We start from the raw sequence: 143,474 nt of genomic DNA, 5'->3' as shown, positions 1-143,474 counted from the left end.
TCTTTGTTCCCAAACAAAACAATCTTCTGCGCAATTTTTTCCCCCCTCCGATCTCGGTCAGGTCAACTTGATCTCCTCTTTGCCTCTCACCCAGGTCTCTTGTTCTTGTGCTTGTCAAGGCTTATCTATCCCAAATCCCTTCCCTCTCCTTCCCTTTCTTTAACCCATTCCTCATTTCTTCTCCTTCCTTGTAAAATTCACATTGCATATCCTGGCTCCAACATGAAAGCTATCTTTGAAAACAATGCAGTTTTCTATGTTGTTGAAGGATTTCATGGCTGGAATCATTAGATTGCTGTGAGTTTTTCGAGCTGTATGGCCATGTTCCAGCAGCATTCTCTCTGAATGTTTCACTTGAATCTGTGGCTGGCATCCTCAGAGGTTTGTTAGAAGTGAGGCACGGTAGGCTGTTAGGAATGGTGGGAGTTGAAGTCCAAAACGCCTGGAGGGCCCAAGTTGGCCCATGCCGGCTCTAGAGACTAGTACACCATGGAGCAATGGATTCAAATGGAAAGAAAAGAAATTCCATCTAAACATCAGGAAGAACTTCTTGATAGTAGACAGTAAAAGTTGCTAAATAGTGGAATATGTTGCCGCCTGGGAGCTCCTTGGAGCCTTCTTCCCTGGAGGTTTCGAAACAGAGACTGGATGGTCATTTTATTTATTTTTATTTACAGTATTTAAATTCCGCACTTCTTTCTCACCCCGAAGGGAACTCAGGGCAGATCACATTATATTCATATAGGGCAAACATTCAATGCCCATAAACACATCAAACAGAGACTGGGACAGACAGACGCAGAGGCAATTTAACCTTCCTCTGAGGGGATGTTCGATTCTGGCCACAGGGGGGAGCAGCTGCTTCATCATCCACTCTGACGGCACTTCCTCATTCCAGGTCATAAATTAGTTAAACTTGCCTCCCCACTTTTTTTATAAGTGGTACCTTATTTCCTATTTGATAGATGCAACTATCTTTCGAGTTGCCAGGTCAGCAATGAGCAGGGGCTATTTTTTATTTTTAATTGACGGGTGCTCACCCCACCACGGGCTGGCCTCGAACTCATGACCTCATGGTCAGAGTGATTTATTGCAGCTGCTCAACAGCCTGTGCCACAGCCCGGCCATCTGTTAAGAGGGCTTGGATTGTGTCTTCCTGAAGGACAGAGGGACTAGATAGGATAACCTTTGAGGATCCATCTCTAGTGGAATGAAGACTGCTTGGGAGTCTGGTGGGCTCTTCTCCTCTGTAAGTTTCTTAGCAGAGACTGGATGGTCATCTGTTAAGAGGGCTTGGATTGTGTCTTCCTGAAGGACAGAAGGACTGAAGAGGACAACCTTTGGGAATCCATCTCTAGTGGAATGAAGACTGCTTGGGAGTCTGGTGGACTCTCCTTCTCTGTAGGTTTCTAAGCAGAGACTGGATGGTCATCTGTCAAGAGGGCTTGGATTGTGTCTTCCTGAAGGACAGAGGGACTAGATAGGATAACCTTTGAGGATCCATCTCTAGTGGAATGAAGACTGCTTTGGAGGCTGGTGGATTCTCCTTCTCTGTATGTTTCTAAGCAGAGACTGGATGGTCATCTGTTAAGAGGGCTTGGATTGTGTCTTCCTGAAGGACAGAAGGACTGGAGAGGACAACCTTTGGGAATCCACCTCTAGTGGAATGAAGACTGCTTGGGAGTCTGGTGGATTCTCCTTCTCTGTAAGTTTCTAAGCAGAGACTGGATGGTCATCTGTCAAGAGGGCTTGGATTGTGTCTTCCTGAAGGACAGAGGAACCGGAGAGGACAACCTTTGGGAATCCATCTCTAGTGGAATGAAGACTCCTTGGGAGTCTGGTGGACTCTCCTTCTCTGTAGGTTTCTAAACAGAGGTTGATGGTCATCTATTGTGTATTCTTTTGTGGCCCAATTTATTTGGATTGGATGACTTTGCAGTCTATTCCAACTCTTTGATTCCATAATCAAGTAGGAAGGAAAAGATAGACAGACCACACTTGGGCTTCTCCTGAATGCCCTTCAACGTGGACATTGCCAGCTCCACCCATCACCAAGCCCTTATCGAAGACAGTGGCTGCCATAATCCTATGTTGACTTAAGACCTGCGGGTCAATATTGAATTTCTTCCTCATTGCAGTCCCAAGAGTCTGTTTGACTTTCTCATCAAGAGGGGTCACGAAAGGGCAGCCTACAACACCGAGCAAACAACTTTCCTACAACTTTCCTTTAAAGGAACTGAAACAGATCTGACACCAACACAGTTCTGCAAAAAAAAAAGGTTTCTCTGCCAGATTCCTTGCAAGCAAAACCAAGCGGGCGAAAAGGTTGGGCCATTGGAAGAGGAGTCCATCCACCTCATGATCCAAACCCATGACTGAAGGCACAGCTGTTCTCCTCACCTGTCAGGCGGCTCAGACTTCAAGTTTGATTGCAACTCCCATCATCCCTAGCCTGTCTCATGAAGGGATAATGATAATGGGAGATGTCGTCTGGCAAGAAGGGTGGTGAGAAGGAAAACCGCACCTTTGGTCATGGATGGGAATCAAGTGTTTATCCATGCCTCACAACCTTTGAGGATGCCTGCCATAGATGTGGGCGAAATGTCAGGAGAGAATACTTCTGGAACATGGCCACACAGCCTGAAAGACATACAACAACCCTGTGATCCCGGCCATGAAAGCCTTCGGCAACACAACAAATCAAGTGGTTCTGTGGATGTGGCTGGACTTCAACTCCCATCGTCCTCCATCGGTCCCCAAGATCAGGTGAAGCTGCAACTCCCATCAGCTCCAAAAATGTCTGGGTTACAACTCCCATGTGCCCCTACCAGCCAGTGAGAGAGGATGCTGTGAGTTGAAGTCCAACCACACATGGAGAGCCACATTATTCCAACCTATGACTGAAGACATTATTGGTGGGATGGCTTATTCTTCTTGTTGGACTGCCACCCCCATCATCCCCAGACTGCCTAACTGAAACACCAACAGTATTATAAGTTGTGCCGTAAAGGGTACCAGGTATCGTCCAGATCCACCAAACCATCAAGGTGCCTTTGTGGAACAAACATACAACCACACGTACAGGCATGCATACTTTTTATGTACATGTAGCAGGACATTGGCTTTAACTGAGTCACTTGCACCATGAAGCTTAGCAACTTACCAACCAAGGTGCCCAGTTTGGCATTGAGTCCCAAAACCACGTTTGAAACACTCAGACACATCTGCATGGACACAAAACAGAGGAGTTAATGAAAAGACAGCGGGCAGCACGAAGCACAAAGCATTTTACTCTCAAAGCATCTTTATTTCGACTTTTCTTTGGGACACCAGGGTTTCCTCAATTTGATCTGTGCAGAACCATGAGTGGGCAATTCATGCTTGGGACAAGGAATCAAACACTGAGTATTATGGAGAATATTTTTGCAATCTCCTCTCTGGGCTGGGCTGTGGCGCAGCTGGTTAGTAGCCAGCTGCAATAAATCATCACTGACCGAGAGATTATGTGTTTGAGCCAGCCCAGGTCAGATTGAGTGGCCTAGCTCGTGGTTGACCTAAACAACCCAAAAGATAGTTGCATCTATCAAGTAGGAAATTTAGGTACCGCTTTATGCGGGGAGGCTAATTTAACTAATTTTAAAAGGTAAAGGTTTCCCCTGATGTTAAGTCGAGTCATGTCTGACTCTGGGGGTTAACTAATTTAGGACACTATAAAAATGTCCAGCAGCATGTGTGAGGAAGATTGAGGAAGTACTCCATCAAGGACTCGGTGTCACAGTGGATGATGTGGTCGTGCTGTAGTGCAGCTAGGTAGTAGCCAGCTGCAATAAATCACCACTGACCGAGAGATCATGAGTTCAAGCCAGCCTGGGTTAGATTGAGCACCTGACTATTAAATAGCCTAGCTCATTGTTGATTGAAACAACCCGAAAGATAGTTGCATCTATCAAGTAGGAAATTTAGGTACTGCTTTAGGCGGGGAGGCTAATTTAACTAATTTACAACATCATAAAAATGTCCAACAACATGTGTGCAGAAGATGAGGAAGTACTCCATCAAGGACTCGGTGTCACAGTGGATGATGTGGTCGTGCTGTAGTGCAGCTAGGTAGTAGCCAGCTGCAATAAATCACCACTGACCGAGAGATCATGAGTTCAAGCCAGCCTGGGTTAGATTGAGCACCTGACTATTAAATAGCCCAGCTCATTGTTGATTGAAACAACCCGAAAGATAGTTGCATCTATCAAGTAGGAAATTTAGGTACCGCTTTAGGCGGGGAGGCTAATTTAACTAATTTACAACACCATAAAAATGTCCAACAACATGTGTGCAGAAGATGAGGAAGTAGTCCATCAAGGACTCAGTGTCACAGTGGATGATGAAGCAACAGCTCCCCCTGTGGCTGGAATCGAGCATACCCTTATGAAGGCTGGAAAATATTACATTGCCTCTGTGTTTCTGTCTCTGTCTGTGGCATTGAATGTTTGCCATGTATATGTACATTGTGATCTGCCCTGAGTCCACTTCGGGGTGAGAAAGAAGGGTGGAATATAAATACTGTAAATAAATAAATAAATGCATAAATTAATGTCCAAGGTGGGCTTTAATTTACACCACAATCTTCTCTGGACATTTAAAGTTTGGACTTGGACATGGATTTGATTTCAAAAAGTCCTCCCTAGAAATCTTCCAGGAGATTTTGGGAACAAAGATTTTTTTTGGGGGGGGGGGGCTTTAGAGAGACACTTGTCAAAAACTTTCCCAAGTAAAGAGGACAGAAATATCATTTATATGAATAATATTTTTTTTTCTGGGCTCTGTACCTGGTCCACCAAAGCAGCACGAATGTGGTCTTGAATAGGTTTCAGAAAGCCAAGCAAGCTAAGAAAAGGCACAACACAAAGAGGAAACATCAGTGAGAGCAAAAGAAATAAAATCTCCCTTTCCCCAGTTAATTTTGATGCACGAAGCTGCTACCCCTTTAACCCCAATAACAACAACCTTATGCTAAGATCAGCTGTATATGGAACTTGTAGACTTTTGAGAGCTTTTGTTTTCTGGACTAGAGTTTGTCAAAGACATGATAGATGCGAGATGTATAGTTTTCTCCTTCCTTGTCACGCCCTCCCTAAACATGCTGTGCACTGGACTGGTTGTCTCAAGGACAAGCTAAAAAAATAAACCCATACATAGCAGAGTCTTTATCAGTTGTCAGCAGAGTTTAACTGCACTGTCTGACTTTGTGTGCTCACTGTTTAAGAAAACTCTTTGACTGAGTTTTCATCCAAACTAACAGTAGAAGCTTTTAATCTTGACATGTTGCATTATGTCCAGCTATATACACACACCAGGATTCCTTGATCTCCGAAGAGATATATGAAAAGTTAACTGGTGTAATACGGAAACAGAGGTTTTTACAAAAATAATTTATATATAAGTATTCACACTACCTTATGTCTTCTACGTATTTATGATTCTATTAATGTGAAAAGAAAACATAGGTATCCTGTTTGTACAATGTCTTGACAGGTTACTCACTTTTATAACGACATCAATTATAACAAATACACACTGGTATAAGTCACACAAGAACATATATAAACACCTGTTTTGTCAATAACAGATGATTTAAAGTCTGTATATATTCACTATACTGATACAAGTAGTATTCAAGAGTTCAACAAGGATAATAATGGTGGTATCTTGTAGTTCAACACAGGATAATAACGGTGGTATCTTGTAGTTCAAAAGTATTATCCTGCGTTTACTCTTGAACTGCAAGATACCACCGTTGTTATCCTGCGTTTACTCTTGAACTACAAGATACCAACGTTATTATCCTGCGCCGTTTACTCTTGAACTACAAGATACCAACGTTATTATCCTGCATTTACTCTTGAACTACAAGATAGCAACACTATTATCCTGCGTTTACTCTTGAACTACAAGATACCACCATTATTATCCTTGTTGAACTCTTGAATACCACCTGTATCAGTATAGTGAATATATACGGACTTTAAATTATCTATTATTGACACAACAGGTGTTTATATATGTTCTTGTGTGACTTATACCAGTGTGTATTTGTTATAATTGATGTCATTATAAAATTGAGAATACTTATATGTACATTATTTTCTTAAAACCCTCTGTTTCCATATTGCACCAGTTGACTTCATAGATATGTAGACATCTGTACATATCTAGATATGCAGAGATATACTCACAATGCAGATAACAGGTATAACAGATGTGCAGAGAGAAGTGAGAGAGACATGGCAAGAGAGAGATAACACTCTTGCTACCCTCTTTTATACCCATTGCTCGCTCGTCATCAACCAGGGACAACAATGAATGTTGCATCATCATGACTGTTGCATGGCCATGATTCAGCTTCTTCAGTATGTCCCTCAAGTTCCACACTACCACCCACTTAACCCTTCAGTAGGTGTGTGACCACATGTCCATTAGAACTGTATTTTCCACCAATTTAACACAATAAGGTTACAGTCAATACTGTCATGGTTCAGTCTGATGATGAAGGGGGATTTGGGTCTATGCAGGCTGACCATGGCAATGTTGATGAGGGAAATGTTGAAGGCTCTGAATTGTTAGAGAGGCCTCAGACTAGCAGTGAAACAGAAGCCTGTGATAAACAGACTAGAAATGCAGCAGAAGCCAATGATAAGGGTGACCTTTCACAGGATTCAGAACATCAACAGAGTTCAGAACATCAACAAGTCCAAGGTGTCTCTGGCAGCGAGTCAGAGGAGTCTTCCTCAGATAGGGATACAAGGTTAAGGTTAAAAATTCATCATCCCCGATGTTCTCTTAGGATAGCTGGTAAGTGTGTGGGAACCCAAGGACAAAGGAATGCTTTCTTGGCCATGTAAGCATGGTTAAATAAGGGAGAAACAGGGAAAGATTTCAGACGAAGCAACATTGGTTTTGGAAACAGAGTTCCTGTCTTGCCAATGCTCTTGGAAAAGTACTCTTGCTTTTGTTCATGCCTGGATGTTGCATTTTGGATGGTGTTTTGAAGCTCATGCTGCCTTGTTTTCAGGATTGATTTGTTATATTAGAGACTTTGAACTATATTCTACTGACTGCCTTTACATTTGGATTATTACTTTCTCTACTGCTTTTTATTCAGACTTTGCTATCTATTATCAATAAACTATTTAAACCAAGCTTGCTGTGGTAGTATGTGTGTAAGAACAAGGTGAACTGGCGCTGAGGTCCAACAAATGCATTCTTGTCTAACTGTGCATTATCTCTCTAGCAGAGTTTGCCCGTCCATGAACCAATGAACCAGAAAGGTCCGTTGTACTTTTCTATTAGGCAAACTCCATTTGGAAAAGTTCCTTTTTCGTAAGGAGCAGTGGAAACATCTATTGAATAGAAACTTTCTCAAAACTCTGGGAGAGCCTTTGTGGTCTGACGGCATCTACTGTATGTAAGTCCAACATGTTTTATGAAATCACATTTGGGGAGATATGGCAAGTCCAAAACCAATCAATCATATAAGTTAGGTCTCACACATAAAGCAGAAGCACGCACACAAAGAACGGACACTGACTTGTTACCACCAAGAACAATTTGCACATCTCCGAGAAGAGACTTGCAAGCTGTAATGCTCAGGACGGGGAAGCCACCGGGAGTGCGCCCGACCCGGATGTCCAGCGAGATGGAGGAGCCCAACTTCAGTTCCAAGGGAGCGATCAAGCTGCGCAAAGGAAGGCAACAACGTCAGAATTTTGCTAAAAATAATAGGGGTGCATCTACACCAGGCATGGGCAAACTTTGGCCATCCCTCCAGGTGTTTTGGACTCCAACTCCCACAATTCCTAATAGCCTACCGGCTGTTAGAAATTGTGGGAGTTGAAGTCCAAAACACCTGGAGGGAGGGCTGAAGTTTGCCCATGCCTGAATTACACTGTGGAATGAATGCACTTTGGGCTGGGCTGTAGCACAGTTGCTAAATCACCAGCAGTAATAAGATCTACCAGTTTAAAGCCTGGTCGGGGTGAGCACCCGACCGTTAAGCCCAGCTCACTGTTTACCTAAGCAATTCAGAAACAGCTTAGAGCTGTAAGTAGAGAAATCAGGTATTGCAAATTGTGGGGGAGTTATTTTACAACATCATAAAGAACAAGGCCAGAAATGCGATGACCCAAAATATGTCAGAGCGCGGTTTGGATAAGCACACATGCAGCAGAAGACCCACGTAGAAGCACTGGTACCAGTAACGAGGCTTGAGACTTCAGCTATCTATAAACAGGTTTACTGGTGAACGGAAAACTCTCACAAGACGATACACATACAGACAGAGTGCAGAGAGCAGATAACCAGAGAGAGACTACAGGAAGCAGAAGGCTATATACAAATACTTCTGCTGTATGATGCAACACTCAGTTAACTCTTTACACACTTGCATAGTGGACAGCAGACAGTGCATGATGCAATCACAGTATATGATGTAATCCCCAGCACACATTGCATACATGACTCAATTACATTTAAACAACTCTATATACAATCATTCCCACTTCAACAAAATAAGGTGGAAGGAGGAAGTCCTGATAACTCTTGGTCATAGAGAATGAAGCAAGAATCAGACATTCTGTCTCCTTCTTCAATGTTCCATTGGTGAGCCATAGCCAGGCCTTCTCCTTATCAGCTTTTCCTTCAATTTTGTCAAGGAACTTTCCATGCAATGCTTTGTTGTGCCAGCTGCCAGCTCTAGTTTGTAGTGCGGTTTTCTTGTATTGGTTTTTTGTCTGCTATGCTTTGAGTATTATTATTATTATTATTATTATTATTATTATTATTATTATTATTATGATGTTATTATTATGCAGTTTGAGACCCATTCCACTGACATGAATTCATTGTCTGAAATCTTGGGTTCTTCCCAGTGCACTTCAGCTCCCAATCGGCCCAAAACACGACATAAATCAGTTCAGCTCTGGCCAGAGTGGACACTGGGGGCAGCCCCAAACCCATCATGTCTCTCGAGCCCAAACAGGGGTATTTCATAGGAAAATTACACCCATTTGGAAACATGAAGAAGGGGGTGATTGGAAAATGGCCTCTGTGTCTGTCTATATGTCGTATGTCTAATAATGGCATTGAATGTTTGCCATGTATATATGCATTGTAATCCACCCTGAGTCCCCTTTGGGGTGAGAAGGGAAGAATATGAATACTGTAAATAAATAGATAATAAACATTCTGTAATGCTATGGAATCTTGGGATCTATAGTTTGGTCAGGTACCATATGCTTTGGCAAAGAAGGCCAAAGACTTTGTAAAACTACAGCTCCCAGGATTCCATAGCATTATGGCATGTTCTCTATTTATCTATTTATTTACAGTATTCATATTCCACCCTTCGCACCCCAAAGGGGACTCAGGGCGGATTACAATGCACATTTATGGCAAATATTCAATGCTATTATTAGACATATGACATATAGACAGACACAGAGGCAATTTAACATTTTCCAGCTTCCGGCTTCATGAGGTTATGCTCAATTCTGGCCACAAGGGGAGCTGCTGCTTCATCATTCACGTGTGACACCAAGTTCTTGATGGAGTACTTCCTCATTCCTTTCCACACACTGCTGCCAGTTTTTATTGTTAAGTTAAATCAGCTTCCCCACAGAAAGCGGTACCTAGAATTCTCTACTCAACTGTTTGTTGAGCTGCTTAGGGGGTCAGCGAGCTAGGCAATTAACAGCTAGGAGCTCAATCCGAGCCAGGCTTCGATCCCATGACCTTTCCGTCATTAGTGATTTATTGCAGCTGGCTACTAACCAGCTGCACCACAGCCCGGCCCATTTAGTCAAGTGTTATCAAACTGCATTTGTTCTACAGTGCAGATGCACCAGAAAAAGGATGGGAAGAGAAAGCTAAAGGCTTTCAAAAAGTACAACTCCAAAGTGAAATCTATAATTCGCTCACAGGTTTGCTCTGACTTGTAATTGGCAGCTAAGAGAAAGCTGGACGCCCGTCTTCGGAATCAGTTTTACAGTAAGATGCGGCAGCTGGACATTCTTAATGTTGATCCTGCAGAAAACGAAAAAAGGCAGACAGGGAAATAATATCATGGTTCTCCTAAAAGAAAAGTCATGCATAGCTTAGACACAGCAGTATTTTAAAACAAACAGTATTATTTCAGAATAAGTTTTCCATGGATCGCAATCCATTTTTTTTCCGGGTGCATTGGAATCTAAATCCAGTGCTTAGGTGCCTCAGCCATGTTTGCGGGGTTTTACATTTAATATTGTATTAAAATATCTGTATTTTATAGCAATGGGTTTTGATATATATATATATTATTCAATGTTTTTAAATGAATTTTTATTCAAAGAAAAAACCTACAACCTATGTATTGTCGAAGGCTTTCGTGGCCAGAATCACTGGGTTGCTGTGAGTCTTTCAGGCTGCATGGCCATGTTCCAGAAGGATTCTCTCCTGACGTTTCACCCACATCTGTGACAAGCATTCTCAGAGGTTGTGAGGTATGTTGGAAACTAGGCAAGGGAGGTGTATATAGTTTCCAACAGACCTCACAACCTCTGAGGATGCCTGCCACAAATGTGGGCGAAACGTCAGGAGAGAATGCTTCCAGAACATGGACATACAGCCTGAAAGACTCACAGCAACCCAAACATACAACCCTTCCAAATGTCCTCTACAACAAAGCAAAATACCCTCTTGCAGGTATTCTTCCAATATTCTTTTCCAGTTGTTTACATGTATTTTAAATTTTAACTATTATCATATAAAACTAACAAAATCCAATTCCCTTTGTTGGTAAATGAATATTATACAAATGAGAATTCACTATGTTATGTTGTGATATTTTCTTCTTCTTTTAACACTACATACACATAAAGTATTGGTACAGTAGAGTCTCACTTATCCAAGCTAAACGGGCCGGCAGAAGCTTGGATAAGCGAATATCTTGGATAATAAGGAGGGATTAAGGAAAAGCCTATTAACATCAAATTAGGTTATGATTTTACAAATTAAGCACCAAAACATCATGTTTTACAACAAATTTGACAGAAAAAGCAGTTCAATACGCAGGAATGTTATGTTGTAATTACTGTATTTACGAATTTAGCACCAAAATATCACGATATATTGAAAACATTGACTACAAGCCGTATAGCCTGGAAAACACACAGCAACCTAGTGATGAATGAAAGATTTCAACACAAAAGTCCTGCATCGTTCAACAGGCTCCTTGGGAGTCGGTCATTGAATTGTGTGGAAATGGGTAGAAACGGAAGAGAACTTCCATATGATGAGGTCCCAAATGTCAACTGTTTAAGCTGCTCACATTGGTTAGGAACCTAATGAAAGCAAAGGCAACTGCATTCCTTCAAGTCCGGAGCGCTCTGTGACTCACCCCACCACATTCAAAAGAGATCCGAGAAGCTGCCCACGGCCCACAAAGTTTTGGATCTTGATGACCTCCAGTCCCCGCAGAAGGGAGGGTTTTCCTTGCTGGCACACTGCAGAGAGAAGGAGAGGGTGACTTTTGGAGAATGGATATCTCCATAACCTTTTGGAGTTCTAATGATCTTTGGAAAGGCATGACCTTGGTAGAAGTCATAACCTTTTGGGAAAATGGCATTCATGCAAGGCAATCAGGTTTCTCAGTTGTCAAAGTGATGTACCTAGATATCTCTTTGAACTGTTAGGGACAAAGATATGCCAATGCAGAAAACACACACATGTATGTATATAGCAGAGTTTCAGAAGTGTTATTTTAGTTGCCCCAAAACATCTACTTTTCCTTAAAATATACCGTATATACTCGGGTATAAGCCAACCCAAAATATAAGCTGAGGCACCTAATTTTAACACAAAAAAACTTGGATAAATTATTATTTATGTATTTATTTATTTACAGTATTTATATTCCGCCCTTCTCACCCTGAAGGGGACTCAGGGCGGATTACAATGAACACATATATGGCAAACATTCAATGCCAACAGACAAACAACATACATTAGACAAACTCAGAGGCATTTTTAACATTTTTCCAGCTTCACGATTCCGGCCACAGGGGGAGCTGTTGCTTCACCGTCCAGTAGTGGCTGTACTTCCTCATTCCTTTCCTCGTGTTTTGCTGGCAGTTTTATGATGTTGTAAATTAGCCTCCCGCATAAAGCGTCCCTAAATTTCCCTAATTGACAGATGCAACTGTCTTTCGGGGCTGCATAGGTCAACAGCAAGCCGGGGCTATTAATGGTTGGAGGCTTAACCCGACCCGGGCTTCGAACTCATGACCTCTCGGTCAGTAGTGATTTATAGCAGCTGGTTACTAGCCAGCTGCGCCACAGCCCGGCCCCCAAATTATTAACCCGAGTATAAGCCGAGGGTGATAAATGTAGCAGCTACTGGTAAATGTCAAAATAAAAATAGATACAGTAGAGTCTCACTTATCCAACACTTGCTTATCCAACGTTCTGGATTATCCAATGCATTTTTGGAGTCAATGTTTTCAATACATTGTGATATTTTGGTGCTAAATTCGTAAATACAGTAATTACAACATAACATTACTGCGTATTGAACTACTTTTTCTGTCAAATTTGTTGTATAACATGATGTTTTGGTTCTTAATTTGTAAAATCATAACCTAATTTGATGTTTAATAAGCTTTTCCTTCATCCCTCCTTATTATCCAACATATTTGCTTATCCAACGTTCTGCTGGCCCGTTTATGTTGGATAAGTGAGACTCTACTGTACCAATAAAATTACATTAATTGAGGCATCAATAGGTTAAATAATGTTTAAAACCCTAAAGCCAAAAAAATATTATTTGCTGGCGAGTGTAATGCGCAGCAGCAAAAGGTGACGTCTTTGCAATATGCCCATTACTGTTGCTGCCTGCTTGGAACTATTTCTTTCAAAACAATTGTGTTTGAATACCAAAGCTTTCAGCAATGGATAAGAAAACCTTGGGGTGCACCTAGGCTGCAAAATGAATCCAATTTAATTGCCTTGAGGTGCACATTAGATTGTCTGGTGCATTAGACTTGAGTAAATACAAGTAGTTTTTTTTAACAATTTCGCCATTAAAATAAAAGTGCATACGAATAGGATGAGAGACACCTGGCTTGAAAACAGTCCATGAGAAAGGGATCTAGGAGGCTTAGTAGATGGCAAGCTGAACATGAGTTCACAATGTGATGCAGCAGCTGAAAAAGCCCATGTGATTCTAGTCTGCATCAAGAAGAATATCATGTCGAGGGTAGTCATGGTCTTAGTCTTTTCTGATTTGGTCAGACCTTACCTAAAATGTGATTGTTTCCATTTCTGGGCAAAACAGTTCAAGAAGGAGATGTAGAAGATGGGAAGTGTGGCGAAGAGACGTTGGAATGTTTATTTAATTTATATTATTATATTATAACCACTGCCACCAATTGTAAAGATGTTTATAATGCGGCCACCAGATGTAAAGGGGATTATCCATGCTTGCCATCACTATGGGAAGATATAGCCACTAGCTACTTAGAGAGGAGACCTTTTAATTTTTGTTTTTCTTCTTTCTTCTTGTTTGTTTTGATGGTAATATATATATGACAGAAGCTGAGATGTTTAAAAGAACAATAACATGTTTATTCTGGCACAAAGCTTAATGGTTACAGTAACTTTCTCTTTAGAGGCACTTTGATTAACAGTTGCAAAGCTAGAATGAGGTGTTTCAAACTTCTAAAAATGTCACTTCTTTCTTTACTGCTCTAAACTACAGTCACCCGATGAATTACAATCACAGATTACCTGTTCCTCATCAGGAGACAGACTACTTTAAAATAAGTCACCAAACTTATTTTAAATTGCCTAAAAAATAAGCATTTGAGACTCCCTGACCCCTTCAACTGATGGTCAGTCTTCACTGTACCTCCTCAGGGCACAGACTAACTGCTTCTTTTTCAAACCTGCACTTCTCCACCAGAACGGTAGTTGGCTCTGCCCACTTCTCCAAGGCAACCAACTCATGAGTGCAGAGTAACTGAAATATTGACCCTTTTAAAACGCAATTAAACATGACATCTGTAAACTAAAAAATTCACACTTTGTTACAGGAAGTGTCCAGAGAAGAGTGACCAAAATGGTCAAAGGTCTGGAAGTAATGAATCCCTACGTGGAATACTTTAGGGAGCTGGGTTGCCTGGAAGTCTGGTGGGGACTAGGGACTAGGATGCGGAGCAATGGATTGGGGCCTTCTCTGAAAAAGAGAGCAGATGCCTCACCAAACTACAAATCCCAGGATTGCATAGCATTGAGTTATGACAATTAAATTACTGATGACATCAAATAGACTCTCCAGGTGCTCCTGAAGCAGCTTCTCCTATTGCTTGATTCAGCACTAATGTATTACACGAATCTATTACACGAATAATACTGTAAATAAATCTAATGAACACCCTGATTTTGGAAAGATAATTTTGCCAAAAATGGTGAGCGTTAGATTCGAATAAATACAGCATATTTGGTGGAGGCTCCTTCTTTGGAGGCTTTGAAGCAGAGGCTGGATGGCCATCTGTCGGGGGTGCTTTGAATGCGATTTCCTGCTTCTTAGCGGGGGGTTGGACTGGATGGCCCATGAGGTCTCTTCCAACTCTCCTATTCTATGATTCTATGATATGTTCGTGTGGGTTAGGGTTAGTGTTAAACCATTAGAACAGGTTTTCAATGATCCTACTCATTGTTATGATTTTTGGAAATGAATCCTGGCCTTACCATACTCAAGGGCTTCTTGGTTCACTCTCACCACGGTTCCTGGCACCGTTCCCTGTGAAGGGATGAGGAGACTGAGGAGAAGGCCCAGGGTGCAAAGCTTGAACATCTTTGTTTCTGTGATGAGGACTTTGAGCAGCCTGGAAAGAGAAGAGAGAGAAGAGGTTTCCGTTAAGGCCTTTCTCATGGGCCATTCCTTGAAGGCAACACAGAAGATCCAAACCCTGTTAAGGAAGAGCGTTGCATGCAAAATAAATTCATTGGACCACATTGCTCAGATTCTGAGTAAAGTTTAAGTAGTTGTTTCACTGCAAGAAACATGGTGCCCCAAAGTCTATGCCATCTCCAGAAATGATGGGCAACCTTAAGTAGTCCCTCCTAAGAGGTCAATATCAGCAAAGTCAAGAGGTCGAGTGGGCTGGATGGTGTCCAGAGAAGTGTTACATGTCCTCAAGCACATGGACAATTTCAATAGAAAGGAGGAAACCATGAAAATGAACAAAATCTGGTTACCAGTATTAAAAAAACACCAGAATCAAGACAGTAAATAAGGAACACCACTTAGAAACAGGGGAACTCCAGACAGCAAACAACCAAGTGCCCGTTAATTTTTGTGGCTGATTTCCTATGGGCTCCCACTTCCAGAGACAATGGCAACCCAACAGATCTGGACTAAACTTGACACACTGAATCTCTATATGAGAAACAGAACATAATGAAGGAGTTTGTGATGTCCCATGGACCCCCGGGCCGCGAACCTGACTCCATTGTGGACAATAGCAATGAGGAAACAGGTTTAGTGCCAATTCAGCAAGACTCTGCCCCGTTCCAGATGTTCCCTATTGACAATTCCAGTTCAGTGCTCATTAAAAAGGACCTTGGAACGGAGTCTTCTCTTCCCAGCTCTCCTCCCTTTGATCGAAGAATGTTTGTGCAAACGGACAGGCAGGGGAGAGCGGGACAAAGACGAAGTGCGAGATTAACCGCAAGGGAATCTCTTGATTAACCATTTTCCCCTGAGAACTCTCGGGGAGGATCGCATCTGGTGGAGATGTTTGTTTTAGCTCTTTTCCCTTGGGAAAAGAGTAGTTGGACACCTGCTCTGTGCAGAGATTTGAAGTTCCTTAAAAGTTCTGTGCGCTGGCTAGTCAGCGCGGAGTCAACGAGTCAGTTCGAAGGATTAGCTTCGTTTCCAGCCAAGTGTGGACTGCGTTTAAGTCCGCTACCTTCCAGTCTTGTCGTGCCTTGCCTTGCCGTGTTCCTTGTATTGTTCGCCGTGATTCCAACCTTGTATCATCATGTCGAGTATCCAGTCTTGTCTTCAATTCCTTGCCTTGGACTTACTTTGAACTTTAGTAAAATCTTGGACGTTTCCCCCACTCAAACTGATTGGAAGTTTGAGTTTGTTTCGGTTTGGGATTATAACTTTGAACTCTAATATTATATACTGGACAATATATTACTGGACTATATTTGACCTTCCCTGAAAGGTCTATTGGTGAACTATATTATCTGCTTATTTTTGTTCTAATTTACTAATTCCTTAATAAAGATATTAGACTGTTATTGGCCTCAGTGTATTGGTTTCCAGTGCCCTTGCTGCCAGGGGCGTGACAGAGTTTGGGGGGAATTGCCCTTGACTTAAGGGAGTTGTAGTTCACCTACATCCAGAGAGCACTGTCAACCAAATAACAATGGATCTGGACCAAATTTGGAACACATACCTTATATGTCAAAATTTGAATACTGGTGGGGTTTGGGGAAATTGACTTTGATTTATAGGGGTTGTGAGGATTGGGATTTATAGTTCACCTGCAATCAAAGAGAACTTTGAACCCCACAATGATGGACCTTGATCTAACCTGGCACACAGAACCCCCATGACCAACAAAATCAAGTATTGAAGGTCTCTGAGGAAAATTTACCTTGATTTCTGGGAGTTGTAGTTCACCTACATCCAGAGAGCACTGTGAACCCAAACAACGATGGATCTGGACCATACTTGGCACACATACCCGAAATTCCGAAATTTGAATATTGGTGGGGTTTGGGGGAATTGACCTTGATTTATAGCAATTGTGGGTAGTGGGATTTATAGTTCACCTGCAATCAAAGAGAACGCTGAACCCCACCAATAATGGACCTTGATCTAACCTGGCCCACAGAACCCCCATGACCAACAAAATCAAGTATTGAAGGTCTCTGAGGAAAATTTACCTTGATTTCTGGGAATTGTAGTTCACCTACATCGAGAGAGCACTATGAACCCAAATGACAATGATTCTGGACCAAACGTGGCACACATACTGGAGAGGTTTAGGATGATTTGACCGTGACATTTGGGAATTGTAGGTACTGGGATGTATAGTTTGCCTGCAATCAAAGAGCACTCTGAACCTCAACAATGATGGACCTGGACCAAACCTGGCACACAGAATCCCTGCGACCAACTGAACCTACTGGAGACGGTTGGGGGGACTGACCCACCATGGTGGGAGTTGTAGTTCACCCTGCAGCCAGAAAGCACACTAAACCCCACCGATGACACATCTGCAGCAAACTTTCCACACATGCCCAACATGACCAACTTTAAGGACTAATGCAGTTAAGAGGAGGTTAACCAGGCATGATGTGAATAGTAGTTCACCCATAACTTGATGCATTTTCTCAATGGGACCATTCATAAATTTTTGGAAAACTGGAGTCTATGCCAGGCATGGTCAAACTTGGGCCCTCCAGGTGTTTTGGACTTCAACTCCCACAATTCCTAACAGCCTACCGGCTGTTAGGAATTGTGGGAGTTGAAGTCCAAAACACCTGGAGGGCCCAAGTTTGACCATGCTTGGTCTATGCTATGGTCCAGAAAACACAAGGACATTCCTTGATCCTACCTTCTTCAGTCAATGCTCGCTTGTCTCTCCTGGAGATGTCCACAGTTCCACGTCCACTTGTGGGCCGATCTCCGTGGCAGAAAGAGCTGTGGTTTTATAGGGCTGTCTGGTTGGGCCAAAGAATGGGAGATTAGGAGAGGTGACGACTTCAAGTTTAACCAAGGTGTAGCACGTTTGCTCGCGCTGAACACACCGCAAAAAACGGTTCATTCTTCCATAGTCAATACACACTGGGTAATGTTTGTAAGGAAAATAAGCAATCCATCACAAACACTTGATCAAATATGTAAAGGCTTAGTCATTCTGAGATAATGAGATGACATCTGGAGGATCCCTCCAAACCAGGCGTGAAGATCCAACAGTGGCTCTACAAAAGGGATTTCTGATTTGCAAACGACTCTCATGAAATAGTTCCGGGCATTTTGGAGAGCTCACGTGGCTCCATCTCTGTCAAATCCAGCAATCTTGATAATGGTCTTTCTATACTACTAGCTTTGCCCGGCCACGCGTTGCTGTGGCTTATGGAAATCATTTGTTGGCCAGGTGGAATAGCAGTGACTAGCCTTGCAACCTCAAAGCCTGACCATTTTCTGGAGTAGCTGGAGTAAGGGGGGGCTAAAGGCAGCAGAGCCTACCTTTCTAACTGGCAGTTAGGGGGAGAAAGGCTCTTCCTCATCATCTGTAATTTGGACTATTTTTCTAGGGTTTTTTAATTGAAAGACATAGACTGGATGACTATGTCTTTTGTGGCCAAATTTGGTGTGATTGGGTTCAGTGGTTTTGTTGTTTACTCTATAGTAAAACATCACATTACATTTATATATACAGAGATTCTTGCAAGGTAAAGGTAAAGGTTTCCCCTGACGTTAAGTCCAGTCATGTCTGACTCTGGGGGTTGGTGCTCATCTCCATTTCTAAGACAAAGAGCCGGCGTTGTCCGTAGACACCTCCAAGGTCATGTGGGATGACTCCATGGAGCGCCGTTACCTACCTGCCAGAGCGGTACCTATTGATCTACTCACATTGGCATGTTTTCGAACTGCTAGGTTGGCAGGAGATGGAGCTAACAGCAGGTGCTCACTCCGCTCCTGGGATTTGAACCTGGGACCTTTCGGTCTGCAAGTTCAGCAGCTCAGCGCTTTAACACACTTTGCCACCGGGGCGAAGCTAGTAAATTATGAATTGTAAACTGCTGTGAGTTTTTTGGGCTGTCTGGCTATGTTCCAGTAGCATTCTCTCCTGATGTTTCACCTGCATCTGTGGCTAATGGCATCTTCAGAGGTCTCTTGGCAGTGAAGCATTATCCCTGTGGAATAATGTCCAGGGTGGGAGAAAGGACCCTTGTCTGCTTAAATCAAGTGTGAATGTTACAATTAGAAAGCTTGAATAGCATTGAGTAGCCATGAAGCTGCAAAGTCAATCAGTGAGGGTATCTGCATAGAGATAGCCTGGGTGTTGTTGGAGCCACCTATTTGGGCAATGTCAGCTGGAACTTTATTGTTTGCTGTCTAGAGATCCTCTGTTTCTGAGTGGAGTACATTATTTACTTTCTTGATTCTGGTGTTTTTTTAATTTTATTCATTTTCGTGGTTTCCTCTTTTCTGTTGAAATTGTACACATACTTCTTATGGGTTTCAGTGGCTTCTCTGTGTAGTCTCACATGGTGTTGGTCAGAGTGGTCCAGCATTTCTATGTTCTCAAATCATATTATGTGTCCAGGTTGGTTCATCAGGTGCTCTGCTATGGATGACTTCTCTGGTTGAGTTAGCCTGCATTGTCTTTCATGCACTTTTATTCAGTTTGGGCAAAGCTGCTGCATTTGTCTCTGACAGATCTCCCCTCCCATGTGGGGTATCCCAAGGTGCAACTCTCTCCCCTCTTCTCTTCAACATCTACGTTAGACCCCTTGCTAGTTTGGCTCGGAGTTTCGGCCTAGACTGCTATCAATATGTGGACGACACCCAACTCCTTCTGCGCCTGGAGCCTGGAGCAACGGCAATACCAGACAATTTCACCTGATGTCTGGAGGCTCTGTCAAACTGGCTACGTGCTAGTAGACTGAAGGTGAACCCGGCGAAGACTGAGATTCTCTGGCATGGCCGCTCGACTGGTCTGACCCACTTGCTACCCACCTTCGATGGTGCTGCCCTATCTCCTTCGCCCACCGTTAAGAGCCTGGGTGTCGTTTTGGATTCACAGCTGACAATGGAAGCTCAGGTCGCTGCTGCTAGCAAACAGGCCTTTTTCCATCTACGACAAGTGAGGCAACTGGCACCCTATCTATCTGATGAGGCTCTGGCAACAGTCATCCATGCCACGGTCACGTCTAGGCTGGACTATTGCAACGCCCTGTATGTTGGCCTTCCGATGTCCACGACCCGAAAGCTCCGTATTGTTCAGAATGCGACAGCCAGGCTACTCACAAGAACACCCATGAAATGCCACATAACACCAGGGCTGCAGCATCTGCATTGGCTTCCAACTGATTACCGTGGTCTATATAAAATGCTAGTTCTGACCTTTAAAACTCTTTACGGCCAGGGCCCATCATACCTTAGGGACCGTCTCTCCTTCTCCCATCATCGGAGGCCGCAACGACCATCCCAACGAGACTTACTTTATGTACCGGGTCCTAGAGAAGTGCACTTGGAAAGGACCAGGCGCAGAGCTTTTTCTATCTCTGCCCCTGCCTTATGGAATGCCTTGCCGCCCCATATGAGAGCCATGTGTGAGTTGGGGCCTTTTACCCTCGCACTCAAGACCTGGCTCTTTACTAGAGCTTTTAATCTAGGTTAATTCTATCAATATTTGTATGTATGTATTTTTATCCTTTACAATTTTATCTTGTAAATCGCCTGGAGCATCGTGGATGGAGGGCGATTAATAAGTAATTAAATGATGATGATGATGATGATGATGATGATGATGTTGATGATGATTTGGGGGTCCCTATCGTTGTAGATCAGCCTCCATGTGAGTTGTCAGGTGAGCCTGAAGTTGGGCCTGTTCAGCCTATGATTGTCTCTGCACCTGCCTTGCCAGAGGACTCTGGGTTTGGGCCTGAGATGCAGCCAGAGTTTGTCCCAGTGGATTCTGGTACCAGAGACAGGATGGTTGCAAACAGGCATTTTTATTTATTTATTTTTCAAACTTATATGCCGCCACTCCCCTAGGGCTCGGAGCGGCTTACAAGAACCGGCTAAAATCAACAATTTAAAAAACATTTTAAAAACATATTTTAAAAAAAACATCTTAAAAACATCCTAAAAGCACCTTTTAAAACATTTTGAACCACATTCCTCAAAGCAGTCAAGGTCGGATCTCCAGGTGCCAGATGGACATTCTAGTCCGGATTCTGGGAGTGATAGGGCTAATGAGCTCTTTCTTGGGACTTACTTTGATAGCCGGTTTGGACAATGTTATTTGAGTGACTTTTATAGACTCTTGCTTCATGATTTTCAAGTACTTTATTCTTGTAGATTCAAACCTATTTTATTGACTTTGATTTGCTATTGCTTGCATATAATCTTCAATAAACACATTGTATACAGTAGAGTCTCACTTATCCAACACTTGCTTATCCAACGTTCCGGATTATCCAATGCATTTTTGTAGTCAATATTTTCAATACATCGTGATATTTTGGTGCTAAATTCGTAAATACAGTAATTACTACATAGCATTACTGCATACTGAACTACTTTTTCTGTCAAATTTGTTGTATAACATGATGTCTGGGTGCTTAATTTGTAAAATCATAACCTAATTTGATGTTTAATAGGCTTTTCCTTAATCTCTCCTTATTATCCAACATATTCACTTATCTAACGTTCTGCCGGCCCATTTACGTTGGATAAGCGAGACTCTACTGTAATTGTATAATGTGGCATTGAATTTTGCCATAGTCTGTAAGCCACTCTGAGTCCCCCTCGGGGTGAGAAGAGCAGAGTATAAATATAGCAAACAGCAAATAATTTCTGCGTTTGATTTATTAAAATATTCCCATTCAAACCCAAATAACGAAGGTGGAGGCATTACTTTTCATTCAACCCTCATATGTATGAATGGACTATCAGGGATATACTATCATTGTCACAGCATGTATATATATATTCTCCTCTATCATCCTAATCACAAATCGAAGCCTGTCACACATTTTGAGGCTCATCCTCCATTGTTCCCCTAATCATTTTCATCTATGTCAATGTTAAGCTCACTGTTTGCCAAAAGAGATCAGACGTGACAAAAGAAGTATGAAGTGTACGGAGTTAATTTCCTTCTTTCTTCAGGTGAGAGGTATAAGCCTCTGTACATCTCTTGGTAAACAGTCCTTCTGCTAAGTCTACAAACTGTTCAGCCATCCATTGAGGATAAGCAAACACTTTATTTGCTTTCCGAGCTCATTTCTTTTTTTTTTCTGCATCCTGATCCTATTGTCACGAAAGCTACGTAAAGTTGCCAACACAACCTTTCACATGCCAACTCACAGAGAATTTTCTGCCCTGATACAATGGAGGTGATATTATCATTATTACTATTATCATTATCATTATTATTACCCAACTTTTTCCTCTTGGTCAAGACCCAAAGGGATTTAGGGTGATCATGCTCCTGTTTTATGTCTTCTTGTTCTTCAACACATAATATGTTGAAACTGAGATCAGTTATCTCGAATTCTGAAAACCGAAATACTCCGAAATCCAAAACGTTTCCTCTACAGATGCAAGTCTCTATGAAAAGATGAGAAGTGAGGAGTTTGCACCAAGCACAACACTTGGATTTTGTCTTTTTCGTAGATAGATCCATAGCCTATTTCCAACCTCATGTGTTATTCCAAAATCTACGAGGGTTGAATGAAAAGTAATCCCTCCACCTTCGTTACTTGGGTTTGGGTGGGAATATTTTAACAAATCAAAGGCAGAAATAATCCTTAGAATGTGCTCTTTAACTACCACTATTCACTTTTCCACATAATCACCAGACACTTGGATACATTTCTGTCAGCTCACCACAGCCGCTCCTGAATGAACACACAAGACTCTCTGTGATATCACCAGAAACTTTTACTGTAGGAAACATGAACATCAGAAAAGCCAAGAATGGGAGGCTCCGGCCAACCCTCCTTTATATACCCCCCCCCTCATTTGAACAGTCTCTTCCCGCTCAGTAAAACCCCGCGCAAATTCCCCGCCAAGTCCATCAGCCGTTTCTCCTCCGAGTCCTGGGACGCAGGTGTCTTATCAATGTCAGTGACCCTGAAACTCAGAGCCACATCCAGGCTCTAGTAGCAGGGTTCTGACATGGCGTCCTCCTCCCCTTCGTCCTGGAAGGAAAAGATTAAACACAACTATTGTTCTCCGCCGTCCAGAGTTCCTTTATACTTTTTTAACAGGCTGCAATGGAATACCGGGTGTATCTTTCCTAGGTCCTTGGGTAGCCTCAGCTCATAGGTCACTTCGTTTATTCTTTTTGCTCCCCTGAATGGTCCTATATAGCGTGGAGCCAATTTCTTGGATGGGAATCCCAATTTTAGGTTTTTTGTGCTCAGCCAAACCAGATCTCCTTCGCCCAATTTGTCCCCCTCTCGGCGCCTACGATCCGCAAAGAGCTTGTACTTCTTTTGTGTTTCCCGCAATGCCTCTACCACGGTTTGCCACCCTTGCTTGATTTTGGCCGGCCATTCCTCGTCGGTCTGGCCCTCCCCTTCCTTCCACTCGGGTAGCCTGGGGAAAGGTGCCACCTCCTGTCCGTATACTATTTCGAATGGGGCACGACCTGTGGCCGAATGTACGGCCCCGTTAAAAGCCATCTCAGCAAACGGAAGAAGGTCCGCCCAATCATCCTGTCTATAATTGGTGTACATCCTTAAGAATTGGCACAGTGTCTGTTGGGTACGTTCGACCCCCCCGTTGGTCGCGGGATGAAAGGCCGAGCTCAGGTTCCTTTCTGCTCCTAACAGCTGTAAGAATTTTCCCCAAAATTTTGCAGTAAATTGGACTCCCCGGTCACTAATTATCTTGTCGGGACACCCATGTAGGCGATATACGTGCTTCACATACAAATCAGCAAGTTTTTCAGCTGAAGGAAGTTTTGGCAGAGCCACAAAGTGTGCCTGTTTTGAGAATAAGTCCAATATTGTCCAAATGTATCTGTGGCCTCTGCTGGGGGGTAGTTCGCCTACAAAATCCATGGCTACGCATTCCCATGGCCTCATGGGCTCTACCACCTTCTGCAATAGCCCCTGGGGCTTCCCCGGTGGTGTTTTTCCCTCTGCGCATAATTCACACTGCGTGACGTACCCCCTGGCGTCTTTCCTCATTCCGGGCCACCAGCATTGTTTGGCCAACAGTTTAATAGTCCTGGTGGGGCCTAGATGACCCGCACCCTTGTTATCATGGTACTTCCTTAACATTTCTCGTCTTAAACATTCAGGAATATACAATTTCTTATTTACAAACACCAAATCCCCACACAATTCTCCCTTTTCTTTGTTTGTTTGTAACCATTTGTCCATTCCATACGCTCGCTTCAACTCTTCCTCCCATATTTCTCCTCCCCCCGTGGAAATGGCAGTACGTTTGTTTTCTTTGGCCGCTTGTGCTCGAGTTAGTACTGCCAGGCCCCATTGCTTATCAAGAAAAATACTCCCTTCAGATTCCTGAATTCCTCCCCCGTGCTGAGGCATCCGAGAGAGAGCGTCAGCGAGTATATTATGTTTCCCCTGGAAGAATCTGAGTCTGAAATCAAAACGGCTGAAATATTGGGCCCATCTAATTTGCTTCGCTGATAGTTTACGAGGGGATCTTAGATACTGTAAATTTCTATGGTCAGTCCACACCTCAAACGGTGTTCCACTTCCTTCCAGGAAGTGTCTCCAGCACTCTAGTGCTTTTAGAATCGCTAAGGCTTCTCTCTCCCAAATCGGCCAGTTTTTTTCGGTATCACTAAACTTTTTTGACAGATAGCCACATGGCTTCAGGTTCCCCCCCTCGTCTTTCTGTAGCAGAACTGCCCCATATGCCCGGTCTGACGCATCGCAATGTAATACAAAGGCTTTAGACATATCAGGGTGCTGTAGGACAGGCTCCTCCGTAAAATGCTTTTTAAGGGCTTCGAAAGCTTCCTGGCATTCTATTGTCCAGGTCAGTTTGGCCCCTGGGGCCTTCACTTTGGCTGTTTCTCCCCTCCCTTTAGTCTTTAACAAATCCGTTAGTGGCAAAGTGAGGCGCGCAAAGTCCTTGATAAATGTTCTATAGAAGTTTGCGAACCCTAGGAAGGATTGCAGCTGCTTCCGTGTTTTGGGGGCTTCCCACCCCCTCACGTCTTCTACCTTCGCAGGGTCCATCGCCACTCCCTGGGAGGAAATCCTATACCCCAGAAAGTCTATCTGGTCTTTATTGAACTCGCACTTGGCAAGCTTCGCATACAGTTTTGCTTCTCTCAACTTTTGCAGGACTTCCCTGACTAGTTCTACGTGTTGCTCCTTAGTCCGAGATACTAACAATATGTCATCTAAAAAAACAAAGACTCCCTTGTACAACAATGGATGCAACACTTCGTTGATTAATTGCATGAACGCGGCGCCTCCGCCGCACAAACCGAAAGGGAGCACACGATAATTGAATAATCCGAATGCACAGGAGAAGGCCGTCTTCCACCTGTCCTCTGGTTTAATCTGCAATTTATGGTATGCTTCAATTAAGTCCAATTTAGTGAATATCTGTCCCTCCGATAATTGGGCGATCAAGTCCTTCACTAGAGGTAGGGGGTATTTATTTCCAGAACTGATTGCATTCAGGCCCCTGTAGTCAATGCAGAGCCTCAGCGTTTGGTCCTTTTTGCGCCTGAACAACACAGGCGCCCCTAGAGGGGAATTTGAAGGCTCTATGAAACCCCTCGCTAGGTTTTTATCAATGTATTTTCTCAGTTCCTCCTTTTCCCTAGCCGACATTGGGTATATTTTTGCCTTAGGAAGCTCTGCTCCTGGGACTAGCTCTATCTTCACTTCAACTCTCCGCTTCGGTGGGAAACTGTCTGCTTCCTTCTCATCAAATACGTCCACAAAATCCCGATACTCTGGGGGTAATTTATCTGCCAGTTCTGCTATCCTGATAGAGTCTTCCTCCCCCCTTTTCCCCGGCTCTCTCTCCACTTCCTGGCTCCCTTCTTCCAACTTCATCCTGAAGATCATGCTCTTATCCTCCCAGTTGATTTGCGGGTTGGCCTGCCCCAGCCATGGCATGCCTAGTATAACATTATAGCTGGCTATTTGTGATATCACAAATGACACCTTTCCTTCCCAACTCCCTATCTTACACTTTACATCTTCGGCACTGTACTTAGCTAATGATCCCGATGCTGTGGATCCGTCCAACTGCGAAAAAGCTATTGGGGATTCTAGGTTCGTTCTTTCGCATCCCAATCCCTCGGCTAATTCAGGGGAGATGATGTTCCTGGAACATCCACAATCCACAAATGCTTTGCAGGTTGCTTGTTTGCTGCCACTTTCCAGCTGAATGGGGACCACTATCATGGCTTTGTCCTGACTTACCAACCCCCCCGAGTGGTGCCTCATCGGTGGTTCTTCCTCGGCGCGTTTCCCTGCCACGGCTCTTGGTTTGGGCGGGCCTCCGCCTTCCCCTTTTCTCTGCCAGCACTCGGCAGCCCTGTGGCCCAAACGGCCGCACACGAAGCAGCCCCTCCTGCTGGTGCTCACGTTCCCTGGCGGCTCCGTTCTCCTCCCGGCTGGGGTTGATCCCTCCTTCCGGCTCCCCTCTTTCATCTGCGGCCGCTGCTGTAGCCCTCCTCGGTGCCTCCTCGCCTGGGCCAGCGATGTCTCGACGCGCCCCGCCAGCTGAATCCATCCGCGCAGTGTGTCAGGCTCATCACGATGCACCGCCCAGGAGAGGATCTCCCGCCTGAGCCCCTCTTTGAAGAGTTCTATCTTTGTCACTGCAGACCATTCCGGCACCTTTTCAGCGAGGCATTGGAACTCCTCCGCATACTCAGACACCGACCTCTGCCCCTGGGAGACGGTCTTCAACTCCTCCCTCGCCCGGATCTGCTCCAGTGGATCTCGGAAACGGGTCTCCAGGGCCCCCATAAAGCGTCGGAGTGACCCCAGACATGGGTCGCGCCGCGCGTGTAGTTGAACGTACCAGCTGGCCGCTCCCCTCTTCAACACTGCACCAATGGTCCGTACCCGGCTGGATTCCGTTCTGAAAGTGTGGGCATTGTCCTCCATATAGCCCCTCACCGTGGTCAGGAAAAAATCCAGTTCAGAGGACTCTCCCCCAAACTCGATCCTTAGTTCCTCTCGTCTCGGTAGGGGTCCCTGTGGTGGCAATCCCCAATCCTCCGCCCGTCGCAAGCCCCCTTGCGGGCCAGTGGGCCCCGCTGCTGCTTCCCTTTGTCCTGTGCCACGCCCGGCATTCGCCAGGGGCACCAGGGTCTCAGTTGGGAGCGTAGCCGGGATTCTCGGAGGCTTTTCCCCTTCGTCGTCACTCTCCTCCACCCGCGTCAGGCTCGTTTGGATCTTGGGCCGGGCACCGGGCTCCTTTCGCATTTCCCTTCCCTTCGGTGCTGGGAGGTCTGCAAAGCCCTGGCTGCTTCCCATGCTCACGTCCCACATTGAGCTAGCCCGGAGTTCCCTTCCTCGCTCCGGCTCCGCCAAAACCGCCAGGCGCTCCATCGCCCTCGACATCACTGCCAGGGTGGTCTCCATCGCCGACATCCTCTCCTCCAGAAACACCATCTTTTGCGGGCCTGGGGAAGGTGAACCTTCCTCTCCTCCGGTGCTATCTCCCCGCACCACTCCGCGCCTCTGGGTTACCCCATTTGGCTGGGCATAAGCGGTGGATGACGCCAGGGCCGCCAGCTGGTGGAACTCAGCGTCCGTCTCGGGAGTGGCCCTTTCCGACCTTCCTCCTCCGGCGCCCAAGAGTTCTTCATCCTCCACTTGCATGTTACACCTCACCGCTACAGCGGGATGGTGTCCGATATTCTTGGCTTAGTGTCAGCTCACCACAGCCGCTCCTGAATGAACACACAAGACTCTCTGTGATATCACCAGAAACTTTTACTGTAGGAAACATGAACATCAGAAAAGCCAAGAATGGGAGGCTCCGGCCAACCCTCCTTTATATACCCCCCCCCTCATTTGAACAGTCTCTTCCCGCTCAGTAAAACCCCGCGCAAATTCCCCGCCAAGTCCATCAGCCGTTTCTCCTCCGAGTCCTGGGACGCAGGTGTCTTATCAATGTCAGTGACCCTGAAACTCAGAGCCACATCCAGGCTCTAGTAGCAGGGTTCTGACACATTTCTGCCAACAATGAACACGTTTTCTGAAGCCATCACGGAAGAAGTCGACACTCGGTTTCCGCGACCAGCGTCTCGCAGAACCCATCATGCACAGATCTTCCGATAGCCAAGCAAAGCAATAATGTGACCGACACGTTCTTGTGAAATGCTGATGATGCTTGAAATTTCTCTCTGAGTGATACGACGATTGTCCTGAATCAATCTGTCAATGTTTTACAGGTGATACTCGGTGGTTGCTGTCACAGGATATCCATCTCTTTGTTTGTCGCGCAAGTCAGATGTTTCCACCTCAACATCTTTGAACTTACTTGCCCAATGACACACAGGACTCACATCAACACAATCACCATAAACAGCTTGCATTCTTGGATGAATCTCCTTTGGGGTGACACCTTCTGCTGTCAAGAATTCAATGACTGCACGTTGCTTAAGTCTGCGCAGGGTTCCCTTTAATGTTGCCCTTTAACAACACAACCATTCAATGCTAAGGCTTCCCGCCAAATGGAACTGTAGAGGAGAGTCTACTGAACAAGTCAGGACCTGCCGCATATCAGTACTGCCATCTGTTGATGAGTTACAAAGGTGGAGGCATTACTTTTCATTCAACCCTCGTACAAAAATCCAAAATGCTTTTGGTCCCGAGTATTTTGCAATTTTGCAATTTTGACTGTTCAGTCTGACCCTCATAAACGTTGCCTTTTGTTTGTCATCTACTATTTGAGACCAAGTTTCGACTCCTGGGTGGAGCGGGGCAGGAACGCCAATCCTTTTCATGCTTTATCATGCGTAAAGCTCCTGGAAACCACGAGACTTTCTCAGAGGGTGTGTACACTGCAGCCGGTCAACAAGACATTTTCCTTGCTCTTCTAGTGATTGACAAGCTTTGCTTGATCTATTCTTACCATGACTGGTTAAGAAAGAGATAAGACCTAATACACCCATTTGCCACCCATCATTTCCTGAACCATAATCGTAGAATTATGGAGTCAATGTGTTGTCGAAGGCTTTCATGGCCGGGATCACAGGGTTGTTGTATGTTTTCCAGGCTGTACGGCCATGTTCCAGAAGTATTCTCTCCTGACGTTTTGCCCACATCCATGGCAGGCATCCTCAGAGGTTGTGAGGTTCTGAGGATGCCTGCCATAGATGTGGGCGAAACATCAGGAGAGAATACTTCTGGAACATGGCCATGCAGCCCGGAAAACAAACAACCCAATTATAGAGTCGGAGGAGACTCCAAGAACCATCCAGTCCAATCTTCTGCCAGGCAGGAAGATGCAATCCAATCCCTCTCAACAAATGGCCACCCAGCATCTGCTTAAGATCCTCCGGAGAAAGAGATTCTGCCAGACTGCCCTACTGAGCAGCTCTTACTGTCAGAAAATTCTTCCTGGTGTTCCTAATTTTTCCCTGAAATTTGAATGCATTGCTTCATGTCCTCTCCAGAGCAGCAGGGATCAAACTTTCTCCCTTCTCAATATGACATGCTTCCAAATATATCTCCTTTTCTCTCAGTCTCCTTTTCTCCAAGCTAAACATCCCTAAGTCACTCCTTAAAGGGATTCATAGTTTCCAGAACTTTGACGTTTTGGTTGACCTTCTCTGGAGACCTTCCAGTTTGTCCATATCCTTCTTGCATTGCTTTGCCCAGAACAGGGCAGAACTGACCAGGGTTATTCCAGGTGAGGTCTGACCAATGTAGGATATAGTGGGATTATGACTTCCTTGGGTATAGACCAGTGGTCCATGGACCACCAGTGGTCCACAAGAACTAAAATATGGTCTTACCGTTACTACTACCGTGTTTCCCCGAAAATAAGACAGTGTCTTATATTAATTTTTGCTCCCAAAGATGCTCTAGGTCTTATTTTCAGGGGATGTTTTATTCTTCCATGAAGAAGAATTCACATTTATTGCTGAACAAAAAAATGAACATTTATTATATACTGTACAGTGGTTGTCATCACAAACCAGCATAACCAGACAAACTGTGAATCCTATACATTTACCAATCCTGCATGCTCTGGTGTTCTGTTCAATGGGCATGCTTCCAAACAAAAACGTTGCTAGGTCTTACTTTCGGGGGAGGCCTTATATTTAGCAATTCAGCAAAACCTCTACTAGGTCTTATTTTCTGGGGATGTCATATTTTAGGGGAAACAGGGTACTGATAATAGCACAGCCCAACCAATTTTTTTTCTTGGTGTCTTCTTTTTTAGCCCTGTTCCTGGAGGTATTTGGGGTTAGATTATTAAATATGGATTTCTGTGGGCGAGTAGATGGTGACTACTGGCTGGCATATGTTCTGTATTGGAAACTAGAGCTTGGCAACTCCTTCCCCACAAAACTCTGCCGCTTGCGTCCTCAACCACTTGTTTCCAACAATGGGGGCATGGCTGGCAATGCAGCATTTTGGCGATGCTGCGCAGCTGTGGGAAGGGCTGACTAGCTGGTTGAGGATGCAAGCAGCAGAGTTTTGTGGGGAGGAGTTTCCAAGCTCATTCCTCGCTATGATAAGTGCCTAGATTTGAATGGCAACTATGTTGAGAAGTGGTATTTGGGTGTGGCTTTCAACTGCATATGGTAAATGCTTTCTCCTATACTTTGTTCATTTTTAATTCCAAAACGTAATCTACTTTCTGGATAGCCCTCGTATGTACCCCACTTGCGTAGTTTCCAACAGACTTCAAAACCTCTGTGGATGCCTGCCATAGATGTGGGTGAAACGTCAGGAGAGAATGCTTCTGGGACATGGCCATACATCTTGAAAAACTCAAAGCAACCTAATGTTTCCAGCCATGAAAGCCTTCGACAACACTTTAAAGCTTAGTTTGAAAATAATAATTGGAAGTGAAAAACAAGGCCCATATAAGTTCCTGAATTTCAGGAGCCTTATACATGCTAAGACTCGGCTTGTGAAAAATTAGGAAAGAGATTCTATGATAAATTGCTACCAGAAGCCAAAGCATTTATTGGAAGAATTACATAACAATTGCATGAGAAAGGATCAACTGGAATCAAGTGAGATCAACGAAGCATTTGTGGAGGCGCTTTGTGTCTTTTGCTGGCTGCCAGAGACGTTTGCATCTGCTTTTAGATGCAAATCACAAGGGCGTTCTAAGAAAGGAGAGAGAGAAAATACGTGGTTTTAAACATTTCATTTCTGTGTTTCCCATCTTCTGTAAAGAAGTTGCCATTTATAGCTGTTCTGATAGGTTGCACTTGAGTGCATTTACACTATAGTGGTATCAAACTGCATTAATTCTACAGTGTAAAATAAAGAAATTTATTTGAAAACAATGCACACATAATTGTAACATTGATTAACGACAAAAGCAGATTTGCATACTCATGCAAGTCATGCTTATTTTGACACCAAGATTTAAATCTAGAGGGAAATTTTATTCTGCAGGATACAGAATATCTTCAGCATTGAGTTCAGAATGCTGCTTTGGATAAACATGTCATACCAACATTTTAGGCACAGTTTAAAACTTTAATTTCCTAAAATGCTGGTATGACATTTTAGGAAATGGTAGTGCCTAAAACAGCCACTAGGTGGCAGGATAGACATATTGCTGGATGTCTTGTCTTCCATTGTAAGATGCTAGAAAGTGTTAGATGCACCTTTACTTCAGTGCCACCAACAGCAACACTAATACGTAAGATACACCTGTGATTCTAAGACCGAAACCATTTTTAGAAATGTTTATACAGGAAAAACAGAATGGAAGAAATACAGGAATTTGGGTTGTTTCGTATACAGAAACATTTCCTTCTGCCAAGTGATCTCCACATTCAGTTGAGCTAGACCCATTGCAGACTGTCTTATTGTTTGTCTGAGAAGGAAGGAAGGAAGGAAGGAAGGAAGGAAGGAAGGAAGGAAGGAAGGAAGGAAGGAAGGAAGGAAGGGAGGGAGGGAGGGAGGGGAAGGGAAGAAGAAAAGGGAGGGAGGGAGGGAGGGAGGGAGGGAGGAGAAGGGAAGTGTCAGGACCCAGGTTGCAAAGGCACCAATAACCAAACACAGAGGCCAGAATCTAACTAATATCTTTATTGAAGGAATATATAAAGTTAATAAAAGCAAGTATATGAAATAGTCCAAAAGCAGACCTTTCAGGAAAGGTCTAAATTAGTCCAAAAAAGCGATGTCCAATATGAAATATTAAGGTCCAAAGTTGTAATCCAGTAACCGAAACACTCACTTTGCCAGGCAAAGTGAGGGGAGATGACAAGGTCCTTTAGTCCATAAACTTGAGCAAGGCTAGGAAATAACTCGATACTTGAAGCAAGGCTTAAACGTGGAACAAGGTAACAAGGAACAAGAACAAGATCCGTGGAATAACTTGGTAAAATCCGTGATACAAGGCAAGGATTGGTCCTGGGCAACAAGGCAAAGTCCGTAGGTAAACAAGGCTGGGAAGCAGGGCGAAGGCTGGAAAGCAGGGCAAGGCTTGAGCAGGAGCGAGGCTTGAATCGGAGCGCGCTGTCCAGACACAACTCGCTCCGTAGGCTGACGAATTGACTCCGCGAAGTTACTACGCGGGTAAAACACCTATATAGAGTCTAACTTTCCCACCGAAGCAGTTCTCTGGGAATCAGAAACGAAAGCTAAACTCTGAGACCAGATGTTAGACTCCTTAAAGATTCTCACGAGAAACAGTCTTAATTGGCTACATTCTTAGCTGCAATTCTCGCACTCCTGCGCGAAGCTGATTCCAAACTTCTCTGTTGTTTACAAAACTCCCGGCGCAAGAACACGGGAGAAGTAGGCTCTGGGCTTGTTTGACATACTTCTGGGAGACAACTTTCTTGCAGGTGCAAGGTTCCCAGATCTGCCTGGGAAAGATCTGGCTGAGAGGAATCCAGTTCTGACTGGGAAGGTAAAAAACCCAAGTTTTCTTCTTCATCAGGAATTACAATGTCCTGAGCAGGACTACAAGGCCCATGGGTCATCACACTATCCCCCTCCTCAAGGCCCCTCCCAAACTGGGGCCCTCTCCCCGAGGCGCGAGGTCGTGGTTTGGTGGGATAGGTCTGATGAAAGCGACGGGTTAGATCAGGAGCATGGACTGTGGAGGCGTCTTCCCAAGAGCGTTCCTCAGGGCCAAAACCCACCCAGTCAATGAGATATTGTAGGCGGCGGCGATGAAAGCGAGAATCCAAAATGTCCTCAACCTCGAACTCCTCCTCCCCATTCATCAAAACAGGAGGGGGGGCCGGTTGGTCTGTATCAGGACGCACACCATCCGCCGGAAGGAGCAGGGAACGGTGAAACACTGGGTGAATGCGCATTGAACGCGGAAGTTGGAGTTTGAAAGTCACGGGGTTTAATTGCGCCACCACTGGATAGGGGCCAATGAAACGGGCATCTAACTTCCGGCAAGGGCGGTGGGAGGGCAGAAAGCGAGTGGACAGAAAAACCCGATCTCCTACCTTGATTTCGGGGCCCGGCTGGCGGTGTTTGTCAGCGTGGCGTTTATAGTCCTCCTTGGCTTGGTCCAGTTGCTGGAGCAAAAGTTGTTGCACCGCTGTGAGTTCCTGCAGCCAATCCTCTGCTGCGGGAACTTCTGAAGTTTCAATGACAGGGGGAAAGAAACGTGGATGGAAGCCGTAGTTTGCAAAGAACGGCGTTTCTTTTGTAGAAGCTTGAACTCCATTGTTGTAGGCAAACTCTGACAGTGGTAACAGAGAAGCCCAATTGTCCTGTTGGTAGTTTACATAACAGCGAAGATATTGCTCTAAAGTGGCATTGGTGCGCTCCGTTTGCCCATCTGTTTGGGGATGATGAGCTGAAGATAAGCGTGAGTCTATGCCCAATAGTTTTTGTAGTGCCTTCCAAAAACGAGAGGTGAATTGAGATCCACGGTCTGTGACTAAACTCTTGGGCAATCCATGCAGTCTGAAAACATGTTGAAGGAATAGATCCGCAGTCTCTTTGGCCGTGGGGAGGCCTTCGCAGGGAATGAAATGGGCTAACTTGGTGAAAAGGTCCACCACCACTAAGATCGTGGTGAATCCACAGGAAGGTGGTAGGTCAGTGATGAAATCCGCAGAAATTATTTCCCATGGGCGAGATGGGGTAGGAAGGGGGTGTAAAAGCCCTGTGGGCTTCTCCCTTCTTATCTTGGAGCGCTGACATACTGGGCAGGTGTTGACATATTTTTCCACATCCTTGCGGATCTTGGGCCACCAAAAATCCCTTAGGATCAGATGCATGGTTTTAAATAGTCCGAAGTGTCCTGCTGGTTTGCAGTCATGACACAGACGAAGCACTTTTTCCCTGCCCGGTCCGGGTGGGATATAAACATGATTTCTATAGCAAAGCAGCCCATCTTTAAGCGAAAAGGGAAAATGCAGACCTTGGCGAAGTTGGTCCTGCGCCCAGGCATCTGCTTGCTGACTAGCCCTGATTTCTTGAGCACAGATGGGTCCTGGAGTAGAGGAAGTTGAACCAATGGAAATGGATTTGGTGTTCCCCACTGTGAGCGTGGCAAAGTTCTCGGGTTGTAATAGTTGGGATTCAAAGGTCTCCTTACGTCCTGCAGCGTATTCCGGTTTACGTGACAGGGCGTCTGCTTGCTTGGTCTGGGCTGGGGTCACGTAATGAATCTGGAAGTTGAAACGTTCGAAGAATAAAGCCCAACGTTGCTGCCTCTGATTCAGTTTGCGGGCAGTTCTTAGATGTTCTAGATTACGATGATCAGTGTGGACTTCAATGGGAAATTTGGCCCCTTCTAGCCAATGTCTCCAAGTTTCAAAGGCTGCCTTTATGGCCAGTAGTTCTTTTTCCCAAATGGTGTAATTCCTCTCTGGTGTGGTTAGTTGACGAGAGTAAAAGGCACAGGGATGGAGGTGATCTCCCACCGGTTGTAAGAGTACAGCCCCAATTGCCACATCAGAGGCGTCCGCTTGCACAACAAAAGGGGTTCCAGGATTTGGGTGCTGTAGAATTGGCTGGGACGTGAATAGTTTCTTTAGTTGCTGGAACCCTTTCTCTGCTTGATCAGTCCAGCGGAAAGGCTGTTTTCCACGGATGCAGCTAGTGATGGGGTCAGACCAGCGGGCAAAATCTGGAATGAACTTGCGGTAATAGTTCGCGAACCCCAAGAAACGCTGCACCTCTTTCTTGTTGGTTGGCGCCCGCCATTCCAATACTGCTGAAACCTTGGCTGGATCCATGGAAAGCCCTAGAGGCGAGATGCGGTAACCAAGGAAATCTACCTCTTGTAGATCAAAAGCGCATTTTTCCAGCTTGGCATAAAGTCCATGATCCCGCAATCGTTGTAACACCATTTTGACGTGGTTCTCATGTTCTGATTGTGATCTAGAAAACACCAAAAAATCGTCCAGGTAGATTATCAAGAACCTGTCTAGATAGTCCTGAAAAATGTCATTGACAAAATGCTGGAACGTTGCGGGAGCTCCGCATAATCCGAAATTCATAACTCGGGACTCGAATAATCCGAATTTGGTCTGGAAGGCGGTCTTCCACTCGTCCCCTTCTCTGATGCGAACTAAGTTGTAAGCCCCCCGAAGATCCAGTTTGGTGTAAACCTTGGCTCCTCGAAGCCGATCCAGTAGATCCGAGATTAAGGGCAGGGGATAGCTGTTCCGCTTGGTGATATTGTTCAATGCTCTGTAGTCCACCACCAAGCGTAGTTCCCCTGACTTCTTTTTCACAAACATCACTGGGGAGGCGGCTGGGGATTGAGAGGGTCTAATGAATCCCTTACGAAGGTTTGTCTCTATAAATTCTCTGAGAGCTTCTTGCTCTGGTTCAGTCAGAGAGTATAGATGCCCTCGCGGGATCTGGGCCCCCTCCACCAGGTCAATGGCACAGTCATAAGGTCTATGTGGGGGTAATTTCTCGGCTTCTTTTTCATTGAATACATCCCAATACTCGGAGTACTTCTTGGGCAGGGTGATGATGGGCTCGGTGTCTGTGGCATGGCAGACCTTGGCTACAAGGCAATGGTTTTGGCAGTACTGTGAAGCAAACTGCAGTACTCTGTTGGACCAGGAGATGTTAGGGTCGTGGAGAGTCAGCCATGGAATTCCCAAAATCACAGGGAAATGGGGAACCTCGGTAACAAAGAAGGAAATCTCTTCCATATGTTCCCTTATCCACATCCTGGTGGGTTCCGACCACTGACTTACGGGGCCCGTCTTGAGGGGGCGGCCGTCTATGGCTTGCACCACACGGGCATTCTTGAAATCATGGTATTGTAATCCCAGAGAGTCGGCATACTCTCTATCAATGAAATTGTTGGTGGCTCCAGAGTCTATCATGGCGTGGATCATGACGGGTCCCCTTTTTGCTGACCATAAGGTGACCACGAGAAGGAACAGGACCCCAGTAGGCGGCTCTTGAATGGATTTTTTGACCGGGTTGGCGAGCCTCTCTACGCCCGGTCGTTGGCTTCCCCCGCCGGCTGTGTGCCAGTCGGCTCAGACGCCTTCGTCTCCGTGGAGGACGCCGCCGCAAGACGGGCGGCAGGCTTCCCTTTGGCTGGGCACTCTCTGGCGAAGTGGCCCCCGTTCCCGCAGTACCAACAGAGGTTTAAGCGTTGACGACGGGCCTTCTCGGCGGCATCTAGTCTGGGACGCACGTTGCCCAACTGCATCGGCACCTCCTCGCTTCCTCTGGGGTATGGGGTTGGTGGTGGGGGTCTCCACACTGGACGTGGCTGAACGCTGGCGGGAGCGGGGGGTTTTGCCCCGGCTCTACCGCTCTGGCCTCGAACCCACTGTTTCCTGTTGGCAATCATGACTTCAGCCCGTAAACATTGATCAATGAGTGCCTCGAGGGTCTGGGGAGGATCCACCTTGGAGATTTCTTCCAGCATTTCAATGTTGAGACCCTCCCGGAATTGACCTCTGAGGGCTACATCGTTCCAGCCGGTGTTGTGGGCCAGCACTCAGAACTCGGCTATATACTGAGACATAGGTCTGTCTCCTTGGAAAAGGCGACGGAGTTTGTGACCGGCTGCCTCCAAATTGTCCTCGATTCCCCAAGTCTCCTTGAGGTGGTCCAAGAAGTGTTGCGCTGATCTTAGGTGTGGAGAGGCTTGGTCGAACAGTGCCGTCGCCCAATTGGCCGCTGGCCCGTCTAGAAGACTGTAAACCCACGCCACTTTGATGTCTTCTTGGGGGAACTCGGCATCACGGGCCTCTAGATAAGCTTGACATTGGCGACGGAAAACATGAACCTTAGAAGCTTCTCCAGTAAACTTGGTTGGCAACGCCATGGCCGGGAGGCGGATCCCGCGCTCCCGCAAGCCCTTTATTTCTCCATCCTGGGCGTTGAGTCTGTCGCGGATGCGATCCACTTCGTCCTTGCTGATGGTGTAGCTCAGTGGCTGCCCACCGGGCACGGTTCCGGTAGACATTCTGGCCGAGGTTAATTGGTGCTTAGGGTGGCGGAGTCAAACTGTCAGGACCCAGGTTGCAAAGGCACCAATAACCAAACACAGAGGCCAGAATCTAACTAATATCTTTATTGAAGGAATATATAAAGTTAATAAAAGCAAGTATATGAAATAGTCCAAAAGCAGACCTTTCAGGAAAGGTCTAAATTAGTCCAAAAAAGCGATGTCCAATATGAAATATTAAGGTCCAAAGTTGTAATCCAGTAACCGAAACACTCACTTTGCCAGGCAAAGTGAGGGGAGATGACAAGGTCCTTTAGTCCATAAACTTGAGCAAGGCTAGGAAATAACTCGATACTTGAAGCAAGGCTTAAACGTGGAACAAGGTAACAAGGAACAAGAACAAGATCCGTGGAATAACTTGGTAAAATCTGTGATACAAGGCAAGGATTGGTCCTGGGCAACAAGGCAAAGTCCGTAGGTAAACAAGGCTGGGAAGCAGGGCGAAGGCTGGAAAGCAGGGCAAGGCTTGAGCAGGAGCGAGGCTTGAATCGGAGCGCGCTGTCCAGACACAACTCGCTCCGTAGGCTGACGAATTGACTCCGCGAAGTTACTACGCGGGTAAAACACCTATATAGAGTCTAACTTTCCCACCGAAGCAGTTCTCTGGGAATCAGAAACGAAAGCTAAACTCTGAGACCAGATGTTAGACTCCTTAAAGATTCTCACGAGAAACAGTCTTAATTGGCTACATTCTTAGCTGCAATTCTCGCACTCCTGCGCGAAGCTGATTCCAAACTTCTCTGTTGTTTACAAAACTCCCGGCGCAAGAACACGGGAGAAGTAGGCTCTGGGCTTGTTTGACATACTTCTGGGAGACAACTTTCTTGCAGGTGCAAGGTTCCCAGATCTGCCTGGGAAAGATCTGGCTGAGAGGAATCCAGTTCTGACTGGGAAGGTAAAAAACCCAAGTTTTCTTCTTCATCAGGAATTACAATGTCCTGAGCAGGACTACAAGGCCCATGGGTCATCACAGGAAGAAGGAAAGGGAACAAGGAAAGGGAAGATGGAAGGAAGGGGAAGAAGGGAAGGAAGGAAGGAAGGAAGGAAGGAAGGAAGGAAGGAAGGAAGGAAGGAAGGAAGGAAGGAAGGAGAAGGAAAGAAGGGAAGGGAAGAAGGAAGGAAGAGCGGGAGGGAGGGAGGAGAAGGGAAGAAGGGAAGGGAAGAAGAAGGAAGGAAGGGAGGAAGGAAAGAGGGAGAAGGGAAGAAGGGAAGGAAGGAAGGAAGGAAGGAAGGAAGGAAGGAAGGAAGGAAGGAAGGAAGGAAGGAAGGAAGGCGAAGAAGGGAAGGAAGAAGGAAGGAAGGAGAAGGGAAGAAGGAAGGAAGGAAGGGGAAGAAGAAAAGGGAAAAGGGAAGGAAGGAAGGAAAGAAGGAAGGAAGGAAGGAAAAGGAAAGAAGGAAAGGGAAAAAGGAAGGAAGGAAGGAAGGAAGGAAGGAAGGAAGGAAGGAAGGAAGGAGAAGGGAAGAAGGGAAGGGAAGTAGGAAAGGGAAGAAGGAAAGAAGGAAAGAAAGAAGGAAGGAAGGAAGGAAGGAAGGAAGGAAGGAAGGAAGGAAGGAAGGAGAAGGAAAGAAGGGAAGGGAAGAAGGAAGGAAGAGCGGGAGGGAGGGAGGAGAAGGGAAGAAGGGAAGGGAAGAAGAAGGAAGGAAGGGAGGAAGGAAAGAGGGAGAAGGGAAGAAGGGAAGGAAGGAAGGAAAGAAGGAAGGAAGGAAGGAAGGAAGGAAGGCGAAGAAGGGAAGGAAGAAGGAAGGAAGGAGAAGGGAAGAAGGAAGGAAGGAAGGGGAAGAAGAAAAGGGAAAAGGGAAGGAAGGAAGGAAAGAAGGAAGGAAGGAAGGAAGAAGAGAAGGAAGGAAAGGAAAAGGAAAGAAGGAGAAGGAAGGAAAGAAGGAAGGAAGGAGAAGGAATAAGAAGGGAAGGAAGAAGAAGGAAGAGAGGGAAGGGAAAAGGGAAAGGAAGGAGGGGAGGGAGAGGGAAGGGAAGAAGGGATGGGAAAAAAGGAAGGGAAGGGAGAAGGAAAGAGGTGAGAGAAGGGAAAGGGAAGGAAGGAGAGGGAGGAGAAGGGAAGAAGGGAAGGGAAGAAGAAGGAAGGAAGGGAGGAAGGAAAGAGGGAGAAGGGAAGAAGGGAAGGAAGGAAGGAAGGAAGGAAGGAAGGAAGGAAGGAAGGAAGGAAGGAAGGAAGGAAGGCGAAGAAGGGAAGGAAGAAGGAAGGAAGGAGAAGGGAAGAAGGAAGGAAGGAAGGGGAAGAAGAAAAGGGAAAAAGGAAGGAAGGAAGGAAAGAAGGAAGGAAGGAAGGAAAAGGAAAGAAGGAAAGGGAAAAAGGAAGGAAGGAAGGAAGGAAGGAAGGAAGGAAGGAAGGAAGGAGAAGGGAAGAAGGGAAGGGAAGTAGGAAAGGGAAGAAGGAAAGAAGGAAAGAAAGAAGGAAGGAAGGAAGGAAGGAAGGAGAAAAGGAAGGAAGGAAGGAAGGAAGGAAGGAAGGAAGGAAGGAAGGAAGGAAGGACTGAAGGAGAAAAGGAAGGACGGAAGGAGAAAAGGAAGGAAGGAAGAAAGGAAAAGTGAAGAAGGAAAAGGAAAAAGGAAAGAGAAAAGGGAAGGAAGGAAGGAAGGAAGGAAGGAAGGAAGGAAGGAAGGAAGGAAGGAAGGAAAAGTGAAGAAGGAAAAGGAAAAAGGAAAGGGAAAAGGGAAGGAAGGAAGGAAGGAAGGAAGGAAGGAAGGAAGGAAGGAAGGAAGGGGAAGGGAAGAAGAAAAGGGAGGGAGGGAGGGAGGGAGGAGAAGGGAAGAAGGAAAGGGAACAAGGAAAGGGAAGATGGAAGGAAGGGGAAGAAGGGAAGGAAGGAAGGAAGGAAGGAAGGAAGGAAGGAAGGAAGGAAGGAAGGAAGGAAGGAAGGAAGGAAGGGAAGAAAGGAAGGAAGGAAGGAAGGAAGGAAGGAAGGAAGGAAGGAAGGAAGGAAGGAAGGAAGGGAAGGGAAGGGAAGGGAAGGGAAGGAAGGAAGGAAGGAAGGAAGGAAGGAAGGAAGGAAGGAAGGAAGGAAGGAAGAAGGGAAGAAGGGAAGGGAAGAAGGAAGGAAGAGCGGGAGGGAGGGAGGGAGAAGGGAAGAAGGGAAGGGAAGAAGAAGGAAGGAAGGGAGGAAGGAAAGAGGGAGAAGGGAAGAAGGGAAGGAAGGAAGGAAGGAAGGAAGGAAGGAAGGAAGGAAGGAAGGAAGGAAGGAAGGAAAGAAGGCGAAGAAGGGAAGGAAGAAGGAAGGAAGGAAGGAAAGAAGGAAGGAAGGAAGGAAGGAAGGAAGGAAGGAAGGAAGGAAGGAAAAGGAAAGAAGGAAAGGGAAAAAGGAAGGAAGGAAGGAAGGAAGGAAGGAAGGAAGGAAGGAAGGAAGGAAGGAGAAGGGAAGAAGGGAAGGGAAGTAGGAAAGGGAAGAAGGAAAGAAGGAAGGAAGGAAGGAAGGAAGGAAGGAGAAAAGGAAGGAAGGAAGGAAGGAAGGAAGGACTGAAGGAGAAAAGGAAGGACGGAAGGAGAAAAGGAAGGAAGGAAGGAAGGAAGGAAAAGTGAAGAAGGAAAAGGAAAAAGGAAAGAGAAAAGGGAAGGAAGGAAGGAAGGAAGGAAGGAAGGAAGGAAGGAAGGAAGGAAGGAAGGAAGGAAGGAAGGAAAAGGGAAGAAGGAAAGGGAAAAAGAAAGGAAGGAAGAAAAGCAGGGGAAGGGGAAGGGAAGAAGAAAGGGAAGAAGGAAGGAAGGAACGGGTTGCTACCAAGTTAGCAACCAGGCAAGGGAAATGCTCACTCTCCACCATATTTATAGAATCATCGTTGTAAGTACCCCAAATGCCATCCAGTCTAACTTTATTCTGCCAGGCAGAAAGATCCTTCCTGGTAGATAGCCATCCAGCCTCTGCTAAAAAATCTTCCAGAAAAGGAGACTACTTTGATAGGGTTTGAAAGAGCAGCCACCAGCCACAGGGGCTTGGAAGGAAATGGGATGGCATCCTTTCCCGCTCAATTTACAGCTTGGGCCACTCCACCGTCAACACAATGAAAACAATTGGCACATCTACACTGGCCCATTGTCCCAAAGGACCACTCAGTCAACTCCATCTGAAGTAAATGGCATACAGAGATGATTTGAGTAAAGGCAGGCCAAAACCTTGAATCCCCAAGAATCTGGAGTGAACCACAACTTTGGAACCATCTAAACAATGGGTCTGGTTTCAACCCAAACTTTTTAGGTTAAACCCAATGTTGATCTCTCTTACAGAGTTCTTGTAATAATTGAAACAAGAGAGTATTGTTATTGGTATTACTGTTGTTGTTATTATTAATAATAATAATAATAATAATAATAATAATAATAATAATAATAATAACAATAATAATAACAGAAGACCTGGCTCTGGCTCACAAATGGGACCCTGAAGAAGGAGACAGAAGGCCTGATCCTTGCAGCCCAGGAGCAGGCCATCAGAACAAAGGCAATTAAGGCCAAGATCGAAAAATCAGCTGATGACCCAAAATGCAGACTGTGCAAGGAAACCGACAAAACCATTGACCATATCCTCAGCTGCTGTAAGAAAATCGCACAGACAGACTACAAACAGAGGCACAACTATGTGGCCCAAAGCATTCATTGGAACTTATGCCTCAAGTACCACCTCCCAGCAGCAAAGAACTGGTGGGATCACAAACCTGCAAAAGTATTGGAGAATGAGCACGCAAAGATACTGTGGGACTTCCAAATCCAGACTGACAAAGTTCTGGAACACAACACACCAGACATCACAGTTGTGGAAAGGAAAAAGGTTTGGATCATTGCTGTTGCCATCCCAGGTGACAGTCGCATTGACGAAAAACAGCAGGAAAAACTCAGCCGCTATCAGGACCTCAAGATTGAACTGCAAAGACTCTGGCAGAAACCAGTGCAGGTGGTCCCGGTGGTGATGGGCACACTGGGTGCCGTGCCAAAAGATCTCAGCCGACATTTGGAAACAATAGACATTGACAAAATTACGATCTGCCAACTGCAAAAGGCCACCCTGCTGGGATCTGCGAGCATCATCCAAAAATACATCACACAGTCCTAGACACTTGGGAAGTGTTCGACTTGTGATTTTGTGATATGAAATCCAGCATGTCTATCTTGTTTGCTGTGTCATACAATAAAATAATAATAATAATAAGATGTGATTCAAGTCTTACCACAATTGTTTGGATTTTCACATTCACCAGGGGAATTTTTAGGAGTTGAGGCAGAGGGATTCCAAGACCAAGAGGTACTAGAAGAAAGAAATGGTATTATTTTAGTCCTTCCAAGAGAAGTGATGCTGCAGGCAGATGTCCAGAACCTGCTTATAGAACCTGCAATAGAGGAGCGCGGCCTTGTCTATGCTTACTGGGAAATAACAAATTTAGATTGTTCTCAAGCTTCTGCTATGCAACTCCAGGAGGCCTTTGGCCGATTCCATGGATGGACGGTTCAATGGTGCATTTCCATCAGCAAGCAGGTCTCTCTCAAAGACTTGCTTGCAATGTCGCATTTCTGCTCACCATCAAAAATGCAACACTGCCAGCAAGTTTGTAGAGGGAGAAGAGTTTGCTGGTGGCAACACAGTAACGGATGCATTGGAGGTATGGACAGTGGATATAGTTGGATCCAATTGTCCACTTCCCCAAAACTGCAGGATCACTCTGGATCTTCTGAGAAGCTATGGAGTAAATCCCATGGTTTTTTTTTTATTGTGGAGTAATGGCTGAACTCAATGTTTGTGTTGCGAATCCACTACATGGTCTCTGTGTTGACTCAACATTATTTTGGATGTGTGGACTATAGAATCCTAGAGTTGGAAGAGATCTCATGGATCATCCATGCCCAGCTCTTTAAGCCACTCCTTATAGGGCTTGTTCTCCAGACCCTTGATCCTTTGAGTGGCCCTCCTCTGGACACCTTCCAGCTTGTCAACAACTCCCTTCAATTGTGGTGCCCAGAATTGGACACAGTGTGATTCCAGGTGTTTTCTGACCAAGGCAGAATAGAGGGGTAGCATGACTTCCCTGGATCTAGGCATTTGACTCCTCTTGATGCAGGCCAAAATCCCGTTGGCTTTTTTAGCTGCCGCATGACATTGTTGGCTCATGTTCAACTGGTTCCCCACGAGGACTCCAAGATCTTTTTCACACGTTCTGCTCTTGAGTCAGGCATCATCCCCCATTCCGTATCTGTGCATTTCCTTTTTTTCTGCCTAAGTGGAGTAACTTGCATTTGTTCCTGTTGAACTTCACTTGGTTCATTTTGGCCAATCATCTCTCTAATCTGTGAAGGTCGTTTTGGATTCTGCTCCTGTCTTCTGGAAGTATTGGCTATCTCTCACAATTTGGTGTCATCTACAAACTTGATGATTGTGCTTTCTAGCCTTTCAACTAAGTCATTAATAAAGATCCTGAACAGAACCGGGCCCAGGATGGAACCCTGCTTGTGGAACTCCACTTGTTACTTCTTTCCAGGATGAAGAAGGTGCATTGGGAAGAATCACCCTCTGGGTTCGTTCACTTGATCAGTTACAGATCCACCTAGCACACATTTCACTAGTTTGCTTGCCAGAAGGCTATGGTCCATGTCTCCCATTCCTAGTTTGACTTTTCATATATTTATGTACCAACCTACACTATAGTTCTAAAGTTCTTAGGACAGGTATTCCCCAACTGAGGCATTAGGTGCATCTATACTGCAGTTCAGAGCCCCCGGTGGCACAGCGGATTAAACTGTTGAGCTGCTGAACTTGCTGACCGAAAGGTCAGTGGTTCGAATCCGGGGAACAGGGTGAGCTCCCGCTGTTAGCCCCAGCTTCTGCCAACCTAGCAGTTCGAAAACATGCAAATTTGAGTAGATCAACAGGTACCACTTCGGTGGGAAGGTAATGGCGCTCCATGCAGTCATGCCTATGGCCACATGACCTTGGAGGTGTCTACGGACTCTTCAGCTTAGAAATTGAGAAGAGCACCAACCCCCAGAGTCAGACACGACTAGACTTAGTGTTAGGAGAAACCCTTTACCTTTACTTACTCTGCAGTTCGACATTACTTGAACCACCAAGGCTCAATGCTATGAAATCCTGGGAATTGTAGTCTAACAAGGACTTCAGCCTTCTCTCCACAAGAGTGTTGGTGCCTCACCAAACCATAACTCCCAGGATTAAGCCATGGCAATCAAACCGGTGTCAAGCTGCATTCAATTCTGCAGTGTAGATGCACCCTATTACATCTGCTCTTCCTTTGGTGTAAAGAACACAGAAGGCAAGATATTGGCCAATGAGGGCAGGAAAGCAAGAGGTCTCTCCAGCCATTGGCATTCTGGAGTATGGTCATCCCTCTGTATTCATGGATTCTGCATCTGCAGATTGAACCACTCACAGCTTGAAAATATCCCCCCCCCCCAAAAAAAAATACCCAAGATGTTTTTGGCATCTATGGAACAGTCCTGGGACCACTGTATATAATAGGACTTGAGCATCCATGGATTTTGGCATCTACAGGAGGGTCCTGGGACCCTTGTATATAATGGGACTTGAGCATCCATGGATGTTGGCATCTAAGGGAGGGTCCTGGGACCATTGTATGTAATGGGACTTGATCATCCATGGATGTTGGCATCTAAGGGAGCGTCCTGGGACCATTGCATGTAACGAGTCTTGAGCATCCATGTATTTTGGTATCTATAGGAGGGTCCTGTAATGGAACTTGAGCATCCATGGATTTTGGCATCTATGGGAGAGTCCTGGGACCATTGTATGTAATGGGACTTTATCATCCATGGATGTTGGCATCTAAGGGAGGGTCCTGGGACCCTGGTATGTAATGGGACTTGAGCATCCATGGATGCTGGCACCTAAGGGAGGGTCCTGGGACCATTGCATGTAACGAGTCTTGAGCATCCATGTATTTTGGCATCTATAGGAGGGTCCTGTAATGGAACTTGAGCATCCATGGATTTTGGCATCTACAGGAGACTCCTGGGACCATTGTATGTAATGGGACTTTATCATCCATGGATGTTGGCATCTAAGGGAGGGTCCTGGGACCCTTGTATGTAATGGGACTTTATCATCCATGGATGTTGGCATCTAAGGGAGGGTCCTGGGACCATTGTATGTAATGGGACTTGATCATCCATGGATGTTGGCATCTAAGGGAGGGTCCTGGGACCCTTGTATGTAATGGGACTTGAGCATCCATGTATTTTGGTATCTATAGGAGGGTCCTGTAATGGAACTTGAGCATCCATGGATTTTGGCATCTACGGGAGAGTCCTGGGACCATTGTATGTAATGGGACTTTATCATCCATGGATGTTGGCATCTAAGGGAGGGTCCTGGGACCCTTGTATGTAATGGGACTTTATCATCCATGGATGTTGGCATCTAAGGGAGGGTCCTGGGACCCTTGTATGTAATGGGACTTGAGCATCCATGTATTTTGGTATCTATAGGAGGGTCCTGTAATGGAACTTGAGCATCCATGGATTTTGGCATCTACGGGAGAGTCCTGGGACCATTGTATGTAATGGGACTTTATCATCCATGGATGTTGGCATCTAAGGGAGGGTCCTGGGACCCTTGTATGTAATGGGACTTTATCATCCATGGATGTTGGCATCTAAGGGAGGGTCCTGGGACCCTTGTATGTAATGGGACTTGAGCATCCATGTATTTTGGTATCTATAGGAGGGTCCTGTAATGGAACTTGAGCATCCATGGATTTTGGCATCTACGGGAGACTCCTGGGACCATTGTATGTAATGGGACTTTATCATCCATGGATGTTGGCATCTAAGGGAGGGTCCTGGGACCCTTGTATGTAATGGGACTTTATCATCCATGGATGTTGGCATCTAAGGGAGGGTCCTGGGACCATTGTATGTAATGGGACTTTATCATCCATGGATGTTGGCATCTAAGGGAGGGTCCTGGGACCCTTGTATGTAATGGGACTTGAGCATCCATAGATTTTGGCATGTACGTGAGGGTCCTGAAACCATTGTCTATTATGGGACTTGGGCATCCATGGATTCTGGCATCTACGGGAGGGTCCTGGGATCATTGTTTGTAATGTGCCTTGAGTATCCATGGATTTTGACATCCTGGAACCAAATCCCATCAGATATCAAGATCCCACTGTATGCTTCTTGTCATCGAAGCCCCATAACCCTTATGAGACCCAATAATCAGGATTTTGTCTAACCCTTTCCTCCATGGATTTGTCTAGCCATCTCCCCCACCTGCCATGCAAATACATGTAGCTAGCTACCCTCCACATATCAAATCTCTGGAAACATCTCCCTGTTTATTCTTTTGCTGCTCAGTCACTGAGGGTCTTACCATTCAGGACAGGCATAATGGCTTCATTCACTAAGGAAGAGAGGGGGTCTAAGAAGCTGCTAACCTGTGAGGGAAGGAAGAAAGAAATGGTCAAGTCATGGAACAAACAGCCTATTAAAACAAACTTCATCTAGCCAGGTACTGTCAAAATAGACAAAATACACAGACATATTTGAATCGGAAGAAGCAGAACTAGGTCACTTCTACACTGCCATATAAAATCCAGTTTATCTGATTTGAACTGGATTATATGGCAGTATAGGCTCATATAATCCAATTCAAAGCAGATAATATGGATTATTTGCTTTGATCATCTTGATTATATGGCAGTGTAGCAGAGGCCTGGTTCTATACTAACATATAATCTGGTTCAAAGTAGATAATTTGGATTTTATATGGAAGTGTAAATGGGACCTTAGACTCAAATAATACAGTTACTGTATATCCTCGAGTATAAGCCTAGTTTTTCTGCCCTTTTTATAGGACTAAAAAAGCCCCCCTCGGCTTATACTCGGGTGAGGATCCTGGTTGGCTTATATTTCGGTCAGCTTATACTCAAAAATATATGGTACATTTATTATTTTTCTCTATTATTATTATTGTTATTATTACTTTTATTATTTTACTCTATTATTACTACATTTATTATTGTATCCTATTATTGTTGCTACTATTACATTTATTTTACGTTGTTTTTATTATTATTAATACAGTAGAGTCTCACTTATCCAAGCTAAACGGGCCGGCAGAACCTTGGATAAACGAATATCTTGGATAATAAGGAGGGATTAAGAAAAAGCCCATTAAACATCAAATTAGGTTATGATTTTACAAATTAAGCACCAAAACATCATGTTATACAACAAATTTGACAGAAAAAGTAGTTCAATATGCAGTAATGTTATGTTGTAATTACTGTATTTATGAATTTAGTGCCAAAATATCACGATATATTGAGAACATTGACTACAAAAATGGCTTGGATTATCCAGAGGCTTGGATAAGCGAGGCTTGGATTAGTGAGACTCTACTGTACATTTTTATTTCAATCTGATCTTATTATTATTGCATTTATTATTCTACTCTATTTATTATTAAATGTATTATTTTCCAGTACAGTATTTATTATTATTATTACATGTATTATTTTACTCTATTATTATTAAAAGGATACTTAAGCACATTTACATTAAAGAAGATGAGAATAATGATTTAATCAGAGTTAGACAGTCTTATCTTAAATTAGAGCTTGATGTAAATATTCAAAAACATTTAACTACTGATGCCTCAATTAATGTAATTTTTGGTATCTATTTTTATTTCTGAAATTTCCTACCCTCGGCTTATACTTGAGTCAATGATTTCCCAGTTTTTTTGTGGTAAAATTAGATGCCTCTGCTTATATTCGGGTTGGCTTATATTCGAGTATATACGGTACACTGTATTATGAAACTGAATTATATGGCAGCGTAAATGGGGCCATGGTTCCATGTTGAAAGCCAGCTTGAATAGCAGAAGGAAGGACTCCTCTTGTTGGTTCTTCAGAGTTTCAAATACAGAACTGTCAGAACCCTGCTACTAGAGCCTGGATGTGGCTCTGAGTTTCAGGGTCACTGACATCGATAAGACACCTGCGTCCCAGGACTCGGAGGAGAAACGGCTGATGGACTTGGCGGGGAATTTGCGCGGGGTTTTACTGAGCGGGAAGAGACTGTTCAAATGAGGGGGAGGGTATATAAAGGAGGGTTGGCCGGAGCCTCCCATTCTTGGCTTTTCTGATGTTCATGTTTCCTACAGTAAAAGTTTCTGGTGATATCACAGAGAGTCTTGTGTGTTCATTCAGGAGCGGCTGTGGTGAGCTGACACTAAGCCAAGAATACGGACACCATCCCGCTGTAGCGGTGAGGTGTAACATGCAAGTGGAGGATGAAGAGCTCTTGGGCGCCGGAGGAGGAAGGTCGGAAAGGGCCACTCCCGAGACGGACGCTGAGTTCCACCAGCTGGCGGCCCTGGCGTCCTCCACCGCTTATGCCCAGCCAAATGGGGTAACCCAGAGGCGTGGAGTGGTGCGGGGAGACAGCACCGGAGGAGAGGAAGGTTCACCTTCCCCAGGCCCGCAAAAGATGGTGTTTCTGGAGGAGAGGATGTCGGCGATGGAGACCACCCTGGCAGTGATGTCGAGGGCGATGGAGCGCCTGGCGGTTTTGGCGGAGCCGGAGCGAGGAAGGGAACTCCGGGCTAGCTCAATGTGGGACGTGAGCATGGGAAGCAGCCAGGGCTTTGCAGACCTCCCAGCACCGAAGGGAAGGGAAATGCGAAAGGAGCCCGGTGCCCGGCCCAAGATCCAAACGAGCCTGACGCGGGTGGAGGAGAGTGACGACGAAGGGGAAAAGCCTCCGAGAATCCCGGCTACGCTCCCAACTGAGACCCTGGTGCCCCTGGCGAATGCCGGGCGTGGCACAGGACAAAGGGAAGCAGCAGCGGGGCCCACTGGCCCGCAAGGGGGCTTGCGACGGGCGGAGGATTGGGGATTGCCACCACAGGGACCCCTACCGAGACGAGAGGAACTAAGGATCGAGTTTGGGGGAGAGTCCTCTGAACTGGATTTTTTCCTGACCACGGTGAGGGGCTATATGGAGGACAATGCCCACACTTTCAGAACGGAATCCAGCCGGGTACGGGCCATTGGTGCAGTGTTGAAGAGGGGAGCGGCCAGCTGGTACGTTCAACTACACGCGCGGCGCGACCCATGTCTGGGGTCACTCCGACGCTTTATGGGGGCCCTGGAGACCCGTTTCCGAGATCCACTGGAGCAGATCCGGGCGAGGGAGGAGTTGAAGACCGTCTCCCAGGGGCAGAGGTCGGTATCTGAGTATGCGGAGGAGTTCCAATGCCTCGCTGAAAAGGTGCCGGAATGGTCTGCAGTGACAAAGATAGAACTCTTCAAAGAGGGGCTCAGGCGGGAGATCCTCTCCTGGGCGGTGCATCGTGATGAGCCTGACACACTGCGCGGATGGATTCAGCTGGCGGGGCGCGTCGAGACATCGCTGGCCCAGGCGAGGAGGCACCGAGGAGGGCTACAGCAGCGGCCGCAGATGAAAGAGGGGAGCCGGAAGGAGGGATCAACCCCAGCCGGGAGGAGAACGGAGCCGCCAGGGAACGTGAGCACCAGCAGGAGGGGCTGCTTCGTGTGCGGCCGTTTGGGCCACAGGGCTGCCGAGTGCTGGCAGAGAAAAGGGGAAGGCGGAGGCCCGCCCAAACCAAGAGCCGTGGCAGGGAAACGCGCCGAGGAAGAACCACCGATGAGGCACCACTCGGGGGGGTTGGTAAGTCAGGACAAAGCCATGATAGTGGTCCCCATTCAGCTGGAAAGTGGCAGCAAACAAGCAACCTGCAAAGCATTTGTGGATTGTGGATGTTCCAGGAACATCATCTCCCCTGAATTAGCCGAGGGATTGGGATGCGAAAGAACGAACCTAGAATCCCCAATAGCTTTTTCGCAGTTGGACGGATCCACAGCATCGGGATCATTAGCTAAGTACAGTGCCGAAGATGTAAAGTGTAAGATAGGGAGTTGGGAAGGAAAGGTGTCATTTGTGATATCACAAATAGCCAGCTATAATGTTATACTAGGCATGCCATGGCTGGGGCAGGCCAACCCGCAAATCAACTGGGAGGATAAGAGCATGATCTTTAGGATGAAGTTGGAAGAAGGGAGCCAGGAAGTGGAGAGAGAGCCGGGGAAAAGGGGGGAGGAAGACTCTATCAGGATAGCAGAACTGGCAGATAAATTACCCCCAGAGTATCGGGATTTTGTGGACGTATTTGATGAGAAGGAAGCAGACAGTTTCCCACCGAAGCGGAGAGTTGAAGTGAAGATAGAGCTAGTCCCAGGAGCAGAGCTTCCTAAGGCAAAAATATACCCAATGTCGGCTAGGGAAAAGGAGGAACTGAGAAAATACATTGATAAAAACCTAGCGAGGGGTTTCATAGAGCCTTCAAATTCCCCTCTAGGGGCGCCTGTGTTGTTCAGGCGCAAAAAGGACCAAACGCTGAGGCTCTGCATTGACTACAGGGGCCTGAATGCAATCAGTTCTGGAAATAAATACCCCCTACCTTTAGTGAAGGACTTGATCGCCCAGTTATCGGAGGGACAGATATTCACTAAATTGGACTTAATTGAAGCATACCATAAATTGCAGATTAAACCAGAGGACAGGTGGAAGACGGCCTTCTCCTGTGCATTCGGATTATTCAATTATCGTGTGCTCCCTTTCGGTTTGTGCGGCGGAGGCGCCGCGTTCATGCAATTAATCAACGAAGTGTTGCATCCATTGTTGTACAAGGGAGTCTTTGTTTTTTTAGATGACATATTGTTAGTATCTCGGACTAAGGAGCAACACGTAGAACTAGTCAGGGAAGTCCTGCAAAAGTTGAGAGAAGCAAAACTGTATGCGAAGCTTGCCAAGTGCGAGTTCAATAAAGACCAGATAGACTTTCTGGGGTATAGGATTTCCTCCCAGGGAGTGGCGATGGACCCTGCGAAGGTAGAAGACGTGAGGGGGTGGGAAGCCCCCAAAACACGGAAGCAGCTGCAATCCTTCCTAGGGTTCGCAAACTTCTATAGAACATTTATCAAGGACTTTGCGCGCCTCACTTTGCCATTAACGGATTTGTTAAAGACTAAAGGTAGGGGAGAAACAGCCAAAGTGAAGGCCCCAGGGGCCAAACTGACCTGGACAATAGAATGCCAGGAAGCTTTCGAAGCCCTTAAAAAGCGTTTTACGGAGGAGCCTGTCCTACAGCACCCTGATATGTCTAAAGCCTTTGTATTACATTGCGATGCGTCAGACCGGGCATATGGGGCGGTTCTGCTACAGAAAGACGAGGGGGGGAACCTGAAGCCATGTGGCTATCTGTCAAAAAAGTTTAGTGATACAGAAAAAAACTGGCCGATTTGGGAGAGAGAAGCCTTAGCGATTCTAAAAGCACTAGAGTGCTGGAGACACTTCCTGGAAGGAAGTGGAACACCGTTTGAGGTGTGGACTGACCATAGAAATTTACAGTATCTAAGATCCCCTCGTAAACTATCAGCGAAGCAAATTAGATGGGCCCAATATTTCAGCCGTTTTGATTTCAGACTCAGATTCTTCCAGGGGAAACATAATATACTCGCTGACGCTCTCTCTCGGATGCCTCAGCACGGGGGAGGAATTCAGGAATCTGAAGGGAGTATTTTTCTTGATAAGCAATGGGGCCTGGCAGTACTAACTCGAGCACAAGCGGCCAAAGAAAACAAACGTACTGCCATTTCCACGGGGGGAGGAGAAATATGGGAGGAAGAGTTGAAGCGAGCGTATGGAATGGACAAATGGTTACAAACAAACAAAGAAAAGGGAGAATTGTGTGGGGATTTGGTGTTTGTAAATAAGAAATTGTATATTCCTGAATGTTTAAGACGAGAAATGTTAAGGAAGTACCATGATAACAAGGGTGCGGGTCATCTAGGCCCCACCAGGACTATTAAACTGTTGGCCAAACAATGCTGGTGGCCCGGAATGAGGAAAGACGCCAGGGGGTACGTCACGCAGTGTGAATTATGCGCAGAGGGAAAAACACCACCGGGGAAGCCCCAGGGGCTATTGCAGAAGGTGGTAGAGCCCATGAGGCCATGGGAATGCGTAGCCATGGATTTTGTAGGCGAACTACCCCCCAGCAGAGGCCACAGATACATTTGGACAATATTGGACTTATTCTCAAAACAGGCACACTTTGTGGCTCTGCCAAAACTTCCTTCAGCTGAAAAACTTGCTGATTTGTATGTGAAGCACGTATATCGCCTACATGGGTGTCCCGACAAGATAATTAGTGACCGGGGAGTCCAATTTACTGCAAAATTTTGGGGAAAATTCTTACAGCTGTTAGGAGCAGAAAGGAACCTGAGCTCGGCCTTTCATCCCGCGACCAACGGGGGGGTCGAACGTACCCAACAGACACTGTGCCAATTCTTAAGGATGTACACCAATTATAGACAGGATGATTGGGCGGACCTTCTTCCGTTTGCTGAGATGGCTTTTAACGGGGCCGTACATTCGGCCACAGGTCGTGCCCCATTCGAAATAGTATACGGACAGGAGGTGGCACCTTTCCCCAGGCTACCCGAGTGGAAGGAAGGGGAGGGCCAGACCGACGAGGAATGGCCGGCCAAAATCAAGCAAGGGTGGCGAACCGTGGTAGAGGCATTGCGGGAAACACAAAAGAAGTACAAGCTCTTTGCGGATCGTAGGCGCCGAGAGGGGGACAAATTGGGCGAAGGAGATCTGGTTTGGCTGAGCACAAAAAACCTGAAATTGGGGTTCCCATCCAAGAAATTGGCTCCACGCTATATAGGGCCATTCAGGGTAGCAAAAAGAATAAACGAAGTGACCTATGAGCTGAGGCTACCAAAGGACCTAGGAAAGGTACACCCGGTATTCCATTGCAGCCTGTTAAAAAAGTATAAAGGAACTCTGGACAGCGGAGAACAATAGTTGTGTTTAATCTTTTCCTTCCAGGACGAAGGGGAGGAGGACGCCATGTCAGAACCCTGCTACTAGAGCCTGGATGTGGCTCTGAGTTTCAGGGTCACTGACATCGATAAGACACCTGCGTCCCAGGACTCGGAGGAGAAACGGCTGATGGACTTGGCGGGGAATTTGCGCGGGGTTTTACTGAGCGGGAAGAGACTGTTCAAATGAGGGGGAGGGTATATAAAGGAGGGTTGGCCGGAGCCTCCCATTCTTGGCTTTTCTGATGTTCATGTTTCCTACAGTAAAAGTTTCTGGTGATATCACAGAGAGTCTTGTGTGTTCATTCAGGAGCGGCTGTGGTGAGCTGACACAGAACAATTTTCCTAAATATGCCAGGAACTGACTGAAGGACCTTCCATGTCTCATCTACCCATGATCTCCAAAGTTTTCCTATTTAAACCCAACATTTTCAAAAGGAAAGCTTGAAAGCAATGTGACAATGCTCTAGAAAACATCAACTTACATCAATGATGCCAACGCTTGAAGATTCCAGCTCGAGAGCAATACTGAGGGACAAGAATATAGGATATTGTAAGAATCCAAGTGTCAAAAAAGAACCTCTTTCCAGAGAATAAAATAGTAGAGTAGCTGGATCGATGTATCCAAGTATGTCTGCGACTTCAAGTTGCCCATTGAAGTACAGTACGATGGGTTTTCTTAGTCAAGGAAAGCTTAGGATGGATCTACACAGCCATATCCAAGCCAGATTGTCTGCTTTGAACTGGATTATATGGCAGTGCAGACTCATATAATCCAGTCCAAAGCAGATAACGTGGACTATCTTTTGATAATCTAGATTGTATGGCAGTGTAGAAGGGGGCTTAGAGGTGGTTTTATCAGGTTCCTCCTTTGAAATGGAGCAACTGAGATTCTTTGGAAGCTCTTCTGGGCTTCTGGAAGGTTCTTCTTCTTGACTGCTACTCCCAGAATCCCTAGAATTCTGGGAGTAACAGTCCAAAAAGACCCCTTTCCCCATGCCCTGGGAGTTCTAGCCTGAAGCATTTGGGTAAAGAGACCAAGGTCAGATCTTGTGTCTCTATGTGCCTTCAAGATATTTATCAACTCTAGCAAACAATGGACTTCCTAGGGTTTTCTGAGGCAAGGAAGACTCAAGGGTGTTTTTTCCCTTCAGGAAAATAGCCTACAATGCCTAGGATTTGTGGTTTCCTATCCCAGCACTATCCAGGGCTGAAAGAAGACTTTGGGATGAGTTCCCCAACTATGTTTAGATATTTATTTATTTATTTTATTTACAGCATTTATATTCCGCCCTTCTCACCCCGAAGGGGACTCAGGGCGGATCACATTACACATATAGGCAAACATTCAATGCCTTTTAACATAGAACAAAGACAAGACAAACACAGGCTCCGAGCGGGCCTCGAACTCATGACCTCCTGGTCAGAGTGATTCATTGCAGCTGGCTTGCTCTCCAGCCTGCACCACAGCCCGGACACATTATATTGCTACAACAGAGTTCGATACCTGTCCAGTGAGGGTGCAGTAGTTCTATAGAATTAATGCAGTGTTACCCCACTTTAACTTTCATGATTCAGTACAATGGAATCCACTGCTTTTGGCAGAAAAGGCTCAAGATCTTTTAAAACTACAGCTCCCAGGATTGCATTGAGTCATGGTGGTTAAAGTGGGGTCAACCAATTTCAATTCTACACTGAAGACGCACCCTAAATTTCACCATGGCTTTTATTCTTGATGCCAAGTGAAGCTTTCGTAGACCAGTGAGTTTAAAAAAGGTATCTCGAGAATGAGAGCAGATGCATGTAAAGAAGATATCAATGCTTTGGCCATTTCTTCTCCTTGTTCTTCTCACTAAGCTTTTCAATAAATCAAAATAGTTTATTGTACGGGCCCAAGGCCACGACAAAAAGCAACACATGCCCACAATAGTATTCTCGGAGCAATAGATACTGAGCAGAAGCCATAATCATGCTCCCGCAAGGAGCTAAAACAATGCCAGTTAACAGTAATTTTAAAAAAATATATATTGCAAACGAGTTCACATACAGATGCATATTGTAATAGAGTCCACTTAATCCTTAGAGTCTCCTCAGCAGTTGATGTCAATTTTATCTAATTCTATCTTTCTGATCTTTTTGCAGATAGAGCAAACAGGGCTACTTTATAAGTTACACAGTCATTTGTGTCACTCAGCAGAAAATGCAGAGTTTCTGCTAAGCAATTCCCTTTAGTCAGCAAGGGTTCCAGGTGTCTTTCTCTTGGGGCACTATATAATGGACAGACTAACAGGTGGCTTCAGGGCTCACCCTGAGGCTTTTTCAAAAGACAATCCAACTTGTAATGCAACCCAAAGGCTATGTCATCAGCGTAGCACTTTCTAAAAATAATAATAATCTGCTACTCGAATCACAGCAATATATAATGGCAACCCTACAATCACCCCAAATGATATGAAAAGCACTGTATGAGCACCAAAACACTTACCTGAAGAGTAAAAGGCCTAGATTCAGTTTGCTATTGGCCACAGAGATAGCGACTTTCGCAGAAATACTCTGCAAATACACATTTGAGAAAGCATAAAACCGTTACTAGGGAGAACAAGGTGGTAAGATTCCCACTTCCCATTATCATGGGAGAATCAAACCAGGGTTCAAGGGTTTGTGACCCATGAAAAAGAAGAGACTTTATTTATGAAGGTACTACTACTCACACATCTCACGACGACTACAGAAATTTTAGATCCGTCTGCTTTCTTGGCAAAGATCTCGATTTTAGCACTGAGAGTCACAGTAGCACCAGTACTGTCGAAAGCAAAGAGAGGATTTGTTCCAATGGTAATTTTAAAGGAGAGATCGCCCTGCAGAAAGAGAGAGAAATAAAGATGATCAGCAGTAAAGTTCCACTGCCACAGATACTGCAATACTCAAACCCAGTTTTGCACTCTTCCCCAGGAATGTTGTTCCAGGAGGGTTATTACACGTACCGCGGCAAGGTTCGGAAGAACCTAGAGAGAGATAGAGAGAAAGGAAATTTAGCATGGAATCTCAAAGAAGCTGTTAGTATGCTATCAGTAGCACCTGCCATATCTTTTTGCTAAATATAACCACATATGACTACTGCGTACATGCATTGTGCCTCTTGTATTACCTGTACTACAATATGTATTAGTTATCCAATTATATGCTTTTAATACTTAATAATATGACCATATATTAAATATCCGATGATTTAATGAGCATCTATGTAACCAAGGTGATAGGTAACGTTTGAAGATTGCTTGATAGAGAAATAATTGGTTAGTAACAACCAGGTAGACCCAAAACCACATTAACTAGGGTTAAATTAAATAGGGTTAAATTAAATAGGGGCATATGTCAAGTGTCAGATTTATGAATGAGAATAAGTGGTACCGAAGGCAGAAGTGTGCGTGTATAGGATTGTCTACATGGAGTAGAATAATACGGTATAAAAAACAATGAATAGAGAGTGTGAAGTTTATAGAAATAGATCCATTCTTGTCTATTTTTTGTTTGTTGGTGTAGTTTGTGTCTATGTAGGTACAGTAGAGTCTCACTTATCCAAGCTAAACGGGCCGGCAGAAGCGTGGATAAGCGAATATCTTGGATAATAGGCCCGGGCTGTGGCGCAGGCGGGAGAGCAAGCCAGTGCAATTAACTGCAATGAATCACTCTGACCAGAAGGTCATGAGTTCGAGCCCTGCTCGGAGCCTATGTTTGTCTTGTCTTTGTTCTATGTTAAAAGGCATTCAATGTTTGCCTATATGTGTAATGTGATCCGCCCTGAGTCCCCTTCGGGGTGAGAAGGGTGGAATAGAAATGCTGCAAATAAATAAATAAATAAATAAGAATGCAAATCTATCTTGTTTAAGCTGAGTTAAGAATTAACCCAAGATTCCCCACTGCAGAAATAAGGCCCAGTACAACCTGAAATTTCACCTCCACTCTCCATTCAGTCCAAACAACCATCCCAGGCCACGCTTCTAATCTGACACGCACTTCCCAATCCCAACTGGATCTTTCAGTGGGCACCCCCTTGGTGTCACAGGTGAGTTTGGTAACTTTGGTGCATACAGTAGGGATGTGCCATCCATTAAAAAAAGGTTCAAAAATCATTCCAAAACTGGGGGGCACCAGCATTTCATTGCTAAAGTGTTTCTAAAGCATAATTAGTAAACAAAGTTACTATAACGAGAGTAACAAAATTTTGTTACTATTTTGTTACAGTAATTGCGCATAATAAATTACTATAACTGGGGAAAATTCAAGGGCTCCTTTCTCCCTCATTCTAAAGCTATTGGAGTGAAATTTGCTACAATAGTAGAATACACTTACCACTATTAGCCAACCAAATTCCAGAACATTTCGCTTATCCATAGATTTTTGGGGAATTTTCAAAAATTTTATAAACTTTTTTTTTAAACTACAAGAGTTATCCACTTGAATTTTGCATACAATGCACAAGATAACCAGGGCATCAATCCTCAGAAGTTTCATAAAGATTCACACATCTACAGATTTTGGGGATGTTTAAAAATTTAGACAAAAACAATTTATCCACAGTGAAAAACGGAAAAGTATGGTATATAACAGGGGTCCCCAAACTAAGGCCCGGGGGCCGGATGCGGCCCTCCAAGGTCATTTACCTGGCCCCCGCCCTCAGTTTTATAATATATTTTTATATCTGTTTTAATAATATAATATATTGTATATACATATAATATTGATACTAATATTATGTTACACAATATAATACTAATAATAATACCATATAATAATATTAATTATATATTATATATTACATATAATATTACAGTATAGCGGTATAGTTCAATATAGTAATATATAATGCTAATATTGTGCTATGCTAATAATATAATATATTGTATGTACATACAGCTGCTCTGAGTCCCCTTCGGAGTGAGAAGGGTGGGATATAAATATAGTAAATAAATGCAGTAAATAAATAATTAATTTTAGACTTAGGCCTGGCCAAAGTCTGAAATGACTTGAAGGCACACAACAACAACAACAATCCTAATTAACTTGACTATCTCATTGGCCAGAAGCAGGCCCACATTTTCCATTGAAATCCTGATAGGTTTATGTTGGTTAAAATTGTTTTAATTTTAAAATATTGTATTGTTCTTTCATTGTTGTTGTTGCTGTTTTGCACTACAAAAAATAAGACATGTGCAGTGTGCATAGGAATTTGTTCGTTTTTTGTTTTTGTTTTTTTCAAATGATAATTCGGCCCCTCAACAGTCTGAAGGATTGTGGACCGGCCCTCTGATTCAAAAGTTTGAAGACCCCTGGTATATAATATAATTTAAAGTGACTAATTTATAAGTTCTATATTTCTATAGTAATATAATCTTTTATATATCCAATCTGTAACAAGAAATCATATCCGGTATGAAATACCGAATGAAATTTCAGTATGAAATACCGAAAAAAGAAGATTGGTTACACAAAGTGCTAGAGATTATGAATATGGACCGACTTACATATTGGTTAACGCCCAACCACGGCCTACCCAAAAAAGAAACTAACTGGGACCTTGTAAAAGATTATTTGAAACAGATGAAGATAGACCTCATTTGTTGAAAGTATGCAATCTCAAGGAATAGAAGAAGACAGAGGGGAAGCAGAACTGAAACAAGAATATATGGACTGGATTAAATTATAGGACTATCAAAGTAAGAAGGAAGTCAACAAACTTTTTTATACTTTTTTTTCTTCTAGAATTCATTATTGTTAGATATAATTTCCCTTTTAAATATATATTTCTATACATTTTTTTTCTCCCTTTTTTCCCATTTTTCTTTCTCTTAGCCTTTCTTTTCCCTTATATTCCTACTTTCTATACAACCAAAATGTTCTCACTCTTTTGTTGTAATCTTATTTTATTTTATTTTATAAGACTAAAAGCTCAATAAATATATTGGGGGAAAAAACAAATAATCTCCAACTTGTATAAGAAAGGGATTGTGGTGACGTACCTATTTAAGTCTGAACTGGATTTAAATGAATTTAAATTTAAACTGGATTTAAAAAACAATTTATCCCCCAAATAAACAACAACAGCAATCCCTTCGAATGTCTGTCTGTCTTTATGACATACAACCACATAACTTCAACTTTGCACAGATTTATACTAATACTTACTTTAGTTCTTTTTGAAGATTCAATAATTTTATTTTGTTATTATTAGACTGACTCTAAATGGCTAGTTGCTGCAGCCCTCATTTGGGGCTTTCTGATGCTGAGCACTGCATCCTGGGAAACGTAGTTTAGGGCAGGGCCTTTCGCATTCTTGCCACAAGGGCCTCGCCTCCCAAACTACATTTTCCAGAATGCTGTGTTCTCTGTCTTCCGCCCATTAACTTTAGTCCTGCCCCAGTGCCTTTGCTTATGGCAACTGAGTCAAAAGAAAAGGATTGGTTTTTAAAACACTTTATGTTCTCTTGGCTTTGCCACAGTTGCTTAATGCTTATGCTGAAAATTAAACTGACCTTGGGAGGCATCTGAAATGAAAATGATTGGTGAGCGTTTTGATTCTTGTTTTGATTCTTAAATCCCTCCCGCACCTTTCTTGCATGTTTCTAATATTGATTCGTATCCACAGACCTAACAGACGTGATACGAAATAAGAAACATAACAATGATTTTGCACACCCCTAGCATACAGAAAGGAAATGTGTATGAGGAACACAGCTTTATTAGCTGTGGTAGTATAATTTATATTAAGTGGGGGAAAAAATCTTTATCGGTTTTTTGTGTGTGGGACATTGTTGGGAAGATGCTGGGGATATATGCTAGTTTTGTACCAATGTAAAGTCTGCAACTTAAAGTACTGTATAGATTATGCTCTGGACTAACATATGAAGCTGCATAGTAGCTAGTGAAAATTATAATGTTATCTGCATTGTGAAGCAGAACACTTTCATTGTAGTTTGTAGGATTTTTCTCTCCAGCTTCATCTTCCTACACTTACAGGCTCAGAAATGGTATCTTACAATCCTTCCTTGACTATATGACTCTCAGAATACAGATAATAGAAGAGGGATAGCCTCTTCCATATTTATTAAAAAAAAACAGCAACTACAATGAAAATGTGTTAAACATAGATGCTAACAAATCAGTGGGAAACTTCCACATTCAGTAAATTATTTACATAATAATAATTAACAGTATAATAACAGTATAATTGTATTTTCATTTTGATGTGTTTTTATCTTCTGATGATTGTAATTACTCGGGCTTGGCCCCATATAAGCCACCCTGAGTCGCTTTGGGGAGATGGAGGTGGGGTATACAGTAGAATCTCACTTATCCAACACTCGTTTATCCAACGTTCTGGATTATCCAACGCATTTTTGTAGTCAATGTTTTCAATACATCGTGATATTTTGGTGCTAAATTCGTAAATACAGTAATTACTACATAGCATTACTGCATATTGAACTACTTTTTCTGTCAAATTTGTTATATAACATGATGTTTTGGTGCTTAATTTGTAAAATCATAACCTAATTTGAGGTTTAATAGGTTTTTCCTTAATCCCTCTTTATTATCCAACATATTCGCTTATCCAACATTTTGCCAGCCCGTTTATGTTGGATAAGTGAGACTCTACTGTAATAGAAGAGGGATAGACTCTTCCATATTTTTTTTTAAAAAACCCAGCAACTACAATGAAAATGTGTTAAACATAGATGCTAACAAATCAGTGGGAAACTTCCACATTCAGTAAATTATTTACATAATAATAATTAACAGTATAATAACAGTATAATTGTATTTTCATTTTGATGTGTTTTTATCTTCTGATGATTGTAATTACTCAGGCTTGGCCCCATATAAGCCATCCTGAGTTGCTTTGGGGAGATGGAGGTGGGGTATATTAAAAAAGTTGTTGTTATGTTTATGTATTTTTTATGATGGTCATTAATTTTGGTTGGTTGCTGTTTGTTTGATGAGTTTTTTCTGGAATAAAAATTGATGAAAGAAAGGAAGGAAGGAAGGAAGGAAGGAAGGAAGGAAGGAAGGAAGGAAGGAAGGAAGGAAGGAAGGAAGGAGGGAAGGAAGGAAAGAAAGAAAAAGAAAGAAAGAAAGAAAGAAAGAAAGAAAGAAAGAAGAAGAAAGAAAGAAAGAAAGAAAGAAAGAAAGAAAGAAAGAAAGAAAGAAAGATGAACGGAAGGAAGGAAGGAAGGAAGGAAGGAAGGAAGGAAGGAAGGAAGGAAGGAAGGAAGGAAGGAAGGAAGGAAGGAAGGAAGGAAGGAAGGAGGGAGGGAGGGAGGGAGGGAAGGAAGGAAGGAAGGAAGGAAGGAAGGAAAGTCACTCACCTCATCTGGAAGCAGAGCCAGAATAACATCTTTCAGTTCTTCAGCTTTAGAGAACTATTGTAAAGAAAGGAAGGAAGAGTTTTAGGGCATTAACTTGAAAAGCAAATACCTTGCTACTTACATGAAGGCTATGAGTGAAGTATGCAAAATGGGCATGCTGTGTTAATGCATTGCTATGGATCTGTCTTTGTATGTGGCAGTCTTGGAGTTGTCCTTGTATTTAACCAGGGAGAAGATAGATGTATATGTATGTGTGTGTGTGCTTATGTATATTATACACATACACAAACACACACATATACACATTCTATATGTAAGTGTGGAATAAGTGGATGTATTGGAAAAGCACTGACTTTTAGAAATAGTATAAAGGTACTTATATTTATGGATATACAGAAATATAAGTACTATTATACTTATTCCACCAATTCTGTGTTATCAGTTGGGAGCCCCTCCCCAAAGCAACAATACAGTAATATACAATACTAATATTGTGCTATATTAATAATATAAAATACTAGCTGTGCCTGGCCACGTGTTGCTGTGGCGAAATATGGTGGTATGGGAAATAAAGTATTGAGGAATTGGTGGTAGTTAAGGTAAAGGGTAAAGGTGTGGAGTCCAGATAATCCAGTTAAAGCAGACAATATAAGATTATATGGGTTATATAGCTGTGTGGAAGGGCCTTGAGTCTACACTGCCATCTAATCCAGTTAAAATCTGATAATCTGTATTTTATAGGCAGTGTGGAAGAGGCCTAAGTGAGGCCTAACTCTGCCTGTCCCCTGGGTGAGTGGGTTGCTAGGAGACCAAGTGGGCGGATCTTAGCCTTCTAACTGGCAGCAATTGGATAAAAACAATTATTCCTCTCCCTCTAATTAGAACTTTATTTTTCTTTTCTTTTTGTTGTATCAACCTAGAGGCGTGGGTGATGGGTTGTGTTGTCAATTTTCGAGGTTGTGGGGTGTTTAGTTTTGTTGTTTTGGCGGTTGCCAGGATTCCATCACTCTTTTATATATATAGATTGTATACAGTGCTCCCTCACTTATTGCGGGAGTTACGGTCCAGGACCACCCGCAAAAAGTGAAAATCCGCAAAGTAGGGACACTATATTTGTGTTGTTTACAATCTCACTGATGCTGTCCGACTGTGTTGTTTACAATCTCAAGAAACTACTTCAGCCTCCTTTTCTCTCCCTTTGGCTTCTTCATCCTTCCTTCCTTAGGCTTCTCCTTAGAAAGGAAGGAGAAAGAGAGAGGAAGGAAGGGAGTTTTATTATATTCTTTTAGTGTTTATTGAAAAACCACGAAACAGCGAATCCATGAAAAGCGAACCGTGAAGTAGTGAGGGAACACTGTATACATATAATATTGATAATGATAATATAATGTAATACAATATAATGCTAATAATAATATAATGCTAATAATAATTATATTTATATATTACATGTAATATTACTAATATTACAATATAGTGATCTAGTACAATATGGTAATATACAATGCTAATATTGTGCTATGCTAATAATATAATACATTGTATGCGCATATAATATTGATCATAATATTGTAATACAATACAATACTAAACATAATAATACAATATAATAATATAATAATTATATATATTACACGTAATATTACTAATAATATTGCAGTACAGTGGTCTAGTACAATATGGTAAAATACAATGCTAATATTGTGCTATGCTAATAATATAATATATTGTATGCACATATAATATTGATCATAATATTGTAATACAATACAATACTAATCATAATAATACAATATAATAATATAATAATTATATATATTACACGTAATATTACTAATAATATATATTGTGTTATGCTAATAATAATATATGCTAATAATATAATATATTATATGCGCATATAATATTGATCATAATATTGTAATACAATACAATACTAATAATGATATAATATCATAATATGATAATTATATATACTATATGTAATATTACTAATAATATTGCAGTATAGTGGTCTAGTACAACATAGTAATATATGATACTAATATTGTGCTATGCTAATAATATAAGATATTTTATGTACATATAACTTGTAAGCTCCTCTGAGTCCCTTTCAAGGTGAGAAGGGTGGGATATAAATGTCATAAATAAATAATAAATAAATAAAGGCAAACGTTGAATTCTTGAAATACAACAGTACAACTGTAATAACAAAAAATGATAAGTCAACATATAAATGCAATTTATGAATAATAACACCTATTAAAATGAATAATGACACCTATTGGGGCCGGGCTGTGGCGCAGCTGGCTAGTAACCAGCTGCTATAAATCACTACTGACCGAGAGGTCATGAGTTCGAAGCCCGGGTCGGGTTAAGCCTCCAACCATTAACAGCCCCGGCTTGTTGTTGACCTATGCAGCCCCGAAAGACAGTTGCACCTGTCAATTAGGGAAATTTAGGGACGCTTTATGCGGGAGGCTAATTTACAACACCATAAAACTACCAGCAAAACACAAGGAAAGGAATGAGGAAGTACAGCCACTACTGGACGGTGAAGCAACAGCTCCCCCTGTGGCCGGAATCGTGAAGCTGGAAAAATGTTAAAAATGCCTCTGAGTTTATCTAATGTATGTTGCTTGTCTGTTGGCATTGAATGTTTGCCATATATGTGTTCATTGTAATCCGCCCTGAGTCCCCTTCGGGATGAGAAGGGTGGAATATAAATACTGTAAATAAATAAATAAATAAATAAAACTAATTTCTCGAGTTTTTCAGCCCTTTTTTAGGGCTGAAAAAGCCCCGCTCGGCTTATACTCGAGTAGGGGTCCTGGCGGGCTTATATTTGGGTCAGCTTATACTTGAGTATATAGGTAATCAAAGTTGGACAGTCTTATCTTATTAAAGTCTTATTATTATCTTAAATTACAGTTTAATGTAAATATTCAAACAACATTTAACCTACTGATGCCTCAATTAATGTAATTTTATTGGTACAGTAGAGTCTCACTTATCCAACGTTCTGGATTATCCAACGCATTTTTGTAGTCAATGTTTTCAATATATCGTGATATTTTGGTGCTAAATTCGTAAATACAGTAATTACTACATAGCATTAATGTGTAATGAACTACTTTTTCTGTCAAATTTCTTGTATAACATGATGTTTTGGTGCTTAATTTGTAAAATCATAACCTATTTTGATGTATAATAGGCTTTTTCTTAATCTCTCCTTATTATCCAACATATTCGCTTATCCAACGTTCTGCTGGCCTGTTTATGTTGGATAAGTGAGACTCTACTGTATCTATTTTTATTTTTGAAATTTACCAGTAGCTGCATTTCCTACCCTCGTCTTATACTCGAGTCAACGTTTTCCCAGTTTTTTGTGGGAAAATTAGATGGCCCAGCTTATATTCAGGTGGGCTTATACTGGAGTATATATGATAGTGGGACCACAGACATGAATAGACACAATTGCGCAAAATTGCGGAGAGGTGGAATAACAAGGTGTGTAGCTGCTATTTTTGGGGACCTTTTGGGGTCACGTTGCCCTTTTGTGGTCAGAGTCACACTACTCACCACCTCAAGGATATTGCTGATTTCCAGAGGCACTTTGGGGATGACTCCCTGCAGTGCAATATTAAGCGTTCCTGGATGGATGGCAAGGCAGCACCCGTGGCTGCCCAGAACAGGCAAAGCAATAGAGGTGTCTGTGTCAGGGATGCCAATGTATACGCCTGAAACCGCAAACCGGAAATACACCTGAAAAGACAAAGAATCATAAAATCATAGAGTTGGAAGACACCGCGAGGTGCATTCGGTCCAATCCATTCAAAGCCCTCCCGGCAGATGGCTAGCATCCTGAGTCTTACCTCATTCTAGATACTATGCTCCTAATTCATGCAGACGAGAACTGCACTGAATGTTTTTAACTGCCGCATTACACTGTTGGCTCACGTTCAGCTTGTGGTGTATGAAGAGTTCTAGATCCCTTCCGCATGGACTGTTTTCAAGTCAGGTAACATGTCCTGTATCCTATATCTGTGCATTTCATTTTTTATGACTGCCATACCTTCCATTACTCCCTATTGTTCATTTTGTTAGTTTTGGCCTAACTCTTGAACTTTTTAAGGTCATTTTGGCTTCCGATCCTGTCCTCTGGGGCACTAGCTCTCCCTTCCATTGTTGTGTCATCAGCATGCCCTCTAGTCCATCATCTATATCATTTATAGTCCACAAAGACCCCAGACAGAACCCTGTGGCGTCCCATGAGTTACTTTTTTCCAGGAGGAAGAGGAGCCATAAGGTGCCAAATAATATTAGCTTTTTGCAGATGAGTAGGAGCAGACACTTGAGTACCTCTGTAGGCAGAAGTCAGGGAAATAGAGCTATAGACAGGAATTTCCTTCTGTTGGCTCATACTCACATATACAGTGACTTCCAAATAATTTTCTGTTATAGTAGGCAAGGCAGCAAGCTTAAACGTGAAATCTCCAAAGCTGCCGAAGGGAAGAAGCACTGTGTGGAATCAGAGAGAAAGGTCATAGCAATCCATAGTTAACAGGGAATCCAATAAACAGCATAACACTTTTAAAATATCTTTAGCGCTTTTAAGATTTATGGTTTGACACCCAATTAACTTCCATGGCTCAATACCATGGAATCCTGGGAGTTGTAGTTCCAAAAATATTACAAAGACGAAGCGAAAGATCTTGTAAAACTGCAACTGCAACTCCCAGGATTCCCTACAGGAGTTTCAAAGGCAATTTTAAATGTAGTTTGCTTTTATCACACTGTTACTATTCACCGTATATACTCGAGTATAAGCTGGCCCGAATATAAGCTGAGGCACCTAATTTTACAATCAAAACACTGGAAAAATGTACAGTAGAGTCTCACTTATCCAAGCCTCACTTATCCAAGCTTCTGGATTGTCCAAGCCATTTTTGTAGTCAATGTTTTCAATATATCGTGATATTTTGGTGCTAAATTCGTAAATACAGTAATTACAACATAACATTACTGTGTATTGAACTACCTTTTCTGTCAAATTTGTTGTATAACATGAAGTTTTGGTGCTTAATTTGTAAAATCATAACCTAATTTGATGTTTAATAGGCTTTTCCTTGATCAGTCCTTATAATCCAAGATATTCGCTTATCCAAGCTTCTGCCGGCCCGTTTAGCTTGGATAAGTGAGACTCTACTGTATTGACTTGAGTATAAGCCGAGGGAAGTGCAGCAGCTACTGGTAAATTTCAAAATAAAAATAGATATCAATAAAATTACATTAATTGAAGCATCAGTAGGTTAAATGTTTTTGAATATTTACATAATTTAAGATAAGACTGTCCAACTCTGATTAAACCATTATTCTAACCTTCTTCAATGTAAATGTGCTTACGTATCCTTCCAATAATAACAAAAAGAGTAAAATAATAAATGTAATAACAAATAATAGAGTAAAATAATTGAAGTGTTATATTGACAGTAATAACAGAATACAATAATAAATGTAATAATAATAATAATAATAATAATAATAATAATAATAATAATAATAATAATCTTTATTTATACCCCGCCACCATCTCCCCAATGGGGACTCGGGGCGGCTTACATGGGGCCATGCCCAAGACAATACAATATAACCATAACATAATACAATTAAATAATACATTACATAAAATAAACAGTACAACATAAGATCGAAACAGCAATATAACAAGAGCAGGCCGCATGAACACTACATTTAAAAACTAGATTAAAAATTAAAACTCTGGGTGAGAAAGGGATCAGAATAAAAACCTCGAGGGACGGGACATCAGATAGTGAACCAGTCTAGAGGATAAATATTGGGGGGGAGTAGCATAGAACATTTACTCTCCGAAAGCACACCGGAAGAGCCATGTTTTTAAATAATAATAGAGCAAAATAATAATAGAGCAAAATAACAAATGTAATAATAATAATAATAATAATAATAATAATAATAATAATAATAATAATAATATAATAGAGTAAAATAATAAATGTAATAATAATACAGTAGAGTCTCACTTATCCAAGCTAAACGGGCTGGCAGAACATTGGATAAGCAAATATCTTGGATAATAAGGAGCGATTAAGGAAAAGCCTATTAAACATCAAATTAGGTTATGATTTTACAAATTAAGCACCAAAACATCATGCTATACAACAAATTTATATGCAGTAATGTTATGTTGTAATTACTGTATTTACAAATTTATCACCAAAATATCACAATATATTGAAAACATTGACTACAAAAATGCATTGGATAATCCAGAAGCTTGGATAAGCGAGTCTTGGGTAAGTGAGACTCTACTGTAGTAAATAGAGTAAAATAGCAAATGTAATAATATTAATAGAGTAAAATAATACATGTAATAATAATAATACAGTAAAATAATGTAAATATAATAATAATAATAATAATAATAATAATAATAATAATAAATAGAGTAAATAATAAATGTAATAAAATTAATAATAGTAACAGAGTAAAATAATAAATAACCTTGACTCGAGTATAAGCCAATGGGGGCTTTTTCAGCCTAAAAAAAAGAGCTGAAAAACTCAGCTTATATTTGAGTAGATATGGTCATTGTTTTTAAACTAACATTTATATTGTGTTTTTTAAACTTGACTAAGTGTGAGATTGAGGGTGGAGTATAAATAATGATGATGATGATGATGATAGAATCAACTGGAGGATCTAGCAAATTCCTAAAGTGTGGAATACAGATTCAGCAGTCACAAGTGTCTTAGTGTCATGGCTCAATGCTATGGAATCAAGATCTTTTGCTTTCCCTGCCAAAATGTACTAGTTCCTCACCAAACTGCACATTCTGGGGTTCTATAGTACTAAACTATGACAGTTAAGAAGGTACAAAATGCATTAAGTCTAGAATGTAGATGCATCCCAAGTCTGGACAATACAGAATGGTGTTGATTCCCTATTTTCAAATGCATGGAAATAGAGAAAACTGACTTCTTGTGGAGAGAGTTCCATAGATGTGGTGCTGCCACAGGAAAGATCCTGCCTTGTGTACCTAGCAATTTGGTGGCAGGGTATACAACTCTTGGCCAAAGTTGGACAAAGGCCCTGCTCACCTATATATATATATATATATATATATATATATATATATATATATATATATATCAGGCCAATCCAGAGCAAGGCTGTGTCCAGGACAATGGCCCATGGTGAACCCAATCCTTTGGAGAGAAACCATAACGGAACAGGTCTCATCCCAACCCCGAAGAAGGAGAGCTAAACAACATCCCCAGTCCCCAAATTGCTCCTCAGAAGGATTCATGGTTTCCAGACCTTTGGCCATTTTGGTGGCCCTTCTCTGGACCCCTTCCATGTTGCCCATCTCCTTCTTAGATCGCTTTGCTCTGGATGAAACACAGGGTTATTATTCCTGGTGAGGAGGTCTGACCAAAGTAGAAGAGAGTGGGGCCAAGACTTCCCTTGATGTGAAACTCAAGGCTACTTGAGTGAGCTCTGTACTATGAGATGAGAACGAGCAGGCTTGCTTCCTTCACTTTCGAGTCAAAATTACATACACATTTAGAACTTCACTGTGTCCATGACCATTTTTAAAAATCCATGCTAAGTCAGAACTAACCAGCAGCCTGTATCTTGCAGTAGCAACTCTGTATTAAATATCATTAAACATTGTATTATATACAATAAATGAATATAAATTTCATATAAATTTCAGATACAAATGACAATCAAACTGTTGCATTCACAGTATGATGAATGGTAGTTACATTCACAATGGAGTAAACTTTCTTGTTTCTTCATAAAAGAAGAATAGACCCCTGATCCACAACTGGTTTCGACTACCTATAGTCTTTGTCTGGTGGTAGGGTCTGAAAGCATTGGGTAACATTAATATAATACCGTAAAGTCTTTCTTAGATACCGTGGAACCTATTGGGAATCTCACACCCGTTTAAGATTCTTTGCTATTTAAACATCAGGTTGAGCCATTTAGGCTCATACTCGCAGTAGAATAAAACCTGAATGCAGAGTATCATTGATTTGAAACAGAACACTTTGTAAGTATAGACATAATCTCTTTTCATTATTTTATTTTGATCTGCTGTGTGTTTCATGTATCAAGAAAACAATTTGTAAGCCACTGTATGTTCCCAATAGGTTCCACGGTATCTAAGAAAGACTTTACGGTTCATTGAGTACATCCTTGAATTGTTTGAGTAAGTAGTAGGTATCAATAGTTGTGGCACAGGCTGTTGAGCAGCTGCAATAAATCACTCTGACTATGAGGTCATGAGTTCGAGGCCAGCCCGTACGGGCTGAGCACCCATCAATTAAAAATAAAAAATAGCCCCTGCTCGTTGCTGACCTAGCAACCCGAAAGATAGTTGCATTGTCAAGTAGGAAATAAGGTACCACTTATAAAAGTGGGGAGGCAAGTTTAACTAATTTACGACCTGGAATGAGGAAGTGCCGCCGGAGTGGATGATGAAGCAGCTGCTCCCCCCTGTGGCCAGAATCGAACATCCCCTCAGGAGAAGGTTAAATTGCCTCTGCGTCTGTCTGTCTTGGTCTCTGTTTGATGTGTTTATGGGCACTGAATGTTTGCCCTATATGTACATAATGTGATCTGCCCTGAGTCCCCTTCGGGGTGAGAAAGAAGGGCGGAATATAAATACTGTAAATAAATAAATAAATAAATTTTACTAAGCCAGAAAACACTTTGTACAATTGTATTAATGTTACCCAATGCTTTCAGACCCTACCACCAGACAAAGACTATAGGTAGTCGAAAACGGTTGTGGATCAGGGGTCTACTCTTCTTTTATGCCCTGGGATTTCTCAAGGCACATAGAAAGCATGGACACACCACGGCAGGATTTTCCTGTTAGAGGAACACAGCAGAAAAAAATGGAAACATCCAGGAAGGATTTATCCCAAAGGTTCTCACCGTTCCCAGTGGCCAGCCATATGTTGGAAAGAGCATTAATGACAGTGTTCATAGAGCCACATATCTGCAGGGTGAAGAAACAGAATAAGATCCTGTGCGAAGTTACATTTCCCCCTTCAGCTTGGCTGATACAGGTTGAGCATCCCTCGCCCAGAATCCCGGAATCCAAAATATTCCAAAATCCAAAATTGCCGACATATCAAGATAGCAGAAGATGGGAAGACAACAATCCCCCTCTTCCTAACCTTCTTTGCCCTTTCCTTCCCCTCCCTTTATTTTTATTGTCTTCGGTTCAATTGCCCATCCAAAGGTTTTCTCCACAAATGTCTTTGCCTTACAGAGTCATTCTGTTTATGGGCTTACCTGCTTGCTTAAGTCTGATGAAATAGAGTCCTGGATTTTTGGTATCAATAGTGGGGGTAGCAAACTGCAAAATAGAGCAATAAGCATGAGAAACGATGTAGCTGTTTCTGTCACTGTATTGTACTCTAACATCCATCATCCATGGCTACTGGGTGCTTGGAACATATCTGTGACTTCATCACATGGGTAAGTAAGATCATTGAGATCACTGATTTTCCCTTAAGCTTCTCAACAGCCCATTTGGAAATTAAACTGATGATTTTTAATTATGTTTTTATGTATGCCTAATTTTTAATTTAATTTATTTCATGTTTTTATGCTTTAGGCACTATGTAGTGCCATTTGTAAGCCGCCTTGAGTCTCCCCAGGGATAGAGAAAGGCGGGATATAAATATGGTAAATAAATAACATTTCCTACCCTCATCACACCACCTCCTTTTCTCTTCTTTCTTCCGGGTGTATCTGTTTAATTTGCCATCACATGGTAAAGACTTGTTTCCTCCCACTGTCCCTCCACCATGTTCTTTCTTTGTAAGAAACTTCTCTCTTTGTAATCTCATGAGATCAGTTTACAGCCGAAAAACTCACAACAACATATCTTACATTGCAAAATCAAGAACAGGAGGTAGGTGGGAAATGGAGCTTTGAAAGAAGCTCTCTTATGTTTCTCTCTGCTAGCCTTTTGATAGACAAAACAAAAGCTGACAGCACAGCAGGAGTTTCAGAGAGGCAATTGAGAAAATAGTAGACAAGAGTTCAAAAGGACTTTTATGGCCTAGAAGGGAGATAACACAGAAAGAGGCAAGAATGTTGAAAGCAGGAGCTTGCTAGATAGAAGATTACAGAGTCACAGCACAGGATTTGCATGATTTGCTACGTTTTCCTCCTGAATGTTTTGAATATCTTTGAATGTTTCCTATACCTCCTCAGTCCCAAAACGATAATGGCAGAAGAAAGGAATTAATACTGCCCATCATGGCTCCTCCCTCCATAGTGACATTGTTGTTATGTTTACAAACAGGTGAAGGGCATGTTAAATTAGGAATCCTTACATGTCTTTACGCTGGGAATGGAAGACTAAGTCACTTGCCAACTGGCTTAGGAATTGTTAGGAAAATGCACACTTTAGAAACGGCAAAATACCTCTACCCCACATTTGAAGCTTGCGTTGTGTGAAAGGCGCTGTCGGTTGAAGTTTCTTAATTATGTAGAGATACTTTTTTATCATGTCAGAGGCAACTTAAGAAACTGCAAGTCGTTTCTGGTGTGAGAGAATTGGCCGTCTGCAGATATGTCTGCCCAGGGGACACCCAAATGTGTTACCATCCTGTGGGAGGCTTCTCTCATGTCCCCGTATGGGAAGATGGGGCTGACAGATGGCAGCTCACCCCATCTCACAAATTCGAACCGCCGACCTTCAAATCTTCAGATCAACAGTTCAGCTGGCACAAGGGTTTAACCCATTGCGCCAGTGTGGCTCCTGATTTTACTGCATGTGACAAAGTCCTTTGAAGTCTCCGGTTGTGGAAGACTGTTGCAAAGTGTACCCCTGGTTTGTAGTGGATGTCCATTGAGGTTGATTTGTAAGGCAAATGTTTTATGAGGTTTTGAGAAGAAATGGTAGAGGAAAGGCCAAAAGCCTCCTACAACTCTTAAGGAATTCTGTGACGGGTTTCTAAGCGCCCCAAGAACATAACTATCCCTGGTTCGCAGCACAAAGAGTAGGAACAATTGCAATACAAAAGATCAAATACTCACCCACTCAAGAGCTTGAGCTCAATGGATCCAACTGTGGGCACACACTGAAAGTTTACAATATCGAATTTACCATCAAAATAGTTTCCAAATCCAAATGAAAGGTTAATGTCCAAATGTGCACAGATATTGATTATGCTGTTTAGTGGTATAATTCTAAAAAATACAAACAGAAGAGCAGTGTTCAGTGCTCACTTATTGAATTCAGGAGTAGAAATTTTGTTATACGTAATGTCAAAATGGGATGAAATGTTTCATTTGAGGTGGTCTCCCATTTCCCCTCTGTCCTGTGTCCTCAGTATCCACTGGCCAATACAATGCACTTCATATTCCAACAAGGAGAGAGAGGAGAGTCTGCACTGGGTTAACCAAAGGGAAACCATCTTTTTATTATTACAGTAGAGTCTCACTTATCCAACATAACTGGGCTGGCAGAACATTAGATAAGCAAAAATACTGGATAATAAGGAAGGATTAAGGAAAAGCCTATTTAAACGTCAAATTACATTATGATTTTACATTTTAAACATGTTTTACAACAAATTGACAGAAAAAGCAGTTCAATACAGGGTAATGTTATATAGTAATTACTGTATTTACAAATTTAGCACCAAAACATTGCAATGTATTGAAAACATATCTAAATTTGTGTGGAACAACAAAAAAACAAGAATCAATTTTACAAATATGACAGGTGAAAGAAAAAAGGGAGGTCTTGGCCTACCAAATTAAGCCCTTTATTTTTGATGCCTGTGGATTAGACTGGGTAAGGGATTGGATAAATCTAAGTAATAAGAAAATATTGACCCTGGAAGATCATGATTTGAGGGCCGGCTGGCACGCGTTCCTCTGGTACAATAGGAAAACAGTGGGGAAAAAAAGTCAGCAACCACTTCATCCGGTCGGCATTATTAAAAATATGGGATAAATATAAACAAAGACTTTATAGTAAAACCTCACTCTGGGTCTCTCCTCTGGAGACACACCAAAGGAGAGAGCTTGGCTGGAATAAATGGCCCACGTACAGAGAAATATTGAAGAGAGAAGGAAATGAATTAAGGATGAAAACATTAGAGGAATTAAAAAAGAAATATGAAAACATGACTTGGCTCCAATATTACCAACTAAAAGAATATTATAACAAAGTTAGGGCAAATGGATTCGAAGATAAAATATCATTGTGGGATGAAATGATTCCTAAACAAAAGAAGACCATAGCAAGTTCTATTAGGATGGAGCACTGAAGAGGAATCGATTAAACAATGTAGGATAAAATGGGCGAGGGATATAGGAAGAACAATTACACTAGACGAATGGAAAATAATTTGGAAAAAAAGTTAAATTATACATATGCCTATGACCTAAAAGAAAATTGGTTAAAGATGTTTTACCAATGGCATATGACACCGAAGAAAATAACAAAATTTGCAAAAGACAAGAATATTAAATGCTGGCAAAGAGAATTGTATCAGGAGAATTGTATTTCTCATATTTCCCTGTCATTTTGCAACTTAATGCTGTATGACTTCAATCATTAACTTTCAAACTTCACAAGTCGAACACTTCCCAAGCATTTAGGACTGTGTGATTTATTATTATTATTATTATTATTATTATTATTATTATTATTATTATTATTATTATTATTAACAACATTGAGGCTGGGTGGCCATCTGTCAGGGGTGCTTTGCTTGTGCTTTTGGTGCACAAAGGCAGAAGGGGGTTGGACTAAATGGCCCAAGAGGTCTCTTCCAACCATTATTATTATTATCATTTTTAATTAATTAATTAATTAATTGTTATAATGTATTTTAATGATGTATTTTTATAGTTTTAATTGATTATATGTACTGTTTCTGTTTTATTATGTTCTTGGCATTAAATGTTGCCAACTGTTGTAAGCTGCCCTGAGTCCCCCCAGGTGAGAAAGGCGGGGTATAAATGCTGGAAATAAATAAATAAATAATTATTATTATTATTATTATTATTATTATTATTATTATTATTATTAACAACATTGAGGCTGGGTGGCCATCTGTCAGGGGTGCTTTGCTTGTGCTTTTGGTGCACAAAGGTAGAAGGGGGTTGGACTAAATGGCCCAAGGGGTCTCTTCCAACCCTCTTTGTTATTTTTATTATGATTATGATTATTATTAACATTAAAGCTGTATTTGTTCCCGTTTTGTTTTTTTACTTCAAAATAAGATAGTTTTAAAAAAAACTATAGTCCGGCCCTCCAACGGTCTGAGGGACTGTGAACTGGCCCCCTGTTTAAAAACTTTGGGGACCCCTGGTCTGGAATATGGACCAGATGAAAGGTGTTCAGAGAAGGGAGAACAAAATGGTCAAAGGTTTGGAAACTAAGCCCTAGGAGGGGTGTCTAAGGGAACTGGGTATGTTTAACTTGGAGAAAAGAAGGCTAAGAGGGGACATGAGGGCCACGTTTGAATGTTTTAAAAGATGACATGTTAAGAATGGGCAAGCTTATTTTCTGCTGCTTTGGAGATTAGGACACATTGGACCAATGGGCTTAAACCACAGGAAAATAGATTCCACCTAAACATTCCTGATGGTTACAGCTGGTCTACAATGCCGCTTCCTTCTCTGATAATGTGGTAATGGCGTTAATAGTGTTGATAGATACCTTTCAATTTGTACAGCGTGAGAATGTGGATAGGATCCTTGGAGTGGTGAGAAGGTAACACATAAAACATTTTTATTCAGACAGGCTTTTAAAGGAGGTATTTAAGATCAAGTCAGGGGTGCTGTGGTTTTAGGTTATCTTAGGGTAAGGATTGTAACTGTTAATTTTAATTAATACCATTGGTCTTTAATTCTATTTTAATGTTCGTATAGTTTTGGATTTTAAATTGTATTGAAATGTTTTTAATGTAAACCGCTTTGTGTCTCCTTTGTAGGAGCATAATGAATTATGTGTGTGTGTGTATATGTGTGTGTGTGTGTATATATATATATATATATATAAAATCCATTTTTGGATGGCTTGGAAGAGCTTGTGACATTGATTTTCAAGACTGATTTGGGAGATGATTTGTTCAGATCCTTGTTATCCTTTACCATCTGGGGGTACAATACTCCCAATACCGTTAAAACACATTAAAGGGACCTCTTTATATCTTTTTATAGGCAAAATATGCTGATTTTGCAATAAAAACAAGATTCCCAATACTCACAGTGTGCCAGAGATGTCCACTTCAAGAGACAATTTAATTTTTATCTTCTCATTAGTCATGACCACCGTAAGGCCAGTATTTCGGACTGCCGTAGCTTTGAGCCTGAAGAGAGAGATGAATAGCATTGAGAAAAGGGATTCACTTAGACAACTTTGGGAGCAGATTCAAAGGGTGCAATCGCTGTAATGTTATTTTATGGCAATATGTTACCTCTATCCTAACCTCTCTCCATCATTCCTCACAACATTTTTCCTAATCCCAATGTCATTGCATCATTGCACATAGCATTTTACCCAATATATATTTGTCATATATATATTATTTATTTATTTATTTATTTATTTATTTATTTATTTATTGGGCTGTATGTTTTCCGGGCTGTATGGCCATGTTCCATGAAAGCCTTCGACAACACTCTCTGCTTCATTTGGAAGAAAGCTGCACTCGCAGGGCTCAGGTGTTGTATTTTAGTGTCGATGTTGACATCGAGGGGATGTAAACAACCATGTCATTGCATCATTATCTAAATCCCAACACCCTGGTTTTCATTTCTCACACTATTTTACCTAATACTAAATTCATTGCATCATTGCTCAAGACATTTCACCTAGTCCCAACTCATTGCATTATTGCTTAAGATATTTTACCTAATAACAATTTCATTTCATCATTTTTCACAATATTTTACCTAATCCCAACATTGCATCATTGCTCACAACATTCCACATAACCCAGGCAAAGCTAGTGTAGAAAGCGTGGTCTTTAAAGACACCAAGCACCAACCATTTGCTTGGTAAACCTGTGTTTCAACTTACCCAAGGATTTGGCCAACTATACCAAGTAGTGATCCAAGTGTGATGTCAGAAAATGGAAGGGTTTTCAGGGAAGTCCATAGAAGGTCATCTCTGCTCAAAGTATCTGTAAAGGCTGAAGCATAAGTAATGTCTTTGAGAAGACATGAAAGAGGCAGATGTCTAAGTACAGACAGACCTCCACATCCATGGATTCTATCATCTGCGTCTTGAAAATGATCCCCCCCAAAAAAAAATTCCAAAAGGAAACTTTGACTTTGCCATTTTATAGAAGGAACGTCATTTCACCTCGCCATCACATATAATGAGATCGGCATGTATGGTTTGTGGTTTCCATTTCTGGCATCAAACCCCAACATTGATCTCAAACTAGTCTTTTGTTAGAGCTATAGTAAATCCTCCATTTTCACAGGGGCACAGGATCTGAAATAGGTAAAGACACAGTGAAATGCTTTGAACACCCTTGTTCGATTTATCTCCCAGTGTTTATATGGCACCAATATCTATGGGTGGAGAAATGGTGGTCTCGCTTGAGCTACCTGATTAACAAGTGTTCTGCAACTCAAGGAACGACATCTGTCAATGTGACTTGATTGAGGATTCATTCTTGCATATTCGTTAATAAATCTACCTTTCTATATAGTTTTTAAATTTTCGTGTTAGCTGCCATAAGACTTCAATTTATGGAAGCCCCATGAATGGGAGATTTCTAAGGATACATCTAATGCAGGTTAATTCATCCTTGGCTTGATGGCATTCAATTGTTTGAGATGTCATTTTATAATGTCTTTAGTGGTCTCCAAATGATGCTGGTGCCTCATCAAACTATAATTCCCATGGTTCCATGGCATTGAGCCATGGCAATTAAAATAGTGTCAAACTGAATTAATTTTACAGAATAGATGCACTCCGAGTAGCCCTGTCCTCAACAGCCTTGTTCAGGATTTGCAAAACCAAGTCAGACATGCCTTTGGTTTTGGAGTCTGTCCTTCTGAACGGCTGTCCTCGTTTTGTCCTACTGTCCTCCACCACTTCTGCACTGCCATATAAATATGGCAATGTAGACTCATATAATCCAGTCCAAAGCAGATAATGTGGATTATCTGATTTGACAATCTGGGTCATATGGCAGTACGATACTCTGATGTGCAAATTCTTACCTATGCCTTAAAATTGACCATATCTACCTCAAAGCCCTGATTACTGGTACTTGATTCTTGACAGATTATATTAATTGGATTTGTAACTGTGCCCATTTTAATACAATTGTTTTTGTTTCTGTCTGCTGATGTTGTTTTATTCTGTTTACTATGTTTATGTTGTTGTATGATGTTTTTGACAACTGACTGTTTTTCTACACTTGTTGGAAAGCGCCCTGAGTCCTCTTGAGGAAATGGAGCAGTAGGTAAATAAAGGATGATGATAATGATAGTGTAGAAAGGGCCTTAGTTTCAAACCAAGCCAAGGTCAAAGCAAGGGGCCCTGGCATTCCAGATTTTAAAACAAAGAAGCACAGAGATAAGATACACATCTTAGTTCCAAGCCCAGTACAAATTGATTTAGAACAAGAAGGGGTGGCCAAAAAGGTAACAACTGTGAACTCGATGTGAAACATCTTCATTCATTTCACAGCTCGGGCTGTGGCGCAGGCTGGAGAGCAGCTGCAATGAATCACTGCAATGAATCACTCTGACCAGGAGGTCATGAGTTCGAGGCCCGCTAGGAGCCATGTTTGTCTTGTCTTTGTTCTATGTTAAAAAGACATTGAATGTTTGCCTATATGTGTAATGTGATCCGCCCTGAGAAGGTGAGAAGGGCGGAATATAAATGCTGTAAATAAATAAATAAATAAATTTACATAGAAATCTTCAAGCTCACTGCTTCTATGATTTGATTCTAATTTTTTCTGCTTTGGGATCGTAAGATATGCATGAACAGTATAATATAATATATAACAGTATAATAAAACCAAAAGTGTCTTAAACTGGATGTTGCAACCCCATTTGGGGTCCCCTGGCAGAATGTCACAAAAAAGTTGTGTAGCTTGCCACCTAAGGGCTGTTTTAGACATTGACTTGAATCTGTTAGCAACAACATGCAGCAAATGCTTCAGCTGAACTTCATAAAAAGGGGAAATCACTTTGCCTGACAAAGGCTGTTTTTGCTTGAGAGCTACCTTTCCATTTCAGAAGTATGGTACTTCTCTTCCAATGTCCAAACTTTGGACCAAACTTGGCACTCATACCCGATATGCCCAAATGTGAATACTGGTGGGGCTTGGGAGGAACTGACCTTGACATTTGGGGGATGTAGTTCACCCATATCCAGAAAGCACTCTGAACCTAACCAAGAATGGAACTAGACCAAACTTGGCACACAAACCCAACATGGTCACCTCTGAACATCAGTGAGGATTGGGGAAATTGATCTCGGATTCCGGGAGTCATTAGTTCACCTGCATTCAGAGAGCACTGTTAACCCAGTGATGACAGATCTGGACCAAAATTGGCACACAGACCCAGCATGGCCAAGTTTGAATACTGGAAGGGTTTGAAGAGTAGTTCCTTTCATCCAGAGAGCACTGTGAATCCAAATAATGATGGATCTGGACCAAACTTGGCACGTATACAGATGGTGTTTGGGGGTGACTGGCCTGCGAATTTGGAAACTAGTTCGCCCGCAATCAAAGAACACTGTGAACCCAACCAACGATGGATCTGGACCAAACTTGGCACATATACCTAACATGTTCAATTTTGAATACTGGCAGGGTCTCCGGGGAATTGACCTATGATTTTGGGAGTTGTAGTTCACCCACATCCTGTTAGATACAAATGGCACAGCATTTCTAGTCATAGAAAAATACTGTTTGGTGGACATATGAAAGATTGATAGCACCTGGGTAATGACTATGAATGTCATGATGAAATACCTAAGGGAATGTGGTAATGGCTGAGTCATAACCATGTGAGGGTTACTGCAAAAGGGTTACATCAGCTATTTCACTTACTGTTGACCTTTCAGCAGGTGGCTATAAAGGGTGTGTGTGTGTAAGATTCCATCTTTCTCTCTTCTGCGTGAACCGTTGTCTCTGTCTATTCTGTATGTGACTCTTTGAGAATTTGATTGTTTGTAAAGACAAGCCTGAAAGTGGATTTGCATTTCCTGATTGTACATTTTGTATATATTGCAATGGGGAAGATTAAAGCCTTCAGATATTTTGAATGAAAACCTGAATCTGTGAGTTAACTAAACAGTGTGTAAATAAGGTCAGATGCTTGCAGGTGGACTCTGCTGATAGATGATACAACTTTGCTGTATTTTGCTTGCGTCCGGGACACTTGCTATCCAGAGGGCCACGGTTCAGGGAGATGGCGATTTGGAAACTATAAATCATTTCATGAACCCATCCAACGAGACATACTTATGCATTTTTAAATGGGTACATTCATAAAAAACAAAAGCAAAGACTGACTTCTTCTAAGAGTTACAAATGACCTAGCCCGGACATTTAAGCTAGTATGTTAATAAAGGGAACATTCAATACAATAAATATTATGTTAAAGCTTTTACTCTTTGGCAAACTGGTGTTTTGACAACAACCACAATATTTCCCAGAGCCTCCCAATTTTTCCTTGAACGCAACTGGTGGGCAGTGGATAGATTGGCAAGATTATTAAAATGGACAATTTTCCATCCAAAATAACCCAACAAGTTTTCTTACCTTGAGTATATTGAGCAGGATTCAAAACAAACCTAATCCCTGGCACAGTTCCGACAGAGGGGCTCAGCAGGCCACAGAACACCAGAACTCCCAGGATCTGCCACATCTTGTTTTCTTATCCTTCAGGGGGAAAGAAATATATAGTTTATATCAGGCACCAAATAAGTTGATCCAGCCTATCTCTTCCAGCAGTCCTGTTCAGTTAATTTTTAAAACTTTGAATTTTAAATTTACATTTTGTTGGTAATGAATACTAATAATTTTTTATGGCTTGAGGCAGGTTATAGAATCATTTTAATGTGCTTTTATCTCTGTGTCTGGACTTTGGTTTATCTATGCGTTACCTTGCACTCCACTTAGAGCCTTGAGGAGAGAGACACAGGTAAGAATTATAATAATAATTATGCCCTCTTCCGTCTACTAAAGAATGAAGGTGCATCTACATTGTAGAGTTAATTTGGTTTGACACAACTTTAACTGCTGTGGCTCAATGGAATGGAATCCTGGGATTGGTAGTTTGGGGAGACACCAGTCCTCTTTGGCAGGGAAGGCTAAAGACCCTGTAAAACTGCAATTCCAGGATTCCATATCACTGAGGCTTGATCTATACTGCCCTATATCCCATGATCTGACCACAGATTATTTGAACTGGATTATATAAATCTACACTGCCGTATAATCCAGTTCAAAGCAGATAATCTGGATTTTATATGGCAGGGTAGATGGGGCCTCAATGGTATTGAACTGGATTATATGAGTGTACACTGCCATATAATTGCAATTCAGTGCAGTGTAGATGGAGCTTTTGTTTCAGGTTAAGTTTGCTGCAATTCTATAGAATCCTGCAACAGACAGATTTATTTCTGCTTACCAAAACCTCCCGGAGAAGTTTAAGTGGCCCAGATGTGTGCCACTAATTTTCTTCAGACCTGATGTTTCTCTTCTCCTTTTCCTCCCCTCTGATAGTGGCTTCAATGTGACCACCATTTTATAGCCCAAAACGTATCCAAGAATGAGGAAAAATTGTGCAATTTTTTGAGCTGGACAAGGAGGCGAACTTGAAAATCCAGCAAAAATAATCAGATAAATGCAAAGCTTGAATTCCTTTTGACCTCGAATTTCTTATGGGTCAAGAAGGGATTCTAGCTTTGCATTTATCTGATTATTTCTGCAGGATTTTCAAGTTGCTGAGTGTTCTCCTTGGAATAACTTGAAGCTGAATACACCTAGGTGCCTCATCACACTAGAGTAGTGGTTCTCAACCTGGGGTCCCTAGATGTTTTTGGCCTTCAACTCCCAGAAATCCTAACAACTGGTAAACTGGCTAGGATTTTTGGGAGTTGCTGAATGTTTTCCGCGCTGTATGGCCATGTTCCAGAAGTACAAAACATACAACAACCCTAAGATCCTGGCCATGAAAGCCTTCGACAACACATTTTCTGGGAGTTGTAGGCCAGAAACATCTGGGGACCCCAGGTTGAGAACCACTATACTAGAGCATGAATCCACTTTAAATCCGGTTTCTGCCTCCTACAGAATTCTGAGGTTTGTAGTTTGGTGAGGCCCAGGACCTGTTTGGCTGAGCTGTTTAAAGCCCCCTCCCTAAAGTGGATTTAAAGTGGATCGAAGCTGTAGTGTGATGAGGTCCTCAGTGGGTAGGAAAGGGTCTACAAACAAAAAGCTGCACATTTGGTTTTGAATTTGATTATTTGTGAATATGATTGAAAAGGCATCTCTAGGAATCTTTAGGTCCTGCACTAGAAGTGGACACTGGAAGACCTGGAAATTTTGACTTCTCTGATTGAAGCTGACCATGGACTCATATTGGAGGAGCTAAAGTTTCCTGCCTGATGAGACATCCAGCCATCCAGATGTCAGACTGATGGGGCTTCCAATAATTAATAAACACAGATGTCTATTCTAAACAATGTCAAAAAGATACACAAACACTCTAAAGGTTCAAAATATATGCTATAAACACAGTACAGTAGAGTCTCAGTTATCCAACACTCGCTTATCCAACGTTCTGGATTATCCAACGCATTTTTGTAGTCAATGTTTTCAATACATCATGATATTTCGGTGCTAAATTTGTAAATACAGTAATTACTACATAGCATTACTGCGTATTGAACTACCTTTTCTGTCAAATTTGTTGTATAACATGATGTTTTGTGCTTAATTTGTAAAATCATAACCTAATTTGAAGTTTAATAGGCTTTTCCTTAATCTCTCCTTATTATCCAACATATTCGCTTATCCAACATTCTGCCGGCCCATTTACGTTGGATAAGCGAGACTCTACTGTACTTTTTCTATCAAATTTGTTGTATAACATGATGTTTTGTGCTTAATTTGTAAAATCATAACCTAATTTGATGTTTAATAGGCTTTTCCTTAATCTCTCCTTATTATCCAACGTATTCGCTTATCCAACGTTCAGCCGGCCCGTTTACGTTGGATAAGCGAGACTCTACTGTATGTATATTAGAGCATCATATACATTTGACATTCACATAAGTGTTCATAACAATAATAACAATAATAAAGTACAGTCAACTGTTGTAATACACAGCAGTATTTTACAGAATATAATGTTTCAAATACCTTAGACTACTCTATGTTGACTCCATTTCGCATTTAAGTCTCTAAGATTGCACTTTTTTGAAACATTATATTCTGTAAAATACTGCTGTGTATTACAACAGTTGACTGTACTTTATTGTTGTTGTTATTGTTGTGAACACTTATGTGAATGTCAAATGTTTATGATACTCTAATATACATACTGTGTTTATAGCATATATTTTGAACTTTTATAGTGTTTGCATATCTTTTTGACATTGATGGGACTTCCAGTCAGCCAGATCGCAAACTCATGAGATTTACAGCTGGCCAGATCCAGATCTGATGAGCCTTGCAACCCGATCAGGTTTTCTGCTAATACCAGGCCTTCTTCTATCATTTGTAAGATTTTAGAAAAGGTCCCATCATATAGGTATGATTAATCTAATGGAGCAAATCATAAAACTTTTTAAACAAAAGGTTTTATGATTTATTGCAATAGAAATTGGAATGTATGGAATGGAATGGTGTCATGGATAAATATGATAATATGGATGGAATGAAATTGTATGAAGGTGGATGATTGGGGACCTATATGTTACGGATTGATGATGACAAATGGAAGCTCTTACATGTGCCCGCGATCCAGAGTCACCCACAGAACAATAACATGCCACTCAGGTTTGCAGAGCAAAAATACAGGAACTTGACTGATTCCAAGAGATCAAAAAACAGTAGTATTTACAATGATCCCCCTGATCACTTACAGAAGTCCACAGTCATAAACGGTCCTTTCTCAGTCCACAAATCTGCTTCAGAGAAGAATACAGTCCTGGTCTTCATTCTCTTTTCTCAGCAGCAAACAGGCCTCAAAATAGCAAGGCCTCTCCAGCAGTACTCTCAGCTAGCACTGAAAAAACTTGTCCAAACTGGGTCTGCAGCAGCAGAACTGAAAGAGTATCAAGTCAGTCCAGTATCAAGTCTTTGCAGGTTCAGCCAAATGACTTCATGCACTTTATTTTCTAATTAGCACACACACAGCACAGCGCCTTTGCAAACCATGACACTATGGGGTCTAGAAATGCCATCCTAAAAAATTAAGCCTGGAAAACTACGAAAAAAATCCTGAACTGTAATTAAAAGCTGCTGAACTGCTGACATGACCAGGGACAAACTATTAACTCTTGGTGGAAAACAAAATGTTTACATTACCAGAGACAATGGCTCTTTTAAGTAAGGAAGTGTCTACAAAGTTCCTTACATTAAGAAGGAAGTCGAACAAGGTTCATTGAGAAAGGAAACCACTTATTACTTAAGGGAAAAAGCCAACATCTGTCCAGGAACTAATGGAGTCAGGATGTTTTAGCTGGAGAAACACCTGTCATTCCTTTACAACTTGTGGAGCAACATCAGCAGAAATATTGCTATATAAGAGACACTTACTATTATTCATAATGTGCACCTTGCTTATCCACTATTGCAACCTCATTGTTTTTAACTCAATGTTTTAATACCACGTTGTGTGTGTGTGAGTTTTTTCCAGTTATTGTGTCTATTTTGTTATTGGTTTTGTTATTGTTCTTTGATGTTTCATATGTTATCATTGCTTTGTATTTGATTTTGCTGTAAGCCGCCCTGAGTCCCCTTTGGGGGAGATGGAGGCGGGATATAAATAAACTTATTATTATTATTATTATTATTATTATTATTATTATTATTATTATTCTAAAATTGGGGCAGACAGGAGGGGTCTGGTCCACCCACCATCTTTTTTATGGGGTGGAGGAGTATTCGCAGAATGGTAGATTTGCTGGGAATATAATCTGGCCTACTTCAGGGTCTCTTTTCCAGGAGAAGGAAGAAGAGATGGAAATGTATGCATGAAGGAGTGAATATTTATATGTGCATGAATGCTGAGGAAAATGAAATCCCCTGTTTGTGTACCCAATGTAGCTATAGAGTCTGTGTGTCTCAGTTCTTTCTCTGTGTTGCTCTGTGGTATACTCTGTCTCATTGTGAACTAAATAAAAGAGCCTTTTTAATGCTTTTTGGGGTTTAAAAAGTATTTGTGACCATGGTATGTCTAATAAATGCCATTACAAAATTCCTCACCTGGACAACGCCGGGTACATCAAATAGTGTACCTATAAACCACTAAGGAATGAGGAAAAGATTATCATCGCTTGAGGGTTTTGCAGTTTTCAGTCAGTTTGTTTCACCAGCCCCTCAAGAGAACCAAAAAAAACCAGACCAAAATCCATTCTTATCTCACAGAATCATAGAATCCTAAAGTTGGGAGGGACCCTTAAAGACCATCCAGTCCAACCCCCTTCTGCCAGGCAGGAAGACACCATCCAAACCCTCCCGATCGATGATCATCTACCTTCTGTTTCAAAACGTTCAAAGAAGACTCGATCACATTCAGAGGCAGCAGCATATTCCACTGCTGAACAGCTCTTCTTACCTTCAGGAAGTTCTTCCTAAAGTTTCGGTGAGATCTCTTTTCCTGCCATTTAAACCCATTGCTTCCTTGTGTCCAGAGTAACAGAAAGCAAGCTTGCCCATTTCCTCAATAGGATTTCCTTCCAAATCTCTCCTGTCCACTTCTCTCAGGCTTCTCTTCTCCGAACTAAACATCGCCATCTCCCTCAATCATTGAACTCTTGAAAAGGGTCTGTCCTTTGGCCAAAGACCCCTGGGAAGAAGTGGCCACTGCCTTTGACCAACCGAACCTAGGACACTAGAGGCAAAGAGAAAGAGAGGACAGAACAAGAGGATGCTGGGTTGGGTCTAGGGTTTTCTTGGTCAACCATCAGGCTGGCTAACCAGCCTGATGGTTGTGCCCCACTTGCTTTGCTTCTCCAGAGGAAAGGAGAGATAGTGACACAAAAGGAAGCAGATGACAATATTGCTGTTCCTTGTGTAGTAAAGCAAATAAAATCCCATGACAGTGAATGAGAAAGGATGCCTTCTCCTTTGGCCACAGCTGGAAGGAACTTGACTTAGTAGGTTCTGAAGTGCTGCAGATACCGTCTCACCTACAATGATAATTATAATGTTAACTAGACAGTTGTTTAAAAACATAAAAACTCCCAGAGTTTGATCTAGATTTAAAAAGATACAAGAACAAGTGTAATAGGAACTATACAAAACAAGTGTAATTTTAGAAATGGTAACCTTTTCCAAGTGACTAAGATAAATATCTAAAGTGACTGAACGTTATGGCCTTTTTCAATGTATTTAATTTTATGGTTTATGTACTCCATGGTATTTTATTATTGTATTTGATTGGGAAGCAAATATGTAAGTAGGAATAAGAAGAAGAAGAAGAAGAAGAAGAAGAAGAAGAAGAAGAAGAAGAAGAAGAAGAAGAAGAAGAAGAAGAAGAAGAAGAAGAAGAAGAAGAGGTTTATTTACTTTCAGGCCTGAAAACATGCTTGATACAGAGTCACAGCTCAGAACAGATTGGACATAAGCATGCAGCACAATGCAAGACATTTCATCCCCTTTGACAGCTATTCAAAGTTATTGAGCCCTCCCCTGATTGGCCAGAAATTGACATCAGAGATTAATGGAGTATCCTTCATGGCGGGAAAATAAACAGCTGCCATTTGTCCATTTTAAGCTGGAGATGTTTAGATAGTCTGCCCCTGGGGACGGACTGGAAAAGCAGACTGAGACAATATGTAAACTAGTCCAATATAATAATAATAATAATAATAATAATAATAATAATAATAATAATAATTTATTCTTGTACCCCGCCCCATCTCCCCGAAGGGACTCGGTGTTGTGACTGCGCCTTCGGGGATTATGGTTGATGGTGATGGAATTCGAAGAGGAAGAAAAAAGCCTCGTGATGAGGGTTCACTGGAGGAGTTGCGCAGGAAGCAACTTAGAGAGCTATATGGGGGATCTTCTGAGGAAGATTCAGATGGGGAGATGGATGCTGAGGAACAGGTGGTGGCTGGGGAAGCGGGCACTGAATGGGCACAGCCACCGGAGATGTCTGGGGATTTGGGGCTTATGGATACTTCTGAACCTGGGGTTTCTGCAGGAGCTGATCCCAATTGGGATGCTTGGAGAAAGGAGGATGGTTCTTTAAGTGTTCATGGGGCTAAGTGTGGGCAGGATGATTGGGACTCCAACGAATTGCTAGGTACTCCAGATCCACGAGCTCTAGCTGTGTGGAGTTCAGACTCTGAGTAGATTTGGGACACCTGGTGTTTGGGTGTGAGTGTTTGGTCACCCAGGAGGAAGGGGAATAAAATGGGAATGTTTGGCCACTGCACTTTGCGTGTGGCAAGGTGTTGCTGAGGTGCCATTGGGATCTCTGTGTTTCCATGAAGACTGGATTTGGACTATGATTTGAATCTGCTGATATCACCTAGCTTGGCTCTCGCTGTGTCTTATCGTGGACCTGTTTTGGATGACTGCACCCTCTTCGGACTTTGGATTGAATTTGACCTGGCTTCTGTCTACTCCCTCTGACTGACGGCTACTCCCGGCTTCTGACTATTGGTTTGTCTTTCGGAATTTCTGCTGCCTCCTGACCTGACCTTGGATTCTTCTGACGACGGCTATTCATCATCCCTTTGAGGCTTTCGGCTTATCAGCACCGTGGAAGCAGCTTTATTGCTTTTCTAGTTTGTTTATTTTCCAGCAATTAACTCTATTTGTTTTCCAAAGCTGAATTGAAGCGTTATTTAGTTTTTTATTGAATGCCAGCATGGGAAATTAGCGTGACTCATTTTTGAGTTATTATTGTCCAATTTACTCTCGAAACACTGAAAAGTGAAGTGTTTCAAGGATATTTCCTGTGTTTATGTTATTTTCTGGCTTATCTTCGGAATAAACTCTGTTTTGTATGTTAACTGGCGTCTGACTCTTGACACTTGGGGCGGCTCACATGGGGCCTTGCCCAACATCACAATATAAAATAAAACAAAAACATAAATTTACAACAATAAATCAACAATATCGGTAAAACAATCGAAAAGGACAATCTTACAAGATGAAATGTTAAAACAGGTATATCAAACACAAGCCTGGGCCGAAAGGTGAATGTGTCAAATCGGGAGGAGATATAATCCAAGATAGGATTATAGGTTAAGTCTGGCATACACAAAAGGATGAGCCTTGGAGACAATGAGGTGGTTATGCAAATATGAACAGTTCTATAGAAGACACACAAATTTCATCAGTGAGCAGTTCCAATTCTTCAGATCCCATTAGGAAATGAGATCTTTCATTGACAGAATTAGGGTTTTTCCTGCCTGCATTGTCTCCTTGGGTGAGCTCACCTCACAGCAGAAAAACTGAAAAAGTTCCACCATCATATACAGTATATTTTATTTAAGATTTTCCCCAATGCATGCTGGATTATAACTAGGCATCTCCACTTTCAGTGCATTTTAGTAATTTCTGACTATAGGAGTCCCAAATAGAATACTGGTATAACTATGTGTATTTTGTAACATATTCCACAAGAAACCAGGAGGAGAAGGGGAAAGAGAAGGAGGAAGAGGAAGAGGAAGAAGAATTCATTTAAGAGGAGGAGGAAGGGAAGGAAGAACAAGAGGAGGAAGAGGAAGAGGAGAAGCTGAAGGAAGAGAAGATAGCACTTATTTTAGGGACAAATGCCTAGAAGACCTTCCTCTAAATACACTTGTCTCCCAGCTGCTCTTCTGCACTTGTGAGACCAGAGGTTCAAATTTGTGGCCCTCCAGATGTCTGGCCCTCCAGCTCCCAGAAGCCCTAGCCAGTTTGTCCAATGGCCAGGAATTCTGGGAGCCCCTGGAAGGCCACCAGCTTGACACCAATGCACTAGGAAATCTGGGCCATTCTCTGCAGGAACATTTTATGGGGTAAAATCATAGAATCCTAGAGTTAGAAGAGACCCTGAGAGCCATCCAACCCAACCCCCTTCTGCCCTTTTCGCTCAGGGGTTTTCACTTTTGTAAAATAATAAGGAATATTTTGTAAAGGTAGAAATTGGCCCATAAACATAAACATAATAATAGTATGAGCCTGTTTATCAAGCCTTGCAAATGCTGATTTATCACTAGTATCCTGGCTGGTGAGAGAAGCCAGAGGGGGTTTGGCCGAGTGGGTGAAGGTGGTGGTAAATGCCTCCCTTCGGGAGGGCAAGTTTCCAGCGAGCCTAAAAATGGCTGTGATCAAGCCGCTGTTGAAAAAGCCATCATTGGATCCCACTCAATTCGGAAACTTTCGGCCTATTTCCAATCTCCCCTATTTGGGCAAGGTCTTGGAACATGTGGTTGCTTCGCAGCTCCAGGGTTTCTTGGTTGACACTGATTTTCTGGATCCGGCACAGTCTGGCTTTAGGCCGGGGCATGGTACTGAGACAGCCTTGGTCGCCTTAGTCGATGATCTACGCCGGGAACTGGACAGGGGGAGTGTGTCCCTGCTGGTTCTGCTGGACCTCTCAGCAGCCTTCGATACCATTGATCACGGTATCCTTCTGGGACGCCTCGCGGGAATGGGACTTGGAGGTACTGTTTTGCAGTGGCTCCACTCATTCCTGGAGGGTCGGTCCCAGATGGTGTCATTGGGGGATGCCTGCTCGGCCCCACAACCGTTGACTTGTGGGGTCCCGCAGGGCTCTGTGTTATCTCCCATGTTGTTTAACATCTACATGAAGCCGCTGGGAGAGATCATCAGGAGTTTCGGGGTGCGGTGTCATCTGTACGCAGATGATGTCCAGCTCTGTCACTCCTTCCCACCTGTCACTAAGGAGGCTGTCCAGGTCCTGAACCGGTGCTTGGCCGCTGTGTCGGACTGGATGAGGGCCAACAAATTGAAATTGAATCCAGACAAGACAGAGGTCCTCCTGGTCAGTCGGAAGGCTGAACAGGGTACTGGGTTACAGCCTGTGCTGGATGGGGTCACACTCCCCCTGAAGGCGCAGGTGCGCAGTCTGGGGGTGATCCTGGACTCATCGTTGAGCCTGGAGCCCCAGGTCTCAGCGGTGGCTAGGGGAGCCTTCGCACAATTAAAACTTGTGCGCCAGCTGCGACCGTATCTTGGGAAGCCGGACTTGGCCACGGTGGTACACGCCCTTGTTACATCTCGTTTAGACTACTGCAACGCACTCTACGTGGGGCTGCCTTTGAAGACTGTTCGGAAGCTTCAATTAGTCCAACGGGAGGCTGCCAGGTTAATAACTGGGGCGGCATACAGGGAGCGTACTACTCCTCTGTTACGCCAGCTCCACTGGCTGCCAATTAGCTACCGAGCACAATTCAAGGTGCTGGCTTTAGCCTATAAAGCTCTAAACGGTTCCGGCCCAGCTTATCTGTCCGAACGTGTCTCCCGCTATGACCCACCTCGAAGCTTAAGATCGTCAGATGAGGCCCTGCTCGCGGTCCCATCAGCCTCACAGGTGCGGCTGGCGGGGACGAGAGACAGGGCCTTTTCAGTGGTGGCTCCCCGCCTATGGAACGCCCTCCCCATTGAAGTCAGGCAGGCTCCCTCCCTCCTGTCTTTCCGAAAGAGGACAAAAACGTGGTTATGGGACCAGGCATTTGAGCATATATGACCTACTGACAGACCCCACATGAACATGGAAAGCGCCTTAAATGTATATTTAAATGTATAATTATGTATATTTTAATGGATATTCTTAATTTTATTGTAATTTTTAATCTTGATGGATTTTTAAATTTGATGACAACTGTTTTTAATGTGTATGGTTATACTGTAAGCCGCCCTGAGTCCCCTGATGGGTGAGAAGGGCGGGGTAGAAGTGATGTAATAAATAATAAATAAATAAATAAATAAATAAATAAAAGTTTAATTTTTATACCTATTTTATATACCTAGGAAGATTCACACAAGAATTCTCTCAGGCCCAAAGGAGTCCCAAATGAAAACATGTAAAAGGCCTTGCCCTGGCCCAACCACTGGCTCTCTTTCTGCCAGCTCTGCCATGTTTTCCTCTACAAAAGTAGAATGTACTCTGCACTCCGCAATAGCATGGCACACAAATTTGGGCCTTGGGCCAGAAGTAGGCATCCAGCAGGATGAGTGATTGGCAGGTTCCCCAAGGAGGCCCCTCTGGCAGAGAGTTAAAAGGGTTATTCTGGGAGTTGCAGCCCAAAGGGACCGCTTTCCCCACGCTCTGCAAGGTCTAGCCTAAAGCACTCAAGGCACCTGGGATTCCTTGGCCGTCTCCCACTCAAGGCCTTTTGGGTCTCTTAGGGCTGGCACTAAGGGGAAAAGATGGGACCCAAACAGAAACCCCATTGAGAAAGGGGGTTAGCTTTGGTGGACTCAGAACCAGAGGAGGACAGCCACAGCCTCCTTCCCAACATATCAAGGGGGAACCCTTCCTCCTCCTCCTATCAGCCCATCCTGTCTCTCCCTTACTAATTCATTGCGTCGCAGGTGGTTCCAGGAGGGAGAGATCTGGAACAAAGAGTCCATCCATTCATACTCCTTGGAATTCTGCAAAGGTCCCAAGACAGAACTGAGAAGGACAGCCCCCTTTCCCAAAATGCAGAAAGAGAAAATGAAAGACCCTCCCCTTCCCTGCCCAGTTAGACTTTTAAAAAGGTTTTATGGGAAAAGGGTGGTGAGGGGGGATCCTGCAAGGTTTTCTAACTTCCTTAGCACTTTCCCCCCTTTCTAAACTTTCTATTGTTCATTCATTTCCTTATTGACAGTCTTGCAAAAAGTGGTGGATGAAATTGCAGCCAAGGAGCTCCTGGGGTTCTACACAATTATGGAGAAGTTGTGTGATCAGTGAGGCCTTACTGAAGAAGGGACAGCAGGCTCTGGGGAACCCAGCTTTGAGAAGAAAGCACAGCTCTACCTTCCAAGGGAAAAACCCATCAATCCTGGAGATCTACCATCGCCTATTCCCTCCAAGCCCTTTGGACCTGCCTACTCCGTTTGCCTCACCTCCATCAATACAGACCTGCACCATCCAGCAGAGAATGGATGTGAGATGAGAAAGAAAAGAAGGCAAAAAGGGAGGAAAATCAGAGAGTCAAGGAGAAGAGAAAGAAAAGTTGTGTGTGTGAAAAGAGATGGAATAAAATAACAGACAAGCTTATTTATGTCACCGATTCATCAAAGGCCTCTGAAGAGAGCTTGAGGCCAGAGAGTGGCCTGTTTCTGAAGAAGGTCCAGCAACCAGTGTGAAAGCCATGGCCCTCAGAGGAAGGGAGCCTGGCCATAAAAGTCCCAGAGAAGACTCCTCCTTCCAGGGGAGATTCCATCAGTCTTGGAGATCTGCCATACAACAGAATCCAGAATCTTCGAGAGACCAATTATGGACCTTGTTTTTGCTGTTTCACAGGGATGAACCCCTAATTTAGATTGACTGTGATCTGTATTAGATCAGCTAATAGTTAGTTTTTAATTTGTTATTAATAAGGGATAAAAACTTATTAGTAAGTTTTAGGTGGGAAGTGTAATGCTACCAGAAGGCTCTCACCTACTGCCCTGCCCGTTTAAAAATCTGAGGGGCGGAGCTTAGCCTCAGACTTTATAGAGGCAACCAAGAGGAAAAGAAGTTCAATTTGTCTATTAATAAAACATTTTAATTTGCCAAATACAGTCTCCGATCTATCCTTTGTGCTACGGTGCCTTCCAGTTTACTTAGTTAAGCACTGAGGCAGAACAGTGCGTTCCGTCTAGATCTATGTATCTTCTTTGACTTTGGTGACTTTCTATTCCCCTTTCACCTCCGGCAGCTGGCTCTGGTAAACTATGTGGACCCATGGCCCTCACAGCAGAGCTTCCCTCTTTCTTTCCCTCACCCCCAAATGTGACCCTTTTCATCCCAATCTCCCTCATGGATACCCATGCCTCCATTTGCAGGTTCACCCTCGGTGCCCACGGGCTGGCTCCTCGTGTGCATGTAATGTCATATTTTATGTTTCATAAAATTTTGGAGTGTGAAGCCACCCAGAAAGACCCTTGGTGATATTTCGCCAGCACCTCATGACCCAGGAACTCTCTCCAACTGTTTTCTGGGCATCAATTTGACACAAAAGACTCAAGTACCCATCATCACCGGGGCCAATCTATCTTTATTGGCCCCATAACCCTGACTGTGCAGAGAACGACAGGATCCATTCGCAGGGCCACCTGCCCTTTGTACAGTCATCTGGACATAATGCAAACACTGAGCACCTGTGATGAACCATGGGCCTTGTAGTCCTGCTCAGGACATTGTAATCCCTGATGAAGATGAAAACTTGGGTTTTTTACCTTCCCAGTCTGAACTGGATTCCTCTCAGCCAGATCTTTCCCAGGCAGATCTGGAAACCTTGCACCTGCAAGAAAGTTGTGCCCCAGAAGTATGTCAAACAACCCCAGAGCCTACTTCTCCCGTGTTCTTGCGCCGGGAGTTTTGTAAACAACAGAGAAGTTTGGATTCAGCTTCGCGCAGGAGTGCGAGGATAGCAGCTAAGAATGTTGCCAATTAACATTGGTTCTCGTGAGAATCTTTAAGGAGTTTAACATCTGGTCTCAGAGTTTAGCTTTCGTTTCTGATTCCCAGAGAACCGCTTTGGTGAGAAAGTTGGACTCTATATAGGTGTTTTGCCCGCGTAGCAACTTCGCGGAGTCAATTCGTCAGCCTACGGAGCGAGTTGTGTCTGGACAGCGCGCTCCGATTCAAGCCTCGCTTCAGCTCAAGCCTTGCCTTGCTATCCAGCCTTCGCCTTGCTTCCCAGCCTTTGTTTACCTACGGACCTTGCCTTGTTTCCCAGGACTAATCCTTGCCTTGTTTCACGGATTTTACCAAGTTATTCCACGGACCTTGTTCTTGTTCTTAGTTACCTTGTTCCACGTTCAAGCCTTGTTTCAAGTATCAAGTTATTTCCTAGCCACGCTCAAGTTTTATGGACTAAGGACCTTGTCATCTCCCCTCACTTTGCTTGGCAAAGTGAGTGTTTCGGTTATTGGATTACAACTTTGGACCTTAATATTTCTTATTGGACATTGCTTTTTTGGACTAATTCTGACCTTTCCTGAAGGGTCTAATTCTGGACTATTTTCTATACTTGTTTTTATTAACTTTATATATTCCTTCAATAAAGATATTAGTTAGATTCTGGCCTCTGTGTATGGTTATTGGTGCCTCTGCCGCCTGGGTCGTGACAGTTTGACTCCGCCACCCATAAGCACCAACTAACCGAGGCCAGGATGTCTACCGGAGCCGCGCCGGCTGGACAGCCGCTCAGCTACACCATCAGCAAGGACGAAGTGGACCGCATCCGTGACAGACTCAACGCGCAGGATGGAGAAATAAAAGGGTTGAGGGAGCGCGGAGTTCGCCTCCCGGCCATGGCGTTGCCTACCAAGTTTTCTGGAGAAGCTGCTAAGGTTCATGTTTTCCGCCGCCAATGTCAAGCTTATCTAGAGGCCCGTGATGCCGAGTTTCCCCAAGAAGACATCAAGGTGGCGTGGGTCTACAGTCTTCTAGACGGACCAGCGGCTAGCTGGGCGACGGCCCTGTTTGATCAAGCCTCCCCCCACCTAAGTTCAGCACAACGCTTCTTGGATCACCTTAAGGAGACCTGGGGAATCGAGGACAATTTGGAGGCAGCCGGTCACAAACTCCGGCGCCTCCTTCAAGGAGACAGACCCATGTCTCAGTACATAGCCGAGTTCCGCGTGCTGGCCCACAACACCGGCTGGAACGATGTAGCCCTCAGAGGACAATTTCGGGAGGGTCTCAACATTGAAATGCTGGAAGAAATCTCCAAGGTGGATCCTCCCCAGACCCTCGAGGCACTCATTGATCAATGTTTACGGGCTGAAGTCATGATTGCCAACAGGAAACAATGGGTTCGAGGCCAGGGCGGTAGAGCCGGGGCAAAACCCCCCGCTCCCGCCAGTGTTCAGCCACGTCCGGTGTGGAGACCCCCGCCGCCAACCCCATACCCCAGAGGAGGCGAGGAGGTGCCGATGCAGTTGGGCAATGTGCGTCCCAGACTAGATGCCGCCGAGAAGGCCCGTCGTCAACGCTTGAACCTCTGCTGGTACTGCGGGAACGGGGGCCACTTCGCCAGAGAGTGCCCAGCCAAAGGGAAGCCTGCCGCCCGTCTTGCGGCGGCGTCCTCCACGGAGTCGAAGGCGTCTGAGCCGACTGGCACACAGCCGGCGGGGGAAGCCAACGACCGGGTGTAGAGAGGCTCGCCAACCCGGTCAAAAAATCCATCCAAGAGCCGCCAACCGGGGTCCTGTTCCTTCTCGTGGTCACATTATGGTCAGCAAAAAGGGGACCCGTCATGATCCACGCCATGATAGACTCTGGAGCTACCAACAATTTCATCGATAGAGAGTATGCCGACTCTCTGGGATTACAATATCATGATTTCAAGAATGCCCGTGTGGTGCAAGCCATAGACGGCCGTCCCCTCAAGACGGGCCCCGTAAGCCAGTGGTCGGAACCCACCAGGATGTGGATAAGGGAACATATGGAAGAGATTTCCTTCTTTGTTACCGAGGTTCCCCATTTCCCTGTGATTTTGGGAATTCCATGGCTGACACTCCACGACCCTAACATCTCCTGGTCCAACAGAGAACTGCAGTTTGCTTCACCGTACTGCCAAAACCATTGCCTCGTAGCCAAGGTATGCCATGCCACAGACTCCGAGCCCATCATCACCTTGCCAAAGAAGTACTCCGAGTATTGGGATGTATTCAATGAGAAAGAAGCCGAAAAATTACCCCCACATAGACCTTATGACTGTGCCATTGACTTGGTGGAGGGGGCCCCGATCCCGCGAGGGCATCTCTACTCCCTGACTGAACCAGAGCAAGAAGCTCTCAGGGAATTCTTAGAGACAAACCTTCGCAAGGGGTTCATCAGACCCTCTCAATCCCCAGCCGCCTCCCCAGTGATGTTTGTGAAGAAGAAGTCAGGGGAATTACGCTTGGTGGTGGACTACAGAGCATTGAACAATATCACCAAGCGGAACAGCTATCCCCTGCCCTTAATCTCGGATCTACTGGACCGACTTCGAGGAGCCAAGGTCTACACCAAGCTGGATCTTCGGGGGGCTTATAATCTAGTTCGCATCAGAGAAGGGGACGAGTGGAAGACCGCCTTCCAGACTAAATTCGGATTATTCGAGTCCCGAGTTATGAATTTCGGTTTATGCGGAGCTCCCGCAACGTTCCAGCATTTTGTCAACGATATTTTTCAGGACTATCTAGACAGATTCTTGATAATCTACCTGGACGATTTTTTGGTGTTTTCCAGATCACAATCAGAACATGAGAACCACGTCAAAATGGTGTTGCAACGACTGCGGGATCATGGACTTTATGCCAAGCTAGAAAAATGCGCTTTTGATCTACAAGAGGTAGATTTCCTTGGCTACCGCATCTCGCCTCTAGGGCTTTCCATGGATCCAGCCAAAGTTTCAGCAGTATTGGAATGGCGGGCGCCAACTAACAAGAAAGAGGTGCAGCGTTTCTTGGGGTTCGCGAACTACTACCGTAAGTTCATTCCAGATTTTGCCCGCTGGTCCGACCCCATCACTAGCTGCATCCGTGGAAAGCAGCCTTTCCGCTGGACTGATCAAGCAGAGAAAGGGTTCCAGCAACTGAAGAAACTATTCACCTCCCAGCCAATTCTACAGCACCCAAATCCTGGAACCCCTTTTGTGGTGCAAGCGGACGCCTCTGATGTGGCAATTGGGGCTGTACTCTTACAACCGGTGGGAGATCACCTCCACCCCTGTGCCTTTTATTCTCGTCAACTAACCACACCAGAGAGGAATTACACCATTTGGGAAAAAGAACTACTGGCCATAAAGGCAGCCTTTGAAACTTGGAGACATTGGCTAGAAGGGGCCAAATTCCCCATTGAAGTCCACACTGATCATCGTAATCTAGAACATCTAAGAACTGCCCGCAAACTAAATCAGAGGCAGCAACGTTGGGCTTTATTCTTTGAACGTTTCAACTTCCAGATTCATTATGTGACCCCAGCTCAAACCAAGCAAGCAGACGCCCTGTCACGTAAACCGGAATACGCTGCAGGACGCAAGGAGACCTTTGAATCCCAACTGCTACAACCTGAGAACTTTGCCACGCTCACAGTGGGGAACACCAAATCCAGTCCCATTGGTTCAACTTCCCCTACTCCAGGACCCATCTGTGCTCAAGAAATCAGGGCTAGTCAGCAAGCAGATGCCTGGGCGCAGGACCAACTTCGCCAAGGTCTGCATTTTCCCTTTTCGCTTAAAGATGGGCTGCTCTGCTATAGAAATCATGTTTATATCCCACCCGGACCGGGCAGGGAAAAAGCGCTTCGTCTGTGTCATGACTGCAAACCAGCAGGACACTTCGGACTATTTAAAACCATGCATTTGATCCTAAGAGATTTTTGGTGGCCCAAGATCCGCAAGGATGTGGAAAAATATGTCAACACCTGCCCAGTATGCCAGCGCTCCAAGATACGAAGGGAGAAGCCCTCAGGGCTTTTGCACCCCCTTCCTACCCCATCTCGCCCATGGGAAATAATTTCCGCGGATTTCATCACTGACCTACCACCTTCCTGTGGATTCACCACGATCTTAGTGGTGGTGGACCTATTCACCAAGTTAGCCCATTTCATTCCCTGCGAAGGCCTCCCCACGGCCAAAGAAACTGCGGATCTATTTCTTCAGCATGTTTTCAGACTACATGGATTGCCCAAGAGTTTAGTCACAGACCGTGGATCTCAATTCACCTCTCGTTTTTGGAAGGCACTACAAAAACTACTGGGCATAGACTCTCGCTTATCTTCAGCTCATCATCCCCAAACAGATGGGCAAACGGAGCGCACCAATGCCACTTTGGAGCAGTATCTTCGCTGTTATGTAAACTACCAACAGGACAATTGGGCTTCTCTGTTACCACTGTCTGAGTTTGCCTACAATAATGGAGTTCAAGCTTCTACAAAAGAAACGCCGTTCTTTGCAAACTACGGTTTCCATCCACGTTTCTTTCCCCCTGTCATTGAAACTTCAGAAGTTCCCGCAGCAGAGGATTGGCTGCAGGAACTCACAGCGGTGCAACAACTTTTGCTCCAGCAACTGGACCAAGCCAAGGAGGACTATAAACGCCACGCTGACAAACACCGCCAGCCGGGCCCCGAAATCAAGGTAGGAGATCGGGTTTTCCTGTCCACTCGCTTCCTGCCCTCCCACCGCCCATGCCGGAAGTTAGATGCCCGCTTCATTGGCCCCTATCCAGTGGTAGCGCAATTAAACCCCGTGACTTTCAAACTCCAACTTCCGCGTTCAATGCGCATTCACCCAGTGTTTCACCGTTCCCTGCTCCTTCCGGCGGATGGTGTGCGTCCTGATACAGACCAACCGGCCCCCCCTCCTGTTTTGATGAATGGGGAGGAGGAGTTCGAGGTTGAGGACATTTTGGATTCTCGCTTTCACCGCCGCCGCCTACAATATCTCATTGACTGGGTGGGTTTTGGCCCTGAAGAACGCTCTTGGGAAGACGCCTCCACAGTCCATGCTCCTGATCTAACCCGTCGCTTCCATCTGACCTATCCCACCAAACCGCGACCTCGCGCCTCGGGGAGAGGACCCCAGTTTGGGAGGGGCCCTGAGGAGGGGGATAGTGTGATGAACCATGGGCCTTGTAGTCCTGCTCAGGACATTGTAATCCCTGATGAAGATGAAAACTTGGGTTTTTTACCTTCCCAGTCTGAACTGGATTCCTCTCAGCCAGATCTTTCCCAGGCAGATCTGGAAACCTTGCACCTGCAAGAAAGTTGTGCCCCAGAAGTATGTCAAACAACCCCAGAGCCTACTTCTCCCGTGTTCTTGCGCCGGGAGTTTTGTAAACAACAGAGAAGTTTGGATTCAGCTTCGCGCAGGAGTGCGAGGATAGCAGCTAAGAATGTTGCCAATTAACATTGGTTCTCGTGAGAATCTTTAAGGAGTTTAACATCTGGTCTCAGAGTTTAGCTTTCGTTTCTGATTCCCAGAGAACCGCTTTGGTGAGAAAGTTGGACTCTATATAGGTGTTTTGCCCGCGTAGCAACTTCGCGGAGTCAATTCGTCAGCCTACGGAGCGAGTTGTGTCTGGACAGCGCGCTCCGATTCAAGCCTCGCTTCAGCTCAAGCCTTGCCTTGCTATCCAGCCTTCGCCTTGCTTCCCAGCCTTTGTTTACCTACGGACCTTGCCTTGTTTCCCAGGACTAATCCTTGCCTTGTTTCACGGATTTTACCAAGTTATTCCACGGACCTTGTTCTTGTTCTTAGTTACCTTGTTCCACGTTCAAGCCTTGTTTCAAGTATCAAGTTATTTCCTAGCCACGCTCAAGTTTTATGGACTAAGGACCTTGTCATCTCCCCTCACTTTGCTTGGCAAAGTGAGTGTTTCGGTTATTGGATTACAACTTTGGACCTTAATATTTCTTATTGGACATTGCTTTTTTGGACTAATTCTGACCTTTCCTGAAGGGTCTAATTCTGGACTATTTTCTATACTTGTTTTTATTAACTTTATATATTCCTTCAATAAAGATATTAGTTAGATTCTGGCCTCTGTGTATGGTTATTGGTGCCTCTGCCGCCTGGGTCGTGACAGCACCTGGCACGACTTCCTTGATACCGGGAGGTTATGCCCCATCTTCCCACAATGACACTTCCCTTTTCCCAGCAATGAACATCATGATCAAATCATCTGAAACCATATTCTGATTTGGGACTCAGTGGACAATAGTGCTAAGGGCATTATAGTCATTCGCTGAGGACACTTAAAACCATTCATTGTCACAACAGAATGCATGGGATCTGATGGCCCTCTTTGTTCATCCCTAGGCCGGGACATGGAAATCCTTTCAGAACTCTTTTAAATTTCCTTTGTCCAACTGGCCAGCCTGCCCCTTGTCAGTCATTGGAGAGCGAAAAACTGATTGGCTGGTGGGCGTAGCAGTCCCGCCTCCTAGGGAGATTCCTCCCACCTGGCCACGGCGTCGCTCACGGCAAAGCTGGCTCCAGCCGAGGCGTGAGTGGAAAATTAAAAGGATTTGAGTTTATAAAACATCTATCTTTGCCTGTATGAACCACCTCAGCTTGCTTTAGTGACTTACCGCAAGCTGTCATCCCTTCCAGCTGGATTGAAATAAAATACCTTGGTGGCTTCTTCTTCAACTGGTGAGATTTCTTGATTGGGAAACATTGGATTTAGCTTCTTCATCTCGCCAGGTGCATGGATCCAAGGCGGCCTGCTGCTGGTACCGGCCATCCGCTTAACAGGACTTGGGTTTCGCTATCCACAGCACGGATTTCATTATCCGCTGTTGGATCAAAGGTTGGTGATCTTTCCTGTGAGCCAGTAGAGACAAGCAGTTATCCAAAACAAAGAAGACACAAGCTTATTTCAAAATAGAGCAAGAGGAAAAAGGCAGTGCGCTTAAACATCATGAGACAAACAATCTCTACTGCTCCTGTTCATTATTTTGTTAAATGTTGCTGCCAGAAAGGTAAAGAAGGTTTCCAAATTGAGAAAAATCCCTTGCCATAGGCCATCCCAATTGATAGCAGGGTTTCTCCTTCATCCCACCTCTGGCCAATACAGTATAAGCCCACCTATTTGGCTTAAGCTTACCAAGTTGCGGAAAAGCAAGATTTGAGATGGACTAAGTTAGGTCATAATTAAAACTTGAAGTGTGTTGCTAAAATTGAAAAGGACAGAGAAAGCAGCTAAAATGTTTGCCTTAGAGACCAAGAAAGAAGGATGTTCTAAAGAAAGTGATGGAAAAGGAAAGAAAGGAAGAGGGGATAAAAGAAGAGATAAGTGAAAGAAAGATGGATGGTGGAAAGATGATACAGATTGTATACATAGTGGAAACAAATGGCTCTATAGGAAAAAAAATACAAAATGTGCCTAATACTGAGTGGAGAAGCACATCTATATCCAGAAGAGATGGCAGTAAAATCAGAGGCAGCAGTTGAAGCTGAAGGCCAGAAAAAAAAAATAATGACCTCAAAGACCACAGTTATAAAATTAAAAAAACCCAAAAAACCACAAATTATATCGCTATGCAAATAGAAACATGATACCTCCTATGAAAAAGAAAAAAGACTTAGTCCACATAGTGATGACTTGCCCATGGTGATCCACGCCCTAGTTACCTGCAGAATGGACTATTGCAATGCACTCTACATGGAGCTGCCCTTGAAGACGGCCCAAAAATTACAACTAGTCCAACAATCTACTAACTGCTAACAGGAGCAACTTACAGAGAGCTGTCAACCCCCCTGTTCAAGGAGCTCCATTGGCTGCCTTTCACTTTCCGGTCCCAATTCAAGGTGCAGGTAATCACCTACAAAGCCCTACACGGTTCGGGACACGCCTACCTTCGTGACCACCTTTCCCCTATGAGCCCGCACGATCTCTTCAATCTTCTGGGGAGGCTCTCCTCTCATTTTCTCCATTCCTTTGGTCCTGCTTCTGCCGTTCGTGTCTATCTTCCTCCTCCAACACCGACTCCTCCTCCCGGGCACAGAACCCATCGGCCCTGGAGGTAAAGTATTATATTTACATCATGTATAGACCATTCCTTTGGTCCCGCCTCTGCCCTTCTTGTCTCTCTTCCTCCTCCAACACCGACTCCAACTCTCGGGCCCAAACCCCATCGGCCCTGGAGGTCAAGAATAGCCCATTCCTTCCAAGGCCTTTGGTCCCGCCTCTGCTCTTCTTGTGTGATGACTCATGGGCCATGTAGTCCCGTTCCTGGTACTATTGAGGCAGATGAAGAGGAAAACTTGGGTTTCCCACCGTTTCAGCCAGAAGTGGAGCCCTTGCACCTGCAAGATGTTTGCCCACCAGAAGTCAGCCAAACAAGCCTTGAGCAGAAATCTCCCCCATTTTCTCGCCGGGATTATTATAATCAAGATAGAGGCGCTCGGGAGGCGACTCGCAGGAGCGCCAGGATAGCTGCCAGACAATTAGCTGATTAAGTCTGTTTCCCTTGGGAAACTTTAAGGAGTCATGCATCTGGACACAGTATGGGTTTCGTTTCTTGTTCCCCAGGGAAAGTGTTCCTTGGCGGGAAAACAAGATCCTATATAGGTGTTTGGCCGCAAAGAAATCCTTGCGGAGTCAATTCATCAGCTTCGGGAGTGATTTCGTGTGTAGACTACGCAACTCCAGTTCCATGCTTCCAGGACCTTGTTCTCGTCCCAGCCTTGCCTTGCTCCCCGGACCTCGCCACGGAATTCGCCACGGACCCTATTCTTGTTCCTTGCTTTTGTTGTCTTGAATCAAGCCTTGTTTGCCAAGAATCTAGTTTGCTTCCAGCCTTGTTTGTCAAGTTCCATGGACTAAAGGACCTTGTCATTTCCCCTCACTTTGCTTGACAAAGTGTGTGTTTCGGTTAATGGATTACAACTTTGGACCTTAATATCTCATATTGGACATTGTTTCCTTGGACTATATTTGACCTTTTCTGGAAGGTCTACTTCTGAACTATATTCTTCACTTGTTTTTACTGACTTTATATATTCCTTTAATAAAGATATTAGATAGATTCTGGCCTCTGCGCATGGTTATTGGTGCTCTGCAGCCTGGGTCCTGACATCTTGTCTATCTTCCTCCTCCAATGCCGACTCCTTCTCCTGAGTGCAGAACCCATCAGTCCCGGAGGTCAAAAATAGCCTATTCTTTCCAAGGCCTTTAGTCCTGCCTCCACCCTTCTTGGCTCTCTTCCTCCTCCAACACTGACCTGAACCCTCCAGCACGGATCGGAGGTTTAGTCTATATAACAGGCATGAGCAAACTTTGACCCTCCAGGTGTTTTGGACTTCAACTGAAGAATTAGATCTCGTTTGGACTATTGCAATGCAGTCATGCCGGCCACATGACCTTGGAGGTGTCTATGGACAACGCCAGCTCTTCGGCTTAGAAATGGAGATGAGCACCAACCCCCAGAGTCAGACATGACTGGAGTTAACATCAGGGAAAACCTTTACCTTTACCTTTAATGCACTCCACGTGGGGTTGCCTTCAAAGACTGTTTGGAAGCTGGAACTAGTCCACAGCCAGGTTACTAACTGGAGAGCATAACTCCTCTGTTGAAGCAGCTCCACTGGCTGCCTGTTAACTTCTGGGCACAACTCAAAGTGCTGGCTTTGACCTACAAAACCTTAAAGAGCTCTGGTCCAACTTACTTCTCCGAACATATCTCCCCCTACAAGCCTTCCTACAGATTAAGATCTTCGAGTGAGGCCCTGCTCTTGGTCCTGCTGCTGTCACAGGTGTGGTTGGCGGGGACGAGAGACAGGGCTTTTTTGGTGGTGGCTCCGCGACTGTGGAACTCCTTGCCAAGGAAGCCCCCTCACTCATGTCTTTTAGGAAGCAGCTGAAGACCTGGACGTGGGACCCAAGCCTTTGGCCCATCCTAGGATATGGGTTGATATGACCTGATGGATTCTTTGGATTAATATGAAGTTGAACACGGACTGGCTCTGATTTTGGCTCAATTCTACTGTCCCTGTTGGAATGGTCGCCTGGTTTTTATTGTTTTAATTGGATTTGGATATCGGCTTTTAATTGTGTTTTACGACTGTTGGTTTTACTACGTTTTGTATTATATGTGGCATCCAATTCTGCCATTGGGTAAGACCGCTCTGGGGGAGAAGAGCGGGATATAAATTAAATAAATTAATATAAATAAGTTGAATGACTTGGTCTATAGAGTGATGACTTTATATTTGGAGAGCAATATATATTGGCAATTCAGCTCTAGAAAAAAGAAATCTTCAATATCCAAATTATATTCAAAAATAAACAAGAAAGAGAAATAAGTAGTCTTCATTCTCCAGATTATATTCTCACACATTAGATTTGAACACCATATACTGTAGTTCATTGGCATCTATTCAGCATTTACATGCTTCCTTTCTTGATAGGACTGTATTTTTGTAATATCTTAGAGAAACAAGTTACTCCTACTGTACTATGTTCTTAAATTATATATTTCTGTACAATAATTAAAGATTTTCTGGAAAAAATAAACCATGGTTTTAAAAATCCTGAAAGTAGGAATGTGTGTGTGTAATTGTAAGCAATTCCCTGCACAGTCAGACACATTGCAACATTGGAAAAGAAATCCTCCTTTTTCTGGCTAAATCCAGAACTGGCCAATTTTAAACCAAAGTGGGTTCCAAACTGAAGCAGAACCATTGCAACCTTGCATATATGGAAGAAAATAGGGACACATATGAAATTTCTGTATGCTGTAAAACAGGGGTCCTCAAACTTTTAGAGAAGAGGGCTGGTCCACAATCCTTCAGACTGTGGAGGGGCCAAATTATCATTTGGGAAAAAAAAGTTCCTATGCACACTGCATATGTCTTATTTGTAGTGCAAAACAACAACAACAATGAAAGAACAATACAATATTTAAAAATGAAAACAATTGTAACCAACATAAACCTATCAGGATTTCAATGGGAAGTGTGGACCTGCTTCTGGCCAATGAGATAGTTAATTAGGATTGTTGTTGTGTCATTTCAGACTTTGGGTGAGGCTAAGTCTAAAATTGGAGCCTCCGATGGCTCAGTGTGTTAAAGCACTGAGCTGTTGAACGTGCAGAGCGAAAAGTCCCAGGTTCAAACCCGGGGAGCAGAGTGAGCGCCCGCTGTTAGCTCCAGCTTCTGCCAACCTAGCAGTTCGAAAACATGCAAATGTGAGTAGATCAATAGGTACTGCTCTGGTGGGAAAATAACGGCGTTCCATGGAGTCATACTGGCCACATGACCTTGGAGGTTTCTATGGACAACGCCGGCTCTTTGGCTTAGAAATGAAGATGAGCACCAACCCCCAGAGTTGGACACGACTGGACTTAATGTCAGGGGAAACCTTTACCTTTACCTTTGAAGTCTAAAATTATTTATTTATTCATTTACTACATTTATTTATTACATTTATATCCCGCCCTTCTCACCCCGAAGGGGACTCAGAGCAGCTGTATGTACATACAATATATTATGTTATTAGCATATCACATTAGCATTATATATTACTATATTGAACTATACCACTATACTGTAACATTATATGTAATATATAACATATAATTAATATTATTATATGGAATTATTATTAGTATTATATTGTATAACATTATAATATTATTATCAATATTATATGTATATACAATATATTATATTATTTAAAATGATATAAAAATATTATATTATAAAACTGAGGGCAGGGGCCAGGTAAATGACCTTGGAGGGCCGCATCCGGCCCCCGGGCCTTAGTTTGGGGACCCCTGCTGTAAAATATAACACAGTCTGAGCTAATGCTATACATTAAGTGTGCCATCTGCAACACTTGAGGCCTACATTTTATTGCATGCCCCACATTAGGAGTTAAGCTTTGGCTTAAAGACTAAGCTCTTAGTTGCCAATATATTGAGCACCCTCCATTTTGTTCCAAGCCTCATTTTAGACCTTAAGTCATTCTTGACAAGTATATTTGGAGGCCTCGTTTGGTTTCAGACCTCAGTTCAGGCTTGAGGACTTGTTTCAGGACTTGTATTGGCTTTCAGGCCTCTGCCAGTATATGTGAGGGACTTTATCAATCTATCTGGAGGATGCCATTTTGTTTCAGGCCTCATGTTGGGCTTTAGGTATATGTGAGGGACTCCACTTGGTTCCAAGCTTCAAGCAGACCAAGCCTTTGCCAGAACATTGTGAAGCCTCAACTTTGTTTAGGCCTCGTGCCAGGCTTTATGCCTTCCCCATTATATGTGGAGGACTCCATTTAGTTTCAGGCTTTAAGCCTTTCCCAGTATATTTCAAGGCCTCCATTTTGTTTCCCTCCCCTTTCGATTGCCTCAGCCGCCGCCATTTTAGGAGACTTTCAGTGTGGCGGCCATTTTGTGGCTGTCCTGAGGCCAACTATTTTCTTGTTTAAATTGTTTAAATGTCTATTCAAAGCAAGGAATATCCCATCATACGAATCAACAAAGACATATGCAAAATAAAGAGCTGCATCAAATCGAAATAAAAGAAATAGCTGCATCAAATCGTAATAAAACCCCATTTTTCTTAATATGAAACACTACAACCACTAACAAGACTAGTGAACCAAACCAATACACAAAACATCCATACAAAAACAAAACTGGCAAATGGAGGAACTAATGTACCGACTGCTCTGATGGATGTTGTTTAGTCCTGACCAGTTTGCTCCCTTTCAAAAATACTATATCACCCCACTACTATATAGAATCGCCTATTATAGCTTATTAATTCCACAATCATACAATTAGTCAGGCCCGTATTATCCAATGCAGTCTGCCTTTTAGTAGTCAATGTTTTTGTAGTAAATGTTGCAATGTTTTGGTGCTAAATTCATAAATACAGTAATTACTACATAACATTACTGTGTATTGAACTGCTTTTTCTGTCAATTTGTGGTAAAACATGATGTTTTGGTGCTAAATTTGTAAAATCATAATGTAATTTGATGATTAATAGGCTTTTTTCTTAATCCCTCCTTATTATCCAACATTTTCGCTTATCCAATGTTCTGCCGGCCCGTTTATGTTGGATAAGTGAGACTCTACTATACTGAGAGCTTGTGTTTTGCTTTTTGCCTACATTTAGAGATGTGTCTCTCTATGGCTTTGTGTATTAATCCTTTTCCGATCTGGGTTATATTATAATCAAGATAGGGTTGTTGTATGTCTTTCGGGCTGTGTGGCCATGTTCCAGAAGTATTCTCTCCTGACGTTTCTCCCACATCTATGGCAGGCATCCTCGGAGGTTGCGAGGCATGGATAAACTAGGCAAGGAAGGTAAATATATATCTGTGGAGAGTCCAGGGCGTGACAAGAGTCCTTTGTCAGTTGGAAGCCAGCGCTAATGTTTCAGTTAATCACCCTAATTAGCATTAGAAAGGTTTGTCTCTTGCCTGGGGGGCATCCTTGGTTCAGAGTCATTAGCCGTCCTTGGATAATCAAGATATATTTACAACTGTTTTACTTTGGACGTAATAATAATACTTCCAGTAACGGGTTGCATAAAATGATGTGGCCAAATGGGTCGGAACACAGGCGCCTTAAAAAGCCACACACTCAATACTCAGTCTAAACAAAAGATTTATTGTCACTCAAAAACAGGTTCAGAGACACTTAACTGCAGTGTCTCTGACCAAAACTCAAAATGTAAACCCAAACTGGGCTCCAAAAGGAAGAACGGAAAATAATCTGGATTATATGGATGGATAATCCGTATTTAAATGCAGTCAACGGAACTGGCAGCAAACAGCGCTGAAGCAGCCTTCCAAGAAGGCAGCGCTGTACTCAGAAGGTAAACAAAACTAGTCAGGGTTCAAAACGCAGCAGAACAAAGAAATAAACTAACAACGTTCTCAAGGTTTTTTCACAAGTTGCGGTTGAGCCAGAAGCAGGGAGGAAAGCCGCACTGACAACAACCAATCCAAAAGGTTGCTTTCTGAAGAAGGAAACCCAAACCGAAGTGAAGACAAACCAAAGCCAGGAAAGGAGAAAGCTGCAACCATGATTAGCCAATCCAAGCGTCGTTACCGGAGGTTGTCAAACAGAGCCAAAGTCGCCAGTCCAAAGGTCCAGGGAGGGAGAAAGCTGCAACTGCGATTAGCCAATCCAAGTGTCCTTACCGGAGGTCGTCAGACAGAGCCAAAGTCGCCAGTCCAAAGGTCCAGGGAGGGAGAAAGCTGCAACCGCGATTAGCCAATCCAAGTGTCCTTACCGGAGGTTGTCAAACAGAGCCAAAGTCGCCAGTCCAAAGGTCCAGGGAGGGAGAAAGCTGCAACCGCGATTAGCCAATCCAAGCGTCGTTACCGGAGGTCGTCAGACAGAGCCGAAGTCACCAGTCCAAAGGTCCAGGGAGGGAGAAAGCTGCAACCGCGATTAGCCAATCCAAGTGTCCTTACCGGAGGTCGTCAGACAGAGCCGAAGTCGCCGGTCCAAAGGTCCAGGGAGGGAGAAAGCTGCAACCACGATTAGCCAATCCAAGCGTCGTTACCGGAGGTCGTCAGACAGAGCCAAAGTCGCCAGTCCAAAGGTCCAGGGAGGGAGAAAGCTGCAACCGCGATTAGCCAATCCAAGTGTCCTTACCGGAGGTTGTCAAACAGAGCCAAAGTCGCCAGTCCAAAGGTCCAGGGAGGGAGAAAGCTGCAACCGCGATTAGCCAATCCAAGCGTCGTTACCGGAGGTCGTCAGACAGAGCCGAAGTCACCAGTCCAAAGGTCCAGGGAGGGAGAAAGCTGCAACCACAATTAGCCAATCCAAGCGTCGTTACCGGAGTTCATCAGACAGAGCCGAAGTCGCCAGTCCAAAGGTCCAGGGAGGGAGAAAGCTGGAACCACGATTAGCCAATCCAAGCGTCGTTACAGGAGGTCGTCAGACAGAGCCGAAGTCGCCAGTCCAAAGGTCCAGGGAGGGAGAAAGCTGCAACCACGATTAGCCAATCCAAGCGTCGTTACCGGAGTTTGTCAGACAGAGCCGAAGTCGCCAGCCCAAAGGTCCAGGGAGGGAGAAAGCTGCAACCGCGATTAGCCAATCCAAGCGTCCTTACCGGAGGTCGTCAGACAGAGCCAAAGTCGCCAGTCCAAAGGTCCAGGGAGGGAGAAAGCTGCAACCGCGATTAGCCAATCCAAGCGTCGTTACCGGAGGTCGTCAGACAGAGCCAAAGTCGCCAGTCCAAAGGTCCAGGGAGGGAGAAAGCTGCAACCACAATTAGCCAATCCAAGCGTCGTTACCGGAGGTCATCAGACAGAGCCGAAGTCGCCAGTCCAAAGGTCCAGGGAGGGAGAAAGCTGGAACCACGATTAGCCAATCCAAGCGTCGTTACAGGAGGTCGTCAGACAGAGCCGAAGTCGCCAGTCCAAAGGTCCAGGGAGGGAGAAAGCTGCAACCACGATTAGCCAATCCAAGCGTCGTTACCGGAGGTCGTCAGACAGAGCCGAAGTCGCCAGTCCAAAGGTCCAGGGAGGGATAAAGCTGCAACCACGATTAGCCAATCCAAGCGTCGTTACCGGAGTTTGTCAAAGAGAGCCGAAGTCGCCAGTCCAAAGGTCCAGGGAAGGATAAAGCTTCAACCACGATTAGCCAATCCAAGCGTCGTTACCGGAGGTCATCAGACAGAGCCGAAGTCGCCAGTCCAAAGGTCCAGGGAGGGAGAAAGCTGCAACCACGATTAGCCAATCCAAGCGTCGTTACCGGAGGTCGTCAGACAGAGCCGAAGTCGCCAGTCCAAAGGTCCAGGGAGGGATAAAGCTGCAACCACGATTAGCCAATCCAAGCGTCCTTACCGGAGGTCGTCAGACAGAGCCAAAGTCGCCAGTCCAAAGGTCCAGGGAGGGAGAAAGCTGCAACCGCGATTAGCCAATCCAAGCGTCGTTACCGGAGGTCGTCAGACAGAGCCAAAGTCGCCAGTCCAAAGGTCCAGGGAGGGAGAAAGCTGCAACCACGATTAGCCAATCCAAGCGTCGTTACCGGAGGTCGTCAGACAGAGCCGAAGTCGCCAGTCCAAAGGTCCAGGGAGGGAGAAAGCTGCAACCACGATTAGCCAATCCAAGTGTCGTTACAGGAGGTCGTCAGACAGAGCCGAAGTCGCCAGTCCAAAGGTCCAGGGAGGGAGAAAGCTGCAACCACGATTAGCCAATCCAAGCGTCGTTACCGGAGGTCGTCAGACAGAGCCGAAGTCGCCAGTCCAAAGGTCCAGGGAGGGAGAAAGCTGCAACCACAATTAGCCAATCCAAGCGTCGTTACCGGAGTTTGTCAAGCAGAGCCGAAGTCGCCAGTCCAAAGGTCCAGGGAGGGATAAAGCTGCAACCACGATTAGCCAATCCAAGCGTCGTTACCGGAGGTCGTCAGACAGAGCCGAAGTCGCCAGTCCAAAGGTCCAGGGAGGGAGAAAGCTGCAACCGCGATTAGCCAATCCAAGAGTCCTTAACGGAGTTCATCAAACAGAGCCGAAGTCGCCAGTCCAAAGGTCCAGGGAGGGAGAAGGCTGCAACTGCGATTAGCCAATCCAAGAGTCCTTACCGGAGTTCGTCAAACAGAGCCGAAGTCGCCAGTCCAAAGGTCCAGGGAGGGAGAAAGCTGCAACCGCGATTAGCCAATCCAAGCGTCGTTACCGGAGGTCGTCAGACAGAGCCAAAGTCGCCAGTCCAAAGGTCCAGGGAGGGAGAAAGCTGCAACCACAATTAGCCAATCCAAGCGTCGTTACCGGAGGTCATCAGACAGAGCCGAAGTTGCCAGTCCAAAGGTCCAGGGAGGGAGAAAGCTGGAACCACGATTAGCCAATCCAAGCGTCGTTACAGGAGGTCGTCAGACAGAGCCGAAGTCGCCAGTCCAAAGGTCCAGGGAGGGAGAAAGCTGCAACCACGATTAGCCAATCCAAGCGTCGTTACCGGAGGTCGTCAGACAGAGCCGAAGTCGCCAGTCCAAAGGTCCAGGGAGGGATAAAGCTGCAACCACGATTAGCCAATCCAAGCGTCGTTACCGGAGTTTGTCAAAGAGAGCCGAAGTCGCCAGTCCAAAGGTCCAGGGAAGGATAAAGCTTCAACCACGATTAGCCAATCCAAGCGTCGTTACCGGAGGTCATCAGACAGAGCCGAAGTCGCCAGTCCAAAGGTCCAGGGAGGGAGAAAGCTGCAACCACGATTAGCCAATCCAAGCGTCGTTACCGGAGGTCGTCAGACAGAGCCGAAGTCGCCAGTCCAAAGGTCCAGGGAGGGATAAAGCTGCAACCACGATTAGCCAATCCAAGCGTCGTTACCGGAGGTCATCAGACAGAGCCGAAGTCGCCAGTCCAAAGGTCCAGGGAGGGAGAAAGCTGCAACCACGATTAGCCAATCCAAGCGTCGTTACCGGAGGTCGTCAGACAGAGCCGAAGTCGCCAGTCCAAAGGTCCAGGGAGGGATAAAGCTGCAACCACGATTAGCCAATCCAAGCGTCCTTACCGGAGGTCGTCAGACAGAGCCAAAGTCGCCAGTCCAAAGGTCCAGGGAGGGAGAAAGCTGCAACCGCGATTAGCCAATCCAAGCGTCGTTACCGGAGGTCGTCAGACAGAGCCAAAGTCGCCAGTCCAAAGGTCCAGGGAGGGAGAAAGCTGCAACCACGATTAGCCAATCCAAGCGTCGTTACCGGAGGTCGTCAGACAGAGCCGAAGTCGCCAGTCCAAAGGTCCAGGGAGGGAGAAAGCTGCAACCACGATTAGCCAATCCAAGTGTCGTTACAGGAGGTCGTCAGACAGAGCCGAAGTCGCCAGTCCAAAGGTCCAGGGAGGGAGAAAGCTGCAACCACGATTAGCCAATCCAAGCGTCGTTACCGGAGGTCGTCAGACAGAGCCGAAGTCGCCAGTCCAAAGGTCCAGGGAGGGAGAAAGCTGCAACCACAATTAGCCAATCCAAGCGTCGTTACCGGAGTTTGTCAAGCAGAGCCGAAGTCGCCAGTCCAAAGGTCCAGGGAGGGATAAAGCTGCAACCACGATTAGCCAATCCAAGCGTCGTTACCGGAGGTCGTCAGACAGAGCCGAAGTCGCCAGTCCAAAGGTCCAGGGAGGGAGAAAGCTGCAACCGCGATTAGCCAATCCAAGAGTCCTTAACGGAGTTCATCAAACAGAGCCGAAGTCGCCAGTCCAAAGGTCCAGGGAGGGAGAAGGCTGCAACTGCGATTAGCCAATCCAAGAGTCCTTACCGGAGTTCGTCAAACAGAGCCGAAGTCGCCAGTCCAAAGGTCCAGGGAGGGAGAAAGCTGCAACCGCGATTAGCCAATCCAAGCGTCGTTACCGGAGGTCGTCAGACAGAGCCAAAGTCGCCAGTCCAAAGGTCCAGGGAGGGAGAAAGCTGCAACCACAATTAGCCAATCCAAGCGTCGTTACCGGAGGTCATCAGACAGAGCCGAAGTTGCCAGTCCAAAGGTCCAGGGAGGGAGAAAGCTGGAACCACGATTAGCCAATCCAAGCGTCGTTACAGGAGGTCGTCAGACAGAGCCGAAGTCGCCAGTCCAAAGGTCCAGGGAGGGAGAAAGCTGCAACCACGATTAGCCAATCCAAGCGTCGTTACCGGAGGTCGTCAGACAGAGCCGAAGTCGCCAGTCCAAAGGTCCAGGGAGGGATAAAGCTGCAACCACGATTAGCCAATCCAAGCGTCGTTACCGGAGTTTGTCAAAGAGAGCCGAAGTCGCCAGTCCAAAGGTCCAGGGAAGGATAAAGCTTCAACCACGATTAGCCAATCCAAGCGTCGTTACCGGAGGTCATCAGACAGAGCCGAAGTCGCCAGTCCAAAGGTCCAGGGAGGGAGAAAGCTGCAACCACGATTAGCCAATCCAAGCGTCGTTACCGGAGGTCGTCAGACAGAGCCGAAGTCGCCAGTCCAAAGGTCCAGGGAGGGATAAAGCTGCAACCACGATTAGCCAATCCAAGCGTCCTTACCGGAGGTCGTCAGACAGAGCCAAAGTCGCCAGTCCAAAGGTCCAGGGAGAGAGAAAGCTGCAACCGCGATTAGCCAATCCAAGCGTCGTTACCGGAGGTCGTCAGACAGAGCCAAAGTCGCCAGTCCAAAGGTCCAGGGAGGGAGAAAGCTGCAACCGCAATTAGCCAATCCAAGTGTCCTTACCGAAGGTTGTCAAACAGAGCCAAAGTCGCCAGTCCAAAGGTCCAGGGAGGGAGAAAGCTGCAACCGCGATTAGCCAATCCAAGCGTCGTTACCGGAGGTCGTCAGACAGAGCCGAAGTCACCAGTCCAAAGGTCCAGGGAGGGAGAAAGCTGCAACCACAATTAGCCAATCCAAGCGTCGTTACCGGAGGTCATCAGACAGAGCCGAAGTCGCCAGTCCAAAGGTCCAGGGAGGGAGAAAGCTGCAACCACGATTAGCCAATCCAAGCGTCGTTACAGGAGGTCGTCAGACAGAGCCGAAGTCGCCAGTCCAAAGGTCCAGGGAGGGAGAAAGCTGCAACCACGATTAGCCAATCCAAGCGTCGTTACCGGAGGTCGTCAGACAGAGCCGAAGTCGCCAGTCGAAAGGTCCAGGGAGGGAGAAAGCTGCAACCACAATTAGCCAATCCAAGCGTCGTTACCGGAGTTTGTCAAACAGAGCCGAAGTCGCCAGTCCAAAGGTCCAGGGAGGGATAAAGCTGCAACCACGATTAGCCAATCCAAGCGTCGTTACCGGAGGTCGTCAGACAGAGCCGAAGTCGCCAGTCCAAAGGTCCAGGGAGGGAGAAAGCTGCAACCGCGATTAGCCAATCCAAGAGTCCTTAACGGAGTTCATCAAACAGAGCCGAAGTCGCCAGTCCAAAGGTCCCGGGAGGGAGAAGGCTGCAACTGCGATTAGCCAATCCAAGAGTCCTTACCGGAGTTCGTCAAACAGAGCCGAAGTCGCCAGCCCAAAGGTCCAGGGAGGGAGAAAGCTGCAACCACGATTAGCCAATCCAAGCGTCCTTACCGGAGGTCGTCAGACAGAGCCAAAGTCGCCAGTCCAAAGGTCCAGGGAGGGAGAAAGCTGCAACCGCGATTAGCCAATCCAAGCGTCGTTACCGGAGGTCGTCAGACAGAGCCAAAGTCGCCAGTCCAAAGGTCCAGGGAGGGAGAAAGCTGCAACCACAATTAGCCAATCCAAGCGTCGTTACCGGAGGTCATCAGACAGAGCCGAAGTTGCCAGTCCAAAGGTCCAGGGAGGGAGAAAGCTGGAACCACGATTAGCCAATCCAAGCGTCGTTACAGGAGGTCGTCAGACAGAGCCGAAGTCGCCAGTCCAAAGGTCCATGGAGGGAGAAAGCTGCAACCACGATTAGCCAATCCAAGCGTCGTTACCGGAGGTCGTCAGACAGAGCCGAAGTCGCCAGTCCAAAGGTCCAGGGAGGGATAAAGCTGCAACCACGATTAGCCAATCCAAGCGTCGTTACTGGAGTTTGTCAAAGAGAGCCGAAGTCGCCAGTCCAAAGGTCCAGGGAAGGATAAAGCTGCAACCACGATTAGCCCATCCAAGCGTCGTTACCGGAGGTCATCAGACAGAGCCGAAGTCGCCAGTCCAAAGGTCCAGGGAGGGAGAAAGCTGCAACCACGATTAGCCAATCCAAGCGTCGTTACCGGAGGTCGTCAGACAGAGCCGAAGTCGCCAGTCCAAAGGTCCAGGGAGGGATAAAGCTGAAACCACGATTAGCCAATCCAAGTGTCCTTACCGGAGGTCGTCAGACAGAGCCAAAGTCGCCAGTCCAAAGGTCCAGGGAGGGAGAAAGCTGCAATCGCGATTAGCCAATCCAAGCGTCGTTACCGGAGGTCGTCAGACAGAGCCAAAGTCGCCAGTCCAAAGGTCCAGGGAGGGAGAAAGCTGCAACCACAATTAGCCAATCCAAGCGTCGTTACCGGAGGTCATCAGACAGAGCCGAAGTCGCCAGTCCAAAGGTCCAGGGAGGGAGAAAGCTGGAACCACGATTAGCCAATCCAAGCGTCGTTACAGGAGGTCGTCAGACAGAGCCGAAGTCGCCAGTCCAAAGGTCCAGGGAGGGAGAAAGCTGCAACCACGATTAGCCAATCCAAGCGTCGTTACCGGAGGTCGTCAGACAGAGCCGAAGTCGCCAGTCCAAAGGTCCAGGGAGGGATAAAGCTGCAACCACGATTAGCCAATCCAAGCGTCGTTACCGGAGTTTGTCAAAGAGAGCCGAAGTCGCCAGTCCAAAGGTCCAGGGAAGGATAAAGCTTCAACCACGATTAGCCAATCCAAGCGTCGTTACCGGAGGTCATCAGACAGAGCCGAAGTCGCCAGTCCAAAGGTCCAGGGAGGGAGAAAGCTGCAACCACGATTAGCCAATCCAAGCGTCGTTACCGGAGGTCGTCAGACAGAGCCGAAGTCGCCAGTCCAAAGGTCCAGGGAGGGATAAAGCTGCAACCACGATTAGCCAATCCAAGCGTCCTTACCGGAGGTCGTCAGACAGAGCCAAAGTCGCCAGTCCAAAGGTCCAGGGAGGGAGAAAGCTGCAACCGCGATTAGCCAATCCAAGCGTCGTTACCGGAGGTCGTCAGACAGAGCCAAAGTCGCCAGTCCAAAGGTCCAGGGAGGGAGAAAGCTGCAACCACGATTAGCCAATCCAAGCGTCGTTACCGGAGGTCGTCAGACAGAGCCGAAGTCGCCAGTCCAAAGGTCCAGGGAGGGAGAAAGCTGCAACCACGATTAGCCAATCCAAGCGTCGTTACAGGAGGTCGTCAGACAGAGCCGAAGTCGCCAGTCCAAAGGTCCAGGGAGGGAGAAAGCTGCAACCACGATTAGCCAATCCAAGCGTCGTTACCGGAGGTCGTCAGACAGAGCCGAAGTCGCCAGTCCAAAGGTCCAGGGAGGGAGAAAGCTGCAACCACAATTAGCCAATCCAAGCGTCGTTACCGGAGTTTGTCAAGCAGAGCCGAAGTCGCCAGTCCAAAGGTCCAGGGAGGGAGAAAGCTGCAACCACGATTAGCCAATCCAAGCGTCCTTACCGGAGGTCGTCAGACAGAGCCAAAGTCGCCAGTCCAAAGGTCCAGGGAGGGAGAAAGCTGCAACCGCGATTAGCCAATCCAAGCGTCGTTACCGGAGGTCGTCAGACAGAGCCAAAGTCGCCAGTCCAAAGGTCCAGGGAGGGAGAAAGCTGCAACCACAATTAGCCAATCCAAGCGTCGTTACCGGAGGTCATCAGACAGAGCCGAAGTTGCCAGTCCAAAGGTCCAGGGAGGGAGAAAGCTGGAACCACGATTAGCCAATCCAAGCGTCGTTACAGGAGGTCGTCAGACAGAGCCGAAGTCGCCAGTCCAAAGGTCCATGGAGGGAGAAAGCTGCAACCTCGATTAGCCAATCCAAGCGTCGTTACCGGAGGTCGTCAGACAGAGCCGAAGTCGCCAGTCCAAAGGTCCAGGGAGGGATAAAGCTGCAACCACGATTAGCCAATCCAAGCGTCGTTACTGGAGTTTGTCAAAGAGAGCCGAAGTCGCCAGTCCAAAGGTCCAGGGAAGGATAAAGCTGCAACCACGATTAGCCAATCCAAGCGTCGTTACCGGAGGTCATCAGACAGAGCCGAAGTCGCCAGTCCAAAGGTCCAGGGAGGGAGAAAGCTGCAACCACGATTAGCCAATCCAAGCGTCGTTACCGGAGGTCGTCAGACAGAGCCGAAGTCGCCAGTCCAAAGGTCCAGGGAGGGATAAAGCTGAAACCACGATTAGCCAATCCAAGTGTCCTTACCGGAGGTCGTCAGACAGAGCCAAAGTCGCCAGTCCAAAGGTCCAGGGAGGGAGAAAGCTGCAATCGCGATTAGCCAATCCAAGCGTCGTTACCGGAGGTCGTCAGACAGAGCCAAAGTCGCCAGTCCAAAGGTCCAGGGAGGGAGAAAGCTGCAACCACAATTAGCCAATCCAAGCGTCGTTACCGGAGGTCATCAGACAGAGCCGAAGTCGCCAGTCCAAAGGTCCAGGGAGGGAGAAAGCTGGAACCACGATTAGCCAATCCAAGCGTCGTTACAGGAGGTCGTCAGACAGAGCCGAAGTCGCCAGTCCAAAGGTCCAGGGAGGGAGAAAGCTGCAACCACGATTAGCCAATCCAAGCGTCGTTACCGGAGGTCGTCAGACAGAGCCGAAGTCGCCAGTCCAAAGGTCCAGGGAGGGATAAAGCTGCAACCACGATTAGCCAATCCAAGCGTCGTTACCGGAGTTTGTCAAAGAGAGCCGAAGTCGCCAGTCCAAAGGTCCAGGGAAGGATAAAGCTTCAACCACGATTAGCCAATCCAAGCGTCGTTACCGGAGGTCATCAGACAGAGCCGAAGTCGCCAGTCCAAAGGTCCAGGGAGGGAGAAAGCTGCAACCACGATTAGCCAATCCAAGCGTCGTTACCGGAGGTCGTCAGACAGAGCCGAAGTCGCCAGTCCAAAGGTCCAGGGAGGGATAAAGCTGCAACCACGATTAGCCAATCCAAGCGTCCTTACCGGAGGTCGTCAGACAGAGCCAAAGTCGCCAGTCCAAAGGTCCAGGGAGGGAGAAAGCTGCAACCGCGATTAGCCAATCCAAGCGTCGTTACCGGAGGTCGTCAGACAGAGCCAAAGTCGCCAGTCCAAAGGTCCAGGGAGGGAGAAAGCTGCAACCACGATTAGCCAATCCAAGCGTCGTTACCGGAGGTCGTCAGACAGAGCCGAAGTCGCCAGTCCAAAGGTCCAGGGAGGGAGAAAGCTGCAACCACGATTAGCCAATCCAAGCGTCGTTACAGGAGGTCGTCAGACAGAGCCGAAGTCGCCAGTCCAAAGGTCCAGGGAGGGAGAAAGCTGCAACCACGATTAGCCAATCCAAGCGTCGTTACCGGAGGTCGTCAGACAGAGCCGAAGTCGCCAGTCCAAAGGTCCAGGGAGGGAGAAAGCTGCAACCACAATTAGCCAATCCAAGCGTCGTTACCGGAGTTTGTCAAGCAGAGCCGAAGTCGCCAGTCCAAAGGTCCAGGGAGGGATAAAGCTGCAACCACGATTAGCCAATCCAAGCGTCGTTACCGGAGGTCGTCAGACAGAGCCGAAGTCGCCAGTCCAAAGGTCCAGGGAGGGAGAAAGCTGCAACCGCGATTAGCCAATCCAAGAGTCCTTAACGGAGTTCATCAAACAGAGCCGAAGTCGCCAGTCCAAAGGTCCAGGGAGGGAGAAGGCTGCAACTGCGATTAGCCAATCCAAGAGTCCTTACCGGAGTTCGTCAAACAGAGCCGAAGTCGCCAGTCCAAAGGTCCAGGGAGGGAGAAAGCTGCAACCGCGATTAGCCAATCCAAGCGTCGTTACCGGAGGTCGTCAGACAGAGCCAAAGTCGCCAGTCCAAAGGTCCAGGGAGGGAGAAAGCTGCAACCACAATTAGCCAATCCAAGCGTCGTTACCGGAGGTCATCAGACAGAGCCGAAGTTGCCAGTCCAAAGGTCCAGGGAGGGAGAAAGCTGGAACCACGATTAGCCAATCCAAGCGTCGTTACAGGAGGTCGTCAGACAGAGCCGAAGTCGCCAGTCCAAAGGTCCAGGGAGGGAGAAAGCTGCAACCACGATTAGCCAATCCAAGCGTCGTTACCGGAGGTCGTCAGACAGAGCCGAAGTCGCCAGTCCAAAGGTCCAGGGAGGGATAAAGCTGCAACCACGATTAGCCAATCCAAGCGTCGTTACCGGAGTTTGTCAAAGAGAGCCGAAGTCGCCAGTCCAAAGGTCCAGGGAAGGATAAAGCTTCAACCACGATTAGCCAATCCAAGCGTCGTTACCGGAGGTCATCAGACAGAGCCGAAGTCGCCAGTCCAAAGGTCCAGGGAGGGAGAAAGCTGCAACCACGATTAGCCAATCCAAGCGTCGTTACCGGAGGTCGTCAGACAGAGCCGAAGTCGCCAGTCCAAAGGTCCAGGGAGGGATAAAGCTGCAACCACGATTAGCCAATCCAAGCGTCCTTACCGGAGGTCGTCAGACAGAGCCAAAGTCGCCAGTCCAAAGGTCCAGGGAGAGAGAAAGCTGCAACCGCGATTAGCCAATCCAAGCGTCGTTACCGGAGGTCGTCAGACAGAGCCAAAGTCGCCAGTCCAAAGGTCCAGGGAGGGAGAAAGCTGCAACCGCAATTAGCCAATCCAAGTGTCCTTACCGAAGGTTGTCAAACAGAGCCAAAGTCGCCAGTCCAAAGGTCCAGGGAGGGAGAAAGCTGCAACCGCGATTAGCCAATCCAAGCGTCGTTACCGGAGGTCGTCAGACAGAGCCGAAGTCACCAGTCCAAAGGTCCAGGGAGGGAGAAAGCTGCAACCACAATTAGCCAATCCAAGCGTCGTTACCGGAGGTCATCAGACAGAGCCGAAGTCGCCAGTCCAAAGGTCCAGGGAGGGAGAAAGCTGCAACCACGATTAGCCAATCCAAGCGTCGTTACAGGAGGTCGTCAGACAGAGCCGAAGTCGCCAGTCCAAAGGTCCAGGGAGGGAGAAAGCTGCAACCACGATTAGCCAATCCAAGCGTCGTTACCGGAGGTCGTCAGACAGAGCCGAAGTCGCCAGTCGAAAGGTCCAGGGAGGGAGAAAGCTGCAACCACAATTAGCCAATCCAAGCGTCGTTACCGGAGTTTGTCAAACAGAGCCGAAGTCGCCAGTCCAAAGGTCCAGGGAGGGATAAAGCTGCAACCACGATTAGCCAATCCAAGCGTCGTTACCGGAGGTCGTCAGACAGAGCCGAAGTCGCCAGTCCAAAGGTCCAGGGAGGGAGAAAGCTGCAACCGCGATTAGCCAATCCAAGAGTCCTTAACGGAGTTCATCAAACAGAGCCGAAGTCGCCAGTCCAAAGGTCCCGGGAGGGAGAAGGCTGCAACTGCGATTAGCCAATCCAAGAGTCCTTACCGGAGTTCGTCAAACAGAGCCGAAGTCGCCAGCCCAAAGGTCCAGGGAGGGAGAAAGCTGCAACCACGATTAGCCAATCCAAGCGTCCTTACCGGAGGTCGTCAGACAGAGCCAAAGTCGCCAGTCCAAAGGTCCAGGGAGGGAGAAAGCTGCAACCGCGATTAGCCAATCCAAGCGTCGTTACCGGAGGTCGTCAGACAGAGCCAAAGTCGCCAGTCCAAAGGTCCAGGGAGGGAGAAAGCTGCAACCACAATTAGCCAATCCAAGCGTCGTTACCGGAGGTCATCAGACAGAGCCGAAGTTGCCAGTCCAAAGGTCCAGGGAGGGAGAAAGCTGGAACAACGATTAGCCAATCCAAGCGTCGTTACAGGAGGTCGTCAGACAGAGCCGAAGTCGCCAGTCCAAAGGTCCATGGAGGGAGAAAGCTGCAACCACGATTAGCCAATCCAAGCGTCGTTACCGGAGGTCGTCAGACAGAGCCGAAGTCGCCAGTCCAAAGGTCCAGGGAGGGATAAAGCTGCAACCACGATTAGCCAATCCAAGCGTCGTTACTGGAGTTTGTCAAAGAGAGCCGAAGTCGCCAGTCCAAAGGTCCAGGGAAGGATAAAGCTGCAACCACGATTAGCCAATCCAAGCGTCGTTACCGGAGGTCATCAGACAGAGCCGAAGTCGCCAGTCCAAAGGTCCAGGGAGGGAGAAAGCTGCAACCACGATTAGCCAATCCAAGCGTCGTTACCGGAGGTCGTCAGACAGAGCCGAAGTCGCCAGTCCAAAGGTCCAGGGAGGGATAAAGCTGAAACCACGATTAGCCAATCCAAGTGTCCTTACCGGAGGTCGTCAGACAGAGCCAAAGTCGCCAGTCCAAAGGTCCAGGGAGGGAGAAAGCTGCAATCGCGATTAGCCAATCCAAGCGTCGTTACCGGAGGTCGTCAGACAGAGCCAAAGTCGCCAGTCCAAAGGTCCAGGGAGGGAGAAAGCTGCAACCGCGATTAGCCAATCCAAGCGTCGTTACCGGAGGTCGTCAGACAGAGCCGAAGTCACCAGTCCAAAGGTCCAGGGAGGGAGAAAGCTGCAACCACGATTAGCCAATCCAAGCGTCGTTACCGGAGGTCATCAGACAGAGCCGAAGTCGCCAGTCCAAAGGTCCAGGGAGGGAGAAAGCTGCAACCACGATTAGCCAATCCAAGCGTCGTTACAGGAGGTCGTCAGACAGAGCCGAAGTCGCCAGTCCAAAGGTCCAGGGAGGGAGAAAGCTGCAACCACGATTAGCCAATCCAAGCGTCGTTACCGGAGGTCGTCAGACAGAGCCGAAGTCGCCAGTCCAAAGGTCCAGGGAGGGAGAAAGCTGCAACCACAATTAGCCAATCCAAGCGTCGTTACCGGAGTTTGTCAAACAGAGCCGAAGTCGCCAGTCCAAAGGTCCAGGGAGGGATAAAGCTGCAACCACGATTAGCCAATCCAAGCGTCGTTACCGGAGGTCGTCAGACAGAGCCGAAGTCGCCAGTCCAAAGGTCCAGGGAGGGAGAAAGCTGCAACCACAATTAGCCAATCCAAGCGTCGTTACCGGAGTTTGTCAAACAGAGCCGAAGTCGCCAGTCCAAAGGTCCAGGGAGGGATAAAGCTGCAACCACGATTAGCCAATCCAAGCGTCGTTACCGGAGGTCGTCAGACAGAGCCAAAGTCGCCAGTCCAAAGGTCCAGGGAGGGAGAAAGCTGCAACCACAATTAGCCAATCCAAGCGTCGTTACCGGAGGTCATCAGACAGAGCCGAAGTTGCCAGTCCAAAGGTCCAGGGAGGGAGAAAGCTGGAACCACGATTAGCCAATCCAAGCGTCGTTACAGGAGGTCGTCAGACAGAGCCGAAGTCGCCAGTCCAAAGGTCCAGGGAGGGAGAAAGCTGCAACCACGATTAGCCAATCCAAGCGTCGTTACCGGAGGTCGTCAGACAGAGCCGAAGTCGCCAGTCCAAAGGTCCAGGGAGGGATAAAGCTGAAACCACGATTAGCCAATCCAAGCGTCCTTACCGGAGGTCGTCAGACAGAGCCAAAGTCGCCAGTCCAAAGGTCCAGGGAGGGAGAAAGCTGCAACCGCGATTAGCCAATCCAAGTGTCCTTACCGGAGGTTGTCAAACAGAGCCAAAGTCGCCAGTCCAAAGGTCCAGGGAGGGAGAAAGCTGCAACCGCGATTAGCCAATCCAAGCGTCGTTACCGGAGGTCGTCAGACAGAGCCGAAGTCACCAGTCCAAAGGTCCAGGGAGGGAGAAAGCTGCAACCGCGATTAGCCAATCCAAGTGTCCTTACCGGAGGTCGTCAGACAGAGCCGAAGTCGCCGGTCCAAAGGTCCAGGGAGGGAGAAAGCTGCAACCACGATTAGCCAATCCAAGCGTCGTTACCGGAGGTCGTCAGACAGAGCCAAAGTCGCCAGTCCAAAGGTCCAGGGAGGGAGAAAGCTGCAACCGCGATTAGCCAATCCAAGCGTCCTTACCGGAGGTTGTCAAACAGAGCCAAAGTCGCCAGTCCAAAGGTCCAGGGAGGGAGAAAGCTGCAACCGCGATTAGCCAATCCAAGCGTCGTTACCGGAGGTCGTCAGACAGAGCCGAAGTCACCAGTCCAAAGGTCCAGGGAGGGAGAAAGCTGCAACCACAATTAGCCAATCCAAGCGTCGTTACCGGAGTTCATCAGACAGAGCCGAAGTCGCCAGTCCAAAGGTCCAGGGAGGGAGAAAGCTGGAACCACGATTAGCCAATCCAAGCGTCGTTACAGGAGGTCGTCAGACAGAGCCGAAGTCGCCAGTCCAAAGGTCCAGGGAGGGAGAAAGCTGCAACCACGATTAGCCAATCCAAGCGTCGTTACCGGAGTTTGTCAGACAGAGCCGAAGTCGCCAGCCCAAAGGTCCAGGGAGGGAGAAAGCTGCAACCGCGATTAGCCAATCCAAGCGTCCTTACCGGAGGTCGTCAGACAGAGCCAAAGTCGCCAGTCCAAAGGTCCAGGGAGGGAGAAAGCTGCAACCGCGATTAGCCAATCCAAGCGTCGTTACCGGAGGTCGTCAGACAGAGCCAAAGTCGCCAGTCCAAAGGTACAGGGAGGGAGAAAGCTGCAACCACAATTAGCCAATCCAAGCGTCGTTACCGGAGGTCGTCAGACAGAGCCGAAGTCGCCAGTCCAAAGGTCCAGGGAGGGAGAAAGCTGGAACCACGATTAGCCAATCCAAGCGTCGTTACAGGAGGTCGTCAGACAGAGCCGAAGTCGCCAGTCCAAAGGTCCAGGGAGGGAGAAAGCTGCAACCACGATTAGCCAATCCAAGCGTCGTTACCGGAGGTCGTCAGACAGAGCCGAAGTCGCCAGTCCAAAGGTCCAGGGAGGGAGAAAGCTGGAACCACGATTAGCCAATCCAAGCGTCGTTACAGGAGGTCGTCAGACAGAGCCGAAGTCGCCAGTCCAAAGGTCCAGGGAGGGAGAAAGCTGCAACCACGATTAGCCAATCCAAGCGTCGTTACCGGAGGTCGTCAGACAGAGCCGAAGTCGCCAGTCCAAAGGTCCAGGGAGGGATAAAGCTGCAACCACGATTAGCCAATCCAAGCGTCGTTACCGGAGTTTGTCAAAGAGAGCCGAAGTCGCCAGTCCAAAGGTCCAGGGAAGGAGAAAGCTTCAACCACGATTAGCCAATCCAAGCGTCGTTACCGGAGGTCATCAGACAGAGCCGAAGTCGCCAGTCCAAAGGTCCAGGGAGGGAGAAAGCTGCAACCACGATTAGCCAATCCAAGCGTCGTTACCGGAGGTCGTCAGACAGAGCCGAAGTCGCCAGTCCAAAGGTCCAGGGAGGGATAAAGCTGCAACCACGATTAGCCAATCCAAGCGTCCTTACCGGAGGTCGTCAGACAGAGCCAAAGTCGCCAGTCCAAAGGTCCAGGGAGGGAGAAAGCTGCAACCGCGATTAGCCAATCCAAGCGTCGTTACCGGAGGTCGTCAGACAGAGCCAAAGTCGCCAGTCCAAAGGTCCAGGGAGGGAGAAAGCTGCAACCACGATTAGCCAATCCAAGCGTCGTTACCGGAGGTCGTCAGACAGAGCCGAAGTCGCCAGTCCAAAGGTCCAGGGAGGGAGAAAGCTGCAACCACGATTAGCCAATCCAAGCGTCGTTACAGGAGGTCGTCAGACAGAGCCGAAGTCGCCAGTCCAAAGGTCCAGGGAGGGAGAAAGCTGCAACCACGATTAGCCAATCCAAGCGTCGTTACCGGAGGTCGTCAGACAGAGCCGAAGTCGCCAGTCCAAAGGTCCAGGGAGGGAGAAAGCTGCAACCACAATTAGCCAATCCAAGCGTCGTTACCGGAGTTTGTCAAGCAGAGCCGAAGTCGCCAGTCCAAAGGTCCAGGGAGGGATAAAGCTGCAACCACGATTAGCCAATCCAAGCGTCGTTACCGGAGGTCGTCAGACAGAGCCGAAGTCGCCAGTCCAAAGGTCCACGGAGGGAGAAAGCTGCAACCGCGATTAGCCAATCCAAGAGTCCTTAACGGAGTTCATCAAACAGAGCCGAAGTCGCCAGTCCAAAGGTCCAGGGAGGGAGAAGGCTGCAACTGCGATTAGCCAATCCAAGAGTCCTTACCGGAGTTCGTCAAACAGAGCCGAAGTCGCCAGTCCAAAGGTCCAGGGAGGGAGAAAGCTGCAACCGCGATTAGCCAATCCAAGCGTCGTTACCGGAGGTCGTCAGACAGAGCCAAAGTCGCCAGTCCAAAGGTCCAGGGAGGGAGAAAGCTGCAACCACAATTAGCCAATCCAAGCGTCGTTACCGGAGGTCATCAGACAGAGCCGAAGTTGCCAGTCCAAAGGTCCAGGGAGGGAGAAAGCTGGAACCACGATTAGCCAATCCAAGCGTCGTTACAGGAGGTCGTCAGACAGAGCCGAAGTCGCCAGTCCAAAGGTCCAGGGAGGGAGAAAGCTGCAACCACGATTAGCCAATCCAAGCGTCGTTACCGGAGGTCGTCAGACAGAGCCGAAGTCGCCAGTCCAAAGGTCCAGGGAGGGATAAAGCTGCAACCACGATTAGCCAATCCAAGCGTCGTTACCGGAGTTTGTCAAAGAGAGCCGAAGTCGCCAGTCCAAAGGTCCAGGGAAGGATAAAGCTTCAACCACGATTAGCCAATCCAAGCGTCGTTACCGGAGGTCATCAGACAGAGCCGAAGTCGCCAGTCCAAAGGTCCAGGGAGGGAGAAAGCTGCAACCACGATTAGCCAATCCAAGCGTCGTTACCGGAGGTCGTCAGACAGAGCCGAAGTCGCCAGTCCAAAGGTCCAGGGAGGGATAAAGCTGCAACCACGATTAGCCAATCCAAGCGTCCTTACCGGAGGTCGTCAGACAGAGCCAAAGTCGCCAGTCCAAAGGTCCAGGGAGAGAGAAAGCTGCAACCGCGATTAGCCAATCCAAGCGTCGTTACCGGAGGTCGTCAGACAGAGCCAAAGTCGCCAGTCCAAAGGTCCAGGGAGGGAGAAAGCTGCAACCGCAATTAGCCAATCCAAGTGTCCTTACCGAAGGTTGTCAAACAGAGCCAAAGTCGCCAGTCCAAAGGTCCAGGGAGGGAGAAAGCTGCAACCGCGATTAGCCAATCCAAGCGTCGTTACCGGAGGTCGTCAGACAGAGCCGAAGTCACCAGTCCAAAGGTCCAGGGAGGGAGAAAGCTGCAACCACAATTAGCCAATCCAAGCGTCGTTACCGGAGGTCATCAGACAGAGCCGAAGTCGCCAGTCCAAAGGTCCAGGGAGGGAGAAAGCTGCAACCACGATTAGCCAATCCAAGCGTCGTTACAGGAGGTCGTCAGACAGAGCCGAAGTCGCCAGTCCAAAGGTCCAGGGAGGGAGAAAGCTGCAACCACGATTAGCCAATCCAAGCGTCGTTACCGGAGGTCGTCAGACAGAGCCGAAGTCGCCAGTCGAAAGGTCCAGGGAGGGAGAAAGCTGCAACCACAATTAGCCAATCCAAGCGTCGTTACCGGAGTTTGTCAAACAGAGCCGAAGTCGCCAGTCCAAAGGTCCAGGGAGGGATAAAGCTGCAACCACGATTAGCCAATCCAAGCGTCGTTACCGGAGGTCGTCAGACAGAGCCGAAGTCGCCAGTCCAAAGGTCCAGGGAGGGAGAAAGCTGCAACCGCGATTAGCCAATCCAAGAGTCCTTAACGGAGTTCATCAAACAGAGCCGAAGTCGCCAGTCCAAAGGTCCCGGGAGGGAGAAGGCTGCAACTGCGATTAGCCAATCCAAGAGTCCTTACCGGAGTTCGTCAAACAGAGCCGAAGTCGCCAGCCCAAAGGTCCAGGGAGGGAGAAAGCTGCAACCACGATTAGCCAATCCAAGCGTCCTTACCGGAGGTCGTCAGACAGAGCCAAAGTCGCCAGTCCAAAGGTCCAGGGAGGGAGAAAGCTGCAACCGCGATTAGCCAATCCAAGCGTCGTTACCGGAGGTCGTCAGACAGAGCCAAAGTCGCCAGTCCAAAGGTCCAGGGAGGGAGAAAGCTGCAACCACAATTAGCCAATCCAAGCGTCGTTACCGGAGGTCATCAGACAGAGCCGAAGTTGCCAGTCCAAAGGTCCAGGGAGGGAGAAAGCTGGAACCACGATTAGCCAATCCAAGCGTCGTTACAGGAGGTCGTCAGACAGAGCCGAAGTCGCCAGTCCAAAGGTCCATGGAGGGAGAAAGCTGCAACCACGATTAGCCAATCCAAGCGTCGTTACCGGAGGTCGTCAAACAGAGCCGAAGTCGCCAGTCCAAAGGTCCAGGGAGGGATAAAGCTGCAACCACGATTAGCCAATCCAAGCGTCGTTACTGGAGTTTGTCAAAGAGAGCCGAAGTCGCCAGTCCAAAGGTCCAGGGAAGGATAAAGCTGCAACCACGATTAGCCAATCCAAGCGTCGTTACCGGAGGTCATCAGACAGAGCCGAAGTCGCCAGTCCAAAGGTCCAGGGAGGGAGAAAGCTGCAACCACGATTAGCCAATCCAAGCGTCGTTACCGGAGGTCGTCAGACAGAGCCGAAGTCGCCAGTCCAAAGGTCCAGGGAGGGATAAAGCTGAAACCACGATTAGCCAATCCAAGCGTCCTTACCGGAGGTCGTCAGACAGAGCCAAAGTCGCCAGTCCAAAGGTCCAGGGAGGGAGAAAGCTGCAACCGCGATTAGCCAATCCAAGCGTCGTTACCGGAGGTCGTCAGACAGAGCCAAAGTCGCCAGTCCAAAGGTCCAGGGAGGGAGAAAGCTGCAACCACAATTAGCCAATCCAAGCGTCGTTACCGGAGGTCATCAGACAGAGCCGAAGTTGCCAGTCCAAAGGTCCAGGGAGGGAGAAAGCTGGAACCACGATTAGCCAATCCAAGCGTCGTTACAGGAGGTCGTCAGACAGAGCCGAAGTCGCCAGTCCAAAGGTCCAGGGAGGGAGAAAGCTGCAACCGCGATTAGCCAATCCAAGCGTCGTTACCGGAGGTCGTCAGACAGAGCCAAAGTCGCCAGTCCAAAGGTCCAGGGAGGGAGAAAGCTGCAACCACAATTAGCCAATCCAAGCGTCGTTACCGGAGGTCATCAGACAGAGCCGAAGTTGCCAGTCCAAAGGTCCAGGGAGGGAGAAAGCTGGAACCACGATTAGCCAATCCAAGCGTCGTTACAGGAGGTCGTCAGACAGAGCCGAAGTCGCCAGTCCAAAGGTCCAGGGAGGGAGAAAGCTGCAACCACGATTAGCCAATCCAAGCGTCGTTACCGGAGGTCGTCAGACAGAGCCGAAGTCGCCAGTCCAAAGGTCCAGGGAGGGAGAAAGCTGCAACCACAATTAGCCAATCCAAGCGTCGTTACCGGAGTTTGTCAAGCAGAGCCGAAGTCGCCAGTCCAAAGGTCCAGGGAGGGATAAAGCTGCAACCACGATTAGCCAATCCAAGCGTCGTTACCGGAGGTCGTCAGACAGAGCCGAAGTCGCCAGTCCAAAGGTCCAGGGAGGGAGAAAGCTGCAACCGCGATTAGCCAATCCAAGAGTCCTTAACGGAGTTCATCAAACAGAGCCGAAGTCGCCAGTCCAAAGGTCCAGGGAGGGAGAAGGCTGCAACTGCGATTAGCCAATCCAAGAGTCCTTACCGGAGTTCGTCAAACAGAGCCGAAGTCGCCAGTCCAAAGGTCCAGGGAGGGAGAAAGCTGCAACCGCGATTAGCCAATCCAAGCGTCGTTACCGGAGGTCGTCAGACAGAGCCAAAGTCGCCAGTCCAAAGGTCCAGGGAGGGAGAAAGCTGCAACCACAATTAGCCAATCCAAGCGTCGTTACCGGAGGTCATCAGACAGAGCCGAAGTTGCCAGTCCAAAGGTCCAGGGAGGGAGAAAGCTGCAACCACAATTAGCCAATCCAAGCGTCGTTACCGGAGTTTGTCAAACAGAGCCGAAGTCGCCAGTCCAAAGGTCCAGGGAGGGATAAAGCTGCAACCACGATTAGCCAATCCAAGCGTCGTTACCGGAGGTCGTCAGACAGAGCCGAAGTCGCCAGTCCAAAGGTCCAGGGAGGGAGAAAGCTGCAACCACAATTAGCCAATCCAAGCGTCGTTACCGGAGTTTGTCAAACAGAGCCGAAGTCGCCAGTCCAAAGGTCCAGGGAGGGATAAAGCTGCAACCACGATTAGCCAATCCAAGCGTCGTTACCGGAGGTCGTCAGACAGAGCCAAAGTCGCCAGTCCAAAGGTCCAGGGAGGGAGAAAGCTGCAACCACAATTAGCCAATCCAAGCGTCGTTACCGGAGGTCATCAGACAGAGCCGAAGTTGCCAGTCCAAAGGTCCAGGGAGGGAGAAAGCTGGAACCACGATTAGCCAATCCAAGCGTCGTTACAGGAGGTCGTCAGACAGAGCCGAAGTCGCCAGTCCAAAGGTCCAGGGAGGGAGAAAGCTGCAACCACGATTAGCCAATCCAAGCGTCGTTACCGGAGGTCGTCAGACAGAGCCGAAGTCGCCAGTCCAAAGGTCCAGGGAGGGATAAAGCTGAAACCACGATTAGCCAATCCAAGCGTCCTTACCGGAGGTCGTCAGACAGAGCCAAAGTCGCCAGTCCAAAGGTCCAGGGAGGGAGAAAGCTGCAACCGCGATTAGCCAATCCAAGTGTCCTTACCGGAGGTTGTCAAACAGAGCCAAAGTCGCCAGTCCAAAGGTCCAGGGAGGGAGAAAGCTGCAACCGCGATTAGCCAATCCAAGCGTCGTTACCGGAGGTCGTCAGACAGAGCCGAAGTCACCAGTCCAAAGGTCCAGGGAGGGAGAAAGCTGCAACCGCGATTAGCCAATCCAAGTGTCCTTACCGGAGGTCGTCAGACAGAGCCGAAGTCGCCGGTCCAAAGGTCCAGGGAGGGAGAAAGCTGCAACCACGATTAGCCAATCCAAGCGTCGTTACCGGAGGTCGTCAGACAGAGCCAAAGTCGCCAGTCCAAAGGTCCAGGGAGGGAGAAAGCTGCAACCGCGATTAGCCAATCCAAGTGTCCTTACCGGAGGTTGTCAAACAGAGCCAAAGTCGCCAGTCCAAAGGTCCAGGGAGGGAGAAAGCTGCAACCGCGATTAGCCAATCCAAGCGTCGTTACCGGAGGTCGTCAGACAGAGCCGAAGTCACCAGTCCAAAGGTCCAGGGAGGGAGAAAGCTGCAACCACAATTAGCCAATCCAAGCGTCGTTACCGGAGTTCATCAGACAGAGCCGAAGTCGCCAGTCCAAAGGTCCAGGGAGGGAGAAAGCTGGAACCACGATTAGCCAATCCAAGCGTCGTTACAGGAGGTCGTCAGACAGAGCCGAAGTCGCCAGTCCAAAGGTCCAGGGAGGGAGAAAGCTGCAACCACGATTAGCCAATCCAAGCGTCGTTACCGGAGTTTGTCAGACAGAGCCGAAGTCGCCAGCCCAAAGGTCCAGGGAGGGAGAAAGCTGCAACCGCGATTAGCCAATCCAAGCGTCCTTACCGGAGGTCGTCAGACAGAGCCAAAGTCGCCAGTCCAAAGGTCCAGGGAGGGAGAAAGCTGCAACCGCGATTAGCCAATCCAAGCGTCGTTACCGGAGGTCGTCAGACAGAGCCAAAGTCGCCAGTCCAAAGGTCCAGGGAGGGAGAAAGCTGCAACCACAATTAGCCAATCCAAGCGTCGTTACCGGAGGTCGTCAGACAGAGCCGAAGTCGCCAGTCCAAAGGTCCAGGGAGGGAGAAAGCTGGAACCACGATTAGCCAATCCAAGCGTCGTTACAGGAGGTCGTCAGACAGAGCCGAAGTCGCCAGTCCAAAGGTCCAGGGAGGGAGAAAGCTGCAACCACGATTAGCCAATCCAAGCGTCGTTACCGGAGGTCGTCAGACAGAGCCGAAGTCGCCAGTCCAAAGGTCCAGGGAGGGAGAAAGCTGGAACCACGATTAGCCAATCCAAGCGTCGTTACAGGAGGTCGTCAGACAGAGCCGAAGTCGCCAGTCCAAAGGTCCAGGGAGGGAGAAAGCTGCAACCACGATTAGCCAATCCAAGCGTCGTTACCGGAGGTCGTCAGACAGAGCCGAAGTCGCCAGTCCAAAGGTCCAGGGAGGGATAAAGCTGCAACCACGATTAGCCAATCCAAGCGTCGTTACCGGAGTTTGTCAAAGAGAGCCGAAGTCGCCAGTCCAAAGGTCCAGGGAAGGAGAAAGCTTCAACCACGATTAGCCAATCCAAGCGTCGTTACCGGAGGTCATCAGACAGAGCCGAAGTCGCCAGTCCAAAGGTCCAGGGAGGGAGAAAGCTGCAACCACGATTAGCCAATCCAAGCGTCGTTACCGGAGGTCGTCAGACAGAGCCGAAGTCGCCAGTCCAAAGGTCCAGGGAGGGATAAAGCTGCAACCACGATTAGCCAATCCAAGCGTCCTTACCGGAGGTCGTCAGACAGAGCCAAAGTCGCCAGTCCAAAGGTCCAGGGAGGGAGAAAGCTGCAACCGCGATTAGCCAATCCAAGCGTCGTTACCGGAGGTCGTCAGACAGAGCCAAAGTCGCCAGTCCAAAGGTCCAGGGAGGGAGAAAGCTGCAACCACGATTAGCCAATCCAAGCGTCGTTACCGGAGGTCGTCAGACAGAGCCGAAGTCGCCAGTCCAAAGGTCCAGGGAGGGAGAAAGCTGCAACCACGATTAGCCAATCCAAGCGTCGTTACAGGAGGTCGTCAGACAGAGCCGAAGTCGCCAGTCCAAAGGTCCAGGGAGGGAGAAAGCTGCAACCACGATTAGCCAATCCAAGCGTCGTTACCGGAGGTCGTCAGACAGAGCCGAAGTCGCCAGTCCAAAGGTCCAGGGAGGGAGAAAGCTGCAACCACAATTAGCCAATCCAAGCGTCGTTACCGGAGTTTGTCAAGCAGAGCCGAAGTCGCCAGTCCAAAGGTCCAGGGAGGGATAAAGCTGCAACCACGATTAGCCAATCCAAGCGTCGTTACCGGAGGTCGTCAGACAGAGCCGAAGTCGCCAGTCCAAAGGTCCACGGAGGGAGAAAGCTGCAACCGCGATTAGCCAATCCAAGAGTCCTTAACGGAGTTCATCAAACAGAGCCGAAGTCGCCAGTCCAAAGGTCCAGGGAGGGAGAAGGCTGCAACTGCGATTAGCCAATCCAAGAGTCCTTACCGGAGTTCGTCAAACAGAGCCGAAGTCGCCAGTCCAAAGGTCCAGGGAGGGAGAAAGCTGCAACCGCGATTAGCCAATCCAAGCGTCGTTACCGGAGGTCGTCAGACAGAGCCAAAGTCGCCAGTCCAAAGGTCCAGGGAGGGAGAAAGCTGCAACCACAATTAGCCAATCCAAGCGTCGTTACCGGAGGTCATCAGACAGAGCCGAAGTTGCCAGTCCAAAGGTCCAGGGAGGGAGAAAGCTGGAACCACGATTAGCCAATCCAAGCGTCGTTACAGGAGGTCGTCAGACAGAGCCGAAGTCGCCAGTCCAAAGGTCCAGGGAGGGAGAAAGCTGCAACCACGATTAGCCAATCCAAGCGTCGTTACCGGAGGTCGTCAGACAGAGCCGAAGTCGCCAGTCCAAAGGTCCAGGGAGGGATAAAGCTGCAACCACGATTAGCCAATCCAAGCGTCGTTACCGGAGTTTGTCAAAGAGAGCCGAAGTCGCCAGTCCAAAGGTCCAGGGAAGGATAAAGCTTCAACCACGATTAGCCAATCCAAGCGTCGTTACCGGAGGTCATCAGACAGAGCCGAAGTCGCCAGTCCAAAGGTCCAGGGAGGGAGAAAGCTGCAACCACGATTAGCCAATCCAAGCGTCGTTACCGGAGGTCGTCAGACAGAGCCGAAGTCGCCAGTCCAAAGGTCCAGGGAGGGATAAAGCTGCAACCACGATTAGCCAATCCAAGCGTCCTTACCGGAGGTCGTCAGACAGAGCCAAAGTCGCCAGTCCAAAGGTCCAGGGAGAGAGAAAGCTGCAACCGCGATTAGCCAATCCAAGCGTCGTTACCGGAGGTCGTCAGACAGAGCCAAAGTCGCCAGTCCAAAGGTCCAGGGAGGGAGAAAGCTGCAACCGCAATTAGCCAATCCAAGTGTCCTTACCGAAGGTTGTCAAACAGAGCCAAAGTCGCCAGTCCAAAGGTCCAGGGAGGGAGAAAGCTGCAACCGCGATTAGCCAATCCAAGCGTCGTTACCGGAGGTCGTCAGACAGAGCCGAAGTCACCAGTCCAAAGGTCCAGGGAGGGAGAAAGCTGCAACCACAATTAGCCAATCCAAGCGTCGTTACCGGAGGTCATCAGACAGAGCCGAAGTCGCCAGTCCAAAGGTCCAGGGAGGGAGAAAGCTGCAACCACGATTAGCCAATCCAAGCGTCGTTACAGGAGGTCGTCAGACAGAGCCGAAGTCGCCAGTCCAAAGGTCCAGGGAGGGAGAAAGCTGCAACCACGATTAGCCAATCCAAGCGTCGTTACCGGAGGTCGTCAGACAGAGCCGAAGTCGCCAGTCGAAAGGTCCAGGGAGGGAGAAAGCTGCAACCACAATTAGCCAATCCAAGCGTCGTTACCGGAGTTTGTCAAACAGAGCCGAAGTCGCCAGTCCAAAGGTCCAGGGAGGGATAAAGCTGCAACCACGATTAGCCAATCCAAGCGTCGTTACCGGAGGTCGTCAGACAGAGCCGAAGTCGCCAGTCCAAAGGTCCCGGGAGGGAGAAGGCTGCAACTGCGATTAGCCAATCCAAGAGTCCTTACCGGAGTTCGTCAAACAGAGCCGAAGTCGCCAGCCCAAAGGTCCAGGGAGGGAGAAAGCTGCAACCACGATTAGCCAATCCAAGCGTCCTTACCGGAGGTCGTCAGACAGAGCCAAAGTCGCCAGTCCAAAGGTCCAGGGAGGGAGAAAGCTGCAACCGCGATTAGCCAATCCAAGCGTCGTTACCGGAGGTCGTCAGACAGAGCCAAAGTCGCCAGTCCAAAGGTCCAGGGAGGGAGAAAGCTGCAACCACAATTAGCCAATCCAAGCGTCGTTACCGGAGGTCATCAGACAGAGCCGAAGTTGCCAGTCCAAAGGTCCAGGGAGGGAGAAAGCTGGAACCACGATTAGCCAATCCAAGCGTCGTTACAGGAGGTCGTCAGACAGAGCCGAAGTCGCCAGTCCAAAGGTCCATGGAGGGAGAAAGCTGCAACCACGATTAGCCAATCCAAGCGTCGTTACCGGAGGTCGTCAGACAGAGCCGAAGTCGCCAGTCCAAAGTTCCAGGGAGGGAGAAAGCTGCAACCACGATTAGCCAATCCAAGCGTCGTTACTGGAGTTTGTCAAAGAGAGCCGAAGTCGCCAGTCCAAAGGTCCAGGGAAGGATAAAGCTGCAACCACGATTAGCCAATCCAAGCGTCGTTACCGGAGGTCATCAGACAGAGCCGAAGTCGCCAGTCCAAAGGTCCAGGGAGGGAGAAAGCTGCAACCACGATTAGCCAATCCAAGCGTCGTTACCGGAGGTCGTCAGACAGAGCCGAAGTCGCCAGTCCAAAGGTCCAGGGAGGGATAAAGCTGAAACCACGATTAGCCAATCCAAGCGTCCTTACCGGAGGTCGTCAGACAGAGCCAAAGTCGCCAGTCCAAAGGTCCAGGGAGGGAGAAAGCTGCAACCGCGATTAGCCAATCCAAGCGTCGTTACCGGAGGTCGTCAGACAGAGCCAAAGTCGCCAGTCCAAAGGTCCAGGGAGGGAGAAAGCTGCAACCACAATTAGCCAATCCAAGCGTCGTTACCGGAGGTCATCAGACAGAGCCGAAGTTGCCAGTCCAAAGGTCCAGGGAGGGAGAAAGCTGGAACCACGATTAGCCAATCCAAGCGTCGTTACAGGAGGTCGTCAGACAGAGCCGAAGTCGCCAGTCCAAAGGTCCAGGGAGGGAGAAAGCTGCAACCGCGATTAGCCAATCCAAGCGTCGTTACCGGAGGTCGTCAGACAGAGCCAAAGTCGCCAGTCCAAAGGTCCAGGGAGGGAGAAAGCTGCAACCACAATTAGCCAATCCAAGCGTCGTTACCGGAGGTCATCAGACAGAGCCGAAGTTGCCAGTCCAAAGGTCCAGGGAGGGAGAAAGCTGGAACCACGATTAGCCAATCCAAGCGTCGTTACAGGAGGTCGTCAGACAGAGCCGAAGTCGCCAGTCCAAAGGTCCAGGGAGGGAGAAAGCTGCAACCACGATTAGCCAATCCAAGCGTCGTTACCGGAGGTCGTCAGACAGAGCCGAAGTCGCCAGTCCAAAGGTCCAGGGAGGGAGAAAGCTGCAACCACAATTAGCCAATCCAAGCGTCGTTACCGGAGTTTGTCAAGCAGAGCCGAAGTCGCCAGTCCAAAGGTCCAGGGAGGGATAAAGCTGCAACCACGATTAGCCAATCCAAGCGTCGTTACCGGAGGTCGTCAGACAGAGCCGAAGTCGCCAGTCCAAAGGTCCAGGGAGGGAGAAAGCTGCAACCGCGATTAGCCAATCCAAGAGTCCTTAACGGAGTTCATCAAACAGAGCCGAAGTCGCCAGTCCAAAGGTCCAGGGAGGGAGAAGGCTGCAACTGCGATTAGCCAATCCAAGAGTCCTTACCGGAGTTCGTCAAACAGAGCCGAAGTCGCCAGTCCAAAGGTCCAGGGAGGGAGAAAGCTGCAACCGCGATTAGCCAATCCAAGCGTCGTTACCGGAGGTCGTCAGACAGAGCCAAAGTCGCCAGTCCAAAGGTCCAGGGAGGGAGAAAGCTGCAACCACAATTAGCCAATCCAAGCGTCGTTACCGGAGGTCATCAGACAGAGCCGAAGTTGCCAGTCCAAAGGTCCAGGGAGGGAGAAAGCTGGAACCACGATTAGCCAATACAAGCGTCGTTACAGGAGGTCGTCAGACAGAGCCGAAGTCGCCAGTCCAAAGGTCCAGGGAGGGAGAAAGCTGCAACCACGATTAGCCAATCCAAGCGTCGTTACCGGAGGTCGTCAGACAGAGCCGAAGTCGCCAGTCCAAAGGTCCAGGGAGGGATAAAGCTGCAACCACGATTAGCCAATCCAAGCGTCGTTACCGGAGTTTGTCAAAGAGAGCCGAAGTCGCCAGTCCAAAGGTCCAGGGAAGGATAAAGCTTCAACCACGATTAGCCAATCCAAGCGTCGTTACCGGAGGTCATCAGACAGAGCCGAAGTCGCCAGTCCAAAGGTCCAGGGAGGGAGAAAGCTGCAACCACGATTAGCCAATCCAAGCGTCGTTACCGGAGGTCGTCAGACAGAGCCGAAGTCGCCAGTCCAAAGGTCCAGGGAGGGATAAAGCTGCAACCACGATTAGCCAATCCAAGCGTCCTTACCGGAGGTCGTCAGACAGAGCCAAAGTCGCCAGTCCAAAGGTCCAGGGAGAGAGAAAGCTGCAACCGCGATTAGCCAATCCAAGCGTCGTTACCGGAGGTCGTCAGACAGAGCCAAAGTCGCCAGTCCAAAGGTCCAGGGAGGGAGAAAGCTGCAACCGCAATTAGCCAATCCAAGTGTCCTTACCGAAGGTTGTCAAACAGAGCCAAAGTCGCCAGTCCAAAGGTCCAGGGAGGGAGAAAGCTGCAACCGCGATTAGCCAATCCAAGCGTCGTTACCGGAGGTCGTCAGACAGAGCCGAAGTCACCAGTCCAAAGGTCCAGGGAGGGAGAAAGCTGCAACCACAATTAGCCAATCCAAGCGTCGTTACCGGAGGTCATCAGACAGAGCCGAAGTCGCCAGTCCAAAGGTCCAGGGAGGGAGAAAGCTGCAACCACGATTAGCCAATCCAAGCGTCGTTACAGGAGGTCGTCAGACAGAGCCGAAGTCGCCAGTCCAAAGGTCCAGGGAGGGAGAAAGCTGCAACCACGATTAGCCAATCCAAGCGTCGTTACCGGAGGTCGTCAGACAGAGCCGAAGTCGCCAGTCGAAAGGTCCAGGGAGGGAGAAAGCTGCAACCACAATTAGCCAATCCAAGCGTCGTTACCGGAGTTTGTCAAACAGAGCCGAAGTCGCCAGTCCAAAGGTCCAGGGAGGGATAAAGCTGCAACCACGATTAGCCAATCCAAGCGTCGTTACCGGAGGTCGTCAGACAGAGCCGAAGTCGCCAGTCCAAAGGTCCAGGGAGGGAGAAAGCTGCAACCGCGATTAGCCAATCCAAGAGTCCTTAACGGAGTTCATCAAACAGAGCCGAAGTCGCCAGTCCAAAGGTCCCGGGAGGGAGAAGGCTGCAACTGCGATTAGCCAATCCAAGAGTCCTTACCGGAGTTCGTCAAACAGAGCCGAAGTCGCCAGCCCAAAGGTCCAGGGAGGGAGAAAGCTGCAACCACGATTAGCCAATCCAAGCGTCCTTACCGGAGGTCGTCAGACAGAGCCAAAGTCGCCAGTCCAAAGGTCCAGGGAGGGAGAAAGCTGCAACCGCGATTAGCCAATCCAAGCGTCGTTACCGGAGGTCGTCAGACAGAGCCAAAGTCGCCAGTCCAAAGGTCCAGGGAGGGAGAAAGCTGCAACCACAATTAGCCAATCCAAGCGTCGTTACCGGAGGTCATCAGACAGAGCCGAAGTTGCCAGTCCAAAGGTCCAGGGAGGGAGAAAGCTGGAACCACGATTAGCCAATCCAAGCGTCGTTACAGGAGGTCGTCAGACAGAGCCGAAGTCGCCAGTCCAAAGGTCCATGGAGGGAGAAAGCTGCAACCACGATTAGCCAATCCAAGCGTCGTTACCGGAGGTCGTCAGACAGAGCCGAAGTCGCCAGTCCAAAGGTCCAGGGAGGGATAAAGCTGCAACCACGATTAGCCAATCCAAGCGTCGTTACTGGAGTTTGTCAAAGAGAGCCGAAGTCGCCAGTCCAAAGGTCCAGGGAAGGATAAAGCTGCAACCACGATTAGCCAATCCAAGCGTCGTTACCGGAGGTCATCAGACAGAGCCGAAGTCGCCAGTCCAAAGGTCCAGGGAGGGAGAAAGCTGCAACCACGATTAGCCAATCCAAGCGTCGTTACCGGAGGTCGTCAGACAGAGCCGAAGTCGCCAGTCCAAAGGTCCAGGGAGGGATAAAGCTGAAACCACGATTAGCCAATCCAAGCGTCCTTACCGGAGGTCGTCAGACAGAGCCAAAGTCGCCAGTCCAAAGGTCCAGGGAGGGAGAAAGCTGCAACCGCGATTAGCCAATCCAAGCGTCGTTACCGGAGGTCGTCAGACAGAGCCAAAGTCGCCAGTCCAAAGGTCCAGGGAGGGAGAAAGCTGCAACCGCGATTAGCCAATCCAAGCGTCGTTACCGGAGGTCGTCAGACAGAGCCGAAGTCACCAGTCCAAAGGTCCAGGGAGGGAGAAAGCTGCAACCACAATTAGCCAATCCAAGCGTCGTTACCGGAGGTCATCAGACAGAGCCGAAGTCGCCAGTCCAAAGGTCCAGGGAGGGAGAAAGCTGCAACCACGATTAGCCAATCCAAGCGTCGTTACAGGAGGTCGTCAGACAGAGCCGAAGTCGCCAGTCCAAAGGTCCAGGGAGGGAGAAAGCTGCAACCACGATTAGCCAATCCAAGCGTCGTTACCGGAGGTCGTCAGACAGAGCCGAAGTCGCCAGTCCAAAGGTCCAGGGAGGGAGAAAGCTGCAACCACAATTAGCCAATCCAAGCGTCGTTACCGGAGTTTGTCAAACAGAGCCGAAGTCGCCAGTCCAAAGGTCCAGGGAGGGATAAAGCTGCAACCACGATTAGCCAATCCAAGCGTCGTTACCGGAGGTCGTCAGACAGAGCCGAAGTCGCCAGTCCAAAGGTCCAGGGAGGGAGAAAGCTGCAACCACAATTAGCCAATCCAAGCGTCGTTACCGGAGTTTGTCAAACAGAGCCGAAGTCGCCAGTCCAAAGGTCCAGGGAGGGATAAAGCTGCAACCACGATTAGCCAATCCAAGCGTCGTTACCGGAGGTCGTCAGACAGAGCCAAAGTCGCCAGTCCAAAGGTCCAGGGAGGGAGAAAGCTGCAACCACAATTAGCCAATCCAAGCGTCGTTACCGGAGGTCATCAGACAGAGCCGAAGTTGCCAGTCCAAAGGTCCAGGGAGGGAGAAAGCTGGAACCACGATTAGCCAATCCAAGCGTCGTTACAGGAGGTCGTCAGACAGAGCCGAAGTCGCCAGTCCAAAGGTCCAGGGAGGGAGAAAGCTGCAACCACGATTAGCCAATCCAAGCGTCGTTACCGGAGGTCGTCAGACAGAGCCGAAGTCGCCAGTCCAAAGGTCCAGGGAGGGATAAAGCTGAAACCACGATTAGCCAATCCAAGCGTCCTTACCGGAGGTCGTCAGAAAGAGCCAAAGTCGCCAGTCCAAAGGTCCAGGGAGGGAGAAAGCTGCAACCGCGATTAGCCAATCCAAGCGTCGTTACCGGAGGTCGTCAGACAGAGCCAAAGTCGCCAGTCCAAAGGTCCAGGGAGGGAGAAAGCTGCAACCGCAATTAGCCAATCCAAGCATCGTTACTGGAGGTCGTCAGACAGAGCCGAAGTCGCCAGTCCAAAGGTCCATGGAGGGAGAAAGCTGCAACCACGATTAGCCAATCCAAGCGTCGTTACCGGAGGTCGTCAGACAGAGCCGAAGTCGCCAGTCCAAAGGTCCAGGGAGGGATAAAGCTGCAACCACGATTAGCCAATCCAAGCGTCGTTACTGGAGTTTGTCAAAGAGAGCCGAAGTCGCCAGTCCAAAGGTCCAGGGAAGGATAAAGCTGCAACCACGATTAGCCAATCCAAGCGTCGTTACCGGAGGTCATCAGACAGAGCCGAAGTCGCCAGTCCAAAGGTCCAGGGAGGGAGAAAGCTGCAACCATGATTAGCCAATCCAAGCGTCGTTACCGGAGGTCGTCAGACAGAGCCGAAGTCGCCAGTCCAAAGGTCCAGGGAGGGATAAAGCTGAAACCACGATTAGCCAATCCAAGCGTCCTTACCGGAGGTCGTCAGACAGAGCCAAAGTCGCCAGTCCAAAGGTCCAGGGAGGGAGAAAGCTGCAACCGCGATTAGCCAATCCAAGCGTCGTTACCGGAGGTCGTCAGACAGAGCCAAAGTCGCCAGTCCAAAGGTCCAGGGAGGGAGAAAGCTGCAACCGCGATTAGCCAATCCAAGCGTCGTTACCGGAGGTCGTCAGACAGAGCCGAAGTCACCAGTCCAAAGGTCCAGGGAGGGAGAAAGCTGCAACCACAATTAGCCAATCCAAGCGTCGTTACCGGAGGTCATCAGACAGAGCCGAAGTCGCCAGTCCAAAGGTCCAGGGAGGGAGAAAGCTGCAACCACGATTAGCCAATCCAAGCGTCGTTACAGGAGGTCGTCAGACAGAGCCGAAGTCGCCAGTCCAAAGGTCCAGGGAGGGAGAAAGCTGCAACCACGATTAGCCAATCCAAGCGTCGTTACCGGAGGTCGTCAGACAGAGCCGAAGTCGCCAGCCCAAAGGTCCAGGGAGGGAGAAAGCTGCAACCGCGATTAGCCAATCCAAGCGTCCTTACCGGAGGTCGTCAGACAGAGCCGAAGTCGCCAGTCCAAAGGTCCAGGGAGGGAGAAAGCTGCAACCGCGATTAGCCAATCCAAGCGTCGTTACCGGAGGTCGTCAGACAGAGCCAAAGTCGCCAGTCCAAAGGTCCAGGGAGGGAGAAAGCTGCAACCACAATTAGCCAATCCAAGCGTCGTTACCGGAGGTCATCAGACAGAGCCGAAGTCGCCAGTCCAAAGGTCCAGGGAGGGAGAAAGCTGGAACCACGATTAGCCAATCCAAGCGTCGTTACAGGAGGTCGTCAGACAGAGCCGAAGTCGCCAGTCCAAAGGTCCAGGGAGGGAGAAAGCTGCAACCACGATTAGCCAATCCAAGCGTCGTTACCGGAGGTCGTCAGACAGAGCCGAAGTCGCCAGTCCAAAGGTCCAGGGAGGGAGAAAGCTGCAACCACGATTAGCCAATCCAAGCGTCGTTACCGGAGTTTGTCAAAGAGAGCCGAAGTCGCCAGTCCAAAGGTCCAGGGAAGGATAAAGCTTCAACCACGATTAGCCAATCCAAGCGTCGTTACCGGAGGTCATCAGACAGAGCCGAAGTCGCCAGTCCAAAGGTCCAGGGAGGGAGAAAGCTGCAACCACGATTAGCCAATCCAAGCGTCGTTACCGGAGGTCGTCAGACAGAGCCGAAGTCGCCAGTCCAAAGGTCCAGGGAGGGATAAAGCTGCAACCACGATTAGCCAATCCAAGCGTCCTTACCGGAGGTCGTCAGACAGAGCCAAAGTCGCCAGTCCAAAGGTCCAGGGAGGGAGAAAGCTGCAACCGCGATTAGCCAATCCAAGCGTCGTTACCGGAGGTCGTCAGACAGAGCCAAAGTCGCCAGTCCAAAGGTCCAGGGAGGGAGAAAGCTGCAACCACGATTAGCCAATCCAAGCGTCGTTACCGGAGGTCGTCAGACAGAGCCGAAGTCGCCAGTCCAAAGGTCCAGGGAGGGAGAAAGCTGCAACCACGATTAGCCAATCCAAGCGTCGTTACAGGAGGTCGTCAGACAGAGCCGAAGTCGCCAGTCCAAAGGTCCAGGGAGGGAGAAAGCTGCAACCACGATTAGCCAATCCAAGCGTCGTTACCGGAGGTCGTCAGACAGAGCCGAAGTCGCCAGTCCAAAGGTCCAGGGAGGGAGAAAGCTGCAACCACAATTAGCCAATCCAAGCGTCGTTACCGGAGTTTGTCAAGCAGAGCCGAAGTCGCCAGTCCAAAGGTCCAGGGAGGGATAAAGCTGCAACCACGATTAGCCAATCCAAGCGTCGTTACCGGAGGTCGTCAGACAGAGCCGAAGTCGCCAGTCCAAAGGTCCAGGGAGGGAGAAAGCTGCAACCGCGATTAGCCAATCCAAGAGTCCTTAACGGAGTTCATCAAACAGAGCCGAAGTCGCCAGTCCAAAGGTCCAGGGAGGGAGAAGGCTGCAACTGCGATTAGCCAATCCAAGAGTCCTTACCGGAGTTCGTCAAACAGAGCCGAAGTCGCCAGTCCAAAGGTCCAGGGAGGGAGAAAGCTGCAACCGCGATTAGCCAATCCAAGCGTCGTTACCGGAGGTCGTCAGACAGAGCCAAAGTCGCCAGTCCAAAGGTCCAGGGAGGGAGAAAGCTGCAACCACAATTAGCCAATCCAAGCGTCGTTACCGGAGGTCATCAGACAGAGCCGAAGTTGCCAGTCCAAAGGTCCAGGGAGGGAGAAAGCTGGAACCACGATTAGCCAATCCAAGCGTCGTTACAGGAGGTCGTCAGACAGAGCCGAAGTCGCCAGTCCAAAGGTCCAGGGAGGGAGAAAGCTGCAACCACGATTAGCCAATCCAAGCGTCGTTACCGGAGGTCGTCAGACAGAGCCGAAGTCGCCAGTCCAAAGGTCCAGGGAGGGATAAAGCTGCAACCACGATTAGCCAATCCAAGCGTCGTTACCGGAGTTTGTCAAAGAGAGCCGAAGTCGCCAGTCCAAAGGTCCAGGGAAGGATAAAGCTTAAACCACGATTAGCCAATCCAAGCGTCGTTACCGGAGGTCATCAGACAGAGCCGAAGTCGCCAGTCCAAAGGTCCAGGGAGGGAGAAAGCTGCAACCACGATTAGCCAATCCAAGCGTTGTTACCGGAGGTCGTCAGACAGAGCCGAAGTCGCCAGTCCAAAGGTCCAGGGAGGGATAAAGCTGCAACCACGATTAGCCAATCCAAGCGTCCTTACCGGAGGTCGTCAGACAGAGCCAAAGTCGCCAGTCCAAAGGTCCAGGGAGAGAGAAAGCTGCAACCGCGATTAGCCAATCCAAGCGTCGTTACCGGAGGTCGTCAGACAGAGCCAAAGTCGCCAGTCCAAAGGTCCAGGGAGGGAGAAAGCTGCAACCGCGATTAGCCAATCCAAGCGTCCTTACCGGAGGTCGTCAGACAGAGCCGAAGTCGCCAGTCCAAAGGTCCAGGGAGGGAGAAAGCTGCAACCGCGATTAGCCAATCCAAGCGTCGTTACCGGAGGTCGTCAGACAGAGCCAAAGTCGCCAGTCCAAAGGTCCAGGGAGGGAGAAAGCTGCAACCACAATTAGCCAATCCAAGCGTCGTTACCGGAGGTCATCAGACAGAGCCGAAGTCGCCAGTCCAAAGGTCCAGGGAGGGAGAAAGCTGGAACCACGATTAGCCAATCCAAGCGTCGTTACAGGAGGTCGTCAGACAGAGCCGAAGTCGCCAGTCCAAAGGTCCAGGGAGGGAGAAAGCTGCAACCACGATTAGCCAATCCAAGCGTCGTTACCGGAGGTCGTCAGACAGAGCCGAAGTCGCCAGTCCAAAGGTCCAGGGAGGGAGAAAGCTGCAACCACGATTAGCCAATCCAAGCGTCGTTACCGGAGTTTGTCAAAGAGAGCCGAAGTCGCCAGTCCAAAGGTCCAGGGAAGGATAAAGCTTCAACCACGATTAGCCAATCCAAGCGTCGTTACCGGAGGTCATCAGACAGAGCCGAAGTCGCCAGTCCAAAGGTCCAGGGAGGGAGAAAGCTGCAACCACGATTAGCCAATCCAAGCGTCGTTACCGGAGGTCGTCAGACAGAGCCGAAGTCGCCAGTCCAAAGGTCCAGGGAGGGATAAAGCTGCAACCACGATTAGCCAATCCAAGCGTCCTTACCGGAGGTCGTCAGACAGAGCCAAAGTCGCCAGTCCAAAGGTCCAGGGAGGGAGAAAGCTGCAACCGCGATTAGCCAATCCAAGCGTCGTTACCGGAGGTCGTCAGACAGAGCCAAAGTCGCCAGTCCAAAGGTCCAGGGAGGGAGAAAGCTGCAACCACGATTAGCCAATCCAAGCGTCGTTACCGGAGGTCGTCAGACAGAGCCGAAGTCGCCAGTCCAAAGGTCCAGGGAGGGAGAAAGCTGCAACCACGATTAGCCAATCCAAGCGTCGTTACAGGAGGTCGTCAGACAGAGCCGAAGTCGCCAGTCCAAAGGTCCAGGGAGGGAGAAAGCTGCAACCACGATTAGCCAATCCAAGCGTCGTTACCGGAGGTCGTCAGACAGAGCCGAAGTCGCCAGTCCAAAGGTCCAGGGAGGGAGAAAGCTGCAACCACAATTAGCCAATCCAAGCGTCGTTACCGGAGTTTGTCAAGCAGAGCCGAAGTCGCCAGTCCAAAGGTCCAGGGAGGGATAAAGCTGCAACCACGATTAGCCAATCCAAGCGTCGTTACCGGAGGTCGTCAGACAGAGCCGAAGTCGCCAGTCCAAAGGTCCAGGGAGGGAGAAAGCTGCAACCGCGATTAGCCAATCCAAGAGTCCTTAACGGAGTTCATCAAACAGAGCCGAAGTCGCCAGTCCAAAGGTCCAGGGAGGGAGAAGGCTGCAACTGCGATTAGCCAATCCAAGAGTCCTTACCGGAGTTCGTCAAACAGAGCCGAAGTCGCCAGTCCAAAGGTCCAGGGAGGGAGAAAGCTGCAACCGCGATTAGCCAATCCAAGCGTCGTTACCGGAGGTCGTCAGACAGAGCCAAAGTCGCCAGTCCAAAGGTCCAGGGAGGGAGAAAGCTGCAACCACAATTAGCCAATCCAAGCGTCGTTACCGGAGGTCATCAGACAGAGCCGAAGTTGCCAGTCCAAAGGTCCAGGGAGGGAGAAAGCTGGAACCACGATTAGCCAATCCAAGCGTCGTTACAGGAGGTCGTCAGACAGAGCCGAAGTCGCCAGTCCAAAGGTCCAG

The 143,474-nt window shown here is 46.4% G+C and overlaps 3 protein-coding genes across 3 annotated transcripts in view; all 3 read right to left on the bottom strand.

The window, feature by feature from the left end:
* The window catches only part of bpifb2 (BPI fold containing family B member 2), a 17,653-nt gene extending 12,592 nt beyond the window's left edge, over positions 1-5,061 (bottom strand). The window contains exons 1-2 of the mRNA XM_062979788.1: positions 4,824-5,061; positions 3,164-3,224 (exon numbers count right to left, since the gene is read on the bottom strand). Of these exons, the coding sequence (XP_062835858.1) occupies positions 3,164-3,224; positions 4,824-4,913 (151 nt within the window). The 5' untranslated portion in view covers positions 4,914-5,061. The remainder of the gene's footprint in view (positions 1-3,163; positions 3,225-4,823) is intronic.
* Positions 5,062-22,708: 17,647 nt separating this feature from the next.
* LOC134298563 (uncharacterized) lies at positions 22,709-27,984 on the bottom strand. Its single transcript, XM_062979194.1, has 2 exons — positions 26,215-27,984; positions 22,709-22,986 (listed from the first exon to the last, which is right to left on the bottom strand). Exons 1-2 carry the CDS (start codon positions 27,625-27,627, stop codon positions 22,945-22,947), a joined length of 1,455 nt encoding a protein of 484 aa, XP_062835264.1. The 5' UTR covers positions 27,628-27,984; the 3' UTR covers positions 22,709-22,944.
* A 2,942-nt stretch (positions 27,985-30,926) lies between these two features.
* On the bottom strand, positions 30,927-84,752 carry LOC134298562 (BPI fold-containing family B member 4-like). The gene is made up of 17 exons (XM_062979193.1): positions 83,844-84,752; positions 80,512-80,631; positions 76,791-76,902; positions 75,976-76,077; positions 72,785-72,937; positions 71,027-71,090; positions 70,664-70,727; positions 66,102-66,193; positions 65,255-65,437; positions 61,673-61,726; positions 56,291-56,311; positions 56,018-56,164; positions 55,792-55,859; positions 53,792-53,834; positions 46,760-46,823; positions 42,588-42,664; positions 30,927-31,100 (listed from the first exon to the last, which is right to left on the bottom strand). Exons 2-17 carry the CDS (start codon positions 80,615-80,617, stop codon positions 31,077-31,079), a joined length of 1,374 nt encoding a protein of 457 aa, XP_062835263.1. The 5' UTR covers positions 80,618-80,631; positions 83,844-84,752; the 3' UTR covers positions 30,927-31,076.
* Positions 84,753-143,474: the final 58,722 nt, after the last annotated feature.

This window comes from Anolis carolinensis, chromosome 4, assembly GCF_035594765.1.
Source record: "Anolis carolinensis isolate JA03-04 chromosome 4, rAnoCar3.1.pri, whole genome shotgun sequence".
Classification (NCBI taxonomy): domain Eukaryota; kingdom Metazoa; phylum Chordata; class Lepidosauria; order Squamata; family Dactyloidae; genus Anolis; species Anolis carolinensis.
The sequence above is the reverse complement of the archived record's forward strand: the minus strand, read 5'-3'. Positions and strand labels throughout refer to the sequence as shown.

What these genes read in the sequence shown, in the direction of transcription:
- LOC134298563 (XM_062979194.1), bottom strand. Translation starts at nt 27,627, where the DNA reads ATGCAAGTGGAGGATGAAGAACTCTTGGGCGCCGGAGGAGGAAGGTCG. An exon ending in GGCACCACTCGGGGGGGTTG is followed by an intron (nt 22,987 to 26,214) that starts GTAAGTCAGGAC and finishes TTTTCCTTCCAG; the next exon opens with GACGAAGGGGAGGAGGACGC.
- LOC134298562 (XM_062979193.1), bottom strand. Translation starts at nt 80,617, where the DNA reads ATGTGGCAGATCCTGGGAGTTCTGGTGTTCTGTGGCCTGCTGAGCCCC. An exon ending in CTGTAGTCGTCGTGAGATGT is followed by an intron (nt 55,860 to 56,017) that starts GTGAGTAGTAGT and finishes GTGTATTTGCAG; the next exon opens with AGTATTTCTGCGAAAGTCGC. An exon ending in CATTATGCCTGTCCTGAATG is followed by an intron (nt 42,665 to 46,759) that starts GTAAGACCCTCA and finishes TCTTTCTTCTAG; the next exon opens with TACCTCTTGGTCTTGGAATC.